Source organism: Dromiciops gliroides, chromosome 3 (assembly GCF_019393635.1).
Source record: "Dromiciops gliroides isolate mDroGli1 chromosome 3, mDroGli1.pri, whole genome shotgun sequence".
NCBI classification, from domain to species: Eukaryota; Metazoa; Chordata; class Mammalia; order Microbiotheria; family Microbiotheriidae; genus Dromiciops; species Dromiciops gliroides.
The window spans coordinates 15,865,622-16,009,800 of NC_057863.1; the positions used below are offsets into that span (position 1 = coordinate 15,865,622).

Here is a 144,179-nt window from a genome sequence, read left to right on the forward strand (position 1 = left end):
CTGAAGATATAAGCACAAGGCACCCTAATGAAGTCCCATTCCTCATTGAAGCATGGAAGTGACTCTGGGCCTCAAGGCAGATTTGAGGATGAGTCAGTGACAAGATGTCAGCTGAAGATGAGCCCAAGTTCAGAAATGTTTATTACCAAAGGGCTCGCCAGTTGGGGATGAGATTGATTTTTTTTTCAGCCACATCTTCTGAAATCAGTCTGTAAGGCAAAAAAGGGTCTATGATTTTTAGGAATAGAATGTCCTTTGTTTTGTTCACCCTATAGGTTGGGGCCTGGATGGTTACCTCGCCTCCCCATTTGTTCTTCCAGAGGCTATCCTGGTCAAGGATCCCTACCACTGCCCCACCTCATTCAGTGTCCTCTCTCTCTCTCTCTCTCTCTCTCACACACACACACACACACACACACACACACACACACACACACACACACACATACACATACACGAGTAAATATATATATTTTTTCTTTTTTTGCAGGCCAATGAGGGTTAAGTGACTTGCCCAGGGTCACACAGCTAGTGTTAGGTGTCTGAGGCCAGATTTGAACTCAGGTCCTTCTGAATCTAGGGCCAGTGCTTTATCCACTGCGCCACCTAGCTGCCCCTGAGTAAATATACATTAAGGAATAAGACAGAAGGTGTTCTAGGCAAAGGGAAGCTGAAGGAGACTTGAAAGTAGGGAAGAAGAGGATATTTTCAGAGAGTAGTCCAATTTGAATAGAGTCTAGATTACGAGGAGGGGAGATATGTGACAGAAAGTTGGGGAAGGAAAGTGACACAAGATTTTGGAGCATCTCGAAAGACTTGCAAAGGATCATCAAATTTACTTATGGGGATTCACTGGATTTGAGGCTTGCAATTCATGTAGTCCAAGCTTCTTATTTTGTGGTTGAGGATAATAATGCCTAGAGATGTACTAGCTTTGCCAAGTCTGTACAGGTCATAAGCAGCAGAGCCAGAATTTAAGCCCAGAATCTTCTGACAACAAATGTAGGGGTGTTTCAACTATTCTGATTAATTTTAATTCAGCAAACATTTATTAAGCACCTAATATGTGCCACACACTGGGAATACACACCACACCCAACTCAGCAGACAAATGGGAGCCACTGAGGCTTTGGAGCAGGACAATATCATAGCCAGATCTACATGTATAGTTGAGTATAGGAGTGCTATTAATTTTATTAAAGGGGTGAGAAGCAGTAGAGATACAACCATGAGGAGACCATTATAATCATCCGGGTGGAGGGTAATGAACACCTGAATAAAAATGGTGAGTTAAAGAGGAGAGTGAGAGATATATGTAAAAATATTGCAGGGGGAGAAGCTAACCAGCTAGACAGAAGAAGTAAAGAAGGGGAAAGAATAAAAGATAGGACAGAAATCGGGAACATGGAAGTCTGGGGTGACTACAGTTTGGAATGGGAGTTGGAAATGTCAGTAGAATATTCCAGTTGACATGCCCTGAAGACAGTGGCACATGGACAATGGCCTTGCACTCATAGGAGAAGTCAAGGCAGGAGAAAGAGACGTGGGAGTCATCTAGTAGAGAGGTTGGTATCAAAAGCCTAGGGAGTAAATAACCTTACAAATCGGAAGGCTAAGCAAAGAAGGCTGAGAAGAAAGCCTTCTGAAGGGGTTGGCAATGGATATGGAAATCATGAAGATGACAGAATCATCGACTCAATCAACAAGCATTAGTTTAGCCAGGCCAGGCACTGAAATAATTTCTCAGAAAATAAAGACGAAGGCAAAATAGCATCACTCTTCAAGGAGCTTATATTCTACAGAGAGACAGCACAGGAGCATCCAGGGACATAGAAACCAGTTACAAAGTAGGGGGGCGGAACACACATGTGGGAGAGGGAGGTATCATGGGACCTAGAAAAGTCTTCAGCCAAAAGAGGCTGTTGAGCTTTAAGGAAAACAGGAATTCCAGGAGCCAGAGGTCCGAAGGAAGATGAGTCATTGATATACAAGAGAAGAATCACCAAAGCATGTGCTGTCTGTGATGCCAAGGGAAGATACAATATCTGCAAGAAGACCCAGAAAAAGGCCACTGAATTTGGCAATTCTGAAGTCACTACTGACCAATGAGTCAATCATCATAAGAAGGAATGAATTATGTGCCTAATAGCATGTGGCACTGTACAAACAGAATTGACTCTGGGATGAAAAGATTTTTTTTTCCCTTCATTTTAATTCATTTTAAATGATAGGGGGATGAAATAACATTTTGGTAATTTAGCTGAGAGATAACATTAACCGGGAAATTAGGCCCTGGAGTGTAGAGAGCTCTGATGTTTTTGTTGAGTGAAGTTGGCAGCTGCTTTTTCATTCCTCAGTTTCTTCATCTGTAAAATAAGGATAATTGTGTTTATCCTTCTTTAGCTCCCTGAAATATTGTTAGATTAGAACTAGCCAGAAAAACCTATAGAGAAAGAGAAATTTATACAAATTTTAAAAGGCTACATTAGTAGTCTTCTTACCAAATTTGCATTACTAGATAATTTAGACCTTAATAATTCAATTAACAGACCTTTGAACCTGCACTGCTGACTCTCTGGACTTTCCTCAGTATCTTGCAGAAACCTCTTCATGGTGAAAACTCTCTCTACCACTGGCACCCTCCACCCCTGCAACCTTGTCCTCTGGATGGGTCCTCCCAGAATCTTCATTTTAAGAAGAACAATCTTGCTCTCCTGACTCCTTCATCTCTTTTTTCCTCTCAAATTTTTGGTTTCCTTTTCTATATTGTCTTCCCCTATTAGAATGTAAACTCCTTAAGGTCAGGGATTATAGCTCTTCCTGCTTCTATATATAATTCCAGAAGTTAGAAGTGTACCAGTAAATCACAAGTGCTTAATAAATTCTTATTGACCTGACTTGAAAATCTCGGTCTCTTTACTACCTTTCAGATGTTGTCTCTCAAAAAAAAAAAAAAAAGGCACCTGAAACCTCTCAGTTAAAAAGGACATTAAACCACTAATTGCATGTTGTTGTTATTCATTCCTATCTGACTTGCCTAGATCACAGAGATAACAAGTGTCTGAGGCCAGATTTGGACTAAGAAAGATGAGTCCTTCTGACTCTAGGCTTGGCACTCTATCCACTGCACCATCTAGCAGCCCGTTCCTTTCTTAGAGAATGACTGAATAAGTGGTGGTGTACTAAGGTAATTATAAGTAGTATTTGTATGATGCTTTAAGGTTCACAAAGCAGTTTCCATATGTTATCTATTATCTCCCACTTCAAAGATGGTGTAACAAAGGTTTAGCAACTTGCCCAAGGTTGCACAGCTAGTTAATAATGTCTGAAACCAATTTTGAACTCAGGTCTTCCAGTCTCTAAAACCAACACTCTATAAACCAGCTTGCCTGCTTGCAGGAAGTATTTGAGCTATAAGAAAAAATGAATTTCATGACCACAGAGGGAAGAATAGGAAGACCATATAAACTGATACAAAGTAAAGTAAGCAGAAGCACCGGTGCTGGATTCAGGAGGACCTGAGTTCAAATTTGACCTCAGACACTTGACACTTGCTAGCTGTGTGACCCTGGCCAAGTCACTTCACCCTGTTTGCCCGCAAAAAAAAAAAAAAGAAAAAGAAAAAAGATATATATACATATATATGTATATATATATTAAAGTAAGCAGAAAAGGGAAATATATACATATAAATAGTATAAATGGAAGGAACAATATCAAAATAATTACACCAGAATGCTATGAAATTAGAACAAATAAGCTTGGTCCAAAGAAGAGATATTCTGTGTGTGTGTGTGTGTGTCAATTGGGGTTTAGTGGCTTGCCTAGGGTCACACAGCTAGTAATTGTTAAGTGTCTTAGACCAGATTTGAACTCAGGACCTCCTGACTCCAGGGCTGGTGCTCTATCCACTGCGCCATCTAGCTGCTCCAAAAGAAGAGATATTCTTAGAAGGCATTGTTGGCATTAGCACTTCTCTCTCTCTCTTTCTCTGTCTCTCTCTCTCTCTGTGTCTGTCTCTGTCTCTCTGTCTCTCTTTTGCAGGGCAAGGAAGGTTAAGTGACTTGCCCAAAGTCACACAGCTAGTAAGTTAGTGTCAAGTGTCTGTATGCCTTATCCACTGTGCCACCTAGCTGCCCCCACTTCTCTCACTTCTTTAATGAAATTAGGGAATACAGATATGGAACACTGTATATATCAGACCTTTTTGCTATGTGGGTTAATTTTGCTAAAGTGTTTTTTCCACCTCTTTTTTAGGATGACTTTCTGGGAGAAGGAAGGGAGAGATATACTGAGAAATATAGTTGATATAAAAACAAAAGCTATAAATAAAAAATTATGGCTTAAACAAAAATGCATAGCATCATAGATCTAGAACCTATAAAGGCTATATAGGTTACATATGTGTGTATGTGTGTGTGTGTGTGTGACTATATAGGCCACCTAGTCCAATTACCTTATTTTTCAGACAAGGAAACTGAGGCCAAGGCAGGTTAAGTGACTTACCCAACACCACAGAGGTAATAAATATATTTCAGATTCGAATCCAAATGTTTCAACTCCGGAGCCAGGGCCCTTTACATATCTTTTAAATGAAATATTCCTTTAATATCAGAGTGATCATGCAATTTAGGAGAGACTACTATGTCTTTCAGCTTGAAATTCCCACAAGATTTATCTTGGTGTAGTGGAAAGAACCATCCACCAGGTGGGCTTCATTCCTCTGGGTCTTGCTTTCCTTATTTATAAAATCTAGAGATAGGCCTAGGATGAACTCTAAGCCTGTGATCCTAGGAATTTCTCTACCACAGTAACTGTCAAGCATGTTCTGCTAAGGCAAGGAGTGATGTTGCCACTGCTTTGAAGGGAGCAGAGTATCAGCCTATGAAATAACAGAGCCTAGAAATATAATCAATTAACAAGCATGAACAGGTGGCTCTGGGGTGAGACACCAGGTGTTCAAGTTCCAGATGTGATACCATCTGTGTGACTTCACCTCTCTGCCTCAGTTTCCTCAGTTATAAAAATGGGGGAGTGATTGAGGAAATATTTATTAAGCTCCTACTATGTGTCAGGTATTGTGCTGAATGCTAGGCATATAAGGAAAGGCAAAAGACAATCAATCAATCCCTCCTCCTAAGGAGCTCACAGCCTAATGGGGGAGACAACACATAAACAACTGCACAGTGGATAGAGCACCCGCCCTGGATTCAGGAGGACCTGAGTTCAAATGTGACCTTGGACACTTGACACTTACTAGCTGTGTGACCCTGGACAAGTCACTTAACTCCAATTGCCTCAACAACAACACTAAATAAATAAACAAACAAACAAACAAACAAATAAATAAATAATCAACCACGAGCTGGCCAAGACTACCTGACCCTTTCTCAGAAGAATGTTTGTTGTTTACATTTTACACCTGAAGGAAAAACTTAATTTCAGTGTAAATAAAGATATAAATTTTTTATGTCCAAGATCTGAAATCTACCCATGGACCCCAGGTTAAGGACCCTTGGTTTAGAACAGCATCTAGGGCGGCCTTACACCCTTCAGGTCCAAAGCCTACCACAGCAGAACCAGCAGAAATTACTTAAAGACTTGAAAGTAAAACCTATTTAAATGCATGATTTAACAATCTCAGAGGTGAAAGCAAACCTTTGGAGTTGCAAATCCCCAGAGATCCATGAAAAAGGCCAGCTCTTGGAACCAACTTGGATACGGATCCCTACCTCAGGGAGGATGGGGAAAATATTTCCTTGTTTTTCCTCTGGCCAGAGAAGAAATCTGCAATGGCTTTATGCACAATTCCAGGTTGTGGGACTGTTCCGTAAGGTGCCAGGGGCTGGGAGGTGACCTGAAAGTTTTGCGAAGGATGTGCTGCCCACGAACTCCCGGCCCTTCCTGGGCTGCCCCTGAACCTGGCCTTCGGCTCTGCCTGTGGCGTTACGAGCTGCCTTTGGCCAGGGTGTGGGGTGGCCCAAGATTGCCTGGGGCTCCTGTCAGGGCTGGAGACCACCGGCCGCCCCCCACTCCTATGGGGGGGGCGGGGAGCAGAGCCTCTCCCAGGCCAAGATAGGTCGTGAATCTGCTCAGGTGGGAGGAGATGCCAGGGTTCCTGGCAAACTCTCAATTTATCATTCCAAGAATGTTTGGCCAAGTCCTTGGGGGGGAGGGCGGGGGGGAAGGTGGGGGGAGGGCCAGTCTCCTCTCTCCGCCTCTAGCACCCTGCACCAGGTCCCCAGGTGCCAACTCTAGAGACGGTTGCCTAGGGTCAACGGGGGTGGGGGGACTTAAGGTCAACAACCCCCCGCCCCCATTCCTATAGCTGCTTTTCCTCAGTGCCCAGTAGCCGCGTTGGCGAGTCTCGAGGGGGCGGGAGGGGACGGCACAACGGGGGTGGGGAGTGGAGGAGGGCAAGAATAGGGAGGAAGGGAAAGGTGCCGGGAGGGATGCGTGGTTTGGCACAACCTCGATTGAAGCTGGAGCGCAACTCGTGTGACAGGAGCTGCTAGAAAAGCTGGGACACTGGCGGGGGGGGGGGGGTGTTTGGGGGATGCCCGGGCTCCTAGCGCCTGCGGGGGCCGTAGCCTGAGCCAAGGAGGAGGAAGAGGAGGAAGGGGAGGAGGGCCCTGGTGTCCTTCCTTGGAGCGCTGCCTCTGCAGCGGCAAATCATCATCTCCTCCTCCTCCTCCTCCTCCTCCTCCTCCTCCTCCTCCTCCTCCTCCTCCTCCTCCTCCTCCTCCTCCTCCTCCTCCTCCTCCTCCTCCTCCTCCTCCCTTCCCCCTCCTCCTCTTCCTCCCACCCCCTTTCCCCTCCCCCTCCTCGCCTTCCCCTTCATCTACCCTCCCCAGCCCTCCTCCTCCTCTTCTTCCCCCGCCGCCGCCGCCGCCGCCGCTGCTGCAGCCGCCACCGCCGCCTCCGGTACTCGCTGGCGCTCGGCGCTTCCCCCTGCTGCCCGCTGCTGCCAACGTGCGCACGGCTTAGGGCTCCCGGGGCAGCCCTCGGTCTCCGCGATTTCATTGGCTGGGGATGTGTCTATTTACATCATCCACTAACTTCTCACAGATCCGACTGGTGAGTCCCGGGAGAGGGAAACGGCCCGAGGGACTGGGGGGAAGGGGGGTAGTTGGTGGGGGGGCGCTAGGGGAAGGCACTGGCAGAAGCGAGTCCCGGGGCTGCTGGTGGGAGAGAGCCTGTGGGGACGCGCAGCGAGCAGACGGATGGGGGATCTGCGCTGGGGCTTCGGGACCAGGTGCAGGGCGCGGAGCCCGAGAGAAGGGAGACCGGGGAGCTGGAGCTGGACAGCGGGGGCCCGGAGCGGGCAAGGGGGCGCTGGATCCCAGGAGAAACATTGGGAAAGGAAGGCAGAGGCAGAGGGCTCGAGACCAGAAGGGGATGGGGTGGGACGGGACGGGCGAGGCAGCCAGCACTGGCGACCCTTAAACAAGGAACCGCACGGAGAGGAGAAAGACCCGAGAGAGGGGATCGTTTTGTCTTTCTCGCTCAAGAGTTCGTAGTGCCCGGGAAACCTCTTTCAGCAAGTTCTACTTGGTGGATAGGGACATGTTGGGGACCCTGGTCCGCGGCCGATCTGGGGCTTGGGCATTCTTTGCCATATTGCTGGAGATACACAATGGCTTTTGAGACCGTGGCTCTGTCCTCAGCGTGGTGTCCAGACGCTGCTCCCCTCCCGCGCCTCTGAAAATGCCCTGCTCGCTTCTTCTCCTGCCGCTGCCCGGAAGATGCCGAGCAGCCGGTGGCTCATCTTTGCCTCGTCTTTCTTTGCTCGTCTTTGCCTCTTCTCTTCATCTTCTTTTCAGCCTGAGTGATCTCAGTTTTGATTGTCTCCAGCATCCGGGCGAAGCGCACCTCGGTTGTTCCTCTCCACGTCTATGCAAAAGTTTGCAGAACCCTCCTTGAGATTCCGCTTTCCAATTAAGGGAGGGGAGCAAGTAGCACGCCCTCGAGCCCTCTGTTGATAGAGCCCCGCCGCGGTAGCACTCCCTGATCCAGTTCTTAATTGAAAAGAGCGATTTCCCTCCACAGCAGAAAGTAGCCACGGGTCGGTCTGCAGCGTAAGCATTGCGGCGGAGTTGTCTAATCAGCTCCGAGAACGGTTACATTCCATGCCTTTTACTGCCGGGACGTATTTTTCAGCATCTGCTAAAGTTTCTGGATTTGGTGCGGTTTCATAGGCTCGTGCAGCCAAGGCTGGCGAGAAGCTGAAACTTTGTATCCGGAATCTCTTCCGTCCCTATCTAGTCGTGGGTCACTTATTAACCACATCCTGGGAAGATAAATTCCCTTAGTGAGCTGCTCACTGACTTAGACCGTAGCCTGCAGAATGGAATCTGGCTCGACCTCCCCCTGTGCCTCCATTTCCACACCTGTTAAAGTGCTATAATAATCCACATTGTAATTACATATCACAACCGCAGGGGCTGGAAGGAATAAGTTAATATAAGTGAAGTGCTTTGAAGATGAAAATTGCTAAATACGTGTATCCTCTCAACACATTGGTTTTCCTCTCAGCTCCTCAATTTGTCCATCTGATAAATAGATAGGATTATACTCACTTATCTAGGGGATTGCTTCTTTCAATCACTTTGAAGTAGTGATTGTATTGGGGCAAAAATAATCAGAATCGTCCCTTGATCTTAATTAGTCATTTCAATGAGTGGTCCAGAGCCTTAACCGATTGGAGACCCTGCTTGGGATTAATCCTTCTATTTGCTCCCCCACCCCACCCACACTTCCCTCCTCCTACGCTTCTTTAAGTACACCGTGTTTAAGAGACTGCATGGGAGAATGAATGGAGGGATGAGCTTGGCTCTGGCTGACCTTGAGCAGGTCTCAATGCTCCCAGCAGCTCCAAAACCAAGGGAGTGATTTGCGACTGTAACTGCCTTCTCCACCCCTCAAAAGTACAAATTCCTGCACTTCTCCGAGTCTCGGATTTTCAAAAACCTAGTATTTTCAGGGCCAACACAATGAGGCAGTGCTGTAGGTGCATGTTTCTGTTACCCTGCTGGTATAGGAGAGAGGACACCAGTACTGCTCTTTTTAACCGTATCTCCTGAATTACGACCCCCTCCCCGCTTTTCTTTCTAAAAAGATCAGAGAGGGGGCAGCTTGCCACCCCCTGGGTCACATACAGCTCTCGAAGCTCTCGATGAGGATTAATATTCAAACTCTCCCACCTACACACATACGTGTCCAAATTACTTAAGAGAATCTAACTACATGGCAATTTGGGCAGTTACTGAGGTGCTAGAATTCCTAATATTTTCCTTTGGTAATTTCTTAAATCCCTTAAAAGAATTGCTTAGAACAATCCCATAAGATAAGTAGTGAGGCGTGTAAAGAAAAAGACAATTTGCCAAAGAATATAAAAGCTGTTTTTGACAGTTAGAATTTGCTGTCCTTCAAGGAAATGGGTTCTAATGAACACCTTTGCTCAAGAAGGAAGGATGAGGCAGCTGTTGCCACTCTAGGTCGCTGTTTAAGACTGCCCGTGCCCACCTACCCAGTTTGACCGTGTACCTTGTGGGGCAGGTGCCCCAGCCTCCATCCTGGAGGAACTGAGAGGGAAACAGTTAAAGGGAGGAAAATGCCAGGTACCGTGGTACTAGAGGAGGAGGAGTCTGCATTAATTTGCTGTCCCTCTTGCAACTGGTGTCTAAGCAAATACTTATTTTGTTTAAACCTTCGGCTCTCTTGGTGAGGGCTAAGTAAGTCCAGCTTTAAGAAATTTAGCTGGCTAATTGTTATTTCAGTGAAGAAAAAGGATATAGGAAATAATTTGGGGGAACTTCCTGATTTTTCTATGTGAAGAAAAAAAAAGTTCTGGATTTGAGTCAGGACTGCAGTTTATATCGCAGCTTTGCCATGACTCCCTGTGACCTTGGGCAGTTGATTTCCCTTCCTCGGGCCTCTGCTTCTCCATTTATAAAGTGAGGGGGCTTCGGCCAGGTGACAGTTGTGAACCTTTAGCACTAAATTTCTGATCCTTTCATTAATGATTGTGGCAGAAATATGGGGGAGAGGGGGATACTTAAGTGAACATTTTTGGGGAAATGTTGAGAATCCTCTGAAACTTTTAAGCTGGGGTTGAGCATCCCAGAGAATAGGGAACTGGCTTTAGCTAAGATCTAAGTCAAAGTTATGCATCTGTCCCCAAAACTAAATGGCTCATCTAGCTAATTAGTTCACAACTGCCACCTTGCCCACCATTAAGGAAAATAATTCAAACTGTCCGTTTTGGTCTAAGCTTCTGTAGCTAGACAATGGCCAAGGTACTGAGTGAAATAAAAAAGAAACTTGAAAATAAAGCTTGAATCTAGTTCAATTATTCTTGGGTTCTCTTGTGACTGCAATGAAAATGTAAAAGGACTTTCAGTAACTGCTTTTGGAGGCTGCTTTTGCCCATGAAATTAAGATCACATCAATAGGGTTTAGATAAGCACCTCACTCCTCCAGTAATAAGAGATTGTGTGTGTATGTGTGTGTGTGTGTGTGTATAACTCTTTCCACATAAGTAGTTAGGAGCACATTAGGACATCCAAGAAAGTTTTTGTCTTCTAATAAAACAGATTTTCATATGGCATGTAATCCTATAGAGTTATGTTCAGTATTGAATTTTTTTTTTTTGTGGGGCAATGAGGGTTAAGTGACTTGCCCAGGATCACACAGCTAGTAAGTGCCAAGTGTCTGAGGCCGGATTTGAACTCAGGTACACCTGAATCCAGGGCTGGTGCTTCATCCACTGTACCACCTAGCATAGAGTAGACATTTAATAAATGCTTCAATAACACTTGACAAGAGGGGCATATTTGTGTATACACATGGTTTAACTTTGGCTGTTTAGATCAGTCCTGTGGCACTGGTTCTTTCCTTTGGAAATCCTTTCATGTAATGGTCTTCAAAGTGTGGTTGGGCACACTTGGGAGTTTCTGAGACCGTTTCAGAGATCCTGAGAGGTAGAAATGGTCTTCAAAATAATACTGAGTTGTTTTCATTTCTAATACTGTAAATATTGGTAGACATAATTCACATAAACAAAGACCCTTATGTGAGTGGGGATGGTCTTCAGTAATTGGTCCTGAGACCATAAAGTTTAAGAACCACTAGCAAAGGGGACTCCTGGTGAAGAGATCCCTCTCTGACACCTTTTCTCAACCCAGAGTTTGACAGAGATCCCTGAGAAACTCAGAGTTTAAGTAACCTGGCCTAAGTCATAGCGCTTGGGAGTGACAAGTGGGATTTGAACCCAGACCTTCCCACCTTTGAAGTTGCCACACTGCCTCTCATATATTAATATCAGGGAAAGGTACTAGATCTTTGGGATTTCATCAGTGTAAGGAATTCCCAGAGTAAGAAACTTCCTCTACCAATGCTTGTCAGCACTTCTGTGACTGAGCCCTAGACAGTTGTCTGGGGATATTGAGAGGTTAACTGACAGTATCTACCTGAGGTAAGGCTTGAACGCGAGCCTTTCTGGTTCCTCTGGCCACTATACTATACTGCCTGTTAATATGAATTGTTTAATAAGAATCATAATCTATGTAAATCATACACACACATTGATATGGAATAGTCTATATACACTCACACATATATGAGGACTTAGAAGGCAGCTAGGTGGCACAGTGGATTGAGTGCTGTGTTTGGAATCAGAAAGACTCATCTTCGTGAGTTCAAATCCAGCCTTGGACACGTACTAGCTGTGTTACCCCAAGCAAATAACCTGGTTGTCTCAGTTCCTCATCTGTAAAATGAGTTCCTGGAGAAGGCAATGGCCGACCGCTCCAGTATCTTTGCCAAGAAAACCCCAAATGGGCTCACAGAGTCAGACACGAATGAATGAAATGGCCCAATAACAATAACAAGGAAAACTTGCTATACAATACACATAGATATATATGCACACAAATATTTCCATAATCACATACACACATATAGGCATATATCCTGTCAAAGTCGAAGCTGTTGACTTTTGGCCCACTGAGTGAATAAGTGACAGTTTTTACAAATATTCTCCAGGCAGGGCAGAAGTTCAAAGCTGATGACTGGTGCTGTCAGAATTGCTGAGCTAGAGAGTAGCTATTTTTAAAAAGTAAGAAATCAGAAACTTCCCTAAAGGTGTTTGTGCATGTGCCTGGGGGTGTGTCTGTCCCTTTGTGGAGGAGACTTTGTTTTAGAAACTCTAGTCATTTCAGTCATTATCTTATTTAGTCAAAACCTCAAGGTATTTATTAGTCATTGATTTCTGGGATTATGAAAAGAGCCACGAGATATAAAAGGAAACTTTGACATCAGTTCAGAGATCAGGAGGAGGGGTTAAAAGCAATCCTTAAGGACTGTACAGAAATTATTTGCTTCTAATCTTCTGAGGAGAAGAACCCTGACTGAGTGAGTATCCATCTAAATCTAAGCCACTAGGACTCTCTTTGGCCCTTCCATAGCACATCAAGATCCCATGAGACCTTGTGAAAGATAGATCTTGACCTCTGGGCTTCTAGCATGTTCATTTCAGGGCAAAAATTTTTCATAGCCCTTTGAACAAATCATTCTAGCCCATTTTCATCATCCCACATGTATAAACATCAGGCATCTAATATGCACCATTTTCTCTTTCTTTTCAGACCTTAGGTTATGGGCAGATCAGAAAGCCAGATGGATATAACTGAAATCAGCAGCCCCAAGCCAAATAAGAAGCAGCGATGGACCTCCCTGGAGCTGAGCCTTTCAGTTCTTGTGCTTCTGCTCACCATCATAGGAGTCACCATGATAGTGCTATATGCCACCCACGATGGTGAGTCCAGAGTGAAGAATGAAAGTGTTGTCTTTGCTATAGGAGCTAACTAGTACTCATGGACTGTGTGGTTGATATACACTGAGTATCTGGGGTCATGCAGATAGCCAATCTCACACACTCATCTATGTCTAAAGAGCCATTTCTATAGATAGATCTATATATCTATCCATCTAGGAATATCTGTCTTTCTATCTTTATCTGCATCAATTTGTATATCTAGTTATCTGCATGACCTTGCATAGCTCACATCCTTTGTTGGGGTTGAATTTCCTTTATCTATATAATGAAAAGGTCACACTAAACATCTAAGTCCCTTTTCAGTTCTAATAGTCTTATGGGAAGAAAGATTCAAAGTTTTAGAATGCACTTAGCACGAAACATGGGATGCAAAATATGTCATGCACTATATCTAGAAATCACCCAGGGCCCTGAAATAAGGTGTTCGAAGTTTGAGCTGAGCTTTTAATTACTTAGCCTACTTAGTTCGTGGGCTTTTTTTATCACAAGAGTCATGCCATGATAGAATATTGGCATTGGAAGGTGCCTCCTATACCTTGTATTTTATACATGAGGAAGCTGGGGACAAGAAAGGGAAAGCTAGTTTTCCCCAAGAATCCAAGATGTGTTAGTAGCTGATCCAAGTGTAAATAATTTTATCTGAATCAAGGATATAGGATTTCCTGGCAGAATTGAATTGGAAGCTCACTGCTCTTGGCTCATTGACATTCAGAAGGGCTTCCTTGGAATTTAAGAGGACTAATTTGGGGCTGAGGAGTTTTTCATAGGAAGGATTAGTTCCTTAATGGGAAAAGTGATTAGCAGGTCCAAACAGCTGATTATTCCAATTTAATAAATCCAGGAGCTTAGCAGATCTGATTCTCTCCCTCTAATGCAAATCTCACTGTAAACATGTACATTTGTCTTTATCATCTAAATGTAATGTATATGGTATGGCTTTGTTATTTTATTGTTTCCCTCTGACTCATGGAGATATATCATAAATGGGGTCTTATTGTTTATTGTTAATGAACTATCCATTAAAATGACAATCTGAAATAGAACTAAAAATAGGGCAAAAGCTGCTAGTAAATCCATAGTGTACACTTTTATCTCTGTGTTCCCCTTTTTTTCAGATGGAATTTGCAAGTCAGCAGATTGTGTAAAATCAGGTAAGAAGATGAATTTAAAATAAAATGAATAATTGTTTCCCTATTCATTTCTTTCCCTCCAAGTCCTCCCCCCCCCCACCTTGTTATTATCTGAATGCTATTATGTTTACCTTAGCATCAGCCTCATTTACAATCCTCCTGGTTTATTGATCCATCTCTTAGGTTCATGTTCAAGGCAAGTCAAATATATTGAAATTGATTAAATACCTTGGTTTACTCTCAAGAAAAGTCTACTCTCTTTGAAACAAAAGTTCACTCTAGTTGAACATTAACTCTGAATCCACTTACATTCCAACCCAGGGAACAAAAGGATTTTGTCCATTTGAAGCATTTGAAATGGAGCCTCATTTTGTTTCTGCACATGTTGCAGGTCCAAAGCCCAAATGCTGGCTAATGTCTTTAGTGAGGGAGTGCCTTTAGGAAATTTATCAATTGTGATTCTGCTTATTTGCCTGTTTTTAAGGCTTTGGGCTGACTGGTGTAATTAAGAAGTCTTTCCTATGGATGGAAGCTCTCTGTAGTTCTCAAAAATACTTTCTTTGGATGTCACAGGTTTTAGATTTTGCACAGAGTAGGCACCTCATCCCATGTTGTTATATGACAACAGCTCTAATAAAGATGGAAAGACTTAGCTGGCCAAACCATTCATCATGAGAAATCTGCTTGTTGTTTTTCCACTCATTTTAAATATTGACCGTAACGGGTATACAAGAGAGGCACAATAACTTCAGTGAATGAAACAACAGAGACCTTAGTGAAAAGCTGGCTGACTCATCATTCATCATGGACAATACTTTTGGCCTGGATGCATCCATTTTGGACTATGTGTGGTCAGGCCAATGTGTGTGGGTGGGGGGAGGGGCGAACAAAGGAGGAAGGGAGGAGTATTCGAGTAGGCAGTGCTGTCCCTTCAGCTCATTCTGAACAAAAGAACACAGTAGTAGTGTTCTAGAAAGCTGTTTCCTGACCAGACTAGGGACATTTTACTAGTTTCACCAGAAACCAATCGTATGATGAAACACACTGGGTGTCCTCATTGCCATGCTTCCTCAAAGAGCAAAGATGGAGTGGGGTTCCTAACTTTGCTAGATGGAGGAAGACAGAGGACTCACATGCATGGATGTAGTTTCTTGTATATCTTGTATATATATGTATACATGTGTATATATGTAATGTGGTTTGAGGTAGAATGTATGGTATATGAAGTGACCAAACAGTCAGGTGAGCTTCGTGGAGCAAGTGGGACTTGAGCTGGATCTTCAAGAAAAAGTCAGAAGGATTTGGAGGCTTTCATGGGAGAGATGAGAACATTGCAGGAGAGGGAAAGTGCTGGGATGGGGCAGGGACTGTGACCTGGGGAATAGCACCAAATGATGCCAGCCAGGTTGTGGATAGTGTCCCTAGCATAGACGAGGACGATGTAGATAACAGAGTCACTGAAGGTTTTTGAGATCAGTGGGGTCTGTGACATGTTCATCCAGAAGGGGTATGGAAGGAGTAGGGGTGGGGGACAGCAAAGAGAGAGATTAGAAGTCCAGGAAGGCAGAGAGGGAGATGTTACACTAATAGCTTGGGTGTGAGTGATAAGGACCTGGATAATGGAAGGTGGGAACGAGAACGAGGGTGAAGGAGCAGATAGCAAAGACATTTCAAAAGACTTTATGAGGTACTTGGATGTAGGGGAAAAGGAAAAGGCTAGATCTTACATAATCGCAAGGTTGGTGGCTTGCCTGAGCTGAGGGTAAGGTGGTCAAAAACAGTGGGAATAAAGATGTTTAGAGACAGAACCAGTTTGGGGAAGAGAGCTTTTTAGGAAGAAGATCTGGCCCCCATAATTGGGCTGCCTCCTGAGGCAGTGGTCCCCTTAACTGGTGGGAAATCTTCAAGCAGAAGCTGAAAGATCACTCACTTCTCAGGGTTTTGTCTCCAAGCTAGAGTTTCTTACCCATTTTTCTGTCACGGAGCCCTGGTGTTGAAATACATAGAATAAAACATGCAAGATTACAAAGGAAGTCAATTATGTTGAAATATAGTTATCTAATATTTAAGAAAACAAAAAAATGCAAGTTCTCTGATGGATTTTGGGTTAAGAACTTCTGATCTAGAGGGTTCTTGGTCAGGTCCAAGCTGAATGAAATGATCTCTGGGATGACCTTGGACTTTCAGATCATATGATTCTGGGAATGCCGAGTTCATTTGCAGAGTTTGGACATGCAGATAGAGATAACACCTGGGAGTTGGATGTAGAAGATTACAACTCAGCAAAGTGGTCAGGGCTAGAAAGGGAGATTTTGAAGTCATCAACATAGAAGTAATCTTTGAAGCAGTAAAAATCATGACTCTCTCCTAAGCAGAGAGAAAGGAAAGTAGAGCTTGGAGAAATCTCACCAGATTTAGGAGGAACCAGAGAAGGAAAGGAGAAAAATGAGCGGTCAAGTGAGTAGTAGAAGGCATGTATAATATATCCCAGAAGACAAAGGAAGGAGGTTGTTTCTAGCAGAGAGTGTGATAGTGCAAACAGGTCAAGAAAAATGAGGACTGAGGAAACACCACTGGATGTGGTGGCTTCTCGTAGTTGATGTTGTTTTTTAAATTAGGGAAAAGAGCCAGTGTATCTTTGAAAACAAATGGAAAGGATTCAGAGAGGATGATGATGATGGAAAGAGGGGAGTATATATGGGAGGAAGGTAAGAGACATTGTGTTATTTTTTTTCTGTTCAGTTATTTCAGGCGTGTCTGTTTCTTCACGATCCCATTTGGGCTTTTATGGGCAAAGACAGTAGAGTGGTTTTCTGTGTCCTTCTTCAGCTCATTTGACAGATGAGGAAACTGAGGCAAATAGGATTAAGTGACTTGCCTAGGGTAACACAGCTAGTAAGTATCTGAGACCAGATTTGAACTCATATGTACATCATTGACCTTGCTGCTCTAAAAACATTGTAGTACAATGGAAATGGCATCAGTTTGGATTCCAAAGACCTGTGTTCAAATCCAGATTCTGTTGATTGCTATGCATGTGATATTTTGCCAGCTATTTAACCTCTCTGGGCTCCTTATCTGTGAAATGAAAGTTTTGGACTCTAACCTTTGAGTTATCCAGCTTGTCCAAGTCTTTGATCATGTGGTCTCTCAGGAATGACCAGATGGCTGGACCATGGATAACTGAGAATGAATTTGACATTTGCAATCAGGGATGAATGCTATAGCAGAGTGGCATTGGGTATGTCTCAGCTAACCAACCTACCATCCCAGCCTCCTAGACTCTGCTCTCCAGAAACACGCTTTGGAGACACATCTTCTGGATCCTATAGGTCTCCCTTGTGGGGGCTCCTCTCATTTTGAGAATAAAAAAAGGTTAAAAATATCTTGTATTACTAATGGCTATTAGGAAGGCTGATAGAAAAATAAGGCAACTTAGGCAGGTGTACACCATTATATAGCAAAATAGGAGTGGTGGTAGGCACTAGGGTTTGACTGATCCATCTTCCCAGTGGCCAATAGACTCCTTTCATTTTTGACAGTCAGTGCTGGGAAAAGATATAAATGGCTTTTAAGAGATGCAGTTAGACACCATGCAGCTTTTGGGAGAAGGCCCAATGCCAGAAACCCATCCCTAGTAAAGTGTAAGCCTTGGAATCAGAAGGGCTTGCCTGCCTAACTTGCTGGGAGAAGTTTGCTTGAACCCAACAGACATCAGCCACTGTAAGAATCACCTTCAGATAGTTTATTTTTAAAAAATCATTGGCAGAGGTACCAGGTCATTAAGATATCTTTATCCTAAATCCTTTATTCCTCCTGTCTTTATCTTATCCTATCTTTTTTTTTTTGGCCTAGAAGGCACCCCAAAATGGAAAATTCTCTAGAATGGGACCTTGACAAAGATAATATCTAAAGTAGAGTCTCTCTCTTTTCCAAGTATACCTGCTAAAACTCCATCTATTTCTTCGGAGTGTCCCTAATGTATCATCAGTGTGCCAGTTGTGAGAATATTACAAAACCTTCACACTAAATGTTAGGCCTTCCTGGGAAAATTGAGTAGATAAGGATATATCAAAGCTGCTCTTTAGTCCAGAAAAATCTAATTTTCTGCCACAGAAAAGGGAACTGTTCTTGAAGGCTGCTAAATATTATTACCTGCTTTGTAAATGAGGAGAACTCAAGGGAAATCCTGAAAAGAAGAAGCCATTAGAATAGGAAGAAAACTATCAGGAATGCTTTAGAACGTCTTAAGAGGCCCAGGAGAGCTAAAACTCATAAAAAAGAAATCTTGGAAGAGTGAAAAAGTAGATAGTGACACCTGGGATGCCAAACTCATAAGTGAAAATGGCTGACAAACGATGCGGGCTCTTAGTGTGGAAGGGATGGCTAGACAGAAATTCTTGCCTCTTGGGTACTGTAAAATCAGAGAACACAGGGGAAAGCACCATGAAGAGAAAAGAAAATATTGCTAAAGGTAAAGTCGTGGGGCCCAGTGGTTCTGGAATCAGGGCCTCAGGGCCTGCTGAGGTTTAACATTTCACCCCTGATTCTTAAGTATGGCTGCTTCATTGGCCCTCAGTTTCCTTATCTATAAAATGAGTGTGTTGGGGCCATAGGGCTTTTGAACTCTTTTCGGGCCCCATTCTATGATTTCCAAACCATTTGTATAAAGATTTCTGGACTTGGAAACAAAAGATTTGAATTCAAACAATGCTGCCAATCCTTAGTGAATGTGTGACCTTGGGTAAGTCACAATCTCTCTGGACTTGAGTTTCCTTCTCATCTGTCAAATGAGGAAATTCACAGCTCTAAATCAATGATCTTATTGTGATATATATGTGTGTGTATATATGTATATACATATATACATACATACACATATATACGCATACATACATATATACACATACAATATATATACACACATATATACATATATACACATACATACACATACATGTATATATAATTTCTTGAAATGGATAGCTATCTTGGACCCGTGAATTTACTCATCCACCAAGAAAAATCTCTCCATCAGTAGACTGGCAACTGATAGTCCTTAAGAGTTTCTTGGGGTTCTTTGTGTAGCTTGCCCAGGGTCTCTCAGCCAAAATGTGTAAGAGGTTGGTTGAGCCCTTGCTGAGTGTTATCATGGGGATCGATTTCCATATGAGTTCCACTAGATAGCTGTTGAGGTCCTTTCCAAATCTCAAATTCTGTGACAGAGAATTCTGACACGTAGCTAGGAGCACCATGGCCAAAACGCTTGAGAACTTGAAGTAGGGAAGACGTGAATTTATATTCGGCCAGAGACACCTAGCTGAGTGACCCTGAGCAAGATTCTCACCCCGTTACCTCACCTGAGACAACAAAAGTAACTTCTTCCCAGGGTTCTTGCAAAGATCAAATGAGATAACAGGTAAAATGCTTTAGGAACTTCAAAGCTTTGCATAAATTCTAGTTATTAGTAGCTTGTTTTTGTTTCATCTTAGCTATTTCAAGATAAATCCTAAAATTTGTGTCTATTGTATGATAGCATTGGACCCACAGAATCAAGCCAGTTAATTAGTCATTTGATTCAAAATTCCTTTGGGAGGGACATCTAAGCCCTTTGACCCAACCATAGTTTTCTTTTTTAAGGAGGCCTTTGAACATTTCTAAAAAGAATGATCCTCGAGATGCTATTGTGTTATGTCTAGATGAAGTATTTCATAGGGCTTCAAAAGGCAGAGTCCCAAGTCCTAAATGGAGATAAAACATAGAGGTTTAATCTGCGGGCTGCTGCCTTGTAGTGTTCTCTCAGTATATTCAAATATTTATCATGTAATTAAGTTTGGAACAAAAGCCTCTTGACAACACACTCAGTGGACTTCTTAGTAGAAGGATCATGGGGGGAGATGAAACTTGATTAATTTCAACCTAGCCCGTGACCCTGGCTTTGGGTGATGCTTTTTCTTTTCTTTTCTTTCTTTCTTTCTTTTTTTTTTTAAGTGAGGCGATTGGGGTTAAGTGACTTGCTCAGGGTCACACAGCTAGTAAGTGTCAAGTGTCTGAGGCCAGATTTGAACTCAGGTATTCCTGACTCCAGGGCCGGTGTTCTATCCACTGTGCCACCTAGCTGCCCTGGGTGATGCTTTTTCAAGACAAATATGTGACAGCACCCTAAGACTGCCTCAACCCAAGAGAAAACCATTCACCCCAAGCCTGTTTTCTCAAAGGAGGAATAAGATGGATGCTGATGATAACACTTGTACAACTTACACCCGAGAGATCTTTCTGAAACTGAAAAGCAGTGGGTTGCCATTGTTTTCTTAATATTACTTTATATTGGTTTTAAGGATTAAAAGCAATAAGCAAGAGGAAGCAACTGTGAAAATACCTTAACCCCATTGAGTACAAGTACCCTCATTTGATGAATGAGGAGACTTCCTAAGGTCCTCCCAGTTCTAAATCCCATGGTTAATCTTTGTTGGTAACAGTGCACCAGTAAGCTTCGTCAGTGAGCCAAAGGCTAATTTGCCAGCAACAGGTATTGTCATCTAAATGTCCATTATAACATTGGGGAAGGGTGATGATATCTATTTATAGACATATCAAATTGTGAGATGTTACTGTGTATGAAGGGAACAGGATTTGTTTTCCCATTAACCAAAGCAATCAGTAAGCATTTATTTAGTGTCTTCCACGTGACAGGTACCATGTCATGAACAAAGACAAAAACTAAACCATCTCTTCTCTAAATGGTATAGTGGAGAGAGTGCTCAATTTGAGATTGGGGAAACCTGATTTCACATCCAGCCTCACATACTTACTAGTTATGTGACTCTTGGCAAGTTTCTTAACCTCTACCTCAGTATCCTCAAATATGAAGTGGGAATAATAATAATAGCATCTACCTCCGAGAGTGTTGGGGATCAGGTGAGATATTTGTAAAACAGCTGACACATAGTAGGCTTATCCTCTTTTCCCGTCTCTGCCCCTGCTCAAGGGTAGTCAAATTAAGTTAAGTCAGCAAGCAATGATTGTTTACCATGTGCTAAGAACTGTGCTAATATTGGGGAGAAACTTTGCAAAGCTTAAAGCAAAACATGTTCACTGGTATTATTATGATCTTTCAGTTGGAAGACATAATATGTACCCAGTAAGCATCTAGAGGCTAAGTAAGTTCATCATAAATGACAGTTTTAGGGACCAGACCAGATGTCACATAGAAGGTTGTTCTTGAGCTGAGTCTTGAAGGAAGTAAGGGATTATGTGAAGCAAAGGTAAGGGAGGAGTGTACCCAGGCCTTAGGGACTGCCAGAACAAAAGCAGGAAGATAGGAGATGGAGAGTGTGGAATAACAGCAATCAGTCGGTCCAGACCAAACAGTGTAGGAAAGGAATCATCAGCTTATACTAAGGATAGAAAGGTAAACTGGGGCCAAGTGGCAAAGGTCAAAGTGTGCTATTCTTGAGATGATGACTCAAATGATGGCACCTCCTATTCTTAAGGAAACAAGATAAGCAGAAAATTATTGAAAATGAATGGCCAAATCAAAAGGAAAGCTACAAACATGAGTGTCAGAGCCACCACCACTTCATGATTGGATCAGAAGTCTTGAGTATACAAGTACTTTTCAAGAATGTTCCTAATAGGAGTTGAAAGGAGACCAGACCACTTTGGATCTGGAGGTGGTTGCATTTTTTTCATCCTGTTCTCAGAGAGATTAAGAATTAAAACAAGTGACCTCTCAGTCAAAATGCCCACAAGCCCGACTATTTCACACTTTGCCAAAGCACATTGACCCAAAATTATTTTATATTGTCGTTGGCAACGATTAAGAATAAATCTACTGATTTAGGTTTTCATTACCTCGGACCATTAGAGGTGATTTTCAAGGTACTAAAAAAATTTTCCCTCTAGCTTTTGTTTTCCCCCTTTCACAACTGGAAAGAGGATTTGTCTTATTTTGAGCCTGAAAGCATGTGCTTTCTGGTGGCATGAATGGTTTCTCAGGATCCGGACAGGAATTAAGTCCTATCAACTGGAAATTTAACATTGATCAGGTTTTAATGTTCAGAATAGACAATTTCTCATCTGTTTGGCCTGATTTCCCCACCCAACAGAGATGGGTGGTATGGTGATTGTCAGATGTACTGAATCCTAATTCAGAGCCCTGAACCAGTGCCAAATTCCTATGTCTCCCAGCAGGGAATAGAAGCGTGCCCCTGGGAGGAGTGGGGTTATTAAGTTGAAAGCATTGTTTTAAAGATATACAAGATTTATCATGTGGGCCTAGCATATGCCCAGATGAGTAAAGATCTATTTATATGGTTTGACTTTTGCATCGCTGCGTGAATGAATTATTACAGATAAGCCATAACATAACTGGAACATAATAATGACATTTTCTAAAATTTATATAGTGCTTCTTTTGCAATAGCTTTCCTATTCATTAGCTTATTACCATATATCGTACTTCTTTTTTTCCTTACATTGTGCCCCATATGAAACATGAAGTATTATCCACATTTTATGGGGGAGGAAATAAAAGCAGCATGGACTACTAGATGGGGTGCTGGGATTGTAGTCAGGAAGACTGGAGTTCCAATGCTTTCCACTGATCCTTCCTAACTTCAGGAAGTCATTAGTCTATGTCTTTCAGGCAACTCCCTAGGATTTATGCACTAAGGAACAATGGAAAAAGCCTTTGCACTGGAGTCAGAAGACCTGAGTTTGAAACCTACTGTCTGTGACTTTGCTTCAGTTTCTTGATCTGTTCAAATGGGAATGAGGACTTCCGAGATCTCTTCCTGTTTTAAATATTGTTATCCATATATGAACTATAGGAAACAGGAGGCCCGCACTTTACAAATCTACCCTTAGTTGGGGGTTCTCCTTTGCCAAAGAAAGAACAGAATCTTTGCATATTTCCTTATATCTGAGAAAATGGACACTGAGCAGCCACGTGCTAAGTGAACTTCTGACAGCATGCTGAATTTAGCACCTGGTGGTTCCAAGTTAAGTTGAGACCCCCTAAATCAGAGCCCCCATTTGTCATCTAACTTATCTCTTTTTGAGACTTCTCCAGACTGGAAGCTCAGTGGCCCAATCTCATTGCTCATCTTCACAGAGACCTTGACCTTCTCTGTTTCTTACCCCATATGGGTTATCGCTCGTTTGGCAGCCTGGCATCATTTTCCCCTTACCTTTTCCTTATACCCTCACCTTCTAGGGGCTCATCATACTGCTTCAGAATTTAGTGTAGACATCCATTTAGCCATAGCCCTCCTACAACTCAACACCCCTAACTCAAGCAACCTACCAGCCTCAGTCTCCCCAAATAGCTGGAATTATAGGCAAGCCATTCTGCCCACTTTCCGGGGTCCTTTCTGATCAGATGTACTCTTGACAATCCAATGGCAGCCAGAGGTGACTGCAGTTACGACACCACTCCAAGACCACTTTCTACTCAAAAATCTCCCTTTGCTCTTGGCAGCAATTTTTGCATGTTGAGAAATCCAGTAGCTTAATTTGCCCATTGTTAGAAACCCAGCATAATCATAACGCCTTCTCTCTAATCGGTTATTGCCCACAAAGATAAACAAGCAAATAAATGATTCGAGTGGCTCAACTTCCCTTTCCACGGGAGAAAGTCCTTCTCTAGAAAATACCAGGGACTTCTCGTCCTGAGTTAACAGCTGGCAGGCTCTTGACAGGCATCATAAAAAAAATAAAGTCATAAAATCAGAGCTCTGCTCGGTAACTCTATACTTATCCCTAAATGGATATCTTTCTCCAAGCCAAGCCCATGCCGTAAGTCATACAGTACTCAGTGGATTCCTAGACTCACTGCCTGTCCGACCCATTGCTCAGGACCATGGTGAGTTCTTTGGTGACAGAACAGAGGTGGAGAAGAAAAATGAGCCATTGGCTAACCCCAAGCTAGGCAGTGGAACACTTCCACAGAGAGGCCATGTGGTAAAGTGAAGTCACCTGAGTATCACCTGAGGTTAGAGATAGAACTTCATTGAGCTCTAATTTGTAAATGAGGGGCTTGATCTGCATAGAATTGCAGATCAAGAGTTGGAAAGGACCACAGACCACAGCTTATTGGGCCCTTTCTTTTTATAGAGGAAAACATGGAGACTCAGGGAGGTAAGTGATTTGTCCCAGGTTACCTAGGGAATGTCAGAGGCAGGCATTGAACCCAGATCCTTTAACTTTAAGGTCTTTTTTTTTTTTAAGTTTTTCATCTATGATTTTTTTTTTTTTTTTGCAGGGCAATGGGGGTTAAGTGACTTGCCCAGAGTCACATAGCTAGTGTCAAGTGTCTGAGGCCAGATTTGAACTCAGGTACTCCTGAATCCAGGGCCCGTGCTCTATCCACTGTGCCACCTAGCTGCCCCGTTCATCTATGATTTTATGAAATGCAACGAGGACTTTTTTTTAGGGATGTAAATGAAATAAACTAATAATGCCTGAATCCACATCAGGCAAGAAGCAGCATATCTAGAATATATAGTATTATGACACCAGGCACTGAGCTTCCTTTTAATAGGCTGAATCTGGTATCTGTGATAATCCTCACAGTGAAAAATTGAAGGAATTATTCTCTTAGTTGAACAGAGGTGGTGTGACAAGTACTTAGAAAATGACTAGTTTTGTGTTAGGTGAATAATAGTAATACTATTAGTAACATAAATAACTCATTTACATGGCATCTTAAAATTTCTGCTAACCGACCTTTATGTAATATCTTAAGGTTGATGAAGCATTTTACATATATCTTCTCATTTGAGATATTATAGTATCTAGGGCTATACTGTGTTCCTATTTTACATATGAGGAAAGTCAAGGCAGCAAGTTTTATTAAACATGGTGCTTCAGGCACTGTACTAAAAATGCAAAGAAAGACAAAAATGCATTCCTTGCCCTCATGAGTCTTACATTCTGTTGGGGAAGAAAGCATATAAGCAAGTAGGTACATACAAGATGTATATAGCATAAAAGGGAGTTGTTCTGAGTAGGGAAGGCCTTAGAATACAGTGGCTTAGAGGAGTCAAGTAGCTTCCTTATTATTGTAGAGAGAGTTATGAGAGCTCAGGTTTTACCTCAATCCAGGACTTTCCCTTGTTCTCTTGTACCATTCATTTGGTCTAAACATTAGATTAAGACTTAAATCAGTTCTGAGGACAGTAAAAGTATTTTTTCCCTAACTATCCAAATAACTAACACAAAACGATCTTTGTCTTGGATTAATTCTCAGTTCTTTCACCCTCCCTTCCAAGTACAATAGTGGATCCTGTGAGCTCGACCAGTAGGAGGAAATCTGCTTTGTCCATACACTAGTTCTATGGACAATGGTGGTCATTCCGCCTGAGGCCCTTATGGTAGACATGTCAACTGATGTGCTTCATTTATTCATGCAAAGTCATGCATGGGGCAGGTGACATGTCCATGTATATAGGTATGTGCAAAACACGAAGTAGATACAATGTAACTTTTTAGAAGTGTGATTCTCCAGGGATCTAGAGACTCGTTAGGAGCCACAGGATGCTTTCAGGGGGTCCTGAAGACCCTTTTCTGGGTTGTCTGCAAAGTCAAAGATATTTCCATAATAATAAAAAGATGTTTCCAATTTCTAATATGGTAGCTATTGTTAGGTCTAACCCATGTCAATACAAGCTGTTTGGAGGCGTCCTTAACTCTTTTTATGGGAGAGACCAAGAAGTCTGAGAACTAGTGCTTTAGGGGATGGAACTAGTGGCTGGGGGAACTCAGAAAGGCTTCATGCAGAAGTGCTTGCTTTGATCTGAGTCTTGATGAAAACCAGGATGTTAAGAGGTGGGGGGTGGGGGAGGAAGGGTATTTCAGGCAAGAGAGACAGGAGATGGGAGGGGTGTCACGTGTGAGGAATGGATAGAAGATCAATATGACATGACTGTAAAGAGTATGGGAGTGTGGAATCTTTTGGAAGGCTGGAAGAGGAGACGGGGACAGGTGGAAAAGAGCTTTGAATGCCACAGCATGCTCGTCTGTGAACCTGCTTAGATCCTGTTTCTCCTTTCTCTTATTTTCCCTCCCTACAAAACTAGAATCTGAAGTTTCTCATTTTACAGAGAAATGGCAAGAACTAATGACAGGCTATTTCATACTTCATATGCCTCAGAGAAATGCTCTATAAATAATACATACTATTATCGCATGAAAATTACCAATGCATTATTAGAAACCTTTAATGAAGAACAAAGTACAGTTACTATGTTTTTGAAGAATTCTGGAGAGAGTTTGGCAGAAACACTGACAGGGATTGAGAGACGTTGCCAAGTAAAACCATGCTTGGTATTTGAGACTTGCTTTGACAGCAGGGTTCTTCGACGATGATCTGAGTTCTGGATCAGCTAGAAACAAATATGCACAGGTGAAATGATCTTACAGATAGGTATCTTGGGGCCAGTGTTCCCTATAACTCACAAGTGTTCTGTGAGGACCCACTGGTTGGCCAGACACTGCTGGAAGTGCCTCTAAGCAGTTTGTTTTCTGTGCTGCACGCAAATCACACTGGGCCCATCCAGGCAAAGCACTGTGTGTTTTTTTCCTATTTCACCAAAGACCTTATTCTTGCAGCAGGTTCGGAAAGAAGAAGCAAGGAACCAAAATCTTCTCCAGTGCAATAAACTGTCAGGACTAAGGGCTAAAATTGAGAAGATAGGTTCTCTGCAAATGGAGAGACTGTCCAATGAGGAACCAGTTTATGTATGCCACCCCTTCCCAAAAGCACCTTCTCCAAGCCCCTGCCTAGCTATTCTAGGCTTTCCTTGGGGGAGATAATAGGGTAGATTGGCACTGAGATTCCCTGCTCTCTTAGATGGTGGTGTTTGTGGGGAGACATAGAGTTTGGGCAAGACTTCTAAGCTTGTCTTTGGCGTTCTCTCACCCCGTGTCTGTGTCCCAACTGCCAGTGCTCCTTTTCTCTTAGCCCCACTGTTCTCAAATCCGTCTATTGGCTGCCCAAAGATCAGTGCACCACCAGATTTAGCCTTTTCTTTCTTCCATCATATGTACCTCATAATCTATAGAAATGTGATCTGTAAAAGTTTTGGGGACCCGTCTCACTCTGAAATCTCCCTAAGACCAATGAGTTCAAGATACCTGAAATTCTTGGCTAATCCCTTCCTTCCTTCCTTCCTTCCTTCCTTCCTTCCTTCCTTCCTTCCTTCCTTCCTTCCTTCCTTCCTTCCTTCCTTCCTTCCTTCCTTCCTTCCTTCTTTCCTTCCTTCCTTCCTTTCTTGCTTTCTTCCTTCCTTCCTTTCTTTCTTTCTTTCTTCCTTTCTTTCTTTCTTTCTTTCTTTCTTTCTTTCTTTCTTTCTTTCTTTCTTTCTTTCTTTCTTTCTTTCTTTCTTTCTTTCTTTCTTTCTTTCTTTCTTTCTTTCTTTCTTTCTTTCTTTCTTTCTTTCTTTCTTTCTTTCTTTCTTTCTTTCTTTCTTTTTTTTGCAGGACAATGAGGGTTAAGTGACTTGCCCAGGGTTACACAGCTAGTAAGTGTCAAATGTCTGAGGTCAGATTTGAACTCAGGTCCTCCTGAATCCAGGGCCAGTGCTTTATCCACTGAGCCACCTAGCTGTCCCCTAGTCCATTCCTCTCTATCCTTTTCCCTCCGTCCTTCTTAAAAATGCCAATATTCCTGAGAGCCATTGGCATCTTAGTGTGAATTAGTTTAATCAGAACTTTCGATTTTATCAGAGCATATACTTCTGCTCAGAACTAGGCGTCAAGCGAGCATGTCACCTTGGGAAAGGGGGAGTAGGTGGTACAAGGGGAGGTAGAGACCTCACATAGCACTTGATTATACCCATTTCTACTATGCACATCATCTTCTAATACCTTATCATCTTCTGTACCAGACTTCATCTTCTTGAGGGCAGGAAAGTAGCTTATCTGATTTTGTATCTCCCCAATGCTTTAGGAAGAGCCCTCTGAAGACACAAAGCACCTCAAATATTTGATGAATTGAAATGAGGAAAATGAGAAACAGAATGACTTCTGCAATTTTGCTTGGGACTGGCCCATAAGGCCAGGTGTAAATGCTATATTAATGAAAAGTCACAAAGACTCAGCATGTTGGAGTAGCCAAGGACCTTACCAGTAATCCTATGCAATCCTTCATTAGAGATTAAGGCACTTGTCATAAATCACTCAGGTCTTATTTACCAGGGTGTGAATTGTATGTAAGTACATGAAAAACTTTGTTAAATGCTTTTGGGGAAAACAATTTGTACATTATGCTTGAATATAGGATTCTAAAGTGCAGTGCCTTTCTTCCTTCTTTCCTTTCTCTTTGCTCCTTCCCTTCTTCTCTTATTCCTTTCCCACTCCTTCCTTCCTTTCTCCTTTTTCCTATTCTTCCTCCCTCCCATTCCTTCCTTCTACTATCCTCCCTCCCTCCCATTCCTCCCTTCCTCCCTTCCCTCCTTCCCTTCTTCCTTCCTTCCTTTCTTTCTTTCTCTTTCTTTCTTTCTTTCTTTCTTTCTTTCTTTCTTTCTTTCTTTCTTTCTTTCTTTCTTTCTTTCTTTCTTTCTTTCTTTCTTTCTTTCTTTCTTTCTTTCTTTCTTTCTTTCTCTTTCCTTCCCTCCTCCCTTCCTTCCCTCCTTTCCTTCATCCCTTTCCTCTCTTCTATTCTTTTTGTCCTTTCTACCAAGGTGACACCTTCTAGCACATAGTAGGTACTTAATAAATGCTTACTGAATTGAATCTAATGCTTATTGGCTTGTGAATCAATACAGATTTTGAATAATAGTACAAAGATGGTGATCTTAAAGAATACTGAGGTATATGTTGATGGGTAGAGACAGACATAAGGAATTATTGAATTTATCGCAAATCATGCCTGGCCTGAGGTCATTAAATTTTGTGGAAATTGGGTCATGAGTTAATAACAAAACATTCAGTCTGTCAGTCTCCATAAACTTCCACAGCAAGTCTATAGAAGGTAATTCAAGCTATAAAGTTCATACTCCTATGATAGCAATCAATGTTTTCTGAAACAAACAAGATTTCTGTGTCTATGAGGGTCATATGATGATTTCTTGATTAGCAAATTGTCTCTTGTAGCTTTTCTGGTTGACATGTTGTCATAGTTACTCTCATCTCTTGATAATAGGTAAGTAGAGAAGGAGGCTAGCCATCTGCCAGGGGTATTGGAAAAAGACTATTGAATTAGGCAGAATAGTTACCCAAGTGACCCCTCAGATTCCTTCCATTTTTAATTCTGTTAGACATATGTTGGCCACAAGTCAGAATGCAAAAGGCTTATTTGGGCTTGTTAATAGGTTTTTAAAAATCTGTTAATGTTTGCTAGCAGCTACATAATCTAGTGACTAGAATGCTTGGCTTGAAGTCAGGGAGACCTGGATTCAAATTCTGCCACTATCACTTGCTAGAAGCCACCAAGAATGTGCTTCTTTTCTTTTTTTTTTCTTTTTTTTTTTTGTGGGACAATGAGTGTTAAGTGACTTGCCTAGGGTCACAGAGCTAGTAAGTGTCTGAGGCCGGATTTAAACTCAGGTCCTCCTGAATCCAGGGCTGGTGCTCTATCCACTGTGCCACCTAGCTGCCCCCCAAGAATATCCTTCTAGCAAAATGGGGTCATGGGCTCAGAGATTCCAAACTAGAAAGAGGTTATCTAATCCAGTCCCTTTGCTCAGCAGATGCATGATGCTGAGGCCCAAGGAAGAAGGGATTTTCCTATGATCATACAATGATCAGAGCACATTTACAACTCCATTTTACAGATTTATCAGCCCTGTGATAGACAAATAAATCCCTTACCTTCTCTTGGCCTCAGTTTGTTTCTTCATTTGTAAAATGAGGGATTTGACTCCGTGACCTCTAGTATTACCCTAAACGTATGATTTTGTGTCCCTATTTTGATACTCCCTCTACCAATTCATACTGCAACCCTGTCTCTCTGTAAGTAAGTCCTAGAGAGTTGTGTAAGTGACTTATCCAGGTTCTCATGGAGAGTAAGAGTCAGTCCCTGGGCTAAAGCACTTTACAGATAACATCTAATCTGATGGTTGGAACCAGCCTGGGACACAGGTGCTGCCATTATTCCTATTTTACAAGTGAAAAAAACTGAGGCAGGCAGAGGACCACACCCTTACTACCTGTTTGAGGCCATATTTGAACTCAGGTCTTCCTCACTCCAGGCTCCAAGCTCTAACCAGCCACCAGTTCATTTACTGAACACAGTCTGACCTCTGAGCCAGGAAGACCCAGCTTCAAGTTCTGCCTTTGAAACATATGGGCTGTTAACCCCTCAATGCTCTAGGCAACACTCTAAGACTATAATTCAACAGAGAAGGTGCCAAACTATATTGGCCGAGGGATTTCCCTCATTTCCTCATTTGTGGTTGTTCAGTTGTGTCTGACTCTTCTAAAGCCTATTTGGGTTTTCTTGGCAGAGATCCTGGGGTGGTTTGCCATTTCCTTCTCCAGCTCATTTGACAGATGAGGAAATGGAGGCAAACAGGGTGAAGTGACTTGCCCAGGGTCACACAGCTACTAAGTGTCAGGGGTCAGATTTGAGCTCAGGAAGATGAGTCTTCCTGACTCCAGGCCTGACACTCTATCCACTTATACCACTGAATTAGAGATCCAATCTGAACCTCTCTATTCCCCTATTTGCTCAAAAGAGCCCAGCCTGAGTCAAACACTGAAAAAATCTCACATCCTCATTGCAAACATTCCACTGCCTTTTCCTCTGATCATCAAGTATCATTGTCTCTCCTGGGAAAATTCCTTACATGTGAGGGGGAGCCCGTGTAAAAGCAAGGAAATTGGCCTGAAAATGAAAAGCCCCTGGTTCTGCAGATGCTTGATTTTAAATCCCTGAAAGACAAATCAGTTTTCTAGCCAATCACATTCATGAAAAGAATTAGAAGAATTTCAGTATTCGCAGGTATGAGATTAGAAAAAAAAAATGTGGCCTCAGGAATTCACGCTAAGAAGACTTTGCTAATTAAGAGAAAGAAGAATCTGCTTGAATTGCTATCCTATGAAATATGTGATCAAGGCCTAAATGGAAATAATAAGCTGGTTCCTTTTAAGGGTTTTATAGCAGAATCAGTTTCACCTCCATCCCACCCCCACCTTCTATGTAGGAAAATAACGGGTGGGATGATAGCAGCATGTTGAATTCCTCAGAGGAAAAGCTATATATAATATGTGTTGTTTTGTCAAGCATAATGTAATTATTACTGACGACGATAATTACCATTGTCAGCATTTTCCGTGGGGTACCTGACAAGAAAGAATGAATCAAAGTTTGTTCTGCATTTAGGTTGTTCCTACCATGATATGTTACTTGGTCAAATAATCGCTTGTAAGGGGGTCAGCACTGGTCCATATTTCTCTCTTGCAGTGAAGCTTATGTTAACCGTATCATGTCATGAAACTTAATTCAAGTAACCATATTTAGAGCCCCCTTCACCAATTTCACTCTACTCCAAACTTCAAGACTTTTCACTAAACCCAAATGTAAGTCTGGGCTCCATCACATAATGGGAAGTGTAACCATAGGCAAGTCATGACACTTTGCTCATCTTCTGTATCCTCATCTGATTGGTGAGTGCCTCAATTGACTCACTGTCTCTAGACTATCTCCAGTCATTCTTTCCTTGACTCCTCAGCTCTTTTCTAGCCAGCTGACTTGTGATACGTGCGGGCCTTCCTCTTCCTTTTCCGCTTCCCTTTTAGTTATGAAGCCTTGATGGGTAATAACAGTCATCGTTTCTAGAAAAGATGACACGGTCTGCTTTGCGACAGCTCCATTCATCATCCTTGTAATTTCCAAATGATACCACAACTCCCTGACCACCATTCTCTTGTCTGTCTTGTCTCCCTGTGTTAGAATGTAAGCTTCTTGAGGACAGGGACTGTCTTTGCTATTGCATTTGTATCACCAATGTACAGGAAGTCCTTAATAAACGTTTTAAAATTCATTCATTTAACAAAAGAAAAAAAGTGGTTTGCATTGGATACATTTCTATGACCCGTCACATTTCTTATATTTTGTGATCTGAAACTGTGCCATTTGCTTGATGTGACTTTCTCTGTCCTCTTTGATAATCTTCTGTTATTCAAAGAATACATAAATCTCTTCCCCCACCAAGGCATTTGCTTTGTGTTAGAGCATGGGAATTGCAACTTACTAGAAAACAATTTGGCAAAGACAAGAAAAACGTCTGGCTTATCTGGCTAGACCACCAGATTTGGGAAACCAGAGGAGAATTTGCCTGACTGATTACCCTCACACTGGTATTCCTTTTAGTATCTGAAGGATTGTTATGAGGAAAAGGGGGATGGACAGAATGAGGGGCTTCCTGTGGCTAGACTGTGTGTCCCATTGGGATCCATGGAATATCAATATCCCTCAGCACTCCGTATGGACGTCAGTGAAGAAGTATGGCAGGGCACAGACAGTACTTCGATTGAAAGAGAAGTCATAGCAAATTGCAGTGTTGGGAAGGATACTCCCATTCATGTTGCTTCTGTTAAAGTGTTGAAGGCACGTGAAAGAGATGAGCTCGTGGTTAGGAAGTTGGGGCTTATGTGAAGCCCAAGTAAACCGCTCTGTACCTTTGTGCTGATCCCATCCTCTGGAGCCTGGTAGTTCTAGTTCAAGAGTCAAGGAGGGAGCTTCGCTTCTGGAAGAGGTGGCTAGGTATGTATTCCCTCTGGGCAATTCTTGTTCAGCTATGGGTGGGACTCATGGGCCATTGAGACCCCTTCCAGGGCTGAGATTCAGTGATACTAAGCATTACTAAACTCTAATACAACTTTCCAAATACAACATCAACTTCAGAATGACTATTCAATGAATTGCATAGGTTAAAATAGTGGTTCAGTCTTTTTTAAGTCATATCTGACTCTTCGCAACCCCATTTGGGGTTTTCTTGGTAGAGATACTTCAGTGATTTGCCATTTCCTTCTGTAGTTCATTTTACAGATGAGGGACTGAGGCAAATGGGGTTAAATGACTTGCCCAGGGTCACACAGCTAGTAAGTGTCTGAAGCCAGATTTGAACTCGGGATGATGAGTCTTCCTGAATCCAGGCTGATCACTCTATCCAATGCACCACTTTATTCCCCATTTTAAAGATCAATTGTCCTGAGAGCCAAACTATTAGCTCTAGGAGGGATGATTAATTAAGGTGAAAATTGTATACTGATACGCAAGTACAGGCACAGAAAACTGGGGCAGATTTTCCCTATTATCAACCAGATGTCTGTCTTATAGGTTTGGTATCTCCCTGACAAATCTCTTAGCTGCTGAAGTCCCTACCTCCCTGACCATCTGAAAAATGAAAAAGTCCTCCCTAGTTTCCTGGTTCTTCTTTTAATCCCAAATATTATCTCTCAGTCACTGAGGAAACAGCCCAACCTTGCTGCTCAACAAATTCCTTCCTGACAGAATGGCTTTCTAAGCCCCCTACTTTCTTTTTTGTCAAAAAATTAATTAGTTCCTCCTTTTTCTGTCCCTCCCCCAACCAAAATTTCTAATTATCTCTGACTTCTTTTTTCTTCACATGGCATCTCCCCTCTCAACATGCTCTTTTTTTCATACAAACATCTTTTCTCTCCCTGGACACTCAGTTTTCATCCATGGTTTGGTGGGGCATTGGAATACTTTAGTTAACATCTCTAACTCCTTTCTTCTCCGCTATTAATTCACTGGTAACACTTAACTTTAACATGCAAAGCATGGGTGTTGGCTTAAAGTACATAGTAGGTGATGTTTAGACAAGTTATTTGGGGAAAACCTTGCACATAGTGGATTCTTAACAAACATAATAGATAACTGATAAGAGAAGTAATAGCTATTCAATTCTATTTGGTTACTGTTTTCTCTGCCAAGAAGTATGACTTTTGAATAGGAAAGGAAATGAACAAAAATAGCTTCTTGGGGGTCGTTACCCAGGTAAGGAGATAGCAAGGGATGACTTGGCTGCCATGTATGATTAGGTCCTCAAAGATTTTGTGGATATGATTGGCAAGGTTGGCGGTGATATTCAAAAGATGATAGAGAATGAGAGAGGGACCCTAGGAATGGAGAAGGCCAAATGTCACAATTTTCAAAAAAGGGAAGAGAATCATCTGCTAACTATAACCTTGTGAGTCTGACTGATTCCTGGGGAAATTCTAGAATGGATTATTCAAGCTCACATCATACCAAACTAACCTTATTTTGTTTTCTGTAGATTATTATCATCTAGATTTTAAAGTGTTTGATAAAGTAGCTTGTGCTTTTCTTAGAGAGGTGATAATAAAATTAGATGGGTATAGAACTGGTTGTAAAAATGATTGACAGTTTGATGTTAACTTGACTGGAAGTCTCTAATGGAATACCATTGGGATCTTTCAGTGCTTGGCCTTGTGTTGTTTAAGCCATCAATGGTAGGCTTTTCCAATTTTCAGATGATATGAAAATGGGAGGAAAAGTTAATACAGTGAATGACAGATGGAGTCTAGATTGAAAAAGAGTGAGTCAAGTCAACCAGGGCATTGGACAGCATCTAACAAGATGATATTTTGTAGGGAGAAATGTTGCTAAAGTCTTACACTTGGTTTCCAAAAACCAGAAATTATGACATTAGGGAGGCATAATTAGGGGTTTGTCTGCAAAGGACCTGGGTGGGGATGTTAATGGGATGGCAGTAGGATTTGGTGGTCAAAGACCTTTGAATACATTCAGAGAGGCCCAATTCCCAGAAATAAGAGGAGTAGAGTCCAACCACTCTCTGCCCTGCAAAGATTCTGTATTGAGATCAGATTCTGTAGAGAGAAGTAAGCTCAGACCTGGGCCCCCAAGATTTGGAAAGGGCATTGATAACCTGGAACATGTCCATAGGAAGGCAACCAGAATGATGAGAGGCAGTGCCTTATGAGGCCTGGTCAAAACAGCTGGGGGAGGGGGTCTTTATCCTGGAGCAGAGGATACTCAGGGGACTGACATCAGATTTCTCTGAACAGTATTTGAAGAGATGCCACATAAAAAGGGAGTTTGACTTGTCCCATTTGGCCTCAGGGAGCAAAATCAGAAGGTGTGGGCATACGTTACAGGTGCGAATTGGACTTGACGATCTGGAAGATCTTCCTGACAATTATCTTTGAGTAGAAACTAATGATGACTTGTCAGATATGTTGTGGTAGCGATTTCTTCTCATTTAGATTGACCTAGATAGGCTCTGAGGTCTCTTCCAGCTGCAGAATCCTATTATTCTGTAGACCTAGCTAGCAGAGTGCCCAGCAAATAGCCGATGCATAATAAATCTTTATTGATTGATTATAGAGTTCCTATTAAGAGCTAGAAGGCTCCTCAGGGGTCATCATCTTACAGTGGAAGGAAACTGAGGCTCTCGGATATGAGGCTACACAAAAGCAGGATTTAATCCAAGTCTTCTAGTTCCAATCCTAGTACTCTTCCTCTCTATGGTCTTCAATATTCTCTCCCAACAACAACCCCATGGAGAGAATAGTACAATTAAAATCTCCATTTTACAGATAAGTAAAGAAAGTCTTTTAAATACTCTAAGGATAAAATAAAAATAAGAAGTGGAATCAGTCTAGGGAAGAAATCTTGGCCAGGTGTGATTCACAGGACTTACAAATATATTGAAAAATAAGCAATTACTTTTTTTTTCCTCAAGTCTTCAGAGAGTTCAAAGAATAAAGTTTCTGAAGGAGGGAAACGTGCTTGTAGTCTTCCTCTGGGTAGAAGGAAGTTACCATTCTTCCCTGGTGCCATTCCCGATTTCTGAAAACTCTAGGAGGATAATTGGTGAATGATAAAATTTCAGGCAAGAAAATGTTTTAATAGCATCAGCTGGAGTGCTTGACCACACTGCCCCTTCTGAAGGGGGGGGGGTAATCTATTCCTGGAGTTTCTATTTTTAATCAGCACTTGAATCCTAAAGTAAAAGAAGTAGAGAAATGGTGAAGAGAGATAAGGATGCCTCTTCACAACCTTTGCAATAACCTTACTCTAAAAGAGAACATTATCCTTCATTAACATCATAATCAACATGCAGCCTCCAATAACTTATTTTAAGTGATATATGGGATTTAAATTACATTGTGTTCCTTAATAGCTTGTGCTGGGGGGAAAAAAGTCTTTCATGATTCAATATGCAAATCAGACTTGAAAAGAGAAATTGCTTTCAGATTTATGACTCTTTGCCACCAGAGGAAGGGCTTTGGTTTCTAAAGGGAAGTGTGGCTGCTTTGTCTGTTGTGCAAGTCACCATTAGATAGTCATCCACAGATCCCCTCTTGTACACTTAGGCAGCCTGTCAAATGAGGGAAGAGAACTCTCTTCTAACTCTTGTGTCTATTATTTGAAGATTATTTGCATTGAGCAAGGCACTTGGGTATTTCTCTGATGATCTCAGTGACTTTTCAAGAGGGAGGCAAGAAGGTGAGAGAATGAGTCTAGCATCATTCACCATTAAAGATCAATTAAGTACATACTTGGCCCAGTGGAGGCTGGCTAAGAGATCTGAGTTTAGAATCAGGAGAGCCAAGTTCAAATCCCTTCTGCTGTATGCTAAGTGAGTCTTGGCACTTCTCTGGCTGTCTTGGGGCTGGACTAGATGATTTCTGAGGACCTTTCCAACCTAACTACAGACATTAAAAATAATGAAGCACCTGACAGACATCTGATGTGAGCTTTGCAACAATCTTGTGATGTTAGCACTACAGTTGGCATGATCCCCATTTTACAAATGAAGAAAATGAGTGACCTCAAGTGTTGTGACCATGGTGACATAGCTCATTTAAGTGTTGGAGATTTGATATGAACCAGAACATACTCATTCTGGATCTGGCATTCTATACATGGTGCCTCTTTACCATAAATTTAAGGCCCAATATAAATTAGGGGGGGGGGGTTAACACTGATGCTGAAAGAGTTACATTGGATTGAGATAAAAAACAAAACAAACACAAATAAACCCTGTAGTTGATTTCCGTTGGTCTGTAGGAGTTTGAAGGTATATCAGTTCACATGATGAAATGGCTAGATTATTCATCAGTCTTTCTAGCCTTACCTGCACATCTGATATAATTATCTAATAGCTTCCTCTTTCAGTATCAGTGACCCTACATTTCCCATGTCTGATAGACATCAGTGCCTGGTCATCACAACATGTTTTGCTCTTCTCTCCCCTCCCCTTTCCACATCCAGTTTATCATCATATATTTGTCAATTCTGCCCCTGCAACATGCCTGGGAGGATTCCCCCCTCCTCTTCACTCCAATTGCCCACCATCTTATTTCAGGCTCTCTTCACCTCTTGTGTGAACTGTGGCAATAGCCTCTTACTCGGCTCTTCCCATTCAATCTTTCATCTCTCCAACCAAACCTATTAGCTGCCATTGTAATTCTCCAAATACATAGGTCCAATCATGGCACTGCCTTTCTTAAAAAAAGAAAAAGAAAAAATCTTCCTTCCTTTCCTATTATCTATAAGACAGAAAAACAAACAAACAAGCTCTTCCTATTAAAATACATGGTTCTCCTCAATCTGCCTCCATCTTGCCTCTCCAGGTTTATTCTTCAGATAGTCTCTTTGCCAGAGCCTAGCACCATGCCAAGCATGGAGTAAATATTTAATAAACTCTTGTGTTTTAACCTGCTCCATGAGCTCTCACCTGCTCCTGGATATGGGAACAGCTTTCATCCCTGGATTGAGTGAACTTCCTCCATGGCCCAGTTTCTTGGCTCTTTCTTTCTCTCCTTTTAAGAGCCAGCTGAGCCTGCCCTGATCTCTCCCTGGCTGGAAACTCTCTCTCCCCTCCCAAGCCCTCCTGTCTGATCTTTTCTATCCATTTCTCTCCCAGAGTTATTGGAAGGCATGCCTTCCTCCCAGGCTACAATGTGGATTCTTCAAGGGTGGGAGCTAGCTCCTTCTCTCCTCACTTCTGCACCTCCAGTGTACAGCATGGTACCTTTCATATAATAGACCAAATACATGTTTGATAGAGTGACCTGAATGGTCAGACATTTGAATTTAGGCTTGAGATTGTACAGTAGTCATAGGTCCCACATAGAAGATGGAGGCTTACTCCATGGGCTCTCTGTGTTTCCATGTGTAGTCTCATTTCACAGATACGGCTTCACTCGACATTCTTGGGAAGTGAGTCCTACAGCACAGTTTACCTTCTTCTCCATCCCACAATCCTCTACAGCTTTTCCAGTGGCATCCTGGCTCTTAGAATAACTGACAGGCACTGACAGGTTGATGGAGCTGGGCATACTTTAGAGATTGCCTCAGACTTCCTTCTTTGTCCTACATTCTTTCAGGTCTCAGCTAAAATGCTACCTTTCTGCAATAAGCCTTTCCTGAAATTATCTTCAATTTATCCTGTATGGATCTTGGATGGCCATAGCATGCTGTCTTCTCTGCCCTCCCCCCCCATTAGAATGTGGGGTTGGTTTTGCCTCTCTTGGCATCCACAGCACCTTAGCATAGTGCCTGGCACTTGACCTAGTGTGACTAGAGAAATGAACTCATGGTAGTTGTAAGAGTGGACAAACATTATCCATGATGGCCTCAAGCCAGTGGCCTTCTTTGGAATCGGGGATGTAGAGAAGAGGGAAGGCTCTGAGCCAAGTGTGACTTCAGGATTGAAGAACCTGCCATCTGAGAGGCACCTGCTCTTCTTGCTTCCAGTCCATCACAGAAGCTATCGCCAAGGAGGATGGGCTGGAGAGAAGCTGCATGTTGTGTGGAAAGAACATTGGCTTTCAGAGCCAGAGGGACTGGGTTGGAATGCCAGTTCTGCTTCTTACTTCCTCTGTCACTCTGGGCCCCTACCTCGAAGTGCTGTTGTGATGGGCAAGTGAGGTCATATCTTTTTTTTTTTTTTCTGGCAGTGAGGGTTAAGTGACTTGCCCAGGGTCACATAGCTAGTAATTGTCAAGTGTTTGAGGCCATATTTGTACTCAGGGCCTCCTGAATCCAGGGCCTGTGGCATCCGCTGCGCCACCTAGGTACCGTGTGAGGTCATTTTTGTACAGCACTCAGCACAATGCCTGGCACAGAGGAAGCTCAAATAAATGTTGGGTATTATTATTAGTAGTAAGAATAATGGGGGCAGCTAGGTGGCATGGTGGATAGAGCACCGGCCCTGGATTCAGGAGGACCTGAGTTCAAATCCGGCCTCAGACACTTAACACTTACTAGCTGTGTGACCCTGGGCAAGTCACTTAACCCCAATTGCCTCACCAAAAAAAAATAATAAAATAATGAATCATTTCATTTGTCTTGATTTCAGCTTCCTCACCTTTAAGAAGGGGGAGAGGAAGCCTTACAGCTTCCTTCCAGGCTACAGTGCTTAGCTTTGCTCTGAAATGAGTGCAGTTGGATCGGAGTGCTTATCATGGGTTCTTAACCTTTCTTTTGGTGTATCAGTCAATAAAGCACCTACTATGTGCCAGGCAGTGCCATAAGTGCTGGGAGTACAAAGAATGATAAAAGATAGTCATTGTGTATTCCTTCTGAGGGTCATGGGTTTGGGGTTTTTTGTTTGTTTTTTTAAAGAGAAGCTAAATTTCAACTAAAGTTTAGGGAAAAGAAAGATGATTCCCCCCATCCAAGTTCATAGGGCCCCTGGAATTTCTCCCTAAAGCCAGTACAGGTTTTGATCCTCATCAGTAGGTCTACAAGGTTCACATTAGCATGAAAGCTCTTTAACTTAGTGATCTCAACACCTGTCAAGGGTCATAAAGTTGAAGATTTAGAACCAGAAAGGAACATTCCAGACCAACCTGTTCAAGTGACGCCTTATGAATGAGAGAACCAAGGCCGCAGAGTTCAGTTAGTGAAACAACTTACCCAAGCCAACACAGAGAGGGAATGGCAAAACTAGGATTTCAACCCAACTCCTCTAACTCCCAATTTGGCACACTTTCCACCATACCCTGCCTTTAAGGTGTGGCTTCCCTTCCTTCTGTATTTTGGATGAAGTGTCTGTGGCCTGGTGCATCATCCCTGTAGTCTTACAAAGTTTGCTGACTGCTTTTTTGCACTTCTGAATTGGCCCCAAAGACTTTTGGGCACACTCTGAACTCAACAAGGTGGGACGGATAAGAGGATCCGGGAGGGAGGGTTGGTCAAAACCTGCCACCTCCCCACAAGGGAGGTGGAAGTCTGCAACAGCTACCAAGGTACAAAGTCAGGATCAAACATTTCTGTAGAAAAGTAAAGGAAGCAGGGCAGATCTTGACCTTGGCACAGGGTCTCAAACCAAGAACTGAGGCTAGAGATGTGTGTAAACAGTAGAAAGCACGAGGAAGAAATATATGATATTTCAAGAGATGCTCAAATGTAGAAGGAGAGAGAATGCCTCCACAGCAAGCAGAACTTCTGAGAAAAGGGGGGAAAACATGCTTTACCATAAGGACTATGAGAGATTTGAAAGAAGCAAAATAAAATATTTTAAAAATGAAATTATAAGGGAAATGAGAGTGGTAGGGAAAGAATTAGGAAGAGAACAAACAGCTGAGCTTCTATACAACAGAAGTGTGATGGGAGAAATATCCTAACCTCTGACCCTGGCAAGTTAAGTAACCATTTCATTCTATTGCCTAGTATTTCGTGAGTACTTTAAGGTTTGTGGAGACAGACACTTGTTATTTCATATGATCCTTATAACAGCTCTAGAAAGGAAATGTTTTTATTTATCTCCATTTTACAGATGAGGACATTGGGGCTGAGAAGGGTTAAGTACTCAGGGTCACATAGCCAAATGGCAAAAGATAAAGACTTATAATTATTTTGGCGGGGGGCTGGGCAGTGAGGGTTAAATGACTTGCCCAGGGTCACAAAGCTAGTACTTGTCAAGTGTCTGAGACCAGATTTGAACTCAGGTCCTCCTGAATCCAGGGCCGGTGCTCTATCCACTGCACCACCTAGCTGCCCCTAAAGGTTTATAATTTTTTTAAAAATCACCCTGAAAGACTGAGTATAATTTTTATGGAGGAAAAAATTGGACCTATATTGTACCAGAGTACTTTTAAATGTTCCTTATGAAAAGAAAAAAAGTGAATAGAAACTTTAATAAGCAAACACAGAAGCTGAGATAAAGCAGGAGGTGGGGGTGGGGCAGTAAATACATTTGAGTCATTTTAAGAAGCTCAACAGTGATGAAGTGATCATATTCTCATAAGGAGAAAAGAGGCAATTGTTCCTTGACATTCCTAATGTCAAGGGGGTGGTGGTGTTATGTTGGTATTCTTAAGAGAGAAAATGAAAGAAAAGAAAAGGGGAAATAAATACCTAAGAAAAGAAATAAAGAGCAAGGGCACAAGGATTTATTAAGCACTTAACTATTTGCCAAACATTGTACTAAGTGCTGCGGAAACAGATATAAAGAGGGTATGTGTGTGTGGGGGGAATCCTTGCCCTCAAGGAGATTACCTTCTAATGGGAGAAGCCAATATATGAAAAGGAGCTAAAAGCAGGGATAGGGACTGGGGGGAGGCTGGCATGAGAAGGTATCCAGAGAGGGGCATGGTGATGACTTTCAGAAGCAGAGCTGGGAAGGGGGAAATGCAGCATAGCAGCAGAATGAAGTGAGCAGAGTCAGGAAAACAGCTTTGAAAAACAATTGAATATTAACTCTGACCAATATCCTGCTTATTCATGATTTCTCTGTGGATTTCTGTTAAAGGGAGGATTCTTTTTGTATGGGAAGAAGTGGATTGGTTAAGGAGAGAATTATTGGTTTTTGCAGTGACAGGGGGAAAAAGACAAGTGTCATAGAAGCAATTTTTTTTTGGGGGGGGGGGTGAGGTAATTGGGGTTAAGTGACTTGCCCAGGGTCACACAGCTAGTATTAAGTGTCTGAATCTGGATTTGAGCTCAGGTCCTCCTGACTCCAGGGCTGGTGCTCTATCCACTGTGCCACCTAGCTACCCCAGGAAGTATTTTTTAAATGTACTAAAGGGGGAAGCTAGGTGGTACAGTAGATAAAGCACCAGCCCTGGAGTCAGGAGGACCTGAGTTCAAATCCAGCCTCAGACACTTAACACTTACTAGCTGTGTGACCCTGGGCAAGTCACTTAACCCCAATTGCCTCACTAAAAAATAAAAATGTACTAAAGAGAACAAAAGGGAATTCAGAGGGAGAGACACACATCAGTTCTGAAAGTAATAGACTTCAAAATAAACAAACTATTAACAGGGTAATTCACACGGATTTATAGTTTATCCATAGTTTCATATAGTTTGCCAGGTTCAAATTAAAATTATAAATGAATTCAGGGTCAGGAAAGCCAATTATTTGGCTACTCAGGGAGTTAGAAAAAAAACAAAGATAAAGGGGGCACGGGGAACCAAGGGGAGAGTCCCTCCTCAGAAGTGTTCCATAGAAGAAACAACTTCCCCTACTAGACTTTATGGTCTATTAAGTAGCTAAAGTGAGTTGTATGGTATTCAATAGCATCTTGGTCACTGGTCCCTGAGAGAGGTTTGGAAATGAGTAGTTTTGAATATTCAGAGAAGTTAAAATCCTAGGTTTAAAGCTGGACTTCAGAGGCCATCTGCCCAATGAGGAAATTAGACCAGGGAGGTTAAGTACTTAAAAGGGTGGCCTGGCATTAGGCTAATGGTGGCAGGTTCTTGCTTACAAGCTTGGATGGTCTTCCCTGGAACTGACGAGTAGGGTGTAGGTTGTAGTATGGGTGGGAAACAAAGGGAAGAGACATATCTGTAACTTAAGGGCTAAGGAGCCTGCTCTCCAACCAGTATTTTTTTTCAAAGCAGACATTTGTTCTACTTACAAAGAAAGTTCCCATTGGCACCCTGTGGTTAGCCATCCTTCTGGGTTTTCCTCACAATTTTCTAAAGGAACTACAACAAAAAGTGATAGAAAAACATTTTATAATTCCCATCAATCACTGAAAAAGCCTGTTCCTGTGGTCCTAGTAATCACTGAACAAAAAAGTCGGCCACATGCAATAAAATGAAGCCTGTAAGCAAAGAGCGCCGGAATTTCCAAGTGTTGTACATTCATTTAGGAATCCCAACATTTTGTTTATTTCATTTCTCCTTCTCCTTTGAGTTTTCTGCTGAAAGGAAAAGTCACCATCCTATGGTACATGACATCATTGTTCTATCTTTTAAATCAAGACCAGCTCAGAACAACTCCTTTCCATGACACAGATGGAGAAATATAGTAATTGTATGTTACATTTTAGAAAGTGAGCAGTACCCTACCTTAAAGCAGAAATCCTTTTCCCAGGCCTTTAGAGGTTCAGGTCTATTGCTGTTGACAGTCAAGGCTTTGAAAACAAGACTGTGCTTCTCTCCCCCCCCCCCCCCCAACTGGAAATAAGTACCTACTGGAAGAAAGAGTAGTAGCCTGAATGATCCAGGTAGCTGACAACCTATTGTGCATCTTCTCAGTCACCCTGAAAAGAATGTGGACTTTTAGTCTTCTGTCTTAGAAGATTCTTCCAGTGTAGAGAAACCAATTCTGAGGACAAATAGATCCTTCCTGGACAGCAAATGACTGAAGCCTTTTAAAGGGCCCATCCCACCTTAGCAGTGTTTAAGGATAACATATGAAGAACAAATTGCTCTCATAGGAAGTCTTTTTTTTTTTTTTAATGAACTTTCTCATTTCTAAGATGACATAATTTTCAAATGATCCTATCAGATCAGTTTACTTATTTGGTCTGTGAGGCAAAAGTAAAACTGACAAGACAATCAACTGGAAAGTCTTTCCCAGTGTTATTTGTTAGCACCAAGAAGCATTTGGAATTGACGTTAGCAAAAATTAACCACATTCTTCATATGAAGTGTGATTGAATGTATTTGTGTCTGTCTGTGGGTATTAAAGTGGGATCTTTTTTAAAAAGCACTTTGAGAAACTAGAGACCAAACATCAGGCAGCCAGCAGAGGCAGCCAGGTGTGGCTGTAGAGAAAGGTTGTAGAAATTCAAAACAAAATACAAGCCATCATTACAAAACAAAACAGAACAATTATGACCAGTTTGAAAGCTGAATGGCTTCTTCCTTCAGCCCTCCTCCAAACACATGGGCACCCCCAGACTTCAAAGCCAAGTCAGCAGGAGGGCCAGAAGATGAGGTGCAAAATGAGAATCAAACCCATGATTAGAGATTAAAGGGAGGTTGATCAAAGAACCAACATAAAAGTACTGAGGGCCCGTTTCTTGCCTTGGCCCATGCCCCAAAATGTTCATCAGAACAGAGCTTCCTTTGAAGTCTTTGGAAGCTCCGTGCTTAGATGAGCTTGGAGGTCATGGGGAAATAGGAAAAGTCGCTCAGAACAGAACTGTGGAAGAAGCAGCCCAGGGGCTTCTTTCACTGCGTCTTTCTTCAGGAAGTTTGTTTGCCTGATTGCTTTGGTACGGCCCTCACAAACGGCAAACAGCTTAAACACACCAGATGTCATATGGGCATATTGGATGTGAAAAAAAGAAATGGAGATTTGTACTTCCTCATGAGATATGGAGGCCTTGTCTGTGCCGCAGTGTGACGAGAATGGGAAATTCCATTCATCTTTTTTATTCGAATGGATGTTTTACCTGGTATCATAGGATGTTGAAAAAAGGGAGGCAGGCTTCCCAAAGAGGCAATAAAACATGTGCATCCACATTCTATTATATCAGAGAGGGCTCATGACAGATGCCACCCACTTTCCCAAAGAGGATAGACAATGAAATCAGAGCAGAAATGGATGCAACCCCTCCAATATTCAATTTAAGTCATCGAGGCATTTTCTGAGAGATTCTGCTCAAATGGGCTCCTGAAATATCTTTGCTTAGCACTCCTTCCAGGTTTGAATTTCCTGGCAATTTGCATTAAATGTTAGCTTCATATGTTTTAGGGACTTTTCTTACTCTTAGAATTTTCTGATTTCTGCCTCCTTCCTTTGTGCCTTTATCTCATCTGAAATTCAAGATTCATTAGCTTGTCCTTCTTATTCCACCTCCTAATTGTTTGACTTGTAGTCATGTGACCCTAGTATACCTCACCTCTCTAGGGAGCTATACCCCATAGTTACCTTGTACATAGAAAGAGGAGATGAAAAGAGGTTAACTCTGGTTTCTTCAGCAATACATGTGTCTGATGGGCACATCTGATGTGAATCAAGTATTTAAGACCCTAGTGTGTGCAAGGTATGGTCTCAATAAGTTCGATATTCTGCCTGGGAAAGGATGAATGGAGCATGCATCAAGGAGGAGACAGGGGGAAGAGGCCTACCTTCCTCTGGATTCTGCATCTGATGGTTCCTGCCCCTTGGACCTTGGACAAGGCATTTCACCTTTGCAGTCATCCTCTGAACAGCTTTGACTACCTCCTTGCTGCTGGGCCCAAAAACCATGCCCTTTAATCTCCAGAACTTCTGCCCTGGGGCCTCACTGTCCTCAATGGTGACTGACTCCCCAGCCCGCCCCTATTTCAGTAAGACCAAAGCAATGCTTCACTGCCCTCTCCTACTCACTGCCCAGCCATCTTTGAAACAGCCTCATTAGTTGTCTGGCTGCTTTGGGCGCCTGCCCTTCAGTTCCAGAACCAGGATAATATTAGCTCAGCTGCTGTTCTTGGAAGGTGTTTGTCCATCTAGGCGCCTGTGGATCCCCTCAGTATTCCTGTAACGTTTAGGACCAAAGTGCCCTCTCTGGCCATCATCCCCAGGTGTTTCCCATTAAAACATAAATTCTATAAGGGCTTAATAAATGCTTTTTCATTCACTTGGGCCATCACTTTCCTCTTCTGCAAAATGGGTTGTTGGACTGGATTGCCCACATGATGCAATGCCTAGAACACTGGGCCTGGAGTCCAGGAAAATGAGTTCAAATCCTTCCTCAGATACTACTAGCTGTGTGATCCTGGACAGCTCACTTAACCCTCTTTCTGCCTCAGTTTCCTCAACTGTGAAATAGGAATAATGCTAATACCAACCTGCCAAGATTGTTGTAAGGATCAAATAAGATAATATTGTAAAGCACTTAGCACAATGCCTGGGACCTGGCAGGGTCCTAATCAAGGCTCAAGGCTTATTCTCCTCCTTCCTCCCGAGGTCCCTTTCTGCCTGAGATTCATGATTATTGAAGTTAGAATCCAAGTCTCTTGCCTTGTATCCCCATAGAACTTAGCTCAGGGACTGGACTATCATTGGTGCCAGTAAGCATGTATATGGATTTGATTTGTTGTTCCTTAAGACTACCTAGGGATTGTTGAATGAGCAGAAGAATTGAAAAAAAAAAAACAAGCAAACCAAAAACCCATCATGTAAATTACTTATATTGATAAACGATATCTGTTGTTCAATGAACACAAAGTATGTGTTGTAGCCAAAGCCCTATAATCAAAAATTAGCTTACAGGATTCAACAAAGTAAAGAGATCCAAGAACAACCCTCGGCTCAGTGAAGGCTCAGTCAATCAAAGGCCATGGCAATTGGAAAGGTGAAATTTCTTCACCTCCCAGGACTCAGGTTGCTTTAGGCTGTAGCTTGAGGCTGTGTTGCTCAGACCAAAGATGTCCAACCCACTCATTTCTTCTAAAAGGCCATCAGTATCATGGAAGAAGCTTTAAACTTACCATCAGAAAACCTGGGTTGGAATCTTGCCTCCAACATTTACTGGTCATCTTAACACAGGCAAGTCCTACAACCCAGCTGAGCCTAACTATCCTTATCTGCAAAGTGTAGGTGACAGAACTAAGTACTTTCTTGTATGGTTGTCAACTTGAGAGTGCTTTGTTAACCTCGAAGTATTATATCAAAGTGAATTGGGAGACCATAGAGCATAAGGCCTAGTCTATTTGCATGGGAGTCTGGTGGGCATTATTTAAAGTCCTGCCTCTGACACCTACTAATGGTATGACTGTGGTCAAGTCAAATATCCTCACAATGCATCTGTCTTCTCTCAAGGACTTTAAGATACAGATGACTTACAAATAGCAATTGTATTTTGTTTTCAATTGATTTTTTTAAGTCTATGATTCCCAGTTAGGTTTGATGGTATTGCCACTTAAGGACAAATCAAACACATTTAAGCATTATAAACACTATAGCATGATATGGTAGCATAGAAAGTAATTTCAACTTGGACTGAATTCTACTGTACTCTGTCTTGGCCACAATTCATCTGGAGCACTGAGTTCAGTTCTGGACACTGTTTTAGGAAGGGCATTGGCAAGCTGGTGAGCTTCCAGGGGAATACAAACAAGATGACAACAAGCTTCAAGTTTATGTATATAAGAATTGATTGAAAGGCAATTTGAGATAAATCTGGGAAGATTTTTAATCAACTGATGCAGAATTATGTAAGCAGAATCAAAATCATTTATACAATGGCATTATAAAGACAAAAGACTTAAAAACTTTGATCAATGCAGACCACAGGATTGATGCTGAAGGATGTTCCCTACCCATCTCTTGACAAATGGGTGGGTGATGGACCCAAGATGGAAAGAGAGATATTTTTGGATGAGGCAAATGTGGATATGTTTTGCTTGGTTTTGTTTGTTACAAGGATTGTTTCTTTATTTTTTTGAGGGGAATGGGAAATTGAGGGAGTGACATTAGAGCTAGAGATAGCCCTCTAAAAAGAAACAAAGGATAACTGAAACATTTTTAAAACAGAAGACAAAATGAAGTTCAGAGGGAAACATGGAAAAGAAGAATAGCATTGAAAGTAACAGTTTGAATTACTATATGTATATATTTGTATCTATATTTAAAACAAGGTGTATATAATAGATTGCTCATTGCATGCAAAAATAGCTTTTCTGTTCTGCTCTGTATATGAAAATGCTCTCTTTTTATTTTTGTTAAACTTAGAATTTTAAAAAAAATGAAAAGGAGGGAAGATATAACATTGAATACAGCAAAGTTTTTTTTTTTTAAAGACTAATTGAAGGAATTGGGATCATTTAGACTAGAAAAGAGAAGACTCAGGGAAGATGATGGTTGTCACCAGGTATTTGAAGAGTTGTCTGGTAGGAGTGAGATAGTGGAAAGGAAAACCACTTGGAAAGCCATCATAGCTCGGCTCAGCACAGTGACCGATCCCGAGTTCAGAAGATTAGTGATCAAGCATTCCTTCCTCTTCTCTGCAGAGTTTAGGTGCACAGAGAGGCAGGTGTTGAAGAACTTGACCATTTTTTCCAGGTTTGGGGGGCTATTTTGTTACAAGAGGATTTGGTTTCAAGAAGTTAGAGAAGTCATGGGGAAGTGGCAATAATAAATAAATAAACACATATTTAAATATGAATAAAACATTTTAAAAGTTATTTAATGACCAGATTAGGCTTGCTTCTCTTATTTATCCATAGAGGTAAGAACTTGGACCAGTGAGTGAAAGTTTTGAAGAAGAGATTTTGTCTGGATGTTGGGAAGAAACTTCCAAGCAATTGGCACTATCCCAAAGAGGAATGGGCTGTACATCTCTGGGAGGTTGTGGGTTTCCCTTCATTGGAGAGGATCATACTTTCCTAAGCTGTATGATCATTTGTTGGCTATGCAGCAGAAAAGATTGTTTTTTGAATGTAGACTCATCTAGGTGCCTGCTGAGATGCTTATTGGTTCTGAGGCCGAATCTTTGAGGGCAGTTTTTGGGTTGTCCTTGTATCCTCAGTTGCTATAACAGTGCCCCATGTAGGCACATTACACAGACTCATTGGATCAGAGAGAAGGGACCCCATGGTCTGTACCTGCACATCATTTGGACAGTTTCCTAAAATAAGAAGAATAAAAGGATGCTATCAGGGATCTTAGCATTTATGTAATCTACTTCCCTACCCCATTTTTTTTTTTAGTGAGGCAATTGGAGTTAAGTGACTTGCCCAGGGTCACACAGCTAGTAAGTGTTAAGTGTCTGAGGCCAGATTTGAACTCAGGTACTCCTGACTCCAGGGCCAGTGCTCTATCCACTGCACCACCTAGCTTGCCCCCTCCCTACCCCATTTTACAGATTAGAACACCAAAGCCCAGATCTCATGACTTGCTCAAGGTCACACATAGGAAGGAGCTGAGTTCAGATTGGAATCCAGGGTTTCTCCAAGCAGAAAGAATACTGACTATATATTATACTGATTCTCTAACTTTATGCTAATATCTGATCCATAAAACTGATGGTGTTCAAGGAACAGGTTTGAAGTCTCTTTTCTCTCTGCCACCTTCCCCCTCCCTCCCCCCCTGCCCCATCCATCACATGCTGCCCAGAAATCTATGTAGCTTCTGTTTTTTCTACTAAACATTTACATGCAATTATTTTGTTTCCCTTGTGTTTTAGCTGCTCGGCTGATTAAGAACATGGATGACACTGTGAACCCTTGTACAGACTTTTTCAAATATTCCTGTGGAGGCTGGTTAAGGCACAATGTCCTTCCAGAGACCAGTTCACGTTACAGTAACTTTGACCTTTTAAGAGATGATCTAGAAATCATTCTGAAAGGTCAGTGGATTTGTTTCTGGGTACCAAATGGTTTCTTTGGGGCACATTTTTTGTTTGTTTGTTTTTAAAAGGCAGCAGTTACAGAGCAAATTGTAAAGGTTTATTTCAGCAGCCAACCCAGGCCACTGGAGAATAGCCTGAGCTGGGAGGAATACGAATGCACCCCTTCCATTAAGGAGACAAATAGTGAGGGAGGGAGGCATGGTTAATTTCATAGGCTCATCAGATCATAGATGTATAGGCCATCTATTTCAACTCCCTCATTTTATGAAGGAGGAAACTGAGGCCCCTAGAAGTTAATCTTTTATCCAAAGTCTTAAAAAGAATAAGTGTCATTTGGGATTTAAACCCAAGTCCAATGAACTTTCTGCTTCTTGAATATTCATTTGTGGGGATGGAAGGACCTATGTAAAGGTAAGAGTATATGCTTAATGTATAAGCAGGGAAGAGTCAAGAACAGTGGTCTGAGTGACCATTATGTACTTTTCCAAGAAAGAAGAATTCACCTCTTCAGTGGGGAAGCAGTAAAGAGGTCATCTCTTGGGTCAATTCCAGAAAAAGCCCAGAATGAACATATAATTTCATAACATCTGACGTCCTTGGTTAGTTTCCTGCTTGGTTGTAAGATTTTGTAAGTGAGCAGTTAAGAGAGAACCACATTGTTACTGACATAACTTTCATTAGATCATAGCTCAGAAGCCATCTATCTAATGTGGCACTTTCGTGTTGTAAGATGAGGAAATAGAGGCCCAGGGAAATTAAGTGACATTTCTAAGGTCACACGGGCAGTGAGCATGCAAGGCTGAATTTGAACCCTAGATCCTCTGTCTCCAGAAAGAGGGCTCTTTCCATTGAACTACAACTTGGCATATTCTTGGGTCTCTATTTTTCTCTACTAGAAGGTTATTCTGTAGAAGAATAAGTTTTATATTTGGCCCCTCAACTAGCAAGCTCCTTAACATGGATCAACTATATAGAGATAATTAGTACTGTCTATTGTAGTATATAAACATTATATTATTATGTGTTATAAATTATCAATAAATAGCAATATATAAAATACATTATAAAGATAATTCATCTTTAATTGTTTTTGTCAGACCTATGATTTCCTCAATGTGGGCAAGTTCTAATGTGTAAACTGCCCCTCATGATACAAACAACTCAATCCTACAATTTAGGGTCTTAGAGAGTCACTTAGGGCATTGCCTAGGGTCATATAGCAGAGAAGTATCAGAGGTCAGACTTGAACCTAGGCCTTCCTGACCCCATCCACTTGAACATAGGACTCCTTATTCTCCTGAGGGAACATTAGTTGCTGGTGAAAAGGGACTATTTGCATTTTTGCATTGGTTTGCCTGGCTCAGTGTCAGTCCCATACTTTGGCGCTTCATAAATAAATCCTTGGTGATTGATTGACTTATCCTAAGTCTCTGAAGGCATTAATACACTTGACATTCAGGGATTCTTTCCATTTTTCTCTAGGGTTGTTTTGACTCTTAATCTTCATGGGAAGCAACTGTTGCCAAAGCAGATTAAAATGCAGTGGATTTGTTTCTACACATACTCCCATACATACATACATAGATGGTCGCCTTTATTTTGAAAGAGGTGCCTCTTCTACCTGAGCCAAAATAGGAAAGGTCTTGTCTAGGAAGACAAGGTTTATGCTGAACCTGTGGACAACCTTGATTATATATAGTTGTAAGGTTGAGATTAATTCAATTCAAATAGGATTTATTTAGGTTGACTAGGTTTGGCCCAGATGATATAAATAGAAAAACATTCCCTGCCCTCAAGGAACTTACCTTCTACTGATTGGAAATGCACATAAATAAGGCCAAATACATACAAGATGAATGCAAAATAACATTTGGGAATATTATCAACTGGGAGAACAAGGAAAGGCTTCTTAGAAGAGATTGGACTTGAGCTGAACTTTGAAAGGAGTTAGGGATTCTAAAAGGCAGAGGCGAAGAATCATGGGAACAACCTGTGCAAATGCATGGAGGTTGGACATGAATGTTGATGCCTATTTTTTTTTTTTGAGGCAGTTGGGGTTAAGTGACTTGCCCAGAGTCATACAGCTAGTAAGTGTCAAGTATCTCATGCCGGATTTGAACTCAGGTACTCCTGACTCCAGGTCCGGTGCTCTATCCACTGCGCCACCTAGCTGCCCCTGATGCCTATTTTAAACGTCTTATTTCAGGTGTTCTTCAGGAGCCAAAAACTGAAGACATAGTAGCAGTACAGAAAGCCAAAACGTTGTACAGATCCTGTTTAAATGAATGTAAGTATCCTTCACACACTGGTTAGTCCCGGGATTTTGTCAATAACTGCACAAAACTATTCAGGCTTCCTATTGAATTCTTACTTTCTTTCCTGTTTCTCAAAGCTGCAATTGAAAACAGAGGTGCTGAACCTTTACTAAAACTCTTACCAGAGATCTATGATTGGCCAGTAGCAATGGACAACTGGGAAACAATATATGGTAAGGCAGTTGGCACATAGTATATGTTTGTTACCGAATTTAAAAATCATTTCGCATTCATCTCCACTTTCCATACACATCTTTAAAAGCCTGATTTTGCCTGTCATTGCCTTAGGTACCTCTTGGACAGCTGAAAATGCCATTGCACAGTTGAACTCAAAGTTTGGAAAAAAGGTCCTGATTCAATTATATGTTGGCACAGATGATAAGAACTCCCTGAGTCATGTTATTCATGTAAGTTTCTCCTCACTTGCATGGCTTAAAGCTCTGTTGAAAAGGCAATAAGACTTACTTCCTTATTGATCTCACTGCTATCTAGAAATACAACATTTTCTCATTTGAATTTTGTGAGCCAGGGATTCCCATAAAAAAAGGGATTTTTAAAATCATTTATTTTGTATACATTTCCTGCTTGCACCCCCCTCCCTGATGTTTATGATGCTAAGAATTCTGGGCTGGAAAGAATAGAGAGAGATGAGAGATGAAGTGAGTTACTGATACGCTCAGGAAAGGAATACAGGCTCATTTTCATAAATAAAGCAGAAGAGGACAGCCAGGGGTCCTCCACAAAGGGATTTGGGACCCAATTTTTTTCTCACTCCAAAGAAAAAGCTTCAGTGTCCTCTGGATCCTGTAACCAAAAGGTCACATCACAGTTGCTATAAATGATTGACTATTCCACCCTGGTCTGCTGCTGTTCAAACTCATGAATCTGATATAAGATGCAAAACATTCACTTATTGAGAATTTTTAGGTCAAGCCTAGATAGAAATTTCAGAAAAGGTTTTGTATCAATATCTAAGCAAGCAAAAGAAAGCATTCTGGAGGTTCCAGTCAAGAGCCCTTCAGAGTCTCACGGGGCTGTCTCCATTATCTTAACCTTCATGCAGTGGTCTACACAACAGCCAGATTGGCCCACTGCCTGATCCTCATACACAATGTCAGCTCTTCCCCCTTCACTAAAGGATTTCAAATGAAAACTGGATGGTGATAATTAGGTGTGGTGCAGCATGGATCCTTTTTCAGGTACAGGTTGTACTGTATGGTATGGGTACTCTATGGTTGAGATTCTTTGGGTCTGTCATTGAGCACCTTGGTCTATTCCAGTGCCACATTGATATAGAATCACAGAACTTGAAAGTAGGAAGGAACCTCAGACACCATCTGTTCTGACTTCTACTTGAAAAACAAATATCCTAGGAAATACACCCTGAATGAACAAGAACTGGATACCTCATGAGGTTATCTATTACGCCTTGGGGAAGCTTGGGAAAATGAGTTGGATTGGGAGTGAAAGGGTTTGTTCAGATACTGGCTCAGCCTCTTACTAGTTGTATAACCTTGGGCTCAATCTCTCTAGGCCTCAGTTTATTCACCTGTAAAGTGGATGGGTTGGACCCAATGACCTCTAGAGTTCCTTCCAGCCACAAATCTATGGTCCTATAACATCAAGCCAATACTTGCCTCTTTATAACTTCTCCCTGTTGTTCTGTGTAGATAGAATATCTATAATTATGGAAAGAAGGAAATAAGTCAGCTCACACATAGGCCAGAAGACTTGTCAAAATATGGTGTCCAGTAGTATTTGAATGGTTTGTTTTTATGTATTTTTTTAATAGATTGATCAGCCTGGAGTTGGCCTGCCATCACGTGACTACTTTGAATGCACTGGCTTATATAAAGAGGTAAACATGAAGTTTTTTTTAATATATTCATAAACCAAATCTTGTATGATTATGGAAGCTACGGTGGTATAGTGGATAGAGTTCTGGGGAGACTCAAGTAAAATTTCTGCCTTGGCACTTACTAGCAGTGTGATCCTGGGCAAGTCACAACCTCTGTTTGCCTCAGTTTCTTCATCTTAAAATGGGGGTAGCTAAGTGGCACAGTTGATATCATGTTCCTCATCTGTAAAGTGAATCAGAGAAGAAAATGGCAAACCATTCCAATATCTCTGCCAAGAAAACCTAAATGGGGTCACTGTTATGGGGGAAATTGATGGGGATTTGGGGTAGGGGTTCTTAGGAATTCCTCTTTAAAGAATTACACCCTCTTGCACACAAATCCAATTAGGATAAAATAATATTTTATTTAGGTGCTGGGGAAAGGAAACCAATAGAGAAGTCATTGACTTCTTCTCATGTGGAGAAGGCATGGCACAGAGGCATGGTTCTCTGAGATACCTAGCTCCTCGAGCAAGAGACAGGCAAATCCTTTTATCGAGGACCATGAGGTGATCCTCTGAATGTGGAAAATTCCCTTATTGGGGGAGGACCATCCCCCATTGATGGCTGGGGGAAGTTGGGTGAGAGGTGTCTCTGATCTCTCAAGACATCTCTGTCACCCTCATCCCACAAAGACAGCAGCCACACCTAATCTTATGTCCCTGAGGGGTGGGGGAGACTGGAATGAAGGGTGATGGTCCTGGAGTTATCTCAGTTTACTTCTGGTGCTGCTCATATCTTTAGGTGTGTCTGTCCATTGGTTTAGCTTCTCAAGGAGAAGGTTCCTTGACATCCCCCAGAAAACTCCTGAGATACCCCAGGCCCATAACAGTCACAAAGAGTCAGACACCATTGAAACAACTGAAAAACAACAAAACAGGGATGAAAATACTATCTACATCCTAGAGTTGTGAGGATCATATGAGATAAGATATGTGAAGTGCTTTGCAAACCTTGAAAGTGCTTATAAATGCTATTAATCTTAACCCATATTGGAAAAATGTGGGCTCAGATTATAGTTTCTTCTTGTGTGCTGATTCTCTAGTAGATTGTGTAGAATAGGTAGCAGAGATGTTTAATAGCCAGCACATTCATGAGTTGCCCTCAATAATCAAACTCAGAGAATTCAAGCTTTCCCATTTCTGGTATGGTAATTGGCATTTAAATTAAAAGCACAATTTTGTTGTTATTTGTTTTTAAAAATCAGTTTCTAATGGGTAACTTCAAGTAGAAACTGGCCTGATTGAAAACAAAAAAACAGATAAGCCATAAAGTCAAGGGTAAAGAGTGGGCTTAATCAAGACCAGGTAATGAGCTGTTGAACCAATTCTACTTCTCCCATTTCCCTACTAATATGGTTTGCTTAGAATGCTGTCAGAAGGAAACTCTGAGGCATTATCTACATGGATGGTGGCAGAGGCATCCTGGAATTGTCTAAATAATCAGATTCTCCATTCTTGTGACCATGTAGCCTGCCCAAAAGTGGCCATCATGTAGGCTGCTTCTGCCTCCTGTTGGATGGAGATCTTGTGGGATGATGTTTCTTGTCCCCTCTCCTAGTGATAGGAGGGATCATTTTATTCACTTCAGTTAAGTGCCAACTGTTTCAGACTTTGAGCAATAGGAAGAGGGTTATATGGATACCAGAGAAAGATGGAATATGAGTAGTTTTCCATTCCAGTTAGACTCACTCTTGAACAAATATTATTTTTCACAATTATTTAAGTCTGAGTCTATTTAAATCAGCAACTGTTTGTTAAATGGCTACTTTGTCCAAGGTCTATGATAGGTATTGGGAGTATAAAGACTTGGGGATACAAAGGGCAAGCCTTGACTTCAAGGAGTTTACTAAAGGGGGAGGGTAAAACACCGTGTTCACAGAAAAGTAAATTCAGAAAGGAATAGAGCAATGTTGAGAGTGAGAGATCACTAGATGAATCAGTAAAGATCTCATGCAAGAAGGAAGTGGCTTCTGACTTAGGTAGAGGTGAGGAAGGAGGATGCCTTAGATATAGGGGGCCACCTGGAATGTTGTGTATAGAAAACAGCCAACAGGTCTATTTGGCTGGGATACAGAGTTGGAGAAACGGTATAATATATGAGGAATGGAAAGGCTATGTAAGAAGGCTAGAGCCAGGTTGTGGAAGCCCTTAAACACCAGGCTGAGCATTTTTAATTTATTCCATGAGGCTACAGCTAGTAGACCTTGTCCAATAATAAACAATTTTTTTTTCATTAGGCAATTGGGGTTAAGTGACTTGCCCAGGGTCACACAGCTAGTAAGTGCTAAGTGTCTGAGGCCAGATTTGAACTCAGGTCCTCCTGAATCCAGGGCCGGTGCTCTATCCACTGCAGCACATAGATGCCCCAATAATAAACATTTTAATTTAAGTTTTGAGCTCAAAATTTTATCCCTCCTTTCCTCCCTCCCTGAGGAGGTAAGCAATCAGATATAGGTTATACATGTGCAATTATGTAAAACATTTTCCTATTAGTCTAGACTCTATCTAGTATAATTTTGTTATTCTAGGGGAATAGCAGCTTTGGGTTTGTGATTTAGGAATATCAATTGGGCGGCTCTATTGGGAAAAGATTGAAGAGGGAAGAAACAGTCATCAGGGGATCAGTTAGTAGGCTACCTCACTAATTCAGGTGAGGGTCATAGTTGAGAGAGATTGATATGAGAAATCTTGTGATGCTAGAATTGACATTCTTATCAGCTTTTTGGATATGGAAGGTGAGAAGGAGGCAAGAGTGAAGTATAATTCCAAGGTTGTGCACTTGGTTGAGTTTTATAAGGGCCAAAATTCTAGCTGTGTTGTCTAAAATCTCATGAGTCTTAAATTAGAAGCTTTAGCAAGAGTTTAACCTTTTAAGTATTTATTAAAGTGCATTGGGAGTTAGTGAAGAGGGGGTTCAGCTAGGTGGCACAGCTAGGTAGATTAAGCACTGGCCTTGGATTCAGGAGTACCCGAATTCAAATCTGGCCTCAGACACTTGACACTAACTAGCTATGTGACCCTGGGCAAGTCACTTAACCCCCATTGCCCCACCAAAAAAAAAACAAAACGTTAGTGAAGAGAGAGAGGTAAAAAGCAAACTTCATCTAACTATCTAAGAGAGCCCAGCATCTGTCCTCCCACCAAGCCCAAGTCTGGAACCCAAAGGCCCTTGCCCCTAAGCGGCTTCTCCCAGAAGCCTCCTCTGAAACCAGAAACAGGGCCATCCAAACACACACAGTTCCAAGCTAATTGGCTGGTAACACTGATTGACAGGACCCACGGGGAGCAGATATCACTTCTGGATGCCAAAGTTGCATGGTTTCTTTTCAGGCCAGAGCTCACAATGTCCCAGCAGGGGGTGTCATTCCAATTCTCAGTTTGGGTTAATGAAAGAATAGTGGTATCATTGTTTCCCCTTGGCACAAGGTTATACTTCCAGTATATAGTCATACGACAAAGTAAAATGACCTTGCTAGCATTCACTTGGTAACTCTCCTATAACCAGTGGTCCTTAAGGACCCACAGCAGTTTTGGCAGTTCAGGATGTAAGGTTTAGGTACAGCTTGATTCATTGTTAGGTTAACAGACCACCAGGGGAGCTAATAAACCAACCCAACTGAACTCTGCTCTTTCCTGCAAGGGTTCATAGAATATTGAATATCTTCCCCAAGCATGTAGAGTTGTTCCCTGCCACCCCCACATTCTTTCCTAAGAACATAATCCAGCTAGGATTAAACACTTTTAACTTTAAAATCAAATTCCTTCACAAAGATGCAGCTAGCCTTAAGATATCCACAGTAAACAGATAGTGAAGGCAATTCTAATGGACTGCTTACCTATCACCTTATTTAATGCATTTCCAATTGAAAACCCAATGTATCCAAGTAAAGCATGAGAGACCAGGGAGCTCACCCAATCCTATCCCAACCCTGAGATTGTTCTGTAGCCTTTGGGGAATGTGATCCTTGTCCTGCTTCATGTATAAATCCATTACTAGCAAAAATGACCTGTAGTATGGTCAAACCTATGACACTAATAGCAATATTTTATATTTACGCTTGGGTTTCACTCTTCAGATATTAGATTTTCTATGGGCTTTTGCTCAAATATTACAAATGTTTTATATTGACATATTGATTTTTACTCTTTGAAAAACCTTTACCTCTATGATTTCATTTGAGCCCAATGGGAACCCTTTTAGGTAGACAGAGTCAAGTATTCTTATATCTTAAGGGGATAAGTAGCAATTATACATACATATATACATACATACATACATACGTACATATATAGTCTATACATACATGTATGTATACATATATATAAGTAGATATACAACTTACCCAAAGTTACACAAACATGTCCCCTCCAGAGCCAAGTTACCTATATTCTTACACAATAGGTCTTGACCTTCTAGCATAGCATGTTTCCAAGATAAATCATTAAAACTATTGCTTACAGCTGATTGAAGAACTAGCAATTTTTATATAGTGATTAGATGGATGTTAATTAATACCAGTTCAACTCCATGTCACTCCAGACAGTTCCAATTTCAACTTAATTCAAATCACTTCAATTATTAAGCACCAACTGTGTACCCAGAATTATTCTAAGCCCCAGGAGCATAGGAACAAAAACAATGGAACACCTTCTGCCCACAAAGAGCTGACTTCCTACCTTGTTCATCAAAGTGCTGGTATCCTGATGTGTTTCACAAAATGCAAACCCTCTTCTTGCTCCCGAGATGACAATCAAGTGCTCCCTGTGGTGACTGCCTTGAGGCTCTTCCTCCACTTCCACCCCTGTCACAGGGAAAGTACCAGAAAGAACGTAATTAAGCTGTGTTTTATAATCCGAGGAACAGAGCATGGATTCTGTCAAATAGGAGTTAATCCTTTCAGGATAGGAACAGATAACAAGTCTGAATAATAGGAATGGTTTTTACAGGGGAAAAAATTCAATTGCATGTTTCAATAAGGAAGGAGGAAGAGAGCTCCTGCAAATGAAATGAGGCCATATTTGATTTTATTACCTAGCTGTGTGTCTCCACGAAGTACTTGATGCTAGCTTGATTTCTCTGGAAAGGTCAGGACCAAAAGATCTCATTGTGAAAAGGGATGATGCCCAGAAAAACAGAGAGACCCATAAAATAATCAGAACAGAAACACCCAGGTCCCTGGGAACACCTGCCCTGAGGAGGAGAGCGTTCTGCTTGGACAGTACAGAGGTGGCTGGAGGCCCTCTGAGTTAAGCTGATGCTGATTACAATCTGAAAGATGGGGCAGTTACCTTCTGAGACAACCCAGACATTTTATGTATCATTGCCTTAGACTCATATTATCTCTGAGAGGAAGGGAAGGATAAAACTGGAAAGGGGCCTTGGGGTTGATCTTGTCTAGACTCCTTGTTTTCCAGATGAAGAAACTGAGAGAAACTCAGTGCCTTTTACAAGGTCACACAGATAATACACACCATAGCCTGCATTTGACAATTAGAACCTTACAGAAATAAGACGGGTTTTCTTGGAAAGTAATTCATTTGTGCTCCCTAGTGCACTTCAAGCAAAGACTGCTTGACCAAAGAGCATATAGCCTAGAGAAATCCATGGTCAATTATAGGTTAGAGTAGGTAGTTTCTGAGCTCCATTCCAACGCAAAGATTCTATGACTCAGTGACTTCCTAGGTCTCTTCTGGCTCTATAAGCTAGGAACCTGGGGTACAAAAAGAAAAATGGATAATAGAATTTTCCCATGTGAATATTAAGGGTTTTCTGGTATGGACTTATTCCGATAGATATTTATTTCTAAAGGCATTTAAATTAGTTATTGAAAGAGTTCACATTAACGTGACCTCATTTTATGAGTAGATAGAAAGATATACAAGTGTTATTGTTCTTGACATAAGGTATCAAGACCATAATGAGGTTTGTTCTGCGCTAGGAGTTGATTTTAGCAATGCCACATGGGAAGAGCCCATGAAAGTGGAGAGTCAAAGTAACCCAAATTGCTTGCTAGAAAATATTAAGGTAAGGATTCTCCACAATAAAATAGCACTGGATTTGACTACCACTGCATATGAGTGAAGACCCTAATTCACCAAGCATGTACTGTTGTTGTTATTGTTCAGTCATGTCCAACTCTTAGTTTCCTTGGCAAATATACTGGAGTGCTTTGTCATTTCCTTCTCCAGTAGATTAAGGCAGATAGAGGTTAAATGACTTACCCAGGGTCACAATCTAGTAAGCATTTGAGGGCAGATCTTTTGGGTCTGCCTAACTCCAGGCCCAGCACTTTATATACTCAGCCATCTAGCTGCCTCAAACATGTATTAGGTTCCTACTACATGCAAAACACGGAGATGAAAGGAAAAACTGTCTCTGCCTTAAAGGAATCTACATTTTATTAAGTGAATACACCATTTAGACATATAAATATTAGAGTATATTTGAAAAGGAGCATCAGGAATATAAACAGCAATTATGGGAATCAGGTAAGACTTCTGGAAGGAGTTGCTACCTTAGTTCAATGAACATTGAAGGATGCTAAATATTAGAGAGACTCTTTGTAAGTAGGAAGAGGCCAGGACAAAGGCAGAAGTTGATGAATCCCATTTGATCTTAAGTAAGTCACTTTCCTTCTTAGAGCTTCTTTCCTTGGATTGTATGGAAACTACTTTTGTAAATCTTAAAATGCTAAATAAGTTATTGTTATCCCCGTTTTATGGGTGGAGAAACAGACAGAAGGTTCTACTTTATTTCTCCAATAGAGTTCTCTAATGATATGATTTGACTGCTTCATTACTTTGTGATTCTTTTAAAGGGTCTCCATGAAGGAATTTTCTGACTTAGCATGTTGCTGGGTTGTTGTGGGTTTTTTTTTTCTGTTACCCAAAAGTAACAGTTGATTAAAAGGGAAAAAAAATAGAAAGAAAAATCTTAAATATTTTATGGCCAACATGTAGAAAACTCTACTGTTTTTCCCCCCACAGGCTTGCACAGCATATGTGAATTTCATGATTTCTGTGGCTAAATTGATCCGCAAGGATAGAGGACTGTCTGTCAACGATACCCAGATTACCCTGGAAATGAATCGAGTTATGGAGTTGGAAAAAGAGATTGCCAATGTAAAGCGTCTTGTCTCCTTTCCTCTGAGTACCATTCAGCTCCATTTCTATGCCTTTCTCCTCCCAAAATTGGTTTTGGTGGCAAAAAGACCAATTTTGTGCTAAGTGGTAGAAAGTCAGGGCTGCCTAATGGAAAACTCTCAGCCTTTGAAATGAAAGAATCCCACTGCCTTTCAAAACCTCATTGGGCTGTTTTATTCACGCACAGTATTGCTTCAGCAGTGATAGCACAGGAGCTTAAAAATGAACCAAATATTGGTCATGTTAGGCATTAAAGGGCTGTTCTTCAGTCCTTGATGATTACAGGGGTTAGTGGAAGGAAAGATGCCCTTGGGATATAGAACATCTGCTAGGGGAGTCAGAAGTTATTTCATATTTTTTGGCTTTCTCCTCCATAAAGTTTTATGTATTTAGTACAAGGTTACTATTGGGACTGATGTTTCTACTGATAGTTAAATTAAATTCAAAAAACATTTACAAAATGACCTTTTACCTGAAAGGCACTCTAGTAGGATACAAAGAGGAATATAGAGATGAGTAAGAGAGGTCCCTTCCCACAGGAAGATTATTATCTAATGGTGGTGGAAGCAGAGATAGATATAAATTAGGATGTGTCATCACAATGTGGTTTAAGAAAATTTGGTGAGGGAAAATTCATTTTCAACCAGAAGGAATCAAGGAAGGCTTTTTAATTATTAAAGATGGCACCTTGAGATTACAAAAATATTCCCTGGAATCCCTCCCACTTCTCAGATTCTGTGATACCATGTGGAAAGGAGGAGTGAATATATCCCATGCATGAGAAATGGCTTGCACGAATGAATGCATGAAAGCCTGAAATGGCTCCAAGGAGCAGTGTGTGGTCCAATTTGGCCAGAATGTAAAAATGTGTGAAAGAGAGTGATGTAAAACAAAAAAATTAACATTGAAGAGGGTGGAGATTGGAGGGAATAGGCAAGACCTCATGAAGTCTTAGGCTGAGGCCTGAAGAAAACCACAGATTTCATGAGATGGAGGTCAAGAAAAAGAACATTCCAGGCATGGGAGACAGTTCAAAGAAAGGCACAGAAGTGGGAGATTGAGTCTTCTGTTAAAAAAAAAAAAGTTAAAAATTAAGTAAATAAACAAGTAAGCCAGTGTGCCTGGATTATAGAGTGAATGTAGGGAAGTAGTTGGCAGGAAGACTGGAAAGATCAATAAATCCAGATAAATATAAATGGGTGCCTGATAAATGTAGAGCAGAGAACTAGGTGTGGTGAGGGGAACTACTGAAGAGGGAGGAAAAGTTATCATCTCTCTCAGGGGTCTTTCATTCTGACTTGGCTGTGACTTGGCCCTCTTCTTGTTTTGCTTGCAGCAAACACACACATGTTTTTTTGTTGACAGTTAATGACTTTTATTACCATGTTTTAAGTGAGACATGGTGCTCCAGAGGAAGAAAACAAGAGTGTACTTGGGGGATTAATGGCAGAATATATAAAGCCATGAGTGTCCAGGAAGACTGTTATAATATGAAGCAGGGGGAGAAACAACTGAGATCCCAACTCATAATCCAGGGAGAGAGATCTAGGAATATTTTCTCAAGGTTTGGCAGACAAGGCCAGATAGCAAAGTACCTGTTAAGGAAAATAGACACCAAAGTCAAATATTGAGCATTCTTATCCAACAGGCCAATTAAGCACATAAGTTTTCTTATGTTATGGATGGTATACTCAGCCAACAGCTCATCTATCCCAACATTTCATCCTTTCCTGTTTACCATTACTGTTGACAGCTCTGCTAAAGCAAGACCTCTTAGCCTGGGGTCTTCAAACACAGGTCTGTGATCAGATTTCAGATGTTCCACAGAGTTGGCTGGTGAAAAGATGGCATCTTTCATTTTCATGAACTTCTAACTGAATACTAGTACTTTCTCCAGTTATTTAAAACCATGATTCGCCGTGGGGAGCGAGGGAGGTCCATAGAATTGACCAGAATGATAGCACATAAACAGAATTAGCTAAATAGGGGTCCCTGTGCTAAAGAATCTCTTCTTGTTCAGTTATAAATAACTCTCTGCAATTACTTCTGTAGGCTACAACCAAACCTGAAGATCGGAATGATCCACTCCTCCTCTATAAAAAAATGACCCTAGCCCAGATCCAAAACAACTTTACATTTGAGATCAATGGACGGGTGAGTATTGCTTCTTTTCAAATTTTTTATTAAACTATTGCCTGAAGACTTGAAGATGAGCTATTTTCTTTAAGAAAAAGCACATTCCTTTCTTAGCAAATGAAATTTGTTGAGCTTCAAAGTGGATTTAAATGACACTAGAGTGCTTTAGCTACATAATCACGTATAAAACCTCATATGAAATCATTATGTTGGTATTAACTTAGTTGAAATTTCAGAGGGAGAAAAGCTGTGAGATGATCTAAGAAACCATTCCAGAAAAATCTTAGGACTCAAAAGTTCTCAGAGCCTTTTATATATCCAGCTGACCTGATAGGAGACCAATAGGGGAAGAGTCCAAGGAACTTTTTTCATTTTTTTTTCAAAGGGGCCTTTGCATTAAATGTTATCTGTTCACAAGTGGCTTTTCATATGTGTCCCTTGTATCTGGGTGGAAGCTTACTTATCTTAGAAATCTCTCTACCCTTCCCAGGGTCTCTAACTTTTTACAGAGAATAGATTCAAATGGGATGGAGTGGAGTAGAATAGAAGAGATACAGGCAAGGTGACAGCATGCATGTGGAGGCCAAGGGCATGGGATCAACGCCTACCTCTGCCATTTAGATCTGTGGGAACTTGAAGTACTCTATGGTGATGGGTTTTAATTTCCCAATATATATATATATATTTATGAGAGGGGGGACTATATGTCCTCTAATGGCCCTTCCAGTTTTACATATGTAGCCAGCATTTTAAAAAATAAACATATACATGTATACACAGCTCTAAAGGAATGAGAGGTGAGAGATCATATGGTGAAGCCCCAGAGCTGGAAAAAGTTGAGTTCAGGTCCTGCCCCTGACATGTGCTGGCCTTATATCCCTGGGCAAGTCACTTAAACCACCTGGTATCCTAGACAACTCTCTAATAGTATATCTTGCAGAGAAGGTATTGACCTGTATTGGTAAGGGGAGTTCCTCTTATTAATGAAATCACAGATCTGGTCCTTATCCCTTAAAAGAAAGGGTGAAGAAACATGCAGAGTCTGATAAGTTGTCCAGTCAGCATCACAAATTCCACTCATGAAAGTTCATAGACAATTGTCACTTAGCTAGAAGCCATGTCTCTATAGCTAATGTTTCCCATCTCATTTTCTGAAAAATAGACATTTTCTCTAGTTATTTCTTTTAAAAAAAGAATAACAGTGAATCATCAGCATCAGGAAAAGAAGCAGCTCATAATTTGTCCCTGAGGAAAAGCCACAAAGTCCCCGAAGATGATTCAGAAACATCAGCTTTTGAAGAAGTTCTCAACTGCTAGCTTGGAAGTGAGCCTCATATATGTGCTTGTGTGAACTCAATCTTTTCTAATAGTCATAAATCATTCTAGCTTCCATACATACTTTGAAAGCACTTGGCAAAGATTTTCTCTTTTGATATCCATAACTCTCTGAGTCAGGGAGCCATCAGTATTATTATTCCCATTTTACAGATGGGGAAACTGAGGCTCAAAGGAGGTAAAGTGACATGATCAGAGGAATAATAATAGCCAGGATCTTTATAGCATGTTAAGGTCTGCCAGGAACTTTTTACGTCTTGTCTCATGTAGCCTCACAGCTAGTTTGGGGGTTGCAATGTGCAGAGCTTGAATTCCAATTTAAGCCTGCTCTGGCTTTCTCTACTACACCCCAGGCTGAATGGAATTATTAGGTTGAATATTCACTCTTAAATGATTAGAGGGATCTCAGCCACTTAACAAAAGTAAGCCTCACCTTCACTTTTACCGGTTCTTTTTTTTTTTTTTTTTAGTGAGGCAATTGGGGTTAAGTGACTTGCCCAGGGTCACACAGCTAGTAAGTGTTAAATGTCTGAGGCCGGTAGGGCCTGTGCTCTATCCACTGCACCACCTTTTCTTAAGAGGACTCTAATCTTAAAACTTCACCAAGCTTTTCACAGTCTCCATTGGCTGACTTCACCAACTTCCTCTGATAAATGAGTCATCAATCTCCTTTATCAAGTCCCATAGAAAACAATTCCCAATCACCACATTCAGTCAAGATTCTTAGAAATGAGCAGGAAGAATCACAGTAGGCATAACATTGGTGGATTAAATTAATGTGTATACATGTGCATGCATGTTTGTGCTATAAGAGTATATGTGTATATTTTTTCACATTCACTTTATTTGAACTACCTCTGTGTGTGTGTGATTATATTCATGAAATGGTATTTTTTAAAATTCTCATTTCTTCTTGGTATCTCCCTAAAAATATGTTATTGATTCCAATTAGAGATGCTTGCTCATCAGAATCTATTTTTTACTTAGAAGCATTTTTATAGAAAATAATAGTTATAAAAATGGTTTTTTGCGTTGGTCGAAACTGGCTACCAAAAGTTGAATTTCAGACAAAGTTCTCCTTGTGGCTTCTTTATCCTGAAATAACAAAGTGATCTCTTGATTTGTTATTCTTTTAAAATAATTGGGTCCACAAGCCTCATTTTTCTTTCTCAGAAAATGTGATTTAAAATTACTGCATTATGTTGAGTTCTGGGAGGCAAACTTTAGAAAGACATTGATAATAAGGAGAAAATTCAGGGAATAATAAAGGGATGGTTAAGGGCCTCAAGTCCATGCCATATGTTATCTGAAATCACCATGGGTTAAAAGTCACGGTGTATTTAGGCATGATGTAAAGAAAAACTTTCCACTGGTTATAAGCATCCTAGCATGGAATGGGTTGCCTTGTCAAGAACTGGGCTCCTTCTCACTGGAGGAGCAGAGCTTGGATGGCCACTTTTTCCATATGTTGTACAAGTGATACTTTTTTCATTTGTGGGTTTGTTTAGGTCTTCACCCTCATGGTACTTAGATTCTCCTCAGGGAGGAGAAGACAACATTATGTATATAAGTATATACAAAAGGGGCACTGAATATATGAATACAATGTAATCTGGGAATCATTTCAAGTCCCAAAATTCTGTGTTGTATCTCATTTGCAATATAGCCAAAAGAAAACTCAACATCTTTTGTTAAATACCCTCCCCCTTCTTTGGAACTTCATTATTCCTGTAAAAGGAACCATTTCCTTCTAGTCATCTGGCATTATATCTTAATTCTCATCTTCCATGCCTTGTTCCTACTCATCACATGTGTCTCTGTCTCCACAGTATCTCCTCCTTCTCTCTTATCCTTCATACTCACATAGCTATGACTGCTTCAGGTCCTCACTTGGCCCATTGCAATAGCCTCCTGACTGTTCTCACTGCCTCAAATCTCTTCCCCACTCCAGTCCACCCTCCATCTAGCTGTCAAAGTGATTTTGCTCAGCTCTCCCTATGTTAGTCCCTTACTCAATGAACCCTATTGATTCCTCATTATCTTTAGTGTTAAATTGAAGCTCTTCCCTTTGGCATTTGAAGTCTTTCACTACTTGACCAGCTTTATTATACATTGTTCACCTTCATAAAAAAATATAATTCACCCAAACTATCTTTCTTATTTTGCCTCCTACATGAAACTCTATCTCTTATCTAGGTGCCTTTGCACTACTAAAGGTGGGGATAACCCCATGCCTGAAATACCCTTTCGCCTAACCTCTACTTTCCAGAATCCCTAGTTTCTTACAAGACTCAACTCCTATCCCTCCTTCTACATGTAGCATTCTATGATCCCCTCTAGCCAATAGTGCCTAACCCCAAAATTGCCTTCTATCTGCTTTGTATATACCTATATACATACAACTTGCCTCCCCTTGTATAGATCGTACACTACTTGAAAGCAGGAACTGTTAAACTTTTATCATTATTATTATTCAGTGACTAGCACAATACTTGGCACCCAGTAAACATCTAATAAATGCGTATTGAGAGAAAAAAAAAAGTTCTCAGATAAATGTCTTCATCATCATGGATTTAGTCCACTAGTGATAAAGCTAGCCTCTATGTACTTCACCTTAGTATTTCATACTAGAATCTTGGAACCATGTAGTGAAATTGACAGACTACTAAACACATGACCCCTGTTCTTTTCTAGCCGTTCAACTGGGCAAATTACACAAATGCAATCATGTCAACTGTGAAAGTTAGTGTTCCAATTGAGGAAGAAATGGTTGTGTATGCTCCTGAATATTTAACCAAACTTAAGTTCATTCTTACCAAATATTCTCCCAGGTAGGTGCCCGCCTGTCCTTTCATGAGTCACACTTTAATGTCACTATGCTCTCTAGAAGCCTTGCAGCCTCATCTTTCTTGTTGCCGGGTGGTGGTGTTTTTTTATACAGAGATCTTCAAAATTTTATGTCCTGGCGGCTCATTATGGATCTCGTAAGCGGTCTCAGCCGAACCTACAAGGAGTCAAGAAATGCTTTCCGGAAGGTGAAGAAAAATCTCTCTCTTCTTAAGACTTAAGCTTAAAGAGATCCAAAGTTGGGGAACTTTCTGTGTCCACCACATGAATGTGGTGAACTTGGCAAGGGGGAAAATGCCAAGTGCTAGCTGTCTTGCCCATGTTTAAATATGTCGCCAATGAAAGGAAATCCTGCTGCTCTGAGGATAGTCATCCTGCATCAGCCTGAAGTGTGGGAAGGCAAAGTAGTTAAGTGCCTGTTCTGTGCCAGGTGCTGTCCGAGGTCCTAGCTAAAATACTTTTGGTATCCAATGTAGGAAGTTGCTTTTATAAGAAAGATGGCGACTTCGGGGCAGCTAGGTGGGGCAGTGGATAAAGCACTGGCCTTGGATTCAGGAGTACCTGAGTTCAAATCCAGCCTCAGACACTTGACACTTGCTAGTTGTGTGACCCTGGGCAAGTCACTTAACCCTCATTGCCCCGCAAAAAAAAAGAAAGAAAGAAAGAAAGATGGCGACTTCATTGGTGTCACTAAACAGCAAGGTAATTGACTTGGATGTCAAGAGTGTATAATGTAAAGAAAATGCAGAGGTATTTGGTCTATGCTATAGTCTGTGATGCAGAGTAAGAGGTAGCACTAGTACAAAGGTTCTTAATCTGGGGCCCAGGAACTTTAAAAAAGAAAAAAATGTTTTGTTTTTTTTTTATGAGCCTATATATTTTACTTCATACATTTAAATGTACTGTTCTGAGAAGGGGTCCATAGGGTTTTCTAGAGTGCCCAAGAGGTATATGAAGGTTCAGAACCCCAGACCTAGACCAACACTCTCATTTTACAAATGGGCCCTGGAAATTCATAGGATCCTAATTCTTTAGTTGGAACCAGCATCTTTGGTTTCTAGATTAGGAAAGGGAGGTTCAGAGACTGTGGGTAATTCACTGAAGATTATGCAGGTAACTAAGGTTTTCTGTCTTCAAAGCAGATGCTCCGAACGTGGTATCACACTGCCTCTCTGAAATGACTTGCCCAAAGTCATAGAGGTAGTAAGTAACACAGCTGGAATCCAAAGCCATATTCTCTAACTCCAAATTCAGGGCTCTTACCCTAGAGGACTAGAATGTCATGGCTGGAACAAGCCTTTGGAGATCATAATGAATGAGCTGTGCATACTTTCTACTAACAAGTACTTTTCAGATATCCATGCAAATGAAATCTGTAGTAATAATAATAGTAGCATCTATGTTGTGCTTTAAAGTTGCAAAGATCTTTACAGGCATTCTCTCATTTGATCATCATAACAACCCTCTGGGTAGATACCTTATCACCATATTGCAAATGAGAAAACTCAGTGACTTCCCCAGTTACTAGCAAGAGCCCAAGGCAAGATTTAAACCCAGTCCTTCCTGGATTCTAGTCCAGAACTCATTTACTAAATTATCTAGCCCTGGTAAACCCATCAACATCACTTATGTCTGAAGAAAACCTAAAAGACATCTCTTGAACCATAGTTAAAACAGCAATCATTGAGAAAGTACCATAGGGAAAATGATATCCTATGGAGAAGTGTAACCATTTCATTCATTCGATTGGTTAGCTTTCAGCTATTTGCTAAGTGCCATGGAAATTTCTTAAAATCAGCAGATTCTCAAACAGCACAGTCTCAATGCCATTGTTTTCCATACTGATGAAATCCCATTTCTTGGTACTTGCATGGACACCTATATAATGCTTCTAGCTATAAGAATTTAGACTGAAACATTTAAAGGCAGGACTGGGTTTTTGTTTGTTTGTTTTGTTGTTGTTTATGGGAGACCTGAAATCCTACCTGTTAGAAAACAGATGGAATAATGTATGTACATCTGTTGAACATTAAATCTTGTTTATATTAACAATATAGATGATGATGCAGTATTATAATCCACATCAATCCTGAAAAAATATTAACATGTAAGCACAACAAAGGGTTGTAAGGAGTAGTCATTTTAGCAATGGTCTAGATTTCTTAAAAAATTAATTTCAACAAATTATTTAATTGAATGGTATTTTTCCCTGCATTAGGAATGTGTACCCATTGAGTAAGGTCTCTGAATAGGGCTTAAAGACTTTTGAGTCTCTCCTAGAACTTGGAGATTTCTGAAAGCATAGAATTCCATCAAATTTTAACTCGAAGCCCTGGACTCTGGGACAAACCACCACAAATTCTATTTTGTATTTCCTCTTAACAGGCTCTTTATGGCACAACAACAGAAACAGCCCTTTGGCGACGTTGTGTTAATTATGTCAATGGAAACATGGAAAGTGTCGTTGGACGGCTTTATGTGGAAGCAGCATTTGCTGGCAACAGTAAACATGCGGTAATGTTTTGGGCACAATTTAATTTATTTATTTGCATTTACAATATAAGGCAATAGTCAGAAATTTAGCGAAGCATCTTATTTATGGTGTATGAAGTCTGTAATTTTTACTGTGTTCTCCCTATAAATCTCCCCATTACTAGGTCCTTTTTTTTATTTTTTAAATTAACATAAAGCCTGTGGAACTTTTGGATTTTTCAATTCTTAATGCTTTTTCGAAGCATTTGAAACATGAACAATGAATCAGGAGACATGAATACATAAAGAAAATAGTGGATTAGTACTGTTTCTAGAAAGCAATTGAGCATCACCTGGTTGTGTCTTTATAACTAAGGGTAAAAATGTTTGGAGGAATAGTGAAACCAAAGGAACCTGTCACCTGTCAGAGGCCGTTAACAGACCTCGTTCAATTAACTTATCTTCCAGGCTAATTCAGAGCAACCATAGTAACTCTAGGATTCTGTCTGCATAAAAGGTTTTGTGACTCTTGGGGCAAAGTAAAATAAGTAAGATAATAAATATGTTTATTTTCAAAGAACGGAAAATAATGAATTTGTTTCTATTTTGACCTTATGAATTTTTATATCTTTTCAAAACACTTTGAATGTGCAATGTCCGCCTTTTGCTGCATTCATTTGTTTTATGTGATTTGCACAAAGTTCCAAGGATTTTGATGTATATATTCCCTGATTCTTCATTATTATTTTGGATATTAAGCCTAACTTTGACAAAGCATCCATTTTTCTAAGTCTAGCTCATAGTTTTTCACTGGGATTTAAATTAAAATAGATCTCATTGAAGCATGCTATTTCCATCTCCTGGGTAAACTTCTTAACTTTTTGTGATTGATGTGGGACATGGCACAATGTTGTTATTGCAGTATTCTCACACACTTTGTAAATTTCGATAATCTCAGTCTCTCAACATGTTTTCTCAGTGGGGAAAAGACTTCTAGGCCAACTGAAAGAAGGGGGAGTTTTGTTTTTTTTTTCTGGGGGGATGTTTAAAGTATAATTAAGATATCTGATGAGCTCACCTGTACTTCTAGTGTACCAGGAGCTCCAGGTTAGTTGCATCAGCTAAAAATTTTTTTTTCAGATTTCTAGAACACCTACTTTTCTATTGGGCAACTAGGTGGCAGTGTGGGTGGAATACCAGGCCTGGAGTCAGGAAGACCTGAGTTCAGATCTGGATTCAGACACTAACTAGCTATGTGACCCTGGGCAAGTCACTTAAACCCTGTTTGCCTCAGTTTCCTCATCTGTAAAATAAGCTGGAGAAGGAAATGGCAAACCACTCCAGTATCTTGGCCAAGGTACTTGGTCACAAAGAATTGGACATGACTGAAATGACTCAGCAACAGCAACAAGAACAACAACAACAAATCATGATTGGTGCTTTTTTCTTCATAGCAATTTTCAAAACTGATTTTCTCCCTTTTCTTCTAACTTCAAGAATCTTATGTCACATTGTCAAGGAATCAATAACAACCCTTCTGGCTGCCACATCCCTGTGAAAGTCTTTGCTATTTTCTAAGGATTATTTTGACTGTTTTGCAGCAATAATATAGCACTTTGGTTCACAGAATAATAGCTGGAGCAGGAAGTGACCTGGGAAGCCATCTTGTCCACTTACATCATTTTACAAATGAAAGAGCCAAGGTCCAGGGAGATTCAATTACTTTTCCACAGTCACCTCTTAGCAGGGTTTTTTGTTTTTTTTCAGGAATTTTCTTTTGCTCTATCCTTGAAGTGTGCTCAGGGTGTTTTCTACACTGTTGCTGATGAAATCACAGGTCTATGCCCCTACTCCTGTAAAAACAAACAAAAAAAGGTTGAAGCCCATAATCATCCACAGTCCTGAGGAAAGTTCTGACATCCCCAGTTCTAAGCACATTTTTATATATGGGCATGTGCTATGAATGCTAGTAGCAACTGCATTAAACTGCTTGACAAATGGAGATTTTCATTTTCACTCTTTTTTTAGATGCTGTCATTCTGTTGTAAAATTAAACACTAAGTTAATATCTATTCCACTGAATTCCTGACTCTCTAGGAGCCTGGGAAACTCTTTAAAGAATGAACTGACTCTCTTTTTCTACCTTGCATTTGATTTGTTTTAGGTGGAAGATCTGATCTCACAGATTCGAGAAGTTTTTATTAAGACTTTAGATGACCTCACTTGGATGGATGCTGAGACTAAAAAGAAAGCCGAAGAAAAGGTAGAGACAAAAAGAGCGCTCCCCCACCAGAGGAGGGAGTGTTTTCACTGGGCATGGGAATGGGGACATAAAGCAAGGGGGAAAATATCACAGTCAAGGATCAGAGCATGAAAAGTTAGCATGCCTGCCACTGCTAGCCTGCCTAGATATGCTCCTTGAGAGCATTTTTGCTATGGGCTTCATACTTGTTAGTGATTTTTGTCACTGAAACCATTGTGTAGTCATAACCTATTCCAAGTGTTCATTATTAACTCCTCACACACTTGTTTCTATTCTGTGTAAGTTAGAGACAGGAAAGGCACAATTGTATAAAGCAAAGCTAAGGATGTGAAACGTGTTAAGCTGATCACCATTGTTTTGGTCCCTCACAACCCATCTAAAAACTTCAACCCATGCACACAGCTTGGATGTTCTATATTGATCCCCAACCAGACTATAAAACTGCAATGAGAGGGTAAAAAGCCATGTGCAGATGAACCTTGTATCCTATCTTAGAAAAGGCATATTAAGTTCTGTTTTTTTGAATATGAAATGCATGGTTATAAATCATTTCTCTAGGCCTCAGTTTCTTCACCTGTAAAATGGATATATCATCACTGATCTCAGGGAGTTGTTGCGAGCAAAGTGCTTTGTAAGATTTAAAGCATAGCATGCATGAGTTATTGCTGGCATTATTGTAGCTATTGTTATTCTTATGTTGCATACACATTATATAGAGAGATAACCTGGCATAGTGGATAGAGGGCTAACTTTGTTTAGGTCCTCCCACATGGGATCATGGGAACAGAGATGTAAAGCTTAATTATTCCAATCCCTTTACCTTACTGATGAGGAAATTCAGGTTCAGGGAGTTTAAGTGATTTAACCAAGGTCACACAGGTGATAAGCCCCAGAGGTAGGATTTGAACCTAGATCCTCTAACTCCTAAGCCTGTTCTTTTCTGCTACACCACATTACCTCTCTGGGGCAGCTAGGTGGCGCTACAGAAAATAGAGCACCAGATCTGGAGTCAGGAAGACCTGAGTTCAAATCTAGTCTTGGACAATCATTAGCTGTGTGACCCTAGGCACTTCACCATATTTGCCTCAGGTTCTTTATCTGTAAGAAGGAAATGGCAACCACTCCAATATCTTCCCAACCCAATTCCCTCATATTATTCATGAAGAAACGGAGTTCTAGAGAGGTTAGACTTAACCAGGGCAAGAGCCTGGAAGTGAGCTTAGGTCCTCTCATAAAGAATCTATCACTCTTTCTGCCATACCATGTCGCCTCCTAATTCTGTAGGACCTAAGGCAACCTTCCAAGCCCACAAGTTATAAACAATTTGCCTGACTTCATTGGTGGAGGGAGCTTTCACACTAGGAATCCTTTACATTGAAGAAACCACAAGTCTGAACCATATAGCGATCAATCATTGAATCAAAATACATTTATTAAATATTTGCTATTTGCCAGTCACTATGCTAAGCACTGAGGCCACAAACAAAAAAGTGAAACGGACCCTGCCTGCCCTCAAGGAGATTGCATGTGTGTGCATGTGTGTGTGTGTGTGTGTGTGTGTTGCTGACTATGAATGTATTCACACACATGTATCCATGCACACAATATATGCATAAAGATGATATATGTGTATACATATTATAGACATACATTATGTATCCAAGAAAAATGCAAATATATGTGCTATATGTGTATATGTATTATGTATATATAATATATACTTAGATACACATATTTATAAGTCTATATTATCTATACAGATATATACATATGCACATATATAGATTACATTGTATATATGTGTGTATACTAGATATGTGTGTACATACATACGTACATACATACATATAAATCATCACCTGTAGTTGTAGAATTGGCTAAGGAGACTAAGGAGACTTTAGATTCCACATAACATAGTTAGCTTGCCCATTGTCTAAGTGATTCATTATAAATGAATGAAACCCATTTGAAACTGGCCATGATTCCTTCAAACTAATTTTCTAAGTTGTAAGTTAATAAACAATGTCACTGTTACCTGTGATGAATTTTATGTCCCCTTAGACTGGGTTATTTTGGGGTAAGATTAATAAATCCGAGTTAATGTTGATATAAAATAGTTTCAATTGACCTAATCTGGATCAAAGATCACTTCTATTCTAAATTATGAGGCATGCCAAACTAATGGTACTTCCTTTTATGACCCAAGGGAGAGAAGGAAAATGCTGTAGAAAAAATTGGCCTCAATTTCAGCAAAGCTTGATTATGTTTCTCAATGTTCTTGTAAACAAGATGGAGGGATATAGGCTTGGATTTTGTTTAATGGCCAGGCCCAAAGAATAGTCATTTGTGATTTGCTGCCACTCTGGAAGGGGGTCTTCAGTGCAGGGTCTTTGGTGCAATAATGCTTTATTCAATTCCTGTTGTCACTCCATCCACTTCTTCTGCTGTATTGTGTAGACAGGCACATTTCAAAGTGACCTTCCTCATCCTACCACCTGTAGCAGCTCAGCTTCCCAGAATACAGTTTGTCCCACCTGTCATTGTACTCACCACTCTATGAAAACTCCATGTGCTCCCCAAAATTGTTTTTTTATAAAGAGGCAAACCCAATGAGTGGAGGGTACCATTCTATGCCCCCAAATTTTGTATAGTTCATGCTCTGCCACACACGAAAAAGAAAACCCCCCACCCCTCCAGCATGTCCACATTGTGAAAACTTCCTTGCAACACTACCAGAATTCTTTTCAGTGACATTGGGGCTGGGGTGATAAAGTCACCTCCATAACTTTTGTGAAACTACCTTCATTTGGGATCAAATGAAACAAAGGAAATTAATTACAAAGCTACAAAGTACAAATGAATAGTCACATTTGTGTCATAGAAATTTCTTTGGAGAATTAATTCCATATGTAGACAGATATGAAACCCACTGAAGTTTTCAGGTCAGGCTGGTACTAACCCATCATTGGTAGGGAATGTAGAATTGGCATGTATTCAATATATAGGCAAGGTGAGCCGACAAACATACCAAAGGACCATTCATCTTTCCCATTCAGTTAAACAGTGTTATTCCTTTGTCCTTGAAGTGCCTGAGGCCCCATAATCTACAGTGATTGTCTTGAAAAATAACTGGCTTGATGATATGAGCCTGCAAAGTTGGTATGGAGCCCCTAACACTGTACCAAGAGCATCTGCCCTAAGCCTACAAAACACTTTCTGTTTTCTCAGCCAGATTAATGTAGTGGAAAGATGATTACAGACGCCTGGAATGGCAGCCCACACCATCAGCCCTCACATAATATGTAACCGAGAACCTTTCTTTAGAAAAAAACAATTTCATAAAACTCAGGCGCATATAGGCAGTGGTGCCTTGTCAATTCTCATTTGGGGTAAGTTTCTCAGGAAAGCTGTGCCAAATGAGAAAGGCCTTGTAAAAATTAAGCACCAGCCTTGTTTTTAGCACCCTCTGGATCTTTTGAAAATGGGATTTTTCAGTGCACCCTGGGAATCTACTGTTGGCAAAGCCCCTTCCTACTTGAAGGTATATAGGTAGCAAGAGGGGGTTTTTTGTTTTTGCTTTTTTGTAAATGAAATTTCCTAGGGTCTTTGTGAAATGGGATTTTTATTTTTCAAGTCAATTTTCAAATTCAATCTTCTTATTTTTATAGGCCTTGGCAATTAAAGAAAGGATTGGCTATCCTGATGACATCCTTACAAATGAGGGAAAACTGAACAAAGAGTACAGTGAGGTAAGTTTGTAAGGAAATGGGACAAATGATGCTAGGGGATGGTTGAATTGCATTTACTATAGGATTGTGGGATGTGTTGGCATCATACAAATTGTATGTGTTATTACATTTTAAATGTTTTCTTCCCACCCTTGACATTGGCTATGTGAGCCTGGTTATCCAACTTCTCAGGGCCCCAAGCAATTCCAAGAGATAAGAAGACAGTGTCCTAATTTGCATTATTAAAGGGAGATTCCACACTGGTTCTTCCTTAATACAATGGAATACAATGGAATACAATGGAATACAATACAATACAATACAATATAATATAATATAATATAACATAACATAATATAACATAATATAATATATTAATATAATATAAAAGTTTTAAATAATAATGTTCCATTCAAGTCAACAAACATTTAGTAAGCACCTACTAGAGAAGGAAATGGCAAACCACTCTGGTATCTTTGCCAAGAAAACCACAAATGGTGTAATTGAAGAGTCAGATAGGACTGAAATGACTGAACAAAAACATTGTGGACCAGGCACTGCACTAGAAGACAAAACAGAAACAATACTGACTTCTAAGAGTTGGAAGTATAGATAGCAGAGGTGGGGGAATGGTGAGAGAGGAGAGGGGGAGGAGGGAGAGAAAAAAAGAGAAGAGGGAGGAGGAGAAGAGAGGAGGAGGTAGGAAGGGAGAGAGATCAGAAAGAAAAGGGAGAGGTGAGGGGGGAAGGAAAGGGTAGAGGAGGAGAGGGAAGAGAGAGTAAGAGAGAAATATTAACAACTTGGGGAATCAAAGAGGAAGGCATCTAAGTGCTTCACCTGACCAGAGCCTTGAAGGATTCTGAATCTGAGGTTTGGAGGCTATGTGTTCCGGAAAGGGCTGGATAGAGAGGGACAGCCTGTCCAAATAGACAGAAACAGGCAGCAGAAATGTGAGGTTAGGTACTCCACAATGATTAAAGCCCAGATTGTGTCCTAGGAATTGATGTGAGAAAAGACTCTGAAGGACCTAGACTATGAGGTGTATTAAACACTAAGCTGGGACACTTGTATTCTAGTGTCAATAGGCAGCCATAGAAGGCTTTAGAATAAGACAGGGCTGTGGTCAGACTTGTTCCTCTGGAAGATTATTTTGGCAGCTCTGTGGATGGTGGATCAAAGAGGGAGAAGTTGAGCAGGAAGACCAATGACAATGGTGGGGACAGAGGTGATGAAGATCCAGACTAGGGCTGTGGCTAAGGGAAAGAAAAAAATTAACCCTCAGTCACTAGACTCATCTTTCGAAACTAATGAGAGCAAGTTGAAAACTGTACCTATTAGCTTCTTCTTCTTTGCTTTAGGCTGAGATCCTACAGGCACATGTTCTAGCACCACTCGTGTTTAAAATTCTTTTAGCATCTAACCAGATCAGTAACTGAAGAATAGTCAGAGTGTGTGATGGTAAAAAGGTCAGAGATTCCAGGCCATGAGCAGGGAGTTTTGCCCCATCTGTGGCCCTCCAGCTCATGGTCATTCATGCCTAAGGTCCCTAGGACCCTAACCCTTCCCTGTCTCTTCTCTCACATAGTTAATGTCAGGGTCTATTATTTACCTCTTCTAAATACCAACTATTTGGAGCTCATTCCCCTCCCACAAACATCCCATTTCCCAAGACTCCTCTTATCTTTTGAGAATATTTTTCAGGTTCTATCTTTAGTAGAATCTGGACACGCACACACGCACACACACACACACACACACACACACACACACACACACACACACAGCATCTAGCACCCAGTGAGGAAGAATGAAAATGAATTAGGCCCACAGGGAATTTAATGGGCTTCAGAAGGGGATGGACAGATTTGTAGACAGCCTCAGCTGAAAATGTACAGTCTTCCACAATACCAAAACCCAAAATGGAGGAGCAAAGAATGCAGAATGGGGTTTCTGATCAGATGTGAACAGAATTCCCAATCCTGGCATAAAAACATTAAAAAGTGAAATCAATCCAGTCTGTATGCTTACACTTTATCAGAAAAAATAAATCTCTGGTCAGTGATTTTACTTTTCTATTGAAAAATGTGCTTTTCCTTTGAAAAAATAAATTTAAAAACATACAAATTAAGGACCTTCTCTCTCTCTCTCTCTCTCTCTCTCTCTCTCTCTCTCTCTCTCTCTCTCTTTTTCTCTCTGTAATCATTTGCGTATTTGATGGCTAAATTGACAAGAGAGAGAAGAAAGGAAAGAAAAAGATAGGAGGAGGTGAGGGATGGTCCCTTTCACCTCCTAGGCCAGAACTCAGACCTTTTGTCCACTGTGGTTAACTCCACTTTTGCCCAAAGTGAATCTCAACCCAGATTCAGGAGAGCCTGGGGTTATGAAAGCTTTTCTGTCTCTGATTACCATGCCACATCCTTGACTGGAAATTGTTAAGGTTTTTAAAAGCCCAGTATTTCCTAAGTTTAGCCAGCTGTATTTCTTTATTATGTCATCTTTTAACTTTCTAATTGCCAATGTTTAGAGAATACTTTTTAGGGATAGCTAGGTGGCAGAGTGCATAGACTACCAGTCCTGGAGTCAGGAAGACTTGTCTTCCATGAGTTCAAATCTGGCCTCAGACACTCACTAGCTTTGTGATCCTGAGCAAGTCACTTAACCCTGTTTGCTTCAGTTTCCTCATCTGGAAAATGAGCTACAGAAGGAAATAGGAAACCACTCCAGTGTCTTTAAAAAAAAAAAAGAAAAGAAAAAAACCCTTCCAAATGGGGTCATGAAGAGACAGATATGCCCAAACAACAAGAAGAGGATATTTTTGGGTTTTTTTTTTTGTTTGGTTGGTTGGTTTTGGTGAGGCAATTGGGGTTAAGTGACTTGCCCAGGGTTACACAGCTAGTAAGTGTTAATTGTCTGAGGTCGGATTTGAACTCAGGTCCTCCTGACTCCAGGGCTGGTGCTCTATCCACTGTGCCACCTAGCTGCCCCAAGAAGAGGATATTTTTACTGAAAGGATATTTCTAAGGGTATATTGGAACTGATGTATCCATGTAAATGAAAGTATTGGCCTTCATCTATTTCTGCATAGACATGCATGCAGTCTTTTGGAAACAATTAAAGGTTATTACTGCTTAGTTTCATTGCTGATAAACAGAAGCAAATCCCCAAATCTCTCATAGCTCAAGTATAATTAGAAACTGGATTTATAGCCTTTAAATTGGTCACAGTAGAAAAAAAACCATTTGCCCACCACGGAAGATAGAAATTTCCTTGTAAATGAGTTGTTTCCGCTTTGTTTTTGGTGGACAGATGGCATGAGAGATGGGGGTTACAGGGGCAGATTAGGGTGGTAGGAGAACAGAATGAAAGAAATTTAAGAACCACTTGTTTGAGCCAAAACCCAAACTCTGGAGAGAACTTTAAAGCATTAGAAGAATGCAAAGCACCGTTTGACATCTCTGTACCTACTAAAGACAGTATCATTGTTATAGAAATAAATTAATTTCATGTAGAAGGACTAGCATTTTAGACCAACTTTTCATTTCCTATATAATTCACTGAAACATAGTATGTGGGAATTAATTTCAATATGTGGTGATAAAACATGTTTATCTTAGACATGTGGAGATGGATTTTTTTTACAATGGGTAGAATGATTTGCCAAAATGCAAATAAATACTTTTAATCATTCGAAGTTATTAGGATCAGGGTCAAGATCAACTACATCCTGTTGAGGTGGAATTGTCTCTGAATTCTCACTACCCTGCTAATGAATGAGCATTGGGTTAGATGACCTTTGAGATCCCTCCTAGCTCCAAGTCTGTGAACCTCTTGCACCTGTGAATTCCTTAAGGCCACATGCACCATTTTGAACATCTCACAGATATTTCCTAGTAGGTTTCATTGTCTGGTTCGTACATCTCTCACTGCTTTAAGGAACTCTGCAACAGCGCAGCCAAAAAAAGACTTTTTTTTTTTCCCCCAAAGAGTTTTGTTATTTCAGTTGGATTGAATCATCCTTAAAGTGTTTAACAGGATGGATGAGCCCATTTGGAGACAAACTAGACTACCTCAAAATGAGAGTGTTATCACATTAGCCACAATCTATGTACTATACTCACAGAATTCAAAAAGTAAAGAAAAATCATGGCATAGTACCATCTCACTGAAATTTGTGTACATTTAACTAATTGCATAGTTATGCAATTAATGAATCTTAATCAATTACCCCATTACTCTCAAACATCATTTTCTCTGCCTTCACTCTCAGAAATACACTTCCCATGTCATTACTTCCCTAGATGAATTGTCTTCCCTATTAGAAGTAAGTTCCGAGAAGGTAGAATCTTTTAGGTCTTATTTGATTGTATGTGTATCCCCAGTCATTAAAGCAGTGCCTGGCATATATTAAGTGCATAATAAATGCTTTTTCTTTCATTCTGTCATTCATTCACATATAATCAACCACTGAAACTTCTGTGATGAGGATATTTGACCTCTCTGTGTGACTTAGACAAAACGAAGTCCTACTTTGTCCTTTTCAAATAGAAATTTAATAAGTTTATTGGCGATTCATAGAATTTGAGAAAAACAATATCTCTTTCCTAGAAGAAATGCATGCATTTTAGGATAACCTAAAAGTGAGGTGTTACTGTTGTTGTATTTCTAACCAAAAGCAATATTTTCTGTCATTTATTTAGTTGAATTACAAAGATGATGAATACTTTGAGAATATCTTGAATAACCTGATGTTTGGCCAAAGTAAACAGCTAAAGAAGCTCCGAGAAAAGGTGGATAAGGAAGAGTAAGTATATTTCCATTTGTATTTTTTCTTTGGGCTTTGTTCTGAATGTTCCTTGATACCTTTTGTGTATGCATGGCTTAAGTCCTCAGATATGTGTCTTCTCCATGAGACATCCCTTGTAACAAAGAACAAAGAAAAAGAGGGGAGAAAAGAATTCTAACCCATGTTTAGTTAAGAATTTTCCCTTGTTCCATACACAGAGCCTGGGCCAAAAGGCCCTGAGAAGATCCCTAATCTTCTCCAAAGCCAAGGCTGGTCACTAGAAGTACACAACATTCAATTTGTTTGTTTTTGGCTCTCTCCAATTATATTATTGTTGTCATCATATATGTATTTATTAATATACATATGTACATAAACACATGTGTGGGTGTATAGTGTTCAGCCTCATGTACTTACTACTAGGTTATCCCAGGCAAGTCACTTAAAATTCTGTCTACCTCAGTTTCCTCATCTGTAAACTAAGAATCATAATAGCACCAGAGTTGTTGTGAAGATCATGCTTGGTACATAGTAAGCTCTACATAAATATTCACTATTATTATTATTATTATATATTCCAGATTGCTTTCATGAAGAGCCAAACAAATCCAGAACTCTACCAATAACTTGTTATTGTACCTTTCCTTCCCCAGCCCCTCTTAGAAAGACCAATATCATCTTTTGTTATATATAGCAAACTCTTGGGTATAAGGTGAGACTTCAAAGTTGTTTCTATTTTTGTTGTTATTCAGTCGTTTCAATAATGTCCAACTCTTCATGGCTCCATTTGGGGTTATCTTGGCCAAGATACTGGAGTAGTTTTCCATTTCCTTCTCCAGCTCATTTTACAGATGAGGAACTGAGGCAGAATTAATTGATTTGCCAAGGGTCACACAGCTAGTAAGTGTCTGAGACCAGATTTGAACTCAGGAAAATGTCTTCTTTAGTCCAGGACTAGATGTCCACAGACTTTGGAGATAGGAGGGATCTAAGAGGTCATTTAATCCAATGCGAATAAATTAGCAAGATAGTGGGAGGTTTTGATTTTACCTTTTTGTTAATATTAAGGATTTGGAACAATCTTTCATTGAGTCATTAATAGTTAACAATTGGGTTTTTTTTCCTGAAAACTGTTCTTTACCTTTGATTACTAATACCATCAGTAAATGTCTCTTGCTTTTATATATGTTTATTAATTCCCTTTATATTTTGGATATCAGACACATAGCAGAAGGCTCTGATGCAAAGATTTTTCCACTATTTTCAACTTCCCTTCTTATGTTAGCTGTATTGATTTTGTTTATGCAAACATTTTTTGAATTCATGTTATTGAAATTATCTATTTTATCTCCTGCAATCCCCTCTACCCCTTGTTTAGTGAATTCTCCCCTAGTCAAAACTGTGAAAGGTACTCTTCTAATTATTTTATGATATAAACTTGAAATAATCAGATCTTGTCATCATTTGGGACTTACTACTTTGTGTAGTAAAAGATATTGGGCTAATTCTAATTTGTCAAACAGATTTCCAGTTTTCCCAGCAGTTGTATTCAGACAGGAAATTCTCACCCCCAGATATGTTGCCATTTATAAGCTATTCATGTAATATTTTATTTCGTTTTAATATTTTGTTCCCTTTTCATCTCCTGAAACTGAGTAAAATCACAATCACTCCAGTATGCTCACTGATCTTTAGGACCAGATGGCTATTTATGGTCATACCATTGCTCTAAGAACTTGCCTCCATTTTGACATTCATAACAGAATATTCAAGTTATATCATTTCTTCTTTCTCTCATTTCTTCATTCATTCCTGCTTGATCCCCCACCTTCTCTCAGATAGGCTTATCCAATGTTTCTTTGGTCCAATCTATTGATCCCTTCTTACTCTTCTTATCTGGTTATAATTTCATACATGTTCTTCAACCTCACTGCCATTATTCAGTCAGGTCTCACAAATCCATTGCTTTCATGTACTGGAAGCATAGATTTATAGAGTTTTAAAAAGCAATCAATACAGAGGCAAAAATTTTCCCCAAATGTACCCATTGCCTTTAGCTAGCATGCTAGATGTGGAGTCATGAAGACCCAGGCTCAAATCCCATCTCAGATGAACTCTTTGACCTAATGAGTCACTTAATCTGTGGGAGCCCCAATTTCCTCATATAAAATGGGATTAAGAATAGGACCTACCTCACAGTGTTATTGAAAGATAGTGTGTTAAAGTATTATGAAGGTCAACTGTTAATTATCATTTTAAGACTCTCGTGCACTTATGCTCAAATGAACTCCTTTTCTTGCAGATAATAAGTAGTTCAGTTATCTAGTAGTAAGAGGTGGTTTGGTGAAGTAGAAGGGTGAGTGGGGAGAACAAGTTTTTGTTAAGCACTTAAAATGTGACAGGCCCTGTGCCAAGCACTTTTTCGTTCTTTTTCTTTTGTTTTTTTTTTAGTGAGGCAATTGTGGTAAAGTGACTTGCCCAGGGTCACACAGCTAGTAAGTGTTAAGTGTCTGAGGCTGGATTTGAACTCAGGTACTCCTGACTCCAGGGCCAGTGCTCTACCCACTGCGCCACCTAGCTGCCAAGCACTTTTACAAATATTTCATTTGATTCCTAGCAATAACCCTGGGAGGTTGATGTCATTATTATCCGCATTTTACAGATGAGGAAAATGAGTCAGGCAGCAGTTGACTTACATTGGATCACACAGCTAGTAAGTATCTGAGGTCTGATTTGAACGCAAGTCTTCCTGATTCCAGACTTAGTTCTCTAGATACTGAAGCAACAAACTGCCTTGTAGAAAGACCACTTTGCTTGAATTCAGGAGATTTATTCAAATTCTTCTAACATTTACGAGTGTGTGTGCTCATGGGAAAGCCAAATGACCTTTCAGAGCCTCAGTTTTTTCATCTATAAAATGCGTTTGATAATATGTACATCATCTTACTCAATAGATAATAGAACTAGAGATGGAAAGTACAGCCTCTCTCCTTCTACAGAGGAGGAAACTGAGTCCCAAGTGATTTTGCCTGAGGTCACACACAGGTAGTAAGCATCAGGAGGTAGAATTTGAGCCTGGTCCTCTAAGTCCAGTGGACAGAGATTCCTCCATTGTACCATGTTGTTTTCCAAGGAAAGAGCTTTTTATTTCTTTAGGGTCTTTGAAAATGTGAGTAAAGAGCAATCTACATATATGTAGATAAATTAACTGGCTCCTTTGTCCATATCTTTGCCTGTCTCTAAGTACAGAGCCCTGGATGACAGGAACTGTGCAGTTTTCCCCTTCTTGTAGCACACCCAGGACAGCATCATGCTGAAGCAGGCAGCTCCATAAATTCCTGTCCGTGATGGCAGTGATGCTCTGTACTCATTACTAGGAGTACACACTGAAATTTGACCTAGGTCCCTCCATGGCTTGGCTGATAGATACCCTGAGACAGCAGCAGAATGTTCTGAGCCTTTGCAATGCCAGGATGCTTTTAAACACAGGCTGACTTCAGGGCAAGGGATGAAGCCAGCAATCGACTGGTCTGAAAGAAGCTGTAACTAATCACACCATTTCGGAGCTAAGTGTTGAGAATCCCAGCTGCAGAAAGAGAAAGGTCAGAGGATAAATACACTTAACTCTACAGCTACTACATCCTGCATCTGGAAACCCTAAAATACCCATTGAAAAGATCATCCTGTCAATCTGAAAAAGAAAATCACCTTGCCATGTCGCTTTTTTTTCAATTTTGAAAATGTCTTTCATCCATCAGAACACATTTCAAGTCTTTGAAATATACACACACAATTTAAATCTGAAGAACTGTGCTATATAGATGTCATCAACCCAAATTAAGAGACAGAATGGGGCGTTGGGTAATAGGTTACCAAGGAACCCATTATGGTATTTGATTGGAGGAGGTTACATAAGAGCAAGCCATGAAACCTACAAAGATCTGAAGGAAAGGATACCTAGGTCATCTATAAAGCTAGTGAAGGCAAGTCAACAAACCTTTATTAAGAACTTACTATGTGCTAGTGAGTCAACACAGAATCAGAGAGTTGAAAGGAACCTCAGCAGCCATGTAAACCAAGCCAGATATAAAAGGCACCCCAATAGTAACAGACCTAACAAGGGGTCGTTCAGCCTCTGCTTAAGGAAATCCAAGGAGAAACTTCAAGAATCATTTCATTTCAGGGCACATCAGAGCCAGTCGGTGCCTTGCTTCAGTGAATCTCTGATTGATCACTTTGTCTGTGGTGTAGCTAAGCCAAAGTCAAGAAACTGAGGAAATCAGGAAATCAAATTCCTTATAGGAATTTGAGTTTATTCTTCTCTTGACTATGCTTTCTGCTCTTTGGGAAAGATGAATACCCAAAAGACACAGACAAAGATACAAAAGGTGCTGTGTTTACATAGTCTCAAGGGGGATCAGCATCCAATTTTGACATTATTTCAAATATCTTGACTAGTGTAGTCTTCTCTTCAGTTCAGGGCACCACATTTTAGGGAGGACACTACTAAGCTGGTGACAGTCCAGATGAGAACAACCAATATGGTAGAAAGTGCCCCATGAGGGTCATTTGAGGGAGAAGGGGGAAGAAGGACCTAGAGAAGAGAAGATTTGGAGAGGGGTCGTTGATAGCTGGCTTTAAGTATTCAAAGAGCTGTCTTCATGAAAGGTGGTTTACATATGTTCTCATTGATCCCAGAGAAACTGAACTAGAAGCAATAGGTACTCATGAAAAAGCGGCAAATCTTAGCTTTCTTTCAGGAAAAAAACTTCATGGTAGTTAGAGTTGTCAAGCCCTCCAGGCTTAGTGTGTTGACCCCCACTGGAGGTCTTCAGGAAAAACAAAGAAGAACACTGGTCACATATTTTGTAGCAGTCATTCTTCTTGGCATTATTTGGACTCAGTATTTGTGAGGTCCCTTCCCTCGGGCTTTCAGATGTGTTATATTTCTAAGAGAATCAGACTTGTATTTCTTTTTTTTTTTTTTTTTTTTTAGTGAGGCAATTGGGGTTAAGTGACTTGCCCAGGGTCACACAGCTAGTAAGTGTTAAGTGTCAGAGGCCGGATTTGAACTCAGGCATTCCTGACTCCAGGGCTGGTGCTTTATCCACTGCGCCACCTAGCTGCCCCCAGACTTGTATTTCTGTGTGTTAATGAGCTGGTAGCATCTCTAAACATACCATTGTTCTGGTACCTGAGCTGTGAATTTAAATTCCTCGTTGGATGAACAGGCAGAAGTCCCATGAAGAAAAACCAGAGTAAACCTGGGCAGCCCTCCCTCTCTGTTTCTCAACTTCAGATTATCCTTGGAATTCCTCAAAGCAGAACTTTCCATAGTCTTAACCATGGTGCATGGTGCCAATGTTTGTAAATCTTGCTTTGCTGAGGAATTGAGTTACTTTGCATAAACCACAGTGAGTTTTTCAATACCAGGCCCCTGGGTTCTAATGCATCAAACCCCTGGAACTTAATTGGTAAAACCCAAGCCTAAACTTGTGGCTTAATATAATGAAAGTCTTCAGGCAGCAGCAAAATACAGTATGCAGATAAATCCCAAGCAGAAAATGGTTATTTATGTCAGCAGAACTCCTCTAAATTCAATGCTTTGTAGGTGAACTGTGGGGTCAGGACATCTCAGTTATGATCCAGGCTCTGCAGCTTACTACTTTGGTGACATTGGGGAACTCAGGTTAGTTCAGTTGGCTTTTATTAAGTACTTCTTCTGTTCCAGGTGCTAGGGCTGGAAAGAGGGATGTAAAGACTCAGTCTTCAAGGATTTATATTCTATCAGTGGAGATAGAATAATGTGGGAGAGAGCACTGACTGAGGTACTCAGGAAGATCCTATTGTAGGTGGTGGCAGTTGAGTTGAACTTTTTTGAAGTGGGCCTCAGTTTCCTAAAAAGATGTGGTTGGACTAGATGACCTTTAAGGACCCCTAGAACTTTGACAGTTTATATTGTATGAACGTTCCGAGTGAGTTCTGACAGACATATCATTGGCCAAATTCCCATCTGTCCAGTTGTACCACAAATGGAAGCCGATTGATGAGCAGATGGGAGGACAAGGAGATGAAGGACTGGCCTGGAGGTCAGGATCCTAACTAGCTATCTATCTTAAGCCATGCTCTTCCCCCTCTGACCCTTAGCTTTCACACTTTCAAATTAGGGAACTGAATCCTACACTCCCCTCCATATCTAATCTTTGATTCTTATCAATGTGTAGTTTGTGAGATGAGAGAGAGGAATAATAGAAGATGGAGAAAAGTCCGGAAAGGTTTCTTTTTTTCATTTACTACTACAGTTGTCGGCACCGCAGGAGGTAGACTACTTTCCCTTGTAATGGAATTTTTATGGATCTTTTTTTTCTTTTTTTCAAATAAAGTCCCTCCCTCTCATACTCAGATAGCCATCCCTTGGCTAGGTCTGGTCATCAGGAAGTTCTTCCTTATGTGATTTATGACAATAACTTGCTCAGACAGGAAGACTGAGCAAGGGACAAGCAGCTCTGGTGCCAAACATCTAAAATTATTCTTTGCCATTGGGTTAGAGGGGAACATTTCAGATAATCCCCCCAGCACATCCACCAAAACAACACAAATCAGATTTTACCATTTCCCCAGCTGCATTTTTGTTAGATGTAAAAAGTTTTCAGCAGCTAAAAACTGCTTTTTAATTAATGCTCAAGGAAGCCAGTGGGGAAGGAGGATTAACAAGGTCAAGGTTGACTTTTAGACATTATTGTACATGGATCACGTTCAAAAGACATTAGCAACAGTGGCTCTGAGTACATTCCAACTCTGTCAATGAGGCTCCCAAGGGCTCCTTGAGATAACTTGGAAGGAGAGTGATGCTTCTCAAGGAATTCAGTTGGACCAAAACACTCTGAAGTCTCACAATCCCCATTTGGAATTTATCACTGTAGTCTTCCATCTTTTTCCCCTCCCATGCTATACTCCTAGGCTTTCCTCTCCTCAGGCATTTCAGACACATGTTCTATATATCTCAGATCTATCTATCTCTATCTATCTCTATCTATCTATCTATCTATCTATCTATCTATCTATCTATCTATCTATCTATCTATCTATCTATCTATCTCTCTGTCTGTCTATCTATTTATCTATCTATCTATCTATCTATCTATCTATCTATCTATCTATCTATCTATCTATCTATCTATCTATCTATCTATCTATCTATCTATCTATCTATATCTATATCTATCTATCTCTATCTCTATCTATATATCTACCTATCTATCTATCTATATCTATCTATCTATCTATCTATCTATCTATCTATCTATCTATCTATCTATCTGTCTGTCTGTCTGTCTGTCTGTCTGTCTGTCTGTCTGTCTGTCTGTCTGTCTGTCTGTCTATCTACCTATCTGTCTGTCTGTCTATCTATCTATCTATCTATCTATCTATCTATCTATCTATCTATCTATCTATCTATCTATCTATCTATCATCTATCTATCTGCCTGAACAACTCATGAAGATCCTCCACTAGCTTGGGCAAAGGTTAAAGTTTGTGGCTCTGGTATATTGCATACTTGCAGGACCCACAGTTGATGACTTTGCTGTCAGAGGAGCTGGGTTCAAAACCCAGCTCTGACATTTACTGCATGTGTGAATTTGGAACAGTTACTTTTTCTTGAGGAAACTGGATCATATGACTTAGATCGCCTCTTCCAGCTCGGAATCTATTCCTCTAGGGGAAGATGCTTCATCAGTATTAGAAAAAGTAGAAAAAGAAGGGGTTCTACACTAGTTTGTCACCTTTTAAAGGGTGATAGAAGGTTCACCAACTTCCGTGGCTCTCTGTATTTTGCTGATTGCATAGAAGCTATATACCAGCTGGGCCCACAACGTAAGGAAGATCAAGAAAAATATTATAGAAAAGTAAATGAAATTCTACAAGAAAGAGGGTGTAGTTTCAACCATTTAATAATATGTTGTACAGTCTCCAGGAATGGGACCTATAGTGGTTTGCGTCGATGGTCAGGTATGATCAATCAATAAACATTTATTAAATGTCTTCTGTATGCTAGGTACTGTAGAAAGTATTGGGGATACTAAATAGAAACAAATGATAGTCCTTGTCCTTAGTGAGCTTACAGCCTAATGGGAGAATAAAGTACCTACTGTGTGACAGGCATTGGCTCTACTGGATTTGGATCCCACCCATTCTGGTGGTTCCCCTTGGCTGGATCCAAAGTTCTAGAGGAACCTCATGTTTCTGCATTGGTATTTGAGCAAAGAGTCCCCTGCAATTTACTTTTGACCAGTTGTCAGACCCCCTTACCAACTGGAGGTTGAGAGCTCTGGAAGACACTGCTGCCCATTATATTGTCCCTAAGGTCTTCTGCTGGCTTATACCTGGCATGTCCCACTACTGTATGCCTGGTGAATGGGTGGAGGTCCTTGCTGCTGGCTTGCCTGCTGGGGGTGACATGCACTGGACTGTGCTGCACTCTTATCCCAGTGAGATATACCTTTCTTGCCAATCTTTTAAGTTGTCTAGGACTGCAAAATTGTTGCACCCCATTATTTTGTTGGTTCTGCTGCTCCAGAATTCATTTTGAGGAGTTATTTCATGGCTTTTTGAGGAGTTACTTCAAGGGCTTTTTGTTTTTTTGGTGGGATTTTCAGTGGGGCAATCAGGGTTAAGTGACTTGCCCAGGGTCACACAGCTAGTAAATGGCAAGTGTCTGATGCGGATTTGAACTCAGGTCCTCCTGAATCCAGGGCCGGTGCTTTATCCACAGTGCCACCTAGCTGCCTCCTTGAGGAATTATTTCAAAATTGCTTGGTGAGGAATTAGGAAGAATGCAGGTGAGTCCCTGCCTTTACTTCACCGTCTTGGCTCTACCCTCAAATATGTGGGGTTTTTTAATCAATATGCATCCCACAAGGATATAATTTAAGTATAGATGACTCCCATTTTTGTTTTGAGTTTGACATCACCATTTGGAGTATTAGAAGCCAGGAATTTGTATTTCTGTGCCTCAGTTTCGACATCTGTAAAACAGGTGTAGCATTAAAACCCTGAAGGACTTATGAAACTTACATTCCGTCTACAGAGAAAGAACTGATGGAATGTGAAAACAAATGGAAACAAATTTTAATTTTGTTTTTGTTTTTGACAATTCCTTAATTTGAAGTTTTGTTTTTTGACTGTTTTCTCTCACAACATAGCTAATGTGGGAATGTTTTTCATAACCACTCATGTATAACTTATTTTGAATTGCTTGAGTTCTTGTGAGTGGGGGGTGGGAAGGGAGGGAGGAAGAGAAGTTGGAACACAAAGTTTTTAAAAATTGATGTCAAAATTTGTTTTCACATATATTTTGGAAAATAAAATTCTATTCAAAAGAAAAAAAACAGGTGTAGCACATACTACTATCTTCCCATTTTGGATGGCTTAAAGTGAAATGAGGATGTGTAAAAAAATTTAGTTTGGTTTTTTTGTGTGTGTGTGTGTGAGAACATTACAGACTGAATGAAGGTATTATGAGAATTATTGGAACAAAATGATAAGAATCCTTTTCAACCAGAGATACCTGGGGAGGAAGAAAAAAAAAAAGGATTCTAGTGCATTAGTTATTTTGCAGAGTTGTTTTGAGACTATTAGATGAAAAGAAATCGAACACCTCCTGCAGGGAAGGGACATGAGCCAATATGTTGTTTGGGCTTTTAAAGTCACACTCGAGTGGGTAAAAGAGAAACTTTATTTCAGGCTTTTTATGATCTATGGGGTTTATTATCATCAAAAGTCTGTAGCACAATGCAGTCTGTGACTGCTTTCCTTGCCTGTTGTAGAACGAAAGGTCCTGTGTGTTCTCATTTCATCACCATTTAAGCCCTTCTGGGTAATAAGAGTTAGAAAAGAAACACCTGGTCCCTCTCTCCAGGCTTAAACATTTGAGTTTCTCATTTAGATGCTTAGTTCTGGGTTGAGAGATATATTGTCTATGCATCTCTTCCCTATTGGGTTGTTGAATACCCCAAACATGACCGACTAGCCTGAGATAGCATAATTATATCCTAGTTACTTATGCTGTTGATTACTACTAGCATTACTAATAGTAATAATATTTTCTTTTCTCTTTTCCCCAATTCTCCATCTTCTCTATCACTAACACAGTGCAAACTTGGTATGTAAGACAGCCCAGAGAGAAGTAAGGTTCATCTTCTGCCTCTCTGGCTCATGGCTGTGACCCCAGGACAGTTTGCTTCCATCTCCAAATGCATCCCGCTTCCTATTTTTCCATGCTGCCTCTTTCAATAAATGCCTATCCCCAGGTCATTTCCTCTCCTGGACTGGGCTTCTAAGAGAGATGGAACATTGCTCTTGTCCCTGATGCACCACTGGAAAGCTTCCAGTTCTTTTGAAATGACAGCATCTTCCTCAAGTTGGTACTTCATACCTATTACTTTTATGAGGGACAGGCTGACCACAGTGGCTCAGTTTTCCAATGTCTGGTGCTCAGTCTACCTATTGTAACTTACAGCCTTTTCTGCATTGGTATTTGAGCAAGAAAACATTTTTTTTTTTGGTGGTGTTGCTATCTCAACATCTAGGAAGCTAGGTGGTAGAGTGGACAGAGCACTGGACCTAGAGTCAGGAATACTTGAGATCAAATGTGGGCTCAGATATTTACTAGCCATGTGTGTAACCCTCAGCCAGTCACTTAATTGTTATCTGCTTCAGTTTCCCCACCTAAAAATGGGGATCATAATATTACCTTGTGGAGTTGTTGCAAGGATTAAATGAAATATTTGTAAAGCATTTAAACAGGGCAGCTAGGTGGCACAGTGGATAGAGCACTGGGCTTCAAATCAGGAAGATTAATCTTCCTAAGTTCAAATCTGACTTCAGACACTTAAACTATGTGACCCCGTGCAAGTCAGTTACTCCTCTTTGCCTCAGTTTCCTCGTCTGCCAAATGAACTGGAGAAGGAAATGGCAAACCACTCTAGTATCTTTGGCAAGAAAACCCCAAATGGAGTCACAAAGAGTAGGACACAACAGAAACGACTCAACCACAAAGCACTTAACACAGTGCCTAGTGCATAGGAAATGCTTTATAAATCAATATGTGTTCTCTTTATCTGTAAAGCTGTACCTGCTAAAAGTTAGAAATACAATAAAAACATGATTCCATTCAAATGGAATAAGAATCTTAGCAGGATACCACTTGATCAAAATTCCTGATAATGATTTCCCCCCCAAATATAAGAAATTCAAGAAGAGCAATTCTATAGAAACGTAATTTATCTCTGTCCTCCTGCATTTTAAAAGTGTCATTATTCATTAGCTAACACTTGAGGGTCATCTATCCTGATTCTCCTTTTCTTTATTACATTTAGGGAAAAACAGTTTAAAAACAATGGAACCAATTTTGTCCCTGGGTCTTTGGGCTGCTATTGCCATCAGTCTTTTTGACTGACTCAACAATCTCCCATAATTTATGCAAACTATTCAATTGTAATGACCCATTAAACACATCCTGATGTCTATTCTGGCAAGCTTGCAAGGCAACCCTATAAAAAGGATCTCAAAAATTGTGAAACTTGTATACTGTGGGGGTAAAAATAATCTGGTGGGGGTAGGGAGAGGAAGAGGGCTTTTCAGTAAAGGTTAAATAAATAATCATAGAATACTTAAGAAATGCTTGCTTTCATTTCCTGAATATTTGTTCCATGCATACTTTTCAAGGGTCCGTCGTCTATTAAGAGTTGAGATAATGGTAGGAGGGTCCACACGTTACATTAGTATCTGTTCTATATTGAGAGAACAGATAGGAAGATATACATGTTGGGTTGACCCCTGAATATGGGGGAGGGGAAACCATTGAATTTAGGTGGGGCAGTGTATGAAGTGCTGGGCCCATTGGCAGAAAGAAATGAGTTCAAGTGAGGCCTCTGATACTTTTAGCTTTGTGACGCTTAGGCAAGTTTTGTATGGAGCTGATGATGGTACCTAACACTCAAGGTGGTTGTGACAATGGAATGAAATTAAATTTACCAGATGCTTTGCAAACTTTAAAATGCTCTATAAGGGCTAGTTATTATTACTGTTGTTAAAACTCATGAAGGAGTTGAAATGTGTACCAGCAGAGGAAATGCTCACAACATTGAGATTACAAATCTGTTTTAATATCATGATCTAATTAATTAATTGGAAGAATATGAATTACTAATTGGTGGGCCTAGTCAGTACAATTAAAATGACAATATTATCTGATAAGGGCAAAGTCTGAGGGCCTGCCTTCTTGTTCTGGGCTCTCCAAGTTCCACACTTGGGTTTTGGTGTGAACAACACAACCATGGCTTTGACCCTTGTTGGAGTTCCAGGATACTGTGGCTTTATTCAGCCATCACCAAACAGGGGGAATAGCTCAGTAGCTTAAAACTGACAGAATGTCAGGTCCCGCTTTGTTATGGGCTTTCTCTTACATCAGGTTTCAGACTGCCTTTGAGTCCCCACTCTGCTCCTGGGGTCAGAGTCACACAGCTGTTGCTTACTTTTTCACTTGTTTATGTACTGCTTAGAGCCCAATATTATTCCTTGCCCTGGACTGTCTTGTAACGCCCTCCTAACCACCACCACCACCACCACCCCCACCCAGCACATTTCCTCTCCACAATCTGCCCTGAATCTTAGTTTCAGCCATCAGTAATCAGTGACAGGACTTTTGGTTGGAATCTGTTCTTGTTCTCTGCACAAGGTCAAGCCTGTCTGGGCTAGAACCAGAACTTGTTGCCATGGTTCTCAGCTCTGGGTAGGCATTCATTCAGTCCCCACCTGGATAGACACCACCCTCTAGGACTGCCTCCCTATGCTAACGTGGCCTGAGTTTCCCAAATAGGGGAGAGCTTGGCTGTATTATATGACTTCCTTCTATTCCTCCATCTTGGCTGGTCCCTTTTTAGAGAATAATCTTAAAATTGGCAGGGCTGTGTGACCTCCTGACAGTGGTTAGAAAGCAAAACTTGGAACCGTGGCCTGCTTGGGTTTGAAGTCTACTTCTGACACTATATGGAAGAAAGAAAAATGAATTTCTCAAATACTATAGCAGTGTACCCTTACAGCTAAAGAAAACTCTAGCAATTTAACTTTACCAATGTCTTTGTTCTTCTCTCTCTCTCTCTCTCTCTCTCTCTCTCTCTCTCTCTCTCTCTCTCTCTCTCTTTCTTTTTTTTTTAGTGAGGCAATTGGGGTTAAGTGACTTGCCCAGGGTCGCACAGCTAGTAAGTGCCAAGTGTCTGAGGCTAGATTTGAACTCAGGTACTCCTGACTCCAGGGCCAGTGCTCTATCCACTACGCCACCTAGCTGCCCCTGTCTTTATTCTCCTCTAGAACAATCTCTAATAGTAAGAGCTACAGTTGTATTGTAGAATGGAAAATCAGTAACAGAACAACTGTTATGTAACAGACTCTGAAACAACTGAGCCAAACAAGAAGCTAGCTAGAGATCAAATGTTGTTTATTTTATAACAAGGTTTTCAATAGCAATATGTATACTGAATGCTTCATCGAGATGGGATATTTAACTGCTTCAATCAATTTTTTTTTTTTAGTGAGGCAGTTGGGATTAAGTGACTTGCCCAGGGTCACACAGCTAGTAAGTGTTAAGTGTCTGAGTTCAAATCTGACCTCAGACACTCCTGTCTCCAGGGCTGGTGCTCTATCCACTGCGCCATCTAGCTGCCCCCTGCTTCAATCAATTAAAAAGTCCTGATGAGTAATCCTGGTAGAAGCCAATTCATCAGCATGTCTACTCAGTAGGGGAAGAATTTATTTTCCCTTCTCCTGCTTAACAAGATGAACTGATTAGCTTGGGGTGGGGGGAAAGATCTGGGAGTTGACATCCATTGCAAACATCCATTTTGATGGCCTATAACTGCTCTCATTCTACTCTGAGAAATACCACTGATTTTTTTTTTTTTACTGGAAGTTTCCCTTTCATAAAAATATCCCACATGTCACCTCCTAAGGGACTATGTCCTTACACTAAATTTAGGAATAGATAATAAAAGGCAGGGTGAGTTTCCTTCTCCCTACATCTACAATCCTTCTATCATATGACTTTGAGTGAAGAATATTGCAAGAATCCTCAGAAATTTTTCTCATTATTTGTTTTTGATGAACTGTTTTCCTTTGTTATAAGGAAGGGTTCAGTTGTGGGGTAGGAGTAGCGAGCAGTATACTTGAGAATTATTATGGTATTAAAACAAAAGGAATTAATAAAACATAATTTTTAATAAAAGAAAAACAATGTCAATCCTTTGGGTGCAGAGCATAAGGCACCTAGAACCTATCATCTAAGTCACTTCAATATTGTATCATCTACTGAAGATGCCCTAGTGGTTACCCATCATCATGAAAAATGGCAGCACCAAACCAAAGAAAAGAAGGCCTAACTGTTGCCACTTTTGACAAGACCATATACTTCGTCACAAGGCACAGTAAATAGTGCCGTGTTACAGGCTCTCACAAGAGACTGGTTTTTCCAAGAAACCAATGAGGGATCTCATTTGAAAGCTTTCTTGCCCCTCGTGGATCATTTTTCACATGCTGAAAGTGAAGCTGAAGTTTGGGGGAGCGCTATTTTATTGAGCTAGCTTGGCTGAGGGGACAGAGCCAATTCGGAATCAGGAAAACCTAAATTCTAGTTGCCCTTCTCAATACCCCAGGGCAAAGCACCTTATTCTCCTGTGGCCCCAGGTAGTCTGGGCTCATAAGAAACACAGTTACTTCCTCCATTAAAGGAGTTTCCTTCCTAGGAACTGTCCACAGGAATGAAATCATGGAAGGATATATGGCAGCGGGGAGAAAGATACAGGTGTCCCCAAAGTCTTACAGAAGTTTTAATTGCATGTGTACGCAGGTGTGTTTTTGCATATATACATGTCTATATGCGTGTGTATGTATTCATGTCTACATCTATGTCTCTACTGGGGTCAGAGCCCTAAGAAAGGTCATTAGGTAGTATTTGTAACAAATTCTTCTGTTCTCACACAGGTGGATAAGTGGAGCAGCAGTGGTCAACGCTTTTTATTCTCCAGGCAGAAATGAGATCGGTAAGGCTCTTTTCTTGACTTACCAGATAGTTGCTTAACTGTCTCTGACTTTCTCTAATGGCCCTCCTATTCCACCCACAAACAATTCAAAAGAGAAACACTGATTATGTTTGTTTGTTGTTGTTGTTTTTTAACGTGAAGGCTGCTCGGTGTTGCTTTCCTTTCTTTCTTTCTTTTTTTTTTTTTTTTTTTTGGTGAGGCAATTGGGGTTAAGTGACTTGCCCAGGGTCACACAGCTAGTAAGTGTGTAAACTGTCTGAGGTCAGATTTGAATTCAGGTCCTCCTGAATCCAGGGCTGGTGCTCTATCCACTGCACCACCTAGCTGCCCTTTGCTTTCCTTTCTAATGGCTCAACTTCCCTGTTTGGGAAGGTCTGAACTTGGGACTAAACCAGTGTTGGGAACAGTCTCCACTGAAGCACATCATCCAGTTTCCTGGATGTTGTAGTCTTGAAAGTACATGGGACACAACAATTCCTCCAGTCTTAGACTCTGTGGGAATTAAATGGGGCATTGGCACAGTCGGCCAGTCTGTGCGAGAGGTGAGATTTGAGCCCAGGCTTTCCTGGTTAAAGTGAGCCCCTAACCACCATGTATGGTGCTTATCAGTGGCAAAACATGTGTTCATAGGATTATAGGGTCATGATATAGAATCAGAAGGGATTGTTCGAGATCGTCTCATCCAAATCCTTAATTTTACACATAAGAAATTTTAGACTTAGTAAGTGACATGACTTGTCTTGTGTTAATTAGGTTCCAAAGCCAGGATTTGAATACACATCCTTCAAATCAAAATCCAGCCCCACACATTCTCCTTTTCTAAGCTGGTAACATACATCAATACAAATCACTTTAAATAGCTCTTGTCTTTATAGGTGATAGTTGAGATTGTTGGCCTTATTTCGAAGTTTCTCTTTGTTAGTGCATTCTCTAAATTGTCTCCAAGTTCTACTGACTTCTTTTTTTTTTTTTTTTTGGTGAGGCAACTGGGGTTAAGTGACTTGCCCAGGGTCATGCAGCTAGTAAGTGCCAAGTGTCTGAGGCTGGATTTGAACTCAGGTCCTCCTGAATCCAGGGCCGGTGCTTTATCCGCTTCACCACCTAGCTGCCCCCAAATGTTTCTGGACTTGATTTTGTCTTTTGTTTTTGTTTTTTGTGGGGCAATGAGGGTTAAGTGACTTGCCCAGGGTCACACAGCTAGTAAGTGTCAAGTGTCTGAGGCCAGATTTGAACTCAGATCCTCCTGACTCCAGGGCCAGTGCTCTATCCACTGCACTACCTAGCTGCCCCCTATACTGACTCTTAAGAACATCTCAATGCTAGTTTAGAAAGGTCTACAAACTTCCTTGAAGGAATTTTAAAGTGGTTTCAAGTCCCAAAAGCCAACTTAAATGGCATTACAGCCCATTGGCCCCTCTGTGAACGCCTAGAAATTTACTCTGGTAGGCTTGGACCAATTGGGATTGGATTATCATTATTCCAGAAAACTATCAAGATATTAAATATCATACAAATGACAAATATTACATATTTGATGTATGAATAAATATCACCAAAAGGTATGAGTCTCCTGAGATTGTCTGAGGAGATTGACCTAACCCTGTCAAGACAATCAACTCCTGAAAAATCTTCCAATAACTCAAGTGAGATCACTTTACTTCCTGATCAGGAACCTCTGGGGCTCCCTAGTGCCAAAATAGAAACTCCTCAGCTTGACAGTTACAGTCCTTCATGACCAACCTACAGCCTACCTTTCCAGAATAATTTCCCTGTGTTCCCCTTCATACATTCCATACTGGTCTGTTGGCTATTTCCCTAACTTTCCCACCCACATTGGTTTACCCAGAATGTCCCCCAGGCCTGTAATGTATTTGTTCCCTCTTCACCTTCACACCTTGGAGTTCCTTCAATGCCCAGTTTATAGGCCACCTCATCTAAGAAGTCTTTTTTCATGCTTCTAGTTGTTAATTCTCTTTACTTTCTCAAAAAGTCATGTAGATACCTAATTGTTCATACAAGAACAGCTTTGGGAGCTCATTATCTTTGAAATTCTAAGAGAATTCTAGAAATCACTAATAGAACTTTGTGGGGAGTGCAATTCAAGCAATGTTATGGGAAGGTATGGGCAAGGATTGTATACAGTGGACTAGCGGGGATTGGTTATTGTCTTTATTGATAAAGAAAGTACCCACAGAGATGAGATCATAGATCCATTTGTGATTCTTTCCTTCCTAATAGAGTCGCCCTTACCAGTATTACTCTAGACAAGAGTGGGACAAACTTCTTGGTGTAGATCAGTTCTATATACCTGGGACTATTCCATTCCTAGAACCAAACCAGAGGTTTGGGGCATGTATGAGGATATGTCCTTTGAAAGACTGACCTTGAAATCTCAAAGTCTCTCCATTTTTATTGAATCTTGTTACTCTTTCTAAAAGAAATAAGGTCACCCTTATAACTTTTATCAATAATTAAGAGAAACTCAATATTCAACCGTGGTCTCTTGTTGAATAACTAAAAGTTATTCTTATGTCCCCTAAAAACCAGGATCTGTAAGTAGGACTTAAGTCATGTGCATCTGAGGTTCAGGAACAAAGCCTCTAACCTTGGCTGAAAGGTTTTATTGCTGGTAAACTTGACACTTGAAATTGCATTTTGGAGTTTCAGAGGCTACTCAGTGGCCCTATAATATTCCCTCTTTACAATATTCCTTGAAGTCATTCAGGCCATTGTATCAAACCCTGATCAAAGTTATCTCTGGTATGAATCCAGTGTAAAGGTGCATTCTTTTTTTTTGTTGTTGTTGTTGTTTTGTTTTTGTTGATGAGATGATTGGGGTTAAGTGACTTGCCCAGGGTCACACAGCTAGTAAGTGTCAAGTGTCTGAGGCCGGATTTGAACTCAGGTCCTCCTGAATCCAGGGCCAGTGCTCTATCCACTGCGCCACCTAGCTGCCCATAGAGGTGCATTCTTGACATCCAGAGAATTATCCATTTTTTTTTTTTTACTTCATAACATTTTATTTTTTTCCCAATTACATGTAAAAACAATTTTAACATTTAAAAAAATTTGAGTTCCAAATTCTCTCCCTTCTCTCCCCCTCTTCCTGAGACAGTAAGCAATTTGATATAGGCTATTAATCATGTTGTAAAAGAAAACATGGACAAAAAAAAAACTTGGAGAAAAATAAATTGAAAAATCATGTTTCGATCTGCATTCAGAATCCATCAGTTCTTTCTCTGGAGGTAAAGAGCATTTTCCATCATCTGTCCTTTGGAATTGTCTGGGATCATTATATAAGCAGAGAAATGATCAAAATCAAGAAGCAGTAAAAGGAGCCTTGAATATCCACACAGTGAAGAATCAGGCCCTGAATTAGTAGAAGCTTTGCAGAGATGCATGCAGACCCTCCCTTACCCTAGTCAAGCACAGCTTCCCCAGTGGAAATGTAAAAGGATAAAGATAGAACCGTGGGCTCTTTTCAGATTCTTGACTGCTTAGAAAAGCAGTTCAGAGAAAAGAATGTCATGCAAGGGAAAAGGTCTTTGACATTTTTCTTTCTACTTCTTTTGGAAGCTTCATTTAAATCTTAAGTGGAGATTGTCTTGCCTAAAAATAACGAAAGATCTCTGAAATCTCAGTCACTTTCCTTGACAGCAGCCTTGGGGTTGCGACAGTTGAGCGTAAAGGTGTGTTGGGTCCAAGAGAGAGAGAAAGACAGAAGGATGTCGGTTCATTTATCTCTCACTGAAGATGGAGAAATTTGATCAAGTTAACATAATATTTTTAATCTTGACTATTTAAAAGAAAAATTGTCAGCAATTTAGGCATCTTGTGCATACTGCCTCAAATCGCTTATCCATCTATCCACAAACATTTATTGAGCACCTACTATATGCCAAGCACTGTGCTAGGTCCTAGGGATCCTGTCTCTACCCTAAAGGTGCTTATATCCTATCTTAGGAAATATAACTTGTGTATATTTTCTGTATTCCTATATATGAGCATCTAGTTCTCCCTGGATAGTTCAGAAGAAGCCCTTGAGGCCCAGAACTGTTTCTACCTTTGTCTTTGCATCTCTGACTCCCACCACAGTGCCTGGCACAAATCTATAGCGGATGCTTAGTAAATGTTTGTTGATTCATATTCTCATTTAGGAAGATCTGTATTCAAGCCCTGTTTCTAAAGCTTTACTGCTGAGTAGCTATAGGCAGCTAGTTGGCACCATAGTGCACAAAGCAGCAGGCCTGGAGTCAAGAAGACCCATCCTCCTGAATTCAAATCCAGCCTTAGACACTTCCTAGCTGTGTGAACCTTGGCAAGTTACTTAACCCTGTTTGTCTCAGTTTCTCCACCTGTAAAGTGAACTGGAGAAAGAAATGGCAAATCATTCTAGTATCTTTACCACAAAAAACCCCCAAAGAGATGGATATGACTGAAGAAAAAAAACAACTATGGGCAAGTCACTTCATATCTGTGGCTTAGTCTCCTCCTCTGAAAACTGAGGTTTCACTCACTAAGTTCCTTCTAGTTTTAAACTCTATAATCAGAGTTTCAGAGCTCATTTTGTGGATGAGAAAACAGACTCAAAAGAGATTATGAGATGTGCCCAGGGTGAAACAAATAGTCAGGAGAGCCTAGATTTGAACCCAAGCCCAGCATTCTTTCCAACTCTGTAGCCTGCTTTGCCAGAAGCAGCTCACAGCCAAGGGATGGCTTCTGAAGATACTCCACTTGTAAGAGTGACCTAGCCTAAAGGTACCTTGTAAAATATTCAGCAGAAATAAGTGGCTTCCATAGCTTTGGCGACAACATGGTAATCATAATTTGTGAGGCTGAGCTTGATCACTAGTATTTAATATGAGCCATAAAATCTTATCTTGTGCTTGAACTGTGGCGTATCAGGGTATAATTAAAGCAGCAGGGACATTGTAGTTAATGATCAGCCTTGATAGAACATTTCATAAGAACAGTTTATGTAATGGGTGAATTTTAACTGGAGAGCAGAGTGTGGGGGATGGAACTTGCTTTCCCTTAATAAATGGGCCACGTATTATTTCATACACTTGGATGTTTAAAAAGAGCCCCTTGGTAAGGATAACAGCAAGGCTGAACCTTCACCGTGGTACTCTGCCAGCATCCAGGGCTTGCCTCAGGGGGCTGTTAAGTTCTTAAGGTATCTTCTACAGCTAAGTGTGTCTCATCATAGCTGTCATTTTGTTCTCATTTGTATCATTTCTCTGTAACTTAGATTCTTAGTGCCTTTCCCAGAGAAATGATAGGGTTAAGTAGCTCAGGATGATACAGCTATTATGTATCAGAAGTGGTAACTGTGTCTATCTGTATACAAATGTATCTAGGTATCTATCTTGATATATGTATTTATATATCTTGATAGATATCTACATAGATATATGTATACAAACAAAAAATTACAAAGGCATTTTGTTGTTGTTGTTTGTTTTTTGGCAAGGCAATTGGGGTTAAGTGACTTGCCCAGGGTCACACAGCTAGTAAGTATCAAGTGTCTGAGGTCGGATTTGAACTCAGATCCTTCTGAATCCAAGGCCGGTGCTTTATCTACTACGCCACCTAGCTGCCTCTACAAAGGCATTTTTGGAGAGGGAAGCCCCAGTATCTGGGGATGGGGACAGGCTATCTGTAGGAGATAGCCTTCAATCTGAGTTGTGAAGGAAACCAGGAATTCTGAGAAAGAGGAGAGAGTGCATTCCTTTCATAAAGAACCATCCAATACAAAGGTACAAATATGGAAGATGGAGGATTGTATGTGAAGAACAGTTAGAAAACCACTTTGTCTATGTCTTTTTTTTTTTTTTTTGGTGAGGCAATTGGGGTTAAGTGACTTGCCCAGGGTCACACAGCTAGTAAGTGTTAAGTGTCTGAGGCCAGATTTGAACTCAGGTACTCCTGACTCCAGGGCTGGTGCTCTATCCACTGTGCCACCTAGCCGCCCCTGTCTATGTCTTAAAGTATAAAATAATGAAGATACATGTAATAAGGTAAGGTAGACCAAGTTGTGAAGAGCTTCAGATGCCAAAGAGGAGTGTATATGTAATTCTAGAAGCAATAGGGAGCCACCAGTTGGAGGCTATTGTGCTAGTCCAGATAAAAGGTGGTGAGAGACTGAATAAAGATGGTGGCTGTGTGAGAGAAAGACCTGGAAAAGGCTTTTCATTTCTCTATACCTCAGTTTCCTCATCTGTAAAATGAGAGCTTTGTGCTAGATGGTTTCTGAGGACCCTTCCAATGTTAAATGTTGTGACCTAGTTTTAGTCCTGGTTCTGCCACTTACTAACTCTGACCCAGATCAAGTCACATCACACTGAGCCTCAGTTTACTCATCTATAAAATAAGGGACTGAGATCTCTAAGGCCCATTTCAGCTATAAAGTCTTGTGAATTTTAGGTTTTCCAAACCTAATTATGGATGACATAATAGCAACTTTTTCTAATTCTAGACATCAGCAGGAGGGGGTGACCCATGGAGCATGGACAAGTCATTTTTTAAAAATTCTATATTTTAAGAAATAAAGCCCTTTGTTAACTTTAAAAAAAATTAAAAAAACCTGAACAGTGTTAAAAATTTCCATGGATCTTAAGAAATAATAGCTAGGATTTAGGGAACACTATATTAGTTGATTTCCATGGGTGTCTTCTAATGCCAGGATTCTGGGATTCTGTGTTTAAAGGCTTTTTTTTTTTTTTAATAGAAGGAACCTTAGCAGTCTAGCTATCTCTTCATAAGAAATTGAGACTCATGGCCATACAGTCAGGGAATAGCAAAGGCAGGACTCAAACTCCCAAGCCAGGATCCTTTTTTGCTACCCCTAGACTAAATGGAATGACTTCTATAGTTCAGTCTAACCCTATGATTCTCTGATTCCTATATACCTCTAGTTAAAAAAAAAAGGAGCAGATCACCAGGTCCAGCCTGATTTCAGCATTTAATTCCTATCCAACAAAATGTCTTGCATATACCACTTAATTAATATTTGCTGATTTGCTTACTCTTCTCATACTACTAAGCTCATGACTGTTAGTATCATGTCATAACGTAGATCCTGACCAACAAAATAAGAACTAATCTAATCTCTTGATTAAAGTTAGTGTGGGGGCAGCTAGATGGTGCAGTGGTTAAAGCACCAGTCCTGGATTCAGGAGTACCTGAGTTCAAATCCGGCCTCAGACACTTGACACTTACTAGCTGTGTGACCCTGGGCAAGTCACTTAACCCCCATTGTCTGCAAAAATAAAAAATTTTAAAAATTAAAAAAAAAATAGTCAGTGTGGTCAGTACTTTCCAGGTGGAGATATGGAATATATGAATGTTAGCCAATTTCTCTACAATCAGTAAATCTTATGGGGCCTTTCACACTGGATTTCCACCTAACAACAACAGAGAAAAAGGAAAAGGCAGGGCTTCTGTATCTGTTTACTAGGATAGTAATCACCATCACTTGCACTTATATAAAAGCCATAATAATAACTCCCATTTTATATATAGTTTGAGGTTTATAAAGTGCTTTCCCACTTGGAAATGTTATGGTTGCTCGACAGTACATGTAAATATCCAAATAGCAATTTGAAGTGTTTGTTTCTGTTATTTCTGATTCTAGGAGATAACTGAGCATGGCTATTTTTATTACAAGTAAAATGTATTGTCCCCTGTGTTAAAATGCTAAGGTTGTAGGAAACAACTCTGAGAACTTTTTTTTTTTTTTTGTGAGGCAATTGGGGTTAAGTGACTTGCCCAGGGTCACACAGCTAGTACGTGTTAAGTGTCTGAGGCTGAATTTGAACTCAGGTCCTCCTGACTGCAGGGCCGGTGCTTTATCCACTGCGCCACCCAGCTGCCCCCGAAAACTTTTTTTTTTTTATAAATATCTGAGCTGCTGTCATTCATCTCCAAACCTCAGCTTTACCATCTATAAAAATAAAAGTAGCAGTACTTGAATTCCCAACCTTAAAAGGCTGGTCTGAGGGTCGATGTATAAACATAAACTGTTTTTAGTGCTAGTCTGCAAGCAGACGTTTATGGTGTGTAATTAATATTCTGTGATCAAGTTTTACAATCTGACCTTTGCATGAATATTGAACCTGTATCTCAGTTATGATTTCTGCTCACAGTGTGATTTTTAGTTTCATTTTTTTGAAATCACTGTAAAGTCATATAACTCTAATTACAAGGGTTCTTAACCTGTGATCCATGAACTTAGATTTTGTTTTTTTAATATTTTGATAACTTTTTCAATGTGATTACTTTCCCATGCATTTTATTTCATGCATTTAAAGTCATTCTGACAAGGGGCCCATACACTTTGTCAGATGGCCAAAAGAAAGATTAAGACCCTTGCTCCATTGGACTCTGCAGAGGCTTCCTCCTCTCCCCACCCCCAGATTCAACCCAAAGATTGAGTGTTTTGCATATGACAGTCACTCAACATTTATTATTGACTTCCACTCCCTAATCACCAATGACCAGACTTGGTCTATGTGTGCAAGCATAGAGCCAGATGGAAGATGATGCTATTGCATGGGCCAGGTGCTAGCAGGATAGGCAGAAGTAGGGCTAGCCTGGCAAACTCATAAGATCAAACAAAGGCTCAGAGTCTGTTCTCTGTGGTCACCTAAGGGAATCATCCAAAAACTGGAGGCAAAATCTAATTACCCCGAGAGAAAAAGTCTAGATGGAATGTGGTGTAACATTAGCCAAAATACAAAGTGAGTCTAAAATAGAGGTGTCGACCCAATTAGGGACAGGAGGTCCAAGTGTCAGACACGCAGTAGAGGAATAAGAGGAAAGAAAGGAATCCCCTGTCAGGAAGTTCTGGCACTAGGTGCCAGGGACTCCACACTCTGGCCCTCACAGCCTTATCGTGTTCTGTTCCCCTCCACACTAAGGTCCACATTATACTCTACAAGATCCACACCAAACAAGGATATCAACCACATTCACCTTCTCTTTCCTGCCCCCACCATGTACCATTGCTCTTGCTGTTCACTGTGTTTGTAATATCTTCCCCCAACCCTGTTTTCAATTCATATTCATTCTGAAAAGTCAACTTCAATGTCGCCTCCTCCAGGAAGCCTTCAGGAATCCCCCAATTAATCAGTAATGACCTTTCTCCCAATTTCTTCCTTCAAACTCCCATGATACTTTGCTTCTATCTCTCTTATACACTTGTTGGGTATTAATTTTGACTTTTAGTTGTTTATTATGTATGTGTCAAGACACTGCCTGGTGTCTAGTGCATAGAAAGCTGACCTTGGATTCAGAGTAGTCATCCTTCTGTGACTCTGGGCATTAATCTCTCAATACTTAGACTGAGCTACAATGCTAGAGGAAATTCCTTACCTGAAGCTTCTTTCACTGATAAAATCACAGATGGGGCCAAAGAGAAAAAAAAAAGAGTCACATGTGATATGATCCTAACAGATAGAAATTTGATGAGGCTAGGGACTGGGTCTCATCTAAGCTTTATGTCTACCCCAGTGATTAAGTAAGACCTCTCTATCGAGAGTTTCGAAAAGTTTGTTGGATTTCCAATATTTGTATCCCCAGCCCTTAGCTCAATGCCTGGCGCATAGTAGGCACTTCATGAATGTATTTATTGCTTGATATATTAAATTGAAACAAAAAGAAACAGCTACTTAGAGAGTGATAATCCACCAGGAAGCTTTTACAAGGTACTGTGTTGGGCAAGGAGATACAAAGTCAAAAGGGAAGAGTCCTTGCCCTCAAGAAGTTTGGATTCTATTGGGTTAAACCTCCTATAGATGAATACAGGAATAGGGACTGGACCTGGGCTTCCTTGTAGGGAAACTCCTAATGAGAAATTCCCTCCAACAATGCACATCTACCCTTGCTTCACACACTGGGATTTTGAAGTGTTGCCTAGAGGAGGAAGGGAAGAGTTTAGGTGATTTGTATAGGATCAAGCAGCCAGTATGTTTAAGAGGTGGTCTTCTTGGCTTTCATGGACAGCTTTGTAAATACAAGAAAGGAAGATGGCCATTAAATGCAGTATGCAAAGCAATATATCAGGTCACTGAGTAGAGCTGCAGAGAGAGAACAGCTACTCTTTTCTCAAAGGGCCATGGGGACCCCAGGGCAGAACAAGACAGGCTCCATGCATGCTGACAGCATAGAACTTCTGTTAGCTCTTCTGCCTAGGAACCTCAAAGCTGAGCGTTCATTACAGGGACCAAATACAGCAAGGTTGGATTCCTAAAGCATCTGGGGCAATGACACATTCAAATGTGTTTTACTAAAAAGATGCCAATAGACCACAAAGAGTAATGTTGGGGGTAAGAGTAGCTTCCACTGACTCTCCTCTTCATGGTCCTCAAAGGAAGGACAAAAACTTGTAGGGGGTGGTAACTTTGACCTCTTGGTAGTTACCCAGACCAGTGAATCCCACCCCCCCAAAAGGATTGTAATCAGGCCTGTGGAACCCCAGATTGTAGGGCTGAGAGGGACCTCAGAAGTCTTTTCAACCATTTCCCTCATTTTATAGACAAAGGAATTGATGCTCAGAGAGGGCAAGAGATTTGTCCAAGGTCACACAGGTAGCACATAACAGAGTTGGGATTCAAACCCAGGTCCTCTGCCCCTTGAGGCAGCACTCTTCACACTGACTGTAAGTGGAACACTTTGTTGGCTTTCATCCTTCTAGAAAAATAGCTTAGTGGACAAAGCGTCTGCCTCCAGACCCATGGTTAATGGCACGATCCAAGATTTTAACTCCTGCCTTCTGTCTTTATAGTTTTCCCAGCTGGCATCCTGCAGCCTCCATTCTTCAGTATCAACCAGCCCAACTCCTTGAATTATGGTGGCATCGGCATGGTGATAGGACACGAAATCACCCATGGCTTTGATGACAATGGTGAGACCATCGCTATTTTGTTCTCTTTCCCCTAAAACCCAATAGATTCCATGAACTGTCACTAGCATAAAGGTGTGTTTCCCTTCACTCTCCTTCACTTCCCACGTGTACTCATCTGTCAGTTCTACACACGTGCATGCCTACACACCATCTCTGGCATCTTTCCCCTTTTCTCTATTTACATGGGCACCCCATTAGCCTAGGCCTTCCTTGCTTCTCACTTAGTGGTATCCTCCAAATTGGTCTCCCTGCCTCCCCATCTGTCCTTTCCAGTCTAGACTCTACACAATTGACCAGGTGATATTCTTAAAGTACCTTGTCACCCCTGTGCTCAGTAAACTCCAGTGGTTCCCTATTGTCTCTAGGATAAAATGCAAATTTAAATATTTAGAGCTCCGTATAGTTTGGCTCCCACCAGCTTTCCAGACTGATTTCATTCCGTATCATTCCCCCTCATGTACTCAATGCTCTAGGCACATTGGCCTTTGGCTCTTCCTAACACTATCCTGACTTTGGCGAGGCTGCTATGCCCTATACCTGAAATGCTCTCTCTCCATCTCCATCTCTTGGGATTCCTTGCTCCTTAAGTATGTCATCCTACAAGGCCTTTCCTCATTCCCCCAGTTGTTCATTCAGATTCTCCCCGTTGTTAATGCCCCCCTCCACAATCATCTGTAGTTCTTTCATTTGCCTGTTTTTCCCCAGAATACAAGCCCCTTGAGGGCAGGGAATGTGATTTTGTTTTTGTCTTTTAATCCCCATAATCTACACAATGGCCATTTAATAGGATGGGGTGAAGGAATGTGCTAGGATGCAAAATCCTCCAGGGCATCAATGTAACACCAAATAACGATAAATGTCATAAATGTCAGAGTGCTGAACGCTGTCAGATGCAGCTGATATGTTGGGTTTTCTGTACTTGAAGCTGGAAGAATTTAACTCATTTTAAGGAAACTGCTGCCCAAGTGGGCTTAGGGATAAGCAGTGGGAAATGTGACCCTGGAGATCAGCTGAGGAATATGAGCTAGAGACATAAATTTGGGATTGACCTAAGCATAGAGATAACTGAAGCAATGAGACAAGACCATTTCACCAAGGGAAAGAACACAGCAAGAGAGTGGAGAAGAGGACCTAAACTCACATGTAAAGGGTACAGGAAAGAAAGAGGAGGAAAGGAGGCAGAGGAGTGATTTCAACAAGTATTTATTGAAAGTCTGCCAAGTACTTGGCATATTTTAGGACTATGGGTGATTATGCTGGAGAAGTATTATTAAAGAATTGACAATGTAATTAGGCAAATAAGGCTCATACTCAAGACAAGTAAGCAACAATTCAAGACAGAAAAGAAAGTTAAGTGTCAGAATGTGAGGGAAAGGTAGCAAGTCTCATGAGAATGAGGAAGAGGAAAGATGTATTTGGGCTGGTAATCAGAACAAGCTACATGCATGAGGCAATACTTGAGGTAGATTACAAAAAAACAGTATGCATGGGTTAAAGTTCAGGAATCAGTCTTTTTGGTTCCCTCAGAACTTTTTGGTTATAATGGAGCAAGAACAGAGATTTGGATCTTTCCAAGTCTTGGGTTTTCAAACCAAGAGGTCTTGCTTCACCTTTAAAAAACAAACAAATAAAAAATCTGCCCTGATAAACCATTGTTTCTATCAGGGAAGATTTCATTTCAGTGCAATAAGCATATATTAAGGTCTTACTATGTGCCAGTGACCTTGGGAGGTGCTAGGGATACAAAGGCAGAAATGAAAGCATCTGTGACCTCTGGTAGCTTATGGGTCCACTGGGAGAAAAGAAATTAAGCACAGATAAAAATAATTCCCAAAGCCAAAGAATTGGTAATAAGTGGGGTGAGGGAGTGAGAGAGGGGCTTGCATGGCCAGCTGTAAGAAGTAGCACCTCAGCGATTGGATGAAGCAGAGAGGAGAAGGGAATATTCCTCATTGTAGGGGCCCATTTGGACAAAGGCAAAGAAATTGGACCTGAAATATCATTTACAGACAAGTTTTTAAAGACATATGCTAGAGTCCAGAAGAGAAGGAGCTAGATCCAGTGCCAACCAGACGACTTGGTATTTGATCCTAGAAGGAATGGGACAGTAATGCTTCTTAAGCCGGGGAAAAATATGGTCAGACCTGTACTTTATCATTGTAGCAGCCCAATGGAAGCTGGATTAGATGGGGGCAGCAACTGAAAGCAGCCTTAGTCAGGGGCGGGAGCTTAGGTGTCAAGAATTCAAGATGAGAAATATGAGGCCAAACAGACCCATATTGAAAAATATACATAAAATGTAATGTTTTGTCAATTTTGCATAGAGAAAAAGATTTAATCTCTTCTATTTGATTTTCTGTTTTCTTAATCATCAAATCAAATGAAATGAAAAGCTAATTTCTTATAAATGTTGTAATCTCAATCTCTCTCTCTTTCTCTACAGGTAGAAACTTCAACAAGGATGGGGATCTTGTTGATTGGTGGACTCAAAAATCTGCCCAAAATTTCAAAGAACAGTCTCAATGTATGACATACCAATATGGAAACTTTACATGGGACTTGGCAGGTGGCCAACACGTATGTCATCAGCACCTCTGTGCTAAATTCTCTTTACTTGTTAAAGCTTTGGATATTTTTCTGCTTTTCTTTATAGTGAAACTTAATACATTTCAGGGTGTATCTGTTTTTTTGACAGCTCAATGGAATCAACACTCTGGGTGAAAATATTGCTGACAACGGAGGTATCGGGCAAGCATATAGGGTGAGTAGCGTTCATTTTCTTCCTGTGTTAGTAATTCAGAATAAAATTCAGGGAACAGAGAAAAACATTGACCAAAAATTTTCTTTTAAAGAACTGGTATTCAAGTGAAAAAGTATATGAAATATTTTCTTCAAAATCCAAACTCATAAGGATGCATTTTAATGAAATGATTTCTAATCAACTCTTCTTAAAAAGAAATTTAATTTTGGTTTCATTTCTTTCATTCTTGAAAATTCTCTATGTATTTAAGGCCATCAGAAAGCATTTCAAGTCTTATTTGATTTAGAACTATACATACTAAGACTAAACCTGCTAAATCTATTAGACATTTGTCTATTTTATATATTTGTTCTTTTCATTTTATTTATTTGTTTGTTCATTCATTCATTCATTCATTCATTTGTTTGTTTGCTTATTAATTTATTTGTGGGACAGTGAGGGTTAAGTGACTTGCCCAGGGTCATACAGCTAGTAAGTGTCCAGTGTCTGAGGCCAGATTTGAACTCAGGTCCTTCTAAATCCAGGGCTGGTGTTTTATCCACTGTGCTGCCTAGCTGCCCCCTACATATTTGTTCTTGATAAATGAGTGATTTTCAAAAAAATGGAGAGAAAAAGGAACTGGGAGAGAGAAAGATAAGGAGGGAGACTATAAGCTCCTTGAGGGCAGGGCCTTTCTTTTGTCTCTTGTGGTATCGCCAGAACAGCATCTGACTCAGAGTAGGAGCTTGATAATTGCTTCTTAACTGATACAACTAGATGAGATCTCCATAGATCTCCCACAGGAGGTCTCCCTAATGTTCTAGGAGTCTTCTCATTTTCATCATCCCAACAGCAATAATAATAATGATAATCATCATGCTTTAAAGCTTGCAAGAAAACTCTTTACAAATAAATCATTTTATTCTCATGATAACCTTGGAAGGGAAGCACTATTGTTATCCCCATTATACTGATGATGGTCCGAGGTAGATCAAGGTTAAATGACTTGCCCAGGGTCACATAAAGTGTCTAAGGATAGATTTGAACTCAGGACTTCCCAGTTCTAGACCCAACCATGCCATTTCATGTCATACACAAGCTCTCTGTCAATTGTTTTCAACAGTGTTTTCCCTCATTCATCCATTTCTCTGATGACATCTGTGGCTCCTCTTGTCCTTCACAATTCTTCATTTGTGATGAGGGTCATCCTGCTGCTCATGCTTACCCTGAACCTCTCTCTTGTCATTCATGTGTCCTTAACCAGCTTTTTGACCTTAGACAAGTTCCTTGACCTCTCAAAGGACTCAGTTTTCTCATCTGTAAAATGAAGCAAGAGACTAGATGTCCTCTAAGATGTGTCTGGCCGCTAAACCTCTTATTCTCATGGGCTCTAATTCTTTGGAGAATGTAATATTCCATCATTTGATTCATTCTAACATCCCTAGAGGAATATCTGTGTCAAGGGATGTGTATTAAAGCTACAAGTACCAGTCATACCTGGCGGCACACACATGTAATCCTAACAGGACACTGAGGCTGGCAGAGTGATTGATCTCAGAGGCTCTGGGCTTCAGTGGGCCCTGCTGACCAGGCATCTACAGGCACTGTAGGCACTGACAAGGCCCTACATTTGGCATCAAAAGGAGAACCTTAAGGAGCAGGAAGCTCCCAGGTGGTCCAAGGAAGGACCAACCAGATTGGGTCAGAACTCCCCCATGGAGTCAGGCCCTTGTACCTCCATGATGTGGAGACCCAAGTTTTTTCTGGACATAAACCAATGAGGTCATGTCCAAAGACTTTAATAATCTAAACCCTCTCAGAGACTTGTGGGATATGCTGTATATAAAATCCTTTTTGCCAAATGTAAAACACTGCATAATTGTGAGCTGTTATTATTGCTGTTGTTGGTAAGCATTGAAAACATACCATTTCTGTGTCATTTTACTGCATAGGCCTATCAGAATTTTGTGAAAAAGAATGGAAAAGAGAAGTTACTTCCTGGACTTAAACTCAACCACAAACAGCTGTTCTTCTTGAACTTTGCTCAGGTATTGTATACAGACATATGGGAAATTTCTTTGGCATTGTGGTTTCCTAAATGAGTCAGATGCCAGATAAGGACTCAGCCAGTCCATCATCCAGTGTGATTGTATCTGACTTGGCCACGCTTCAAAGCATAAAGCCGCTGGTGGCATAAGGGTTAAGGCTGGATAATGATGCGCCCTCTGTTTCCCTGTAAAAGTTCCTCGATGACGATTGCTTCAGGAACATGGCATTACTTTAGGAACCCTGGGAAGGTTTCTCAGCTGACAGCCTACCCACTTAAACCTAAATAAATAGGCCAGAATCTTGTGGTCCAGTAGAATCTTCTGAAGGCTCCTGGTTTTTAAGCTGTGTTCCTTCTATTTGTGTTCCTAGGTATGGTGTGGGACATACAGGCCAGAATATGCCATCAACTCCATCAAAAGTGATGTTCACAGCCCAGGCAATTTCAGGTAAGCATTGAGTTGAATGGCCAGACCCAAGGAATGGTCACTGATAGCCCAGTGATTTGGAATTATGGCCCTTTTCTTGTTGTTCTAAGTTTAGGCTCTATTGCTTCTGTTGGCTCCCTGTACTCAAATCAAACCATTTTCTACATAAGCTGGTTCTGACCCATGAAAAATGTAATCACATTAAGTATGAAGTTAGTTTTGTGCTCTTGGGGTCAAATGTAAAAGCAGTGCATTAATATTTCAGAGATAGAGAATGAAACATCCGGGCTATTCAAAGGGGTCTTCATGGCATTCTTTTCTTGACCTTCCAGATGATCCATCCCAGAGCCTTAGAGACACACCCTTTAGTTCTGATAATCAAGGTGCACCATTTCAAAAAAGAGGCTGATAGAGCTAGGGGACTCCATGGTTAGAAGCCCCTACATAAGGGATCAAATCTCTAGTCAGACTAAGGACCACTGGTGGAACGTGCAAAAGTTGCAAATTTCCTTCGAATATGAGGGAAGGAACTTTGCCATAATAGAACCGACACTGCAGGAGATGAAAGGGTGGCTCTCATTCCACTGGCAGTCCTTGAGTAGTGACTGGATGAATGCCCACTAGCATGCGTAAGTGGCAAGTTGGACTAAATGTCTTTTCCGACATTCATAGCTTATGGCTTTAAGGAGAAAAGACTACAGACTGTTCCTTTCATCCATCTCCTATAGTTGAAATCTCATAATTTTTGCCACTTTTATTTGTGGATGGTGGAGCAGTCAGGACTTGGGATTTCATCAATGTAGGAAATAACCAATGTAGAAACACACTCCACAAATGCAGATCACTACTAAAGGGTTCATTCCCTTGTCCCGGGTTATGTAGCTAGTATGTGCCAGAGGCATGAACACAGTTCATCTGAACGCCAAGATGAACCTAGCATCCAATATACTTCCATGACTCTCTTATGAGCATTTGCGTAGCAAGAAATCCAGCAACTCGGTCTTATTGGTCTCTGAAAGATGTATTTTAGGTGATCTAAAAAGTAATTTAAAAAAAAAAGCTCATGACCTTCCTTCCATAGGCTAACATAAAAATTCTGCTTAATACATGGGTCATGTCCTCCAATAACTCATTCCTGGAGAGAAGTTTCATCATGGAAAACCCTGGCAAAAAATATAAAACCATTAAAGGAGGATTCATTGTATGGCAGGAATCATGGGTGGTTTGGTTCCAAATAAATGAGCACATTATTCAATAGATGAAAGCTTTCCAGGGCCTTGCCTCTTCTTACTCTGTTTCTGCAATGACCTGAAAATACCTCTTTCCACATTTAGTCACTCAACCAATACATAATGTTTCTTTCTTGTGGGTGTCAGAGTTAGTCTTCAATGATGGTTAGTACTTTCTTTGTGGTTCAGTTAATAGCAATAGAAATAGTTTGACCTTGTTCATGTTATGGTTTTCCAAAAGTTTTGGGGGGTTTTCCATTCAGTAAAAATAGGGGCTTACTGAGACTTAGTGGGATAAAATTTATAATAGGAATATGTGTTTAGAAAGGGATATCTCAAACAAAAGAAACAGGCAATGTTGGAATTTACAGAGATACACTGATATGAGGATGCCCAGAAAGCAAGCATGGTATCAAGCATTTGGGTGAAGAGCAATGGGGGAAAGCTGGTTTGACACTGCAATAAACAACCTGGACAGAGGAAGGATATAGATGAGGATTTCAGGAAACATCACATCCATGGCACAGTCAGTCCTACCATTAGCAGTTTTGGGGACCTTCAGTTCTTCTGGCAGATACTAGAGCTCTCTCTGCCAAAAAGGAATGCAATGATTTATTCCCTGACTTTTCTTTTCTTTTCTTTTATTTTTTTGTGGGGCAATGAGGGTTAAGTAACTTGCCCAGGGTCACACAGCTAGTAAGTGTCAAGTGTCTGAGGCGGATTTGAACTCAGGTCCTCCTGAATTGAGGGCCACTGCACCACCCAGCTGCCCCTTCCCTTACTTTTCTTGATGAAAAAGGGTAGAACTAGCAGTAAGAGTACCTTCTACTCTGTAATCACTTCTTACAGACAAATACTTTGGGTGGAAGTAATGGGATCCTTGATATGAAGAGTTGACCCCATTTTATCATTTTTAGCAGAGCAGGTGAAAGTTATTTATAATCCAACATATACCTTTGTTTTGGGGTTAGTAGATTTCAAAGAAGTTAGAGAAGGAATGGGTAGGACCTCATGTGCTAAAATTCCACATGGGAAGTCCATGCAGGGAGATGAGAAGATCTTAATGATTAAATTCTGACAACACAAAGGGAAATAATACCACAGAAATTCAATGGAGCTCTGCCATGATAGGCTGGCTCAGGGCAGGTGTTTGTTTATTCTGCAGCCTGTTTATGCCTACCCTGCATCCCTCTCTTACCTTTTGTATCACTCATTATTATGGTTTTTTGGTTCACATTTTTGTAAAAACACAGAAGAATTAGTGATATCTCCTTATCACTGTCAAGAAAGGAGTCATTCTATATACAGTAAACAATATTTTTCTCACTAAGCACAAAGATTGCTTTATTTGGATTACATGCTTCCCTGCCTTGTTAAACAGAGTATATTAAATGGATTCTAACCTTTTCTTGAAGACTGAGAATTAATATGTTTGTCAATGATTGTACTATGCTACTTACAAGTTATCAAGTCAGGTCAAGTCAACAAACATTTATTAAGTGCCTTCTGTGTACCAAAAACTGTGTTAGGTGCTGGGAATAATGAGGGAGAAAACATGCAAGTAACTATGTACGTGTATGGGAAGCACTGGGGGGAGGAGGGTAGAAGAGAAGAAATCATTACGAAAAGGCTTCTCACACAAGGCGAGGTTTAAGCTGCATCTTCAAAGAAACCAGGAGGTGGAGATAAGGAAGGAGAGGGGCCCATGCATGGGCAAGAGTCAGTGAAAAGGTGTGAGTTCAAGAGATGGCTTGTCACCTGGGCAAGGAAGGTCAGTGCTACTCGTGCGTAGGGGACTTGGAGCACAGTAAGGTTTAAGGATATTGGAAAGTGGAAAAGTAGAAAGAGGCTGGGCTGGGAAATTCTCTTAAAGAAAAAAAAAAGAAATAGAGGATATTATATCTGATCTTGGAGGTAATAGAGAACTTTTAAGGGAGGAGCAGATGTTTGCCCCTGTGTCATACGAAGCGAGACTCTTGTGTTTAGTTTCAGTTCTTAATGTTCATTTTATAACTTTTCTTCCTTATTCCCTGCTATGAGGATTTCAGCTACCAGCCAGACCCTTGCCTCCTCCTAATTTCCTGGTTCTAGCTTACCACAAGCTAGGAAAACAGATAACACAGGCTGTTAGACTCATGTGTAAAATATGGGAAAGCAGGCTCTGAGGTAGGGGAATGAGATGATTCTTTGAGTAAAACGCATGCACTTCAGGACATGGACTTTATAATTTCTCTGGTGACAACTCAGGGGACTTTGTGTTGTTCCCTTGTTTCCTGTTATTGGATGTATTCCAAGTGGCTGAAGTTGCCAAATAAGTGACTGCTGAACAAATGAGGTGTTGCTGTATATACACACATTTCATATTTTTAAAATTATTTTTTAAATTATGAAGGCATCATTTTATTATTTAGTTGGAAAGTTATTTCCTTTGGGCCTGACCCTGCATGTTCCCCTCTGTGAATATTTCCCATTCACTTCAGAAATGGGTTATATTTTTTAACAGTAAATGGAATGCCAAACTTGTGCCAAGGAAATCATTATTTTCTCTAGAGGTAAAAGGATTTCCTTGGCAAAAGGTTGAAGTTACATTTAGTTTTGGAAATGGGTTGCTTCCTGGTTCTACCCATTTTTTAAAATACCATGTTTTAAAGGCCCAGAAAAAAGTTTTAAACACTGAGTCTTTGTTTAAAAGCTACACACTAGTGATTGATATAAAAATGTTTCTAAAACATGTGAAAGATTTGTATAAAGTCTAGGCTGTAATGGCCACTATTTTCAAAAATAAAAGAGGAATGTGTTTGGCATCAGACTGGAAATATCATTTTGTCAAATCTAGCCTGGAACTATTTATCATAAGGTCTTAGATTTACCCACTGAAAGCCACCATCTAGTCCAACGCTTCATTTTATAGAGAAAGAAACTGAGACCAAGGACTTGAAGTAACTTATCCAAAGTCACATGTGTAAGTTGGAGGAGAGCTGGGCTTCATTAATATAGCTCCCATGATTATAGCTTTATAGAGTACTTTACATGCTTATTTCATTTGATTCCCAAAACAAGCCTCAAAGGCAGGTCCTATTATTTTACATGTGTAATAGGCTGTCTGAGACTTAGAGGTTAAGTGACTTACCTAGGTCATGTTTATTATTAGCATTGGAGATAGGAATCAAACCCAGGTCTTCTGACACCCAATTTAGTCCTCTTTCCATTATACTACATGGCCTCTCCCAATAGTGTGAGATAAAAGAGCTGGTAGATACTCTGTCTTCAAAGTATTCTAACTGTCTGTGGTGGATTCAAATCTACAGAGTCAAGTGCCTATTGGATCTCAAATTCCCCAACTGAACCGCTTGGCCATCCTTCTCATTTCTCAAGAAGATTCTAGAAAATCCAGAATATTAAATACACTCCCTGGATTTACTGAGGAATAACCGCAATTGAAAATGTTGGCTTCTTTCCAGTAGTAAATGTTTGTTGATTATCTGAAATAAGTTTAAATAGTTGCTACTCTTTTTGCTAATATTTGCCATAATTTGGAATGTTTTTTTTCTTAATTACTTGAAGTTTATTACTGTCAATTCATATGAAATATTGATCATTGTTTTTCTCCTAATAAGTCTAAGTGAATATAAATGATACTGATGCTGGAAAAAAAAAAACACAAAACCTTTATTTTTCCTTAAGGATATCCCTCCTTTCAGTGGCTAAACCATTTTCCAGTAATTTACTAAATCAGAATTTTCAGGAAATAAAACCATCTTCCTATATAAAAATCCATTTTTAGCTCTCTAAGCCAGATACTTATTAAAGCATCAATTTCTCACCACAATATGATTCAGATGACATTGTCAGGTGGTGCGGGGTCTCAGTGATTTGCTTTATGAGAGCCTTTGCTTACTCAGGGAAATCCCTCTCTGAAGCATCTTCTATTTTTGCCTTTCATAAGCCACTGATACTACTACCACTAATAGTAATAATAATAATACCAATAATAATAGTACTAATAATGATTTTTAAAATATACCTATCAATCATCATATAGCACTCTAAGCTTTGCATAGGACTTCAAATATATTATGTCTTTTGAGCATCACAATAACTGTGAGGTAGATGTTATTATCCTTATTTAAAGGTGAGAGAACTGAGGGTGAGAGCTTTAAGTGTCTTGCTGTTCTTCAGTTGGATTGGAATTTGGGGTTCAACACTACCCACTGTGCCATCTAGCTACCTTGATTAGTGCAAGACTATTTTACTTATAAATAACATCTGGGGCTTTGGTTAGTCTCATAGATGCCATGATAATTACTGTTGACATTTAATTAGCTCTTAGAAATTCCTTCACATTTCGATTCCTTTGAGACTGTGAACATGAGACATTTTGAAGTCTGCCACCAAGGTCAACCCCTGATGCCTCCCTATGATACGGGGGTGGCTCTGAGGTCTGGAGAGCTATTATTTCAAGGGAGCTTAAGTCCTATCAGCCAGATCCTATCAGGCTGAAAAAATTTCAAGGACAGGCTCAGCAATTGGCTAGATGTCTATAATCTAGACTCAGGTCAGAGAAGCTCACTGACAAAACAAGGTTGGTCCTTTCAGGAGACAAGTTGTTGTTGTTTTATCCCCCCTTGGCCACAACATTTCATGAGTATTTTCTACAGAGAAAGAAAGGAAAGGTGGTAATATTCACTAGTGAACAGCACCCCTGTAACCATGAAATCAGAGATCCCTGAAGCACTTGGGGCATTGAGGTCTGTTCTATATGGAAGATGTTGCTTTGCTTCCAAACTTAAATTTAGAAGTTTTTTGAATGGATAGATCAAACTATCCAAAGCAATGCAGCCTTTTTATTTTAAAGAAGACTCTCAAAAACGCATCTATTCCTAAGCAAGTTTTCTTGGGTGTGGACACATCACTGACAATAACTTTTGTTTTGTTTTGAAGGATCATAGGGACTTTGCAGAACTCCCCAGAGTTTGCAGAAGCCTTTAACTGCCGCAAGAATGATTACATGAATCCAGAAAAGAAGTGTCGGGTGTGGTGATTCTAGAAAGAAGTAACGAAGGCCGAGGACTGATAGACTTCACTGGACAGCAGAAGTCTGGAACTTTCTACAGGAAGGAAAAAAAAAAAACTGTGCACCAAACTCACTGTAATTGCAAGAAGGAGATTAACTAAGGAGGGGGAAATGCTTCAAGATTTTAGTTTCAGGTTAAGAAAAGTGACGACACAGCCAAAATCGGATGTGAGCTGCTCATGAAATGATGAAGGACCCTGTTTAATACCCACTAAACCTATCACAACTGTGTACATAATGCTTTACTCTGAAACACTGGTTTCCAGTTAATGTCTGTTTTTCACTTGGTCAACAGAATGAATATTCCCACTAGGGAACAGGGTTAATCGTCTATGAATGTAGATGGGTATTTTTAATTAAAGGGAGAAAGAAAATGTCAAAGAATATGGCAGGATAACAGCTGTCTAATGAGGACACATTAGTTGGAAATCAGAGAAATAGTCTCCACCCACCTCTTTAAATGTAAAATATTGTATTTTTCTTCCTGATTCAACAATGCCCTCACCTAAACTCCTTCTTAGGAGAGTGGGGATTTGGGGCTTGAAGTAATTTTGAAGAGAAGTTATTATTCCTGTAATCATTTTTTTTAAATTCCAAGGCAACTAATTTTCCACAATCATATTAAATTAAGAAAGGAAAATATTGAATAAGTTCCTCTCTTGGATTCCCCCAATGACAGATATTGAGAATCCCCAAGTTCTCTTGTAATTTTCTAAATAATTTCTTGTTCTCTCTAGACTTGGTCTTTTTAAAGGATTTGTAGTAATGTATAAATCATAATTTTTATATTTAATTATTAACTATGTATGAAAAAGTAAATGCTATATCTATATATACCTATATAGAGAGATGGATGTGATCACTGATCTGCAATTGGGGACTGGCATTTCAGGTGGAGATATGAAACATTCTTTACATTAAGGAAACATCTACAAACCAACATCTGTAAAGTATTGTATAGATTCAAATTTGTGACTTTTTTTTTTAATGACAATTCATATTTGCCAAAAAGCTTTAAGCCAGAACTTTGGGGTCAGATTTATTGTCAGATAGGTCTCCTGAGGCCTGACTGACATCTCTATTGTAGAAGCAATCAGAAATTTCCAAAAATCAATAGTAGATTTCTAGATCCATATTGCAATGAGCAAAGTTGCTTCTCTACAATTCCCTGTGGGAATGGAACCCCCTGGGGCATTGGGAGGCACAGCCTCCCTAGGGCAAATCTAGGCCTCAGCTGGAGCTCCTCCAATGGCAAGGTAATAAGCACATGCTGTTGCTAAGCTAGAGTCTTAAGGGTTCCCATAGCATGAGTAGGCACCAATGTTGCTGAAGGCATCAATGGAAGGGAAAGAGAGGAGGACAGGTCCTTTGGTGTGCTCACTCTGATTGGCTGATGGATTGATCATTCTGCATCATAGTGTCTTAGCTTGAGGGCTGGGAGAGATCTTAGAGGTCACCTCAAATCTGGCATTTGAAGAGAAAATCCAAGCCCCAGAAAAATGAAATGGCCTCTTCAATCTAGTGACTGCTAGACCCAGCCTTTGAACCTAGGACCTCTGACTCCAAATCAAGCAGGCCAGTCAGAAATGATGTGATAACTAATTAAAACCATTGCAGGCCGACTAAGCCAGTGGTGCTAATTAGCGCAGGCAGCCAATGACATGGGTAGAAACCTCAAAGGGGAGCAGTCTCCCCCTCTCACCTTTTTCCATGGCCTGTAACTATTTCTGGGACTCCCTATAAAGAAATCATTTCCTGCCTAAGGTCCTGATTTCATGTTATGTTTATTTTATCTTTCAATGTCACCTGATGAAAAAAAATTTTTTTATAATAAACAGAAATTGTGAGACTGATTCTCACCAAACTTCTGGTGCCAAAGCTGTCTTTTTTGAATCGGGGTATCTGAGGAAATTGGATGGAAAATATTTGAAGGTCTTAAATCACAAACATTAGCTCTGAGGTTTCTAACTGGGAGGAAGTTCTAGAATGAAAAGAATGTTCAACAGAAATGAAGTCAATTCTCATTTATCTGGTTTGTAAATAATTCAGGGTGGGGACAGCTAGGTGGCGCAGTGGATAGAGCACCGACCCTGGAATCAGGAGTACCTGAATTCAAATCCAGCCTCAGACACTTACACTTACTAGCTGTGTGACCCTGGGCAAGTCACTTAACCCCAATTGCCTCACTAAAAAAAAAAAAAAAATTCAGGGTATTCCACTTCTTTTCCTTGCCATTCGGATCAAATGATGCATATATGTACATGTGGACAGACAGTCTAGAATTTCACCACCAGGGGCAGCTAGTTGGTGTGTTGGATAGAGCATTGGCCCTGGATTCAGAAGGACCTGAGTTCAAATGCAGCCTCAGACACTTGACACTTACTAGCTGTGACCCTGAGCAAGTCACTTAACCCCAATTGCCTCACACACACACGAAAAATTTCACCACCAAAAAGGAGATGGACACCCCTCTCGCCCCTCCCCCCCCAGGTTGTAAAAATTCACCAATAAACGCAGACAATGAAACAGTAACTTATCTTAGAGACTTCTGAGGTCATGGAGGGCTTAAGTGATTTATCCATGGTCACATAGCCACTTGAACTTAGAACTTCCTGACTGTAAAACCTGCCCTCTATACACACAAAACTTAAATAAGAATTAGATTAACCATTTGTAATCCTCATCCCTTATATTTACAGCTCATAGAAAGTTCTCAGTAAGTCACACTTCTCTGACTTAAAATTTAGCTATGTCCTAGCAAAGTCTTTGTCTATTGGATGCCTGTAGCTAAGACCAAAAGCCCCTGGGGGGATGAATTCTTCCTGTGGCAGAACAGCTCCCACCCAAGCATCCAGGGTGGGAAATGTGGAGGGGATGAAAAATAACTGCTGAACCTTACCTTGCAAAGTGAGTATCCTTTAAGGCTTTAAGCAAATCAATATTCAGTGTCTACTGCCCCAACCTACTTTATATGGCAAGAATGTGGGGAAAGGGAATGGAAGAGAGGGGAGGAAGGATATAGACTTACCACCACCACCACCAACAGCCCCAAACTCTGAAGAATATCTTTAAACTGTTACAAATTACAAAGGACAAGCTAAACCCCAAAGAAAAGCTATGAGAAGACAGTCCCCCACCCCCACCCCCCCACTCCATGGAAGAGGTGGGGAATTCACAGCTGTGGAATTCTGCAGAGATTATATTTTCAATGTATTGATCAGTTTTGCTGATTTGCTTCCTTTTTCCCCCCTAAAATAAATTCTTTGTTATAGTGAATGGCTCTCTGAGAAGGAAAGGGGGAGGGGTACTGGAGGAAATATGGGTGACATAAAAATAAAAAAGTATCAATAAAAACATTTTTTCTTTCTGGTGAGGCAATTGGGGTTAAGTGACTTGCCCAGGGTCACACAGCTAGTTAAGTGTTAAGTGCCTGAGGCTGAATTTGAACTCAGGTCCTCCTGACTCCAGAGCCCAGTGCTCTATCCACTGCGCCACCTAGCTGCCCCCTCTTTTAGTTCTTAATAGAGGCCATGAATCACGATAAGAAGAGAAGGGCAAAAGTCAGGCAGAGTGTTCTGGGAAGAGATGATTTTTAAAAATGAAAGTCATCAAGCAAAGACTAGGGCAATTCCCTTTCCCTATCTTGCCACTGAAGATCCTTCCAGTTCATTGTGTGAAAAAAATGTCTCTCAACTCTAGAGGTGGAGCTAAGCCAGCAGTTTCTGAGCATTCCCAAGGCCTGCACTCCTTTCTTACAAATTCATGTCCAATTGGCTGCATCAAACATCAATTTAGAGCTGGAAGGAATATTAAAACACATCTTGGGGCAGCTAGGTGGTGCAGTGGATAAAGCACTGGCCCTGGATTCAGAAGGACCTGAGTTCAAATCCGGCCTCAGACATTTGACACTAGTTGTGTGACCCTGGGCAAGTCACTTAACTCCAATTGCCTCACTAAAAAAAAAAAAAAAACACATCTTGTCCAACTGAGGCCCAAATTGCTAAATGAACTTGCCCAAAGTCTCCAGGTAATGAATACAAGGCAGGATTTGAATGCAGGTCTTCTGGGTCTAAATTCACTATTCTGCACTGCCTGATTAGAGCTGAGGTACTGGTAAAGGGAGAAGGATACTAGTATCAGTAGGTCTGTTTAAAGGGAACAGAAGCCCACTCAAACTGATGAGATTAGATTCTGGGCACCTTTTGCTATTGCCATTGTGAGCACATTTTGACCAAAAAAGACAGGATGGAATGTTGTTCAGGTACTTACTATATCATTATCTAACACTCCTATGACCCAAATATATGCTTCTCCTACTCCCTCCAAAGCCCATTATAACTTAACAACTTCAAATAGAGAAGCCTCAAAATGGAAGAACTTTGTCAGCTTTGGGGAAAAAAGAGACTTCGGGCCTAATGTTCAGACAAATTCATCAAGCTCCCATATCAACAAAGCCATTTTCCAAGTCCGCCAAAGTGCCTTTCATACCTACCTCCTCTGGTTTGTTCCATGTTTCCCTCTTAAAATGCTCCCATCCTGGGAAGAGGCAAGGGAGAAAAGGCCCCTCCCCAAATATCTCATCCCTCCCTCCCTCCATATCTGCAAAATCCAGTTTCTTTCTTTCTTTCTTTCTTTCTTTCTTTCTTTCTTTCTTTCTTTCTTTCTTTCTTTCTTTCTTTCTTTCTTTCTTTCTTTCTTTCTTTCTTTCTTTCTTTCTTTCTTTCTTTCTTTCTTTCTTTCTTTCTTTCTTTCTTTCTTTCTTTCTTTCTTTCTTTCTTTTTTTTCTTTTTTTGGTGAGGCAATTGAGGTTAAGTGACTTGCCCAGGATCACACAGCTAGTAAGTGTTAAGTGTCTGAGGCCAGATTTGAACTCAGGTCCTCCCGAATCCTGGGTCTGCGCTCTATCCACTGCGCCACCTAGCTGCCCCAAAATCAAGTTTCTTAACAAATGCGTCCCGCTGGGAAAAGGGAGAGTACTTAGTCTGAGGCCAAACTTCTTGAAACAAAGGTTTCTCTGTATAACACCCATGTTCTGCCTGGGATACATTTTCTAGCTCTGTCAGAAAATGCTAGAATGTTCTAAGAATTGAAAGTGAAGATCACTCAGAAGACAATAGAGATGTGTTTTAGGAGGGGGTAAGCCAAAGCTATAAAACATTACAAATAATGAATTCTGAAGGAGATTTGAATTTAAGGCTGTCACCCCAAGAATGCTTAACCAAATATAGGTTACTTATGTGAAGAGAAGCAGGACTAGGCAACGGAGAGAGAGTCTGATCTACTGGGATCCTCAGGATATTACAGAAGAGTGAAGGTGACTTCCTAGTGGTCAATATATGGGCAGATGTTGGCAAGAATAACACAGGATGTGCCGGCATGGATGGGCTGCAATCTGCATGGTTAGAGGGAATATCTATGATGATGATATCACAGATCAAATGAAAATTTTTTGGTATTTTTACAGAAATTTTCTGTTTTCTCTCAATAATTAAAAAAAAAGCATCTGATCTGATTGCTCTTAGCAAGTCACAGACGTGACATACACAAGAAGCTACATGTGGTGAGAATCTTCTTGAGGAAACAGAGAGTCTTTGAGAACTTTGACCTCAGGAAGTCTTTGACTACGTCATGCTCAGTAGACAGTGACCAACTGGGGACAGGATGATGTTCATCTTACTGTATTTGTGCTGATGTTTTCTTTACATTTCCCTCAGATCATTTGAGTTCATTGGATCACAGATTTAGAGCCAAAAGCAATGTTAGCGATTTTCTAGTCCAACCCTGCCTAATTTGATAAGATAGAATGAAGCTGGGTAGCTAGGTGGCACAGTAGATAAAGCACTAGCCTTGGATTCAGGAAGACCTGAGTTCAAATCTGGCCTTAGACACTTGATACTAGCTGTGTGACCCTAGGCAAATCACTTAACCCTTATTGCCCGGCAAAAAAAAAAAGAATGAAGCCCCCGAGAAGCCAAGTGACATCTCAAAGAAACAAAGGTAATAAATAGACAAAGTAAGATTTGAATCCAGGTCCTCTCCATCCTAATCCAGTCCTCCTTTCACTGTATCAGTCTTGGTTTAAAAAAAGATAACTCAAGCTGGGGTGGAGGGACGGGCGGGGGAACCATCGTCATTGTTTTAAGTGGCATAGCTGAAATGTTGTCCTTCCAAATTATCCTTTTACAAAACAAATCCTCTGGGTTTTATAATGGAAGCTTGGCAGAAAACGCCCGTGGAATGATTCCACAAATAATGATGGGTTCTCTACCAAGTCAGAGAAGAAAAAATAGGCAGACTAGTAATTATGATTCGCTTCTTTTTTATGTTTCTGAATTTCCTCTTTACTAAGAAACTTAATGATAGTTTTGTTCTGTTTTTCATCTGACTTCCTTAACTCCATGCAGCCCTGATGAATAGAGGGGTCTAGGTTTCCAGTCAGAAAAACTAGCTATGTGACCTTGGGCAAGTCACTTAAGTAATCATTTCTCTGCCCCATCCCCACCTGCACACAGGCATTAAGCACAGAGGAGTCCATTGTGTGCATCAGTGGACATAGTTTCTAAATCAATAGTTCTCCACTGAGTGCTTTGTCTTTGTCTGGACCCCAGTGATTGCACTGATTTAGAGAATTCCCAATGAATCCAGACAGCTCACCCTACTAATGTAGTTTGGCACCTTCTTCATAACTCAGAATCTTAGAGAATTGCTTGGGATGAAAGAAAAATTAACTGACTCATAAAGTCAATATGTATGAGAGAGAGGATTTGAACCAGGTCCTCCTGCAGTAGGCTAGCTCTTTATCCAGTACTTCTACCTCAGCTATGCATGTATGGTCCCTCCGTCTCTGTAACTGTGGTCTATGTTTATGTGCTTTTTTTGGTCTACACAAAATTTCATCAACAAAAGGAGCTCCCAGTGAAGAACTCCCTGTAACAATTCCTCTGTCTCTATCTCTTCCTCTCTCTCTGTCTCTGTCCCTCTGTCTCTTTTCTCTCTTTCTCTTTCCCTCTCTATTTCCCTCTCTGTTTCTCTACCATTCCCTCCTCTAACTTCCTCTATACATAGATATATAAATCTATACATAGATGTGTATTTATATATAATATATGCTAAATAGTACATGTGTGTGCTTATGTATCAAATGTACACATTCTATACATTTGTGTATATGTACATACATTCACATATATTGCATATACTTATATAGACATATATTACTTTTCTTTTATATTTACATATATACATATACACACCCATATGTGTGTGTGTGTGTGTGTGTGTGTGTAAGCAAGACTGTCTGAGGCCTTTGAACTTAGCACTAGGGGCTTTCCACTTTAAGAAAAAGACAAACCATTAAGTTTGGCCTCAGGGGCCAGGCTGTGGATCCCATATATTTTCATTTGGTTCAGAACTTGGCGGCATTTCCAAAGATGCCATCACTTTCCCCTTGGCCTCCTTATTATGCTTGACCCCTTTCTGTGGAGCCTGGCCAGAATCCATTTGAGTCACTTCTAAATGGAGACCGCAGCAATGCGTCAGCATGATTAGGGCCCGAGCTCTGGGGAGTTCTCCCACTCTGCCCCTCCCCTGGAGAGGGGAAAGCTCTGTTTGCATCCTCCTCCAGGCCAGCCACAGGTATCTGAGAGGTTCAGGATGTGGCCCTTGGCTGGGGAAGGAGAAGCCAGCTAGCAGGCTGCATGGGAATGTGACCTTCACCTCGGAGCACCTGGGTCTCAGCAACTGAACTAGCCCTGGGGCTGCTGGGTACACTGAAGACATTATCTTTCCTGTTGATTTCCTGCTCTTGGCGGTGGGGCTGGGTGTATTTCTGAAAAGCACTCAGGCCCACACCCGCAGGATTGGCAGCCTCTTTAAATGTCTGAGGCATATTGACTTGCATTTTAATTTTCGTTTGACCATCCTGAGGAACTCATCCATAGTAAATGTTGTTCCGACAGTGTAAAAATACTGTCTGCCAGATCCAGCACTGAGCACATCACATCTCGATGGAACGTGTTTATGTGGATCTGCAACAACTTCATTACCTGCTAATGGCTGGTAATTTCTGAAACACGCGTTGTTACCAGCGCCTCTGCTCTAGACAACTGTGCACAGCACACTTTCTTGAGTTACTCCGTACTCCATGGAAACACTCACTTCTTGGTCATTTCTTTTTTTAAAAGGAACTACAGGATTTTAAATGATCCACAGCAATTAAATCAAACTCAACTAGCTCCTAGGAAGCTGGATTTATGCATGGTTCTAGGTTCTATGGATACAACCACAAAAACAATACAGTCCCTGCCCTCAGAGAGCTTACACTCTAGTCTAGAAAGAGGAGGAAAGCAATGTAAGCACCTTTAGGCATTGAATGTTCATTTATTATTACCACAGGAAAGAATACTAGATTTGGAGAAGGTACCTTTGTGGGGACAGAGGAGAGAGGAATGAAAGCATGAGCAAGTCTAACCTGAACACTTCCTTAAAATTAAGATTCTGGGAAAAAATGCAAAGGGGAGGAAGGGGTCTCTGAGGCAGAGGAAGGTGAGAAAACTGAAGGGCAGAGAGGTTTTCCCATGTTCAACAAATGCTGCTGGGGCATGATGGCAAAAGAATTCTCAAGAATCAGGAGTGAAGAGAGCCCAGGGAGGAATAAAAGAGTGAACCCATGGACATAGTTCTATAGAAAAGACTTTTGGTGACTTCTCAATTCCATTGTCTGGGGATCTAAATATCACTACATTCATTTTTAACAAACATTTCCTTACCTCTTCTCTTTCCTCTTCTCTTCCCCACCTAAAATATCTTCATTAAAGCAGAATGACTGGCACATAGTAGGTAGGCACCTGATAAATGCATGTCAATTAATAGATTAAATTCATAGGTTCCATATTACTAAAGATATATAAGTGGACATTTCAAAATTATCCCAAATCATTTAATATTTAATATTTCAAAAGCCAAATCAACAAGCATTTCTTAAGTACCTACTATGGACCGGACACTGGGGATACAAAGAAAAGCATGAAATTGTCCATGCTCACAAGGAACTCACCATCTAATGAGGGAGACAACCATAAACATCTTTGTACCATCCAAATAAAAACAGGATAAATCGGAAAGAGTGTCAGAGGAAAAACTCTAAAATGAAAGAGAATTGCAAAAGGCTTCTTGAAAAAAGTGGGATTTTCACTGAGACACGAAGCATGCTAATTTTACTAGGAGATGAAGATGAGGAAAGAGAACACTCCACCAAAGGTGGAGGGAGCCAATGAAAACACTTGAGGTCAAGAGATGGTGTTCTTGTGTAAGGAAGAGGAATGACAAGGAAGCCATTGTCATTGGACAAGTGAGTATAGGAAAGGAAGGAAAGAAGTAGAAGCTCTTATTATCAGCCCCATTTTATGGTTGAAGACTGAGGCCAACAGGTTAAGTAACTTTCCTGAGATCACACAGCTAGTAAGTATGAGGTCAGATTTGAACTCAGGTCTGCTTGATTCCAAATCCAACATTCTTATCCATTGCACAGTCACCAAACTGTCTCCTCGCTGGTCTCTATGTCACTTTCATTATTATTCCTTTATTACAAGCTTCACTTGGGTTTTATAGAAATCACAGTTTGTGGAGGAGAAGGTATGATGATCTCTATGCAGATGAGATTTAGTAATGTTTCACCACTATAGAAGATTCGCTCTTCTCCGCAGCCCAAGCCACACTGGGCATTTTGCAAATATTTCTCATATTGCAGACAGAACCACTTAGGGGTCTCCAGTTCCATCCCTTCTAGGCTACACTCCTATGGTAAACATCAGGCTTCAAACATTAACTTTTGGTCAGCTCATTCCCATCCATGGAGTTTCATATTTTAGTGTTTGCTAATTTGTATGGAACACAAGACCCAAAGAACTAAGTGATCTTCAAGACAAGCCAGATTTTCCCAGAAGTACTTGCTCCTCATTACATGGTCCATCACTAATTCTGATCTGCTCCTCAATCAGAAATTGGCTCCACAGCAGCTGATAGCATTGTCCCTTTTCATTTTCATAATGAGAAGATCCTACCTCCTCCTAATTCCCTAGTTCTAGAAGGGAAAAGGGAAAAGGGAAAATGAGGAAATTTTTCTCACATAAATGATCCATGCAAGGAAGAGCTCTTACAATGGAAGGAAAATGAGGAAGGAGGTGGCAGTCAATACTTGAACATCACTCTCATCAGAATTTGTTCAAAGAAGGAAGAAAAAATATTTGTGCATAGAGTGTATATATTTTCACTGAGTCGTATATTGAAATGTAACTTACCCAATAGGGAAATAGGAGGGAAAGAAGATGAGAGAAAGGGGTGGAGAATCATACAGGAGAGGGCAGATTAAAGGAGGCAGTAGTTAGAAGTAACATAGACCTTTGAGGAGATACAGGATAAAAAGAGAGAAGGAAAGAAACAGAAGATAATTAGATGGAGGGAAATATATAGTAATCATAACTGTGAATGTGAATGGGATGAGCTCACCCATAAAACAGAAGTAGGTAGCAGAATGGTTTATAAGCAACATAAACAAGAATACATCAATATGTTGTTTATAAGAGACACACTTGAAAAACAAAGATGCGCATAAAGAGCTGGAGCAGAATCTAATATGCTTCAGCTGAAGTAAAAAAAAAAAAAGGCAAAGGGTAGGAGCAGCTAGGTGGCGCAGTGGATAAAGCACCAGCCCTGGATTCAGGAGGACCTGAGTTCAAATCCGGCCTCAGACACTTGACACTTACTAGCTGTGTGACCCTGGGCAAGTCACTTAACCCTCATTCCCCCCAACCCCCACAAAAAGCATAAATAAACAAATAATTTAAAAGGCAAGGGTAGCAATCGTGATCTCAGACAAAGCAAAATAAATTTTAAAAGATAATTAGAGAAAGTCCATTTTACTAAAAGAAAAAAGGTACCATAGACAATGAAGTAATATCAAAAACATTTACAAGTTTCTTCTCAGGAGGACCTGAGTTCAAATCCTGCCTCAGATGTTTGACACTTACTAGCTGTGTGATACTGGGCAAGTCACTTCACCCTCATTGTCCCGCAAAAAAAAAAAATGTTCTTAATTAATTAGAGAAATGATATTTAAAACAGGGGAAGCTAGGTGCCATAGTGGATAGAAGGCCAGGTCTGTAGTCAGGAAGACCTGAGTTCAAATCCAACTTTAGTCACTTATTAGCTATGTAATCCTAGAAAATAATACTGATTGCCTCAGTTTCCTCATCTGGAAAATGCACTGGAGAAAGAAATGGCAAACCACTCTAATATCTTTGACAAAAAGGCCCCAAATGAAGTCACAAAGAATCAGACAACTGAAAACAACAACGAACAACAACAAATTAAAATGACTCTAAAGTACCACCTCATACTTATTAGAAATGATAAATGCTGGGGGATGAGGAGGGAATATGTTATGCTAATGAATTGTTGGCAGAGTTGTGAACTGCTCTAACCATTCTGTTTACTTTCTTTTTATATAATAAACATTTTTATTTAAAGTTTTGAGTTCCATCCTCCTTTCTTCCCTCCCCTCTCCTCTTCCCTTCCTGAGGTGGTAAGCAATCAGATATAGGTTACACATGTCCAATGATGTAAAATATTACCATATTAGCGATTTTGTTTAAGAAAGGTTGAATGAAAAAATGAAAAAAGTGAAAAAATAGAATGCTTCAGTATATGTTCAATCAATATCAGTCCTTTCTTTGGAGGTAGATGGTATGCTTCATTATTTGTCCTTTGGGATTATCTTGGATCGTTGTATTGCTGAGGTTAGGTCATTCACAGTTCCTCATCAAACAATATTGCTATCTCTGTATGCAATGTTTTCTTGGTTCTGCTCACTTCACTATACATCAGTTCATATAAGTCTTTCCAGGCCTTTCTGAAATCATCCTGATTGTCATTTCTTGTAGCACAACAATATTCCCTCATCATCATATACCACAGCTTGTTTAGCCATTCCCCAATTAATGGGCATTCCTTTGATTTTCATTTCTTCGCACAAAAAGAGCTGCTATAAATATTTTTTGTACAAATAGGTCTTTTTCCCTTTTGGGGGGGATGTCTTTGGGATATAAACCTAGCGGTGGAACTGCTGGATCAAAGGGTATGCACAATTTGATAGCCCTTTCTACATAGTTCCAAATTGTTCTCCAGAACAGTTGGATCATTCACAATTCTACCAACACTAAGTAGATGTGTCCCAGTTTTCCCATATCCACTCCAACATCCAATATTTTCCATTTTTGTTATATTTGACACTCTGATAGTTGTGAGGTAACACCTCAGAATTGTTTTAATTTGCATTTCTCTTATCAATAGTGATTTAGAGCATTTTCTCACATGATTATAGGTAGCTTTGATTTCTTTGTAAACTGCCTATTCATATCCTTTGACGATTTATTAACTGGGGAATGACTTATATTTTTACGTTGGACTCAGTTCTCTATATATTTGAAAAATGAGGCCTTTATCAGAGGTACTTTTTTTTTTTCAAAAGTTCTTTCCTAGTTTTCTGCTTTCCTTAATTTTTGGTTGCATTGGTTTTATGCAAAAGCTTTTTAATTTTATATAATCAAAATTATCAACTTTACATTTTATATTGCTTTTTATATCTTCTTTGGTCCTAAATTTTTCCTCCATCCATAAATCTGACAGATAAACTATTCCCTGCTCTCTTATTTTGCTTATGGCGTTTAAACCATGTACCTATTTTAACCTTATTTTAGTATATGGTGTGAGATGTTGATCTATACCTAGTTTCTGCCATACTGTTTTCCAGTTTTCCCAACAGTTTTTGTCAAATAATGATTTTTTGTTCCAAAAGTTTGAATCTTTGGGTTCATCATATACTAGATTCCTATAGTCATTCACTATAGTGTAATTTGTATCTATTCTATTCCACTGATACACCTCTCTATTTCTTAGCCAATACCAGATTGTTTTGATAATAACCACTTTATAATACAATTTGATATCTGATACCGCTTGGTCTAAACATTCTGGAAAACAATTTGTAACTATGCCCAAAGGTCTATAAAACTATCCATACACTTTGACGCAGAAATATCATTCCTAAGTCTGTATCCCAAAGAGATCAAAGGAAAAGGAAAAGTACCTATATATACAAAAACATTTAAAGCAGCTCTTTTTGTGGTGACAAATAATTGGAAAATAAAGAGGATGTTCATCAATTAGGGGATGGCTGCACAAGTTGTGGCATATGATTGTGATGAATTACTATTGTGATGTGGGAAATTAAGAAGGGCGTGGTTTCAGAAAAAATGACAAGATGTAAACTGATGCAAAATAAAGTGAACAGAATCAGAACATTGTACACAGCAATAGCAGTGTTGTAATGATGATCAACTGTGAAAGATTTGGCTACTCTGAATAGTACAATGCTCCAAGACAATTCCATTGGACTTCTGATGAAGAAATGCTATCCATCTCCAGAGAGAGAACTGATGAATTCTGAATAAAAATTGAAGTATAATTTTCTTACTTTGTTTTTCTTGCTTTTTTGAAATATGACTAATAAAGAACTATGTTTTGCATGATTTCACATGTATAATTGATATTACATTGCTTGCCTTGCAAGTGGGTGGGAGGGGATCTGGAGGGAAGGAGAGAATTTGAAACTCAAAATTTAGAAAAAAAATTCTTAAAAATAAATAAATAATATTTTTAAAAGATGAAACTGCAAATAGCACTTCTCTTGCTCAAATGTTTCAAATATTCATTAGACAACCCTCTAGAAATTATTTGAATTCCTTAGAGACAGGTGCTGTAGACACTCCAGATGTCATCCAACAGCAAAAATAAAATGCAAATCTACATCAGCATTCATAATCTTGAGCATTCTCTGTGATGAAAGTTTACAAAAATATGTCCCATGAATATTGACTATTTTTCTCACAATTCTTTGTAAGCAGCCACGATATGTGCATTGCCTCAATCTGAAAGAACTCCCCATAGATTGCCATAGAAGTCAACCTTTTTATTTCCACCTGCAATGAATAATTAGAATTGATCTATTCATGCAAAGACAAAATGTTGGCCTTTATAAAAGAAACATCACACTCATCATTCAGAGGTGAAATATTCAACATCTCCCAAGTGTTGCCAATCACCCACTTTTCATCTCAGCTTGCAAACTAATTAAAACAGTGAGGATTTTCCTTGTACACCCACTAATATGTCAGGAAAATATTTATGACTACATCATCTAAAGTGTCTCAAATATAAATTGTTTGCTTAATGGCTTTTTGGGGGGAGAGCCTGGGGACGAGACAAAGCTATAGAAATATCCTCATGTGGTAGCATCTAAATTTTAATCAATGAGCTTAATCTGCTAAATATTTCATTTTCTTAGAGATTTTATGGGCAATATTTTAACTGATGCAAGTATGTTTTAGGTTGTTACTCTCTAACCTTGCCGATTTCTCAGCATAAAATAAAGTGGCAAAATGCAACCAGTCAGATTTATTAAAACAATATTATCACATTAAAGTGAAAACAAGGGACTGGTCCCTTAGGAAAGAAATTAACAACTGGTATGTGTTTTCAGTGACATTGACTATGCTATTACTTTGGAGAGCTACTTTTTTACCTACAAAATCCTCTGAGAATCAGATTTACAGTTCACAGAGCATTATTAATATTTTCCCAGGTTCTCCTCTTCTAGAATTAAACTGTCCCTCCATTACCCCCTTCACAATTCCCTGCTCTAAAATGGAATTATAACATGAAGCTAAGAACCTTTGGCTCCAAGAATACCTAGATATCTCTAAAAGACACCCAAAGAAATGATATTGTAAGGTCTTCAGAATTTTCACCCCATTTCAGAGAATACCACATTGATTCTTAGATATTGAAGAAGATAGACTGAGGAACTTGGAGTCCAAAGGATGAGTTTGGATCCTGCCTCAGACACTAGCTTTGTGAAAATGAGTAGGCCATGTAATCTCTCAAACTTTTTCCTTATCTGTAAAATGGGAATCATTGTAACAACATCATGGCAAGTTTTTTTAGAGGATCAAATGAGATGATAAATTTTTTTAACCTTAAAGTTCTGTATAAATAGTATGGTGGTGGTGGTTGTTGTTAATTATTATTGTTACCTTCACATCTGTTCCATCTGACCCTTTATCATTCCCCCAGCCATTACCGGACCTCATCCCCTCTCCACACCGCTTATCTCCCCTCTGATCCATTCTCTGTGCACCTGACAAATTAATATTCCTAAAACACAGGTTAAACTCTATCACTGCCCTTATTTAAAATATTCAGTTATTGCTTCTAGGATAAAATACAAACTGTTCAGTTACAATCTGGCTTCCATTGACCTTTTCAGACTTGTGTTGATAATTTCCTTTCATGCATTTCGCATTCCAGTCAAATTGCCCTAGCCTGCTCTTCCCCCAGATCAACATCATAATCCTGCTCTCACTATGTGACACATGCTGGAAAAGCATTCCCTCTTCCCTAATCTTCACCTTTCTTCAGAAATCTGCTGAAGGAGCATTTCTTTCAGGCAGCCTTTCCTGATGCCCCACAAGGTTATTCCTCACTTCCTGTTCAAATTGCCTTGTATTTATCTTTTTACATGTTCTAAAGGCACCTCCCACCAAGAAAGGAAACTCCTTGAGGACAGGACAGTTGTGTTTTTGTGTCCCGGCACCTAGCACAATGCCTTACACATAGAAGGCATTTAATAATCATCTGTTGAACTGAAGAGTCAGCTCCCCAGGTCTGCCATTTTCTATGGGTTGTGTAAGCAGAGCCACTATCCTCTCCTGTATTCCCATGACTGTTAAACTAGAACATGGCTTCTAACTTAGGGTTCGTGAAATTTTTTTCCCAATATTTTGAAGACCACTTCAATAGAAATAGTTTACTCTGTAATGCTATGTTTACTTTATCTCTAGAGCAAATTACTCTCAGATTTATTTGTCCATCCTTAACTTCTCTCCCAACATCTTTTCTCATATCTCCCACTGATTATCGGACATCTTGAACTGGATGTTTGATAGAAATCTTGAACTTGGCATACATTCAAAACTGAGCTCATCCCCACCCCACCAATCCTACCCTTTGCCTAACTTCCCTAACACTGTTACAAGTCCAGTCACTCAGACTTGAAACCTAGGTGTCATTCCCCACTCTTCATTCCCTCTCACTTTCCATATCCAATCACTTGTCCAATCCTGTCGTTTCTACCACCATATTAGCCCCTTTTCTCCTTTGACATGGCCAACACCCTGGTGCAAGCCCTCCACAGCCCAGGCCTGGACTCTGCAGTAACCTGCCAGTGGGTCTCTGCATCCCAAGTCTCTCTCCATTCAAAGTATCAGTGACGTTCCTAAAGTAAAGTTCTGACAATGTCCTTCTCCCTGTTTAATAAATTCTGGTGTTTCTTGTTGCCTCTAGGATCAACTATAAAACTGGCTGTTTCTCACCCAGGACACTCCATCCCCAACTCCAGAAACTGTCCCTGCTGTCATCCCTTGAGTATTCTCCTTTGTCATTTCCACTGCCCTGGCTTCTTTCAAGTCTCAACTAAAATCCCACCTTCCGCAAGAAACATGCCCTGATCTTCCTTAATGATGTCTTCCCTCTGTGATTATCACCAATTTTCCCTTTATCCTTCTTCCCCCTCTCTCACCCTTTCCCCTCCCCCTCCCTCTTATCTCTCTTCCTCCTTCTTATATCTCACTCACTCTCTTGCTCTCGCTCTCCCTCCTTCCCTCTCTTCCCCTTTCTTTCTCTGTAGATATAGAGATATATGTATGTATATATGCACATATAAATATAAATAGACCAGACAGACCTTATTCATACGTGCTTGTTTGCATGTTCTCATACTAGACTATATGCTCCTTGAGAGCAAGGACCATTTTTTTTTTAATTCCCTGCAACTTAGCATAGGACCTAGCATAGAGTAGGTGCTTAAAAAATTCTAGTTGGCTGAGTTATGTATTTAGAAACATAATTCTGAGAAAAGAGTCATACAGCTCACCAGACTGCCAAGAGACTTCAGGGGACAAAAAACCTAAGAACTCTTGGACTCAGAACCCCTGCATCCAATGAGATAATATTTCTAAAGCTTAGCACAAAACTAGTATATAGTAGTATGTGTGTTTGTGTGTGCTGTGTATGTGTGTATTGCGTATGTGTTTATGTATGTATACATATTATTATAATATATACATATATATTATATTACTTCCTTTTGAAAATTTACATGAGCCCTCAGGTTGTAGAATCCTGATGATCAAGTAGAAATGCCATTTTGTCCAAGACCTTTGACTGTCTAATATAAAAGCCAATTAGTCAAACTTTGACCTGAGATGGTGTATCTGCTGGGCTTTCAGTGTTGTCTTAATCATGAGAACTATTTCCCCACTTCATTCTTGTTTTACCTGTGTTGCTCTTGAAGGCTAGGGGGTGCGTGGGAAGAGTTCCTCAGCTGATAAGTGAATTCCAATGGAATAGACTTGCTTGTTTGGAGAGTAGCCTTTATTTTTACTTGAAGTAATGAAAAATGGGCCCCATTATTAAATACCAATGAAATAGTTCATTTCAATTCAACAAAAGTTGTTTTAGAATAGCACCTGGTATGTGTCAGGCATTATGCTGAGGACAAAAAGACAAAACAAAACAAAAGAAATCCAGTCCTAACCCTCAAGGAACTACAGTGTGCCAGTAACCACAATGACCCATTGGAATAATGGATAGAATGCTAGACATCAGCATGTTCTGTGTATGTCTTTATCATAAACTAGCTGACCCTGAGCAAGTCACTTCCCCTTTATGTACCTCAGGGGACCCCAGTACTCTTCCACTAGGTCATGGACCTTTCTCATCTCTGCTGGTGCAATGAGGCCTTCCCCTTACCAACAAAGCCTTCAGGTGTATAGGATTTCCTGTATCACTGGGTTTTCCACCTTGACTAGAATCCATTACCTCCTCACCTCTGTCTGTGATTAGAATCCCTGGCCATTAAAAGCTCAGCTTACATACTACCTTCTATATGAAGACTTTCCTGCTTTCTTAGTCCCCCAAGCTGCTAAAAATGACCTTGTGCTTATTTTGTATAGGTTATACATACACTCTTCTCTTACAGAAAGCAAACTCCTTAAGAGCAGTTTGGACGTTAAAAATAAAGCCAATAGAGTTCTCATTCAGCCTTCCATGGAAAAGAAGAAAATAATGTTCACAGCTGTTATTATACAGGCATTTCTCTCATGGTTTCTTTCTTCAAGCTGCCCTGTACCATTAGGTTTTAGCTTGTGTCTCCCTAGTGTTTAGCATAGTGCCTGGCACATAATAGGTGTTTAATGAATGTTTGTTGATTGATTATCTGATTGCTCTTTCAGAACCAAGCACAATTCAGTGTCTTCGTTGATACTAAAGCTCAGAACTTTTTGTTTGCTTGTTTAACCTAAGAACAGCGTTGAGAAGACCATTCCAGCAGTATTGGAATTCACTGGAGGTCTGAGAAAAGGAAGGACTCCTTTCCCTGGAAATCTGTAATTAGCAAGGTGTAAGGGGAACCAGGGAATTAAAATTTAAACTCTGCTGGAATTATTCCCACAACCAAAACACATACATCAAAATAACCCCAGTACAATGTGGCAATGCTAACTATAGGCTGGCTTTGTGGTCTCTTTTTTCCTAAATAAATGTATCTCCCTTCCCTCATTAAAATATCATACCAGACTGGAATGTTAGGAGCCAGAACTAATGACAACCAGAAGGAAATTTGAGTGGAATGGAGAAGAGGGAAGAAAGAATAAGGGTTTTCTATTTTTGAATCAGCAAGTTAAGAAACTCAACACATTCACTTTGGCCATCCATCAAAAGCAGGAATAGTCAGACTTAGTGACATGGAAGCCATCTGGGAGATGGCATGGAATTCAGAGCTTGTTCAAAAAGCAGAAGGAACCCAGGTTTTTGTGAAGAGTGAACCACTTTCTATTCCCAAATGTGTGTCTCTGATTAGAATGGCCAGACTCAAAAAGGAGCCATTAATGGTTCCATATCAGCTTGAAGGAATTTTCTAGCACTAAACTGTATTGAATTGTACTTGGCTCTTCCCCGTCTTTCATTTTTATCAATGACTTTCATGGAGCTCTAGGTAGCATTTTTAAGAAGAACATTAATAAACTGGAGAGTATGTGGAAGGAAGGACCCACAATGGTAAAGGGCTTTGAATTCAGGTCATAGTAGGATGATATTTAGCCTAGAGTAGTTATGATTTGGTGGGGGATGGGGTGGTGGGGGCAGGGTATGATACATATTTTCAAATAGTTAAAGGACTAGTTCCTGGAAGAAATATTAGACTTGTGCTGCCTAACCCCAGGGAACAAAATTAAGAATAATAGAGGGAGGGGGGAAGTTGCAAAGATACAAATTTATAATTGATGTTCATTGAAAAAATGTAATTGATGTTACAAAAATCGCAATTGATGCAAATTATATATCTATAATTTGCATATATATGTGTGTATATATACGTATATTTGATGTTCATTGAAAAAAATTTTCATGACCCAAGCCATACAAAAGTGGATTGTGAGTTACCTGAGGATGGATTGGGTTTCCCATCATTAAAAGTCTTCAAGCAAATGTTGGATGGCCACTGGTCAGGGCTGATGTAGAGGGCACATTTGTGTAGGTGAAAGGTGGATTGGATGATCCCTAAGGTCTTTTCCAAGTCTAACATTCTATAATGTTGTGAATGGGAGAAATATTCACTGTACCCTTCACCTCCTTAATGGAGCTCACTGGAAGAAAACCGTGTATGTGTGTGTGTGTGTGTGTGTGTGTGTGTGTGTGTGTGTGTGTGTGTGTGTGTGTGTGTGTGTGTGTGTGTTTGGGGGGGGGAGGATTGGCAGGAACCACTGGATTTGTTGGAGATTTCTTTTTCTAATGTTCAATAAAAGGGCTCCATACAATTACTAGAATTCATTAACCAGGGCTTATTGATGGGGACATTTTAATAACCCTACTTTTCTCATCATAACAGATTCCATTTCTAAGCCCTTCTAGGTTACAAAGCACTATCCTCACACAAAAACAATGAGTCAAATGCTCCAAGACATGTTATTTTATAGGGAGGGGAAACAAGGACTAAAAGAAGGCACCTCACTCCGCCATGCTTACTTGACAACTCAGTGGCAGAGCTGAGAATCAAATTCAAATGTGCAGATCAGATAGCAACCTGATCTAGTCTCCAGGATATTCATTTCACCATATAAATCCCAGCACAAATTTTGATCCAGACCTATGATTATAAGGGTATAGGGAACTCCCAGTGAGAAAACTCTCTAATATAGAGGGGTGGAGCCAAGATGGCAGAGGAAAGGCAGTGAGCTTTCAAACTCACAACATGATTGCTCCAAAAACATCCAAATAATGCCATGGGACAATACCTGGAGCAGCAAAATCCACAGAAGGATGTGCTGAGATCATTTTCCAACCAAGGACAGCTTGGAAGGTCAGAAGGAAGTAGCTGCTGTGATGAGACAGGAGTGGAGTTCAACCCCACAGTTGCACTGACACAGATCCAGTCCCAGGAAGTCCTCACCAGAGAAAGAGACCCCCCCAGAGCTTCTGAATCAGCTGTAGCACCAGTGTTATCTGGTCTTGTGAGAGGGCTGAGCCCTTGGCAGGGGGGAGATTATAGGGGTCTCTGCTGGTGCTGAGGTGGAACTTGGGTTTTTCACCTCTGCTGGGAACCAGGAGGTAAGCTTGAATAGCAGTGTCCCAGGTGGGGGAGGGGCACAGGCTTGTCAGAGCTGACAACAACAACACACAAAGCTGGTTGATTAGCAAGTTGGTCTGGGGTCATCTATGGACCAGGGAACAGGCCAGCAAGTGAAGACCTTGTTCCTCCTTAAATCATACCACCTGGGACCTCCTGGAGCTTGGAATAGTGCAGCCTGGAAACAGTGCCCCACTTTAAGGACCTAAAAGTCAAGTAAAAGAAAGACAAGATGAGCAGACATAGAAAGGTGAGGACCATAAAAAGTTTCTTTATTGACAAGGAAGATAGAGGTGCACCCTCAGAGGAAGATGTTAATGTCAGGGTCCCTATATCTAAAGCTTCCAAGAAAAATACCAATTGGTCTCAGGCCATAGAGGTACTCAAAAAGGACTTTGAAGATAATGTTAGAGAGGTAGAGGAAAAAATGGAAAGAGAAATGAGGGTGATTCAGGAAAGACATGAGAAAAAAGTCAACAGCTTAAAAAAAACAAATGGAAAAGGAGATACAAAAGCTCTCTGATGAAAAGAACTGCCTAACAATTAGGATTGAACAAATGGAAGCTAGTGACTTTATGAGAAACCAAGGCACAATAAAGCAAACCCAAATGAATTAAAAAAAAAAAACAGAGGACAATGTGAAATATCTTCTTGGAAAACCTGCTGACCTGGAACATAGATCCAGGAGAGATCATTTGAAAATTATTGATCTACCTGAAAACCATGATCAAGGAAAGAGCTTATACATCATCTTCCAAGAAATTGTCAGGGAAAACTGCCTTAATATTCTAGAAGCGGAAGGTAAAATAGAAATTGAAAGAATCCACCTGAAAGAGAGCAAAAGCAAAACTCCCAGGAATATTATAGCCAAATTCCAGAGCTCCCAGGTCAAGAAGAAAATATTGCAAGCTGCCAAAAAGAAAGAATTCAAGTACTGAGGAGCCCCAGTCAGGATATCACAAGATCTAGCAGCTTCTACATTAAAAGACTGGAGAGCATGGAATATGATATTCCAGAGGACAAAGGAATTGGGATTACAACCAAGAATCATGTATCCAGAAAAAACTGTGTATAATCTTTCAGAGGAAAAAAATGGGACTTCAATGAAAAAGAGGACTTTCAGGTATTTGTGATGAAAAGACCTGAACTGAATGGAAAATTTGCCTTTTAAATACAGGACCCTAGAGAACCATGAAAATTCAAGTTGGGGGACATACTTGGGGTCATACAGTGGGTGAGTATCTTGTGTCTGAGGCCGGGTTTTGGCTGGGATCCTCCTGGGTCCAGGGTGGATGCTTTGTCCACTGTGTCACCTAGCTGCCCCATGATGACATCTTTAGGGTAAAATTGAGGGGTGAGAGGAATGCACTGGGGTAGGGGTAAGGGCAGAGGTAGCATGAGGTGAAATCCCACATGAAAGAAACAGGAAAGGGCTTATGGAGTGGCAGAAGAGATGTTGGAGGAGCAGGGCAGAAAATGAACTTTACACTCATCAGAATAGGCTCAAGACCTTAATCTCCTCAAAACTGGCTCAAAGAGGGAATCACATACACACCCAATTGGGTGGAGTAATCTATCTAACCCTGGCGGAAAATATAAGGGGTAGAGGATAAAGAGAGAGGGGCAAAAGAAGGAAGGGCAGATTGGGGGAGGGGACAGTCAGAAACCAATCCCTTTTGAAGAGGGATGGGGTGAAATAAGATAGATAATAGAGTAAATATCATGGGGAAGGGAATAGGATGGAGGGAAATAGTTAAGAATAGTAATCATGAAAAAGAGAAAAGGGGGAAAACTGTACCAAAAATATTTATAGCAAGTCTTTGTGATGGCTAAAAATGGAAATCAAGGGAATGTCCATCAATTGAGGAATGAATGAAGAAGCTGTGGTATATGATTGTAGTGGAATGGTATTATGCTACAGGAAATGGCAAGCAGGATGATCCCAGAAAAACCCAGAAAGACTCATATGAACTGATGCATAGTGAAGTGAGCAGAACTGGGAGGACATTGTGCATAGTGACAGCAGTATTGTTAGATGAGCAATTGTGAATTACTTAACTACTCTCAGCAATACAGTGATCCAAGATAATCCCAAGGGACTAATGACAAAGCATATTATCCACCCCCATAGAAAGAACTGATAAAAAGAGCACTTGTGGATTGTACATATATAAACTTTATCAGATTGGTTGCTGTCTTGTGGAGGGGGGAGGAAAGTGAGGGAGGGAGAATATTTTAGAACTCTAAATCTTATGAAAATGAATGTTGAAAACTACCCTTACATGTAACTGGAAAAAAATAAAATGAAAATTTGTTGCATTAAAAAAAATAATAAAATAAAATGGCAATAATTTTTAAAAGAGAGAAAACTTTCTATCAATTCGTATATAATTTTTTCAGCAACTCATGAATTTAGAAAGTTGTCTCATATATTAAGAGGTTAACTTATCAGATTCACACAGACAGTATGTGTCAAAGGCAGGACTTGAACCCAGGTCTTTTTGAGTCTGACATTGGCCCTCTATCCATTGCACTATGCTGCCTCTCAATATAAACATGGCTCGGGGGCAGCTAGGTGGTACAATGGATAAAGCACCGGGAGCAGCTAGGTGGTGCAGTGGATAAAGCACTGGCTCTATATTCAGGAGGACCTGAGTTCAAATCCAGCCTCAGACACCTGACACTTAACTAGCTGTGTGACCCTGGGCAAGTCACTTAACCCTCATTGCCCTGGAAAGAAAGAAAGAAAAAGAAAAAATATAAACATGGCTGGATAGACCAACAGAATGGCATTTACTACAAAGTTAGACAGACAATGGACAGACATAGATAGATGGACAGATGATAAATGGATGTTCCTAGGTGATATACAAATAAAGATACATAAATATCTAGATAAGTGTGTGTGTGTGTGAGAAAGAGAGAGAGAGAGAAATCTATATAGAAATGTATGTGGATGCAATCCAAGATGGAATAGACCCAAGAATGGGACCTTCTGAAAGACTGAGCCCATTGTTCTATGTCAAGGAGCAGTGTGGGCCTTTATCAGATTTCTGTACATTTGGGATTCTGACAGCCTGAAAGTCATCTCTATTAATAGTGGAAGTGTTCTCATTAGAGAATGGGAGGCTAGAATAATCCTAAATCTCCTAAGCAAATTCATAAAGCTCTATAAAAAATGTGTGTATACACAAGAGGCATTGTATGCTTATTTATCCAAGAAAGGAGAGACAGTCAAGAAATATAAGAAAGGTGGGAGAGTTATGCCCCCACCCCCAGTCCCATTGTTTAATCTGCTACAACAAGCCCACTATATTCTAGGCACCAGACTACGTCCCAAGGATGCAAGGACACTGTAGTTCAAGACCCTTCCCACAAAAAATTACTTCTGACCACCTCCCCCCACCATGGAATCCCTAAAACAACTTGGAAATTGTCACTTTTGAGACAAAGACACAGAGAGTGGGATACAGAGAGGGAGAAAGAGACACACAGAGAGGGGAGAAAGAGACACACAGAGAGGGAAGAAAGAGACATACACACACAAAGAGACAGAAAAAGAGAGAGACACAGAGAGTCAGAGAGACACAGAGACAAACAGGGAGAGACAGAGACACACAGAGACAGAGAGAGACACACAGAGACAGAGAGAGACACACAGAGAGAGGGGGGAGACAGAGACACGGAAAAAGAGAGAGACACACATACACAGACATACAGACAGACACATACACATTGACATACAGAGAGAGGCACAGAGAGCAGTGGTAGTTCCCCCAAAACCCTGTATTTCTAATTTTAGGTGTATTAAATTGATTATTATTGGTAAGAGACCAGAGAAGCCTTTCCTTGGTCCCTATGAGCCCATATTCTCAGGTGAGGTCATAACAAACTCATGTTACCTTTACATTTGTTCTTGGAACTCCTGAATGATAGTCCACGTTTATTTAGAGCTGTTCATGGGGAGAGGCAAACCCCTCCCTCCAGCCTTCTCAAGCCTGTCTTAGAGCCCTGCCAAGCTAATCTTAACTTGTGCCCAGCTCTGAATAGATCATGTTCTGTCTGAAGCTCCAGTGAGCCTTTGCTGTCAGAGGCCACCCAGTTATGGAGCAAGGTCAAAGTTACGATCCCCAAAGTCAGAACCATCCCCTTTACCCCACCGTCTGGCCGGAGGGGAGGAATCACTCTTTTTTCATGTGGGTCGAGCAGAAATAAAGCCTATTTCATTCTTGATGCTATTAAAACAACTATTTCCTAGATGCCAGCTTGGTGAAGGCATAGAAAGTTCACAGAAGGTCTCTTTGTTTGAATGCCAATGGTTTATGAACCTCCAAGAGCAGCTTGCAAACATTTGGCAGCCCAGCCCTTGATCAGGAGCAGATAACACTGTGCTATGAAACTCAACTCTGCAGAAAGGTTGACTTGTTAGGGCACTAGTTAAAATGGGTTGAGCAATTGTTGGAGCCAGGGCTGTTGACAAAGCAGCCATCTAAAGAGCACATTTCTGTTTTATAATTTGAAACTAAGCCAGGTTATTAAAACAGTCTCTGTTAAATGTCTCAAGATAACTTAGGGGGCAAGATCAAAAAGCAGGTGAGTCCCTGAATGAACAGTGACCTAACACACCTGTACTTAATTTACGAATAAATAATTCATGTGGATTGAGAAATGATTGGAGAACATAATGACAGAACCCTCTTCAGGTGTCTATTTATGGGGGCATGGGGCAGGAAGGTACAAAACTATAGAAGGAAGAAGGAACTCCACTTTCCATCAAGCTAATAAAAGCTGTTTCAGGCCAATCAGGTCTAAATCAAGGGAATTTTAGCCTCAATAGTTTAGTATTGCTGGAATTGTGAAGAAGCTATAAAATCTATTTGGGTCTATTTGCCATTGAGGGCATGGCAGATTTTATTGGTACCTATATTCCTTGATGCAAACTCAGTTACCAGCCCAAGGCAAGGCACCAAAGTTTCCCAAGAGCTTACTGTGTGGTTGGGTGGAGACTCCTGAATTCCAATTTCAAGACAATAACCCCTCAATTAGAAATGACAGAAAAACATGACAGACCTTTGCCATTAAAGGGTTTCCTATAGCCCTGCAGATGATAAAAAATTGAATTGGTTCAGTCAGTCAGTCTTTGGAAAGGAGGTGTTCTGGGTCCAAAAGACACCAAGAAGTCTGTGAGCCTGGGAATGGAAAGACACACACATGCCCTTGTGACATGGACAGAGGAAGAGGGTTGGGGTAAGAAAGAGAAGAGGAGAAGGGGAAAAGAATCATAACATCATCGACCTTAAAGATCAGCTAATCATCAGGGTATAAGAGCATAGATTTAAAGATGGAAGGAACTTTAGGATCATAGATTTAGAACTGAAAGGGATCTTGGAGGTGTTGAGTCCAACTCTCTCAATTTACAGATGAGGAAATAGAGTTTGAGGGAGATTCAGGGATTTGCCCAGGGTGATACCCCTAATGAGGGTCTGAGAAT

At 40.4% G+C, this 144,179-nt stretch overlaps 1 protein-coding gene across 1 annotated transcript; it reads left to right on the top strand.

Annotated features, from left to right (window-relative positions):
• Window positions 1–6,927: 6,927 nt before the first annotated feature.
• On the top strand, window positions 6,928–119,733 carry MME (membrane metalloendopeptidase). Its single transcript, XM_043994886.1, has 23 exons — window positions 6,928–7,077; window positions 12,648–12,817; window positions 13,954–13,989; window positions 49,288–49,449; window positions 51,659–51,739; window positions 51,845–51,940; window positions 52,056–52,174; window positions 53,560–53,625; window positions 60,654–60,788; window positions 62,862–62,963; window positions 66,975–67,111; window positions 67,222–67,315; window positions 69,513–69,641; window positions 71,764–71,862; window positions 75,531–75,611; window positions 80,288–80,391; window positions 95,410–95,468; window positions 106,255–106,374; window positions 108,818–108,951; window positions 109,070–109,135; window positions 111,067–111,162; window positions 111,533–111,609; window positions 117,759–119,733. Exons 2-23 carry the CDS (start codon window positions 12,658–12,660, stop codon window positions 117,856–117,858), a joined length of 2,253 nt encoding a protein of 750 aa, XP_043850821.1. The 5' UTR covers window positions 6,928–7,077; window positions 12,648–12,657; the 3' UTR covers window positions 117,859–119,733.
• Window positions 119,734–144,179: the final 24,446 nt, after the last annotated feature.

What these genes read in the sequence shown, in the direction of transcription:
- MME (XM_043994886.1), top strand. Translation starts at nt 12,658, where the DNA reads ATGGGCAGATCAGAAAGCCAGATGGATATAACTGAAATCAGCAGCCCC. An exon ending in AGCAGATTGTGTAAAATCAG is followed by an intron (nt 13,990 to 49,287) that starts GTAAGAAGATGA and finishes CTTGTGTTTTAG; the next exon opens with CTGCTCGGCTGATTAAGAAC. An exon ending in CATTTGAGATCAATGGACGG is followed by an intron (nt 62,964 to 66,974) that starts GTGAGTATTGCT and finishes GTTCTTTTCTAG; the next exon opens with CCGTTCAACTGGGCAAATTA.